The 144,179-nt window shown below is 41.5% G+C and overlaps 1 protein-coding gene across 3 annotated transcripts; it reads left to right on the plus strand.

Annotated features, from left to right (window-relative positions):
- The first annotated feature begins 2,515 nt into the window (after positions 1-2,515).
- Positions 2,516-118,270, plus strand: F13A1 (coagulation factor XIII A chain). 3 transcript variants are annotated; one of them, XM_018077674.3, is made up of 18 exons: positions 2,516-2,530; positions 3,591-3,730; positions 54,210-54,376; positions 57,016-57,129; positions 58,464-58,612; positions 64,282-64,470; positions 75,683-75,934; positions 82,415-82,533; positions 88,115-88,222; positions 90,667-90,841; positions 95,692-95,830; positions 102,048-102,151; positions 102,954-103,042; positions 103,895-104,048; positions 104,621-104,908; positions 108,887-109,047; positions 112,053-112,189; positions 116,127-118,270. In XM_018077674.3, the coding sequence occupies exons 5-18, from the start codon at positions 58,465-58,467 to the stop codon at positions 116,269-116,271; spliced, it is 2,208 nt and encodes a 735-aa protein (XP_017933163.1). In that variant the 5' UTR covers positions 2,516-2,530; positions 3,591-3,730; positions 54,210-54,376; positions 57,016-57,129; position 58,464; the 3' UTR covers positions 116,272-118,270. The 3 variants fall into 3 exon arrangements, with proteins under 3 accessions (XP_017933163.1, XP_017933164.1, XP_008932733.1); XM_018077675.3 differs by lacking the exons at positions 2,516-2,530; positions 3,591-3,730; positions 54,210-54,376 and adding an exon at positions 56,518-56,585; XM_008934485.4 differs by lacking the exons at positions 2,516-2,530; positions 3,591-3,730; positions 54,210-54,376; positions 57,016-57,129 and adding an exon at positions 57,490-57,530.
- The last annotated feature ends 25,909 nt before the right edge of the window (positions 118,271-144,179 follow it).

The raw sequence follows: 144,179 nt of genomic DNA on the forward strand, positions 1-144,179 counted from the left end.
ATACTGCCTTTATCCTACTCTCTGAACTAAGGTTTCAGTTAAGGGCCTCTAAAATCTTCCATCATGCAAAGACTAGGTTAAGTACGGTGCACAGAGATGGAAACCCTGGAGGGACATTCACTGTGGTAGGTCTGGCAGAATAAAACCATAAAAAAGTAGTTTTTTAGGAGATTGGGTGCTTGTGAGGAGTGCTGAGCATTACATAGATGTTATCTCCTACCTAAGTTCCCAGGCAGAAGGCTGAGCATGTGGTACTTTTTGCAATCTGTTCCTCTGCTCAAGAATGGTCTTGTCAGAGGTGCCATATGAACAGCATTGTATTAAAAGTAGGTTTGATTATTTCTCATGGTAATAGTAGAGCAGTAGATGTGGCAGTAGAAAGAGAAACAGTAAAATGAGTGCAAATGGAAGCTTATTTCAGTGGATGTTCGCATTCCACTGCTGCTTCTGCTGCTGGAAGAGAGGTGGCTGAGAGAGAACACAGGCAGTGCAGCAGCGTGGCAGTTACCTTTCTTCATTAACTTAGACTGCAATAAAACACAGGCTTTTTAAAACAAAGTTCAAGTAGCCAGAGCCTCTCTCTGGAAATTAATTTCCTCTGGAAGCTAGTTCCACATAACTCATCACCTACTTCACTGAACATTAGTCAACCCTGTCGCTGGTGACAGAAGTGCTTGACTGAGCTGCTGGAAACTGGGTCGTGTGGTGGATAAAGCATAGCCTGCTTCCCCAGGCTGCTTTTAGCATGGACATCCTGAGACTGCAGTAAATAATAAATACCTGCAGGCCACCCTGGGCACTTTGTGTGCTGCTGCATAGCTTGTCCTTGGTCCTTGAGAGGAGGAAATCATACAATGATATAAATCCACGTAGTAGGTATGCATAAAGAAACTTTGGCTACCCATCTCTGTTTCTGACCTGCTACTGTGATGATTTTTTTCCTGAGTATGGGGAGGTCTATACTGTTAGGCAATGCAATTTCTGCCCTCATAGGCCTGCTTCCCAGGTTGGGTATGACTTTTGAGGAATATATTGGTGTGGTGGTAGCAGCAGTTGGTCATTGATGCCTCACCAGTTGCACTGACAAGGGGAGCCCTGTGGGCACTGCTCCTGGGTAAACACCCAACTGTGCCTGGTTACAGGGAAAGGTGGTTGGCTCTGAGAGCAGAGAACAGCCATTTCATGTCTTCCCCAAAGGCAAAGGCCATGGGCCACATGGAAGTTAGTGACTTTTAGGAGTCTTTATGAAAAGTGCAAAGCAGTGCTGTTGCAAGCTTTTTAGAAGTCACGTCTTTTACTTGAAAAGGAACCTGCAAAGAACTAAAAAAGAAAGAAGTTTGTGATCTATTTTTGTGCTGTATAATGATGTATTCCTTTCTCTTTCTCTTTCCTTTCCCTCTCCCCTTCCCTTTCTCTTTTCTATTCCTCACTAGAAAGGTTAGGAGTTTTCCCAGTTAGTGTTTAGCAACTTGTTACCCAGGCTGTAAATGCTGAATTTCAGTGCTTCCCAACACTAGAAGGAGCAAGGTACTGAATCATTAACAAGGCAATACTTTGTGCCAAATGTTTGTTTGTGATTAATGTTAAGCAGATTAAAAGAAAAAATAAAACCCAAAAAGGATTAAAATATCCTCTTTACTAAAATACTCACCCTGCAATTTTCTTCCACAAAAATATATGTTTGGACAACACTATTCACACACATTTTTCTTTTTCTCTCAGAGTACTCCAAAGAATTTTACTCATCGTCACCCCTCTGCTTGGATGACTTCACAGTGATGGGAGACAACATGTGATCCCAAAGATGAAGTTTTATGTAATGTCTGAATCTTAATATCTGTTAATATCTGTTGAGGGGGAGAGATCCTCTTCCTCCTTGTTCTCCCTGCTCTTGCTCTTGCTTTCAGCTGTGCAATCATGTGCTGACTCTGCAACTTGTAAAACTTTTTACTGAACCAACTTTGCCCCTATCCTGGAAGAAAATTAAATTGCTTTTTCTGAGATAATTTGCTGCTGGATTACTGGATTGTATCAGTTCTCAGGAGTTCTCAGCAAGCATCAGAACTGGTGAAAGATAAGCAAGACAGCATGTCTAAGAGTGATGTAGGTGGTGTAGTACTTCTCTCTTTCAACTGTGGCAGCAAAATTTTGGATGAGCTCAGTTGTCCTGTGCTGCTTCTCCACTAAGATGGAGTCACTCATCACCTGAGCCATACTAGCTCACCATAAGTAAACTCTCAGCCTGCCTCCAGAATGAAAGGTGGATGTGCTTGCATAGAAATACTCCCCTGAATGTTCAGCTGAGATGAATGTTCCTGCTGTCTCTCAAGCCACGTTTCACCAGAATGAGAGCTGCTCTTACAGCAACTACTCTCTAGTAGCAGTGTATCCCTTTGCTGTGGATGAAAGTATTCCTTCAGAGGATTCTCAGGGTAAAGAAGAATGTGGATTTTGTCCTTCCAGTGAAGTTCCTTCATGGTGGTTGTTCTGTAGCCTTGAGGTGATGCTAGTCAGAGGAAAAACTGAAGAGGTGAGCTGCTCACATTGAAAGCAGAAAGTTGGAACAGGATATACAAATTACAAAGGACTGAAGAGTTATGAAAGAAAATGCCAATGGATCAGCTCCCATTAATCTTGCCATGCTGCCAGCATTTCATCCCCATTACCTAGTGGTCACATCTGGGTGTCTCCCAGTTCCCTCTGTACAGGAGAGCAAGAAAACAGAGATACCTCCTGGGAAACAACACCTTTGTTAGGCTTCCATCTCAGTTGGTGCTACACAAAAGAAAAAAAGCAGAAAGAACTTTAATAGCAAAATGGAGAGTCCCAACAGCCTGAGCAGAATGAACATTACATTGTTAGATGGACACTCTTGCCTTTAATAGGTTATCTTTTTCCATTAGAGAACTGTTTAAATTTTTAAGTGGTGCACAAGCTCATAAGGGCTTTTACTGCATGGGTTCCGATTTTCATGTGGGTTTTGAATGCGTGGGAAAAGCTGATGCATTAAGAACTGCTCATGAATCTCCTCTATTTCCAGTCTTCCCCTTGGGAACTATTGATGGTCATTTCATCTTTCTGACATGACTTTTAAGATCCTCAAAAAGAAAAAAAAATAAAATGGAAATGGTTTTCTGGTTAGTTCCCAGTGGGAAATCTTACAGGACTGAAACTGTGAAGTAGAACATAAATTTCAAACACCTTAAATTCAACTAAACCCACAATCAGGATCCTCAAAATTTATTTTGACATAAGTTCCAAATAAAGATCTGGAAAGGTAAAGAAAAAAAAAAGCAGAAATAAATGACAATCTTTCTGTTGTGGTTTGGATTAAGAATGCTTAAAGATTTGTGCTGGTATACAATATAACTTACAATAGGACTGGCTTACAGATGGGTGGTGGAGAAATAATTAATGAATTATGAGTCTAATGAAAGGTCATCTTTCTTCTGTCACATAGACTTCAAATCAATCAGTGAGTCTCCCTTGTTCTTTCTTCTCATCAGAATGCTGCCCCATAATCCAAAATGTCTTTTCCCCGTTGTTTTGCAGATAAAGTAATTTCTAATTTGTTTTAACACTTGTTATAGGTATGGAGAGAAGCTTAGTTGTATAGAGAAAATGCTCCTCACTTTGAAGATCTCATTTGAAGGGCCAATGGAGAAAAGCCCTGAAATAAAAGATATTTCAGGGAACAAAGAGAGGAAACATACAGACCTCAGAAAGAAAGGTAAGCATCTTGTCTATTGGAGAAATTGCCTTGAAGTAAGTGAAATTATTTCCCCAGAGATAATTTGGTCTTAGGAGTCAGATTGTCACTAAACAAAAAGCCAAATCAAGAGCAGCAAATTGATTTTACTTCCAGTGTCTTTCCTCCATTTTTCCCTAATTAAAAAGAGAAGAAGGATGTGATAAATCCTGCTATTTCCCCCCCCACACTGCTGTACTTGTCCCTGAAGAACCTCTTCACTGTATCCATTTTATTGGTGAGGGGTGGAATGAAAACCCCTAGGTTAAATTTTCAGAGACAAACAACTACATTCAGTTTAATTGGAAAAGCAATGGTTTTACAGATAATGAACAACCTCTGTCTAATATTAGGGAAAGTTGTATGCCCGGCATCTATGAGAAAAGGGTCACATAAATAAATGTGAGGTGCAACCACTCAGGTTTTGGACTGAATGTTCCAGTCAAGCACATAGAGAAACACATGGTGGGGAGGGGAATTGAAAAGTTATAAAAAGAAAATAAAATTAGGGAGTTCAAGTTGTTCTTTTTGACAAATGTTTGTGTGTCTTTTGCGATCATCTGTTTCCTCTCCCAGTACATGCACACATAGAGCCTACATGTTTCTTCCTGCTTTTCAGTCTTGCTCAACTTTCTTTCACTAGGCACTCAAAGCACTTTGCACGATACTTCCCTTTTGATTTCTCGTTTTCCCATATCTGACGCTAGCATTTCTCACCCGGTTCCTTCTCTCTGTTGTTCATTTGCTAAATGAACTTATTCTGCCCCGAGTTAATTTTTTTTTCCTGGAGAATGGATGACAGGGGTGCACCAAACACATCCAAGTAGTGCTTGCATGTCTGGTAGGAAGAAAAGCAAGGTGCCAGCTCTAGGGGAAAGCTCAGGGTTTGTGCTGTGTAATTTATGTTTAATGCTGCAGCAGAATATGTTTTTTGTTTCTGGCTCTTCAAAGATGTAAGTTCTGTGACATGTTTTGCAGCTCCTCTTGTGCGTGAGAGTAAAGGACATTTTGACTCACTTGAGATTCCCTAGAAATGTTAAAAAAAGAAAGGGAAGAAAATAGTACAAGAAAAGACACTCATGGAACTGCTGAGGTGATATAACCAGGTGTCTTTTCATGTGTCTCCTTTATTTTTCCTTCTATCTCATCAAATTTAAACAACCTAATCATATGAAGGATTAAAGCTGTAGTGTCTTCATGCCATGTTTCTACATTCTGGGTTTTTCTCATGGGTTAGCATTTAAGCTCTAATAAGCTTGGAGGTTTAATGAAAGCAGAGGTGGCAACTATTTGAACATGAAATGGTAAAAGGTAGTGCCTTTTCCTTGGTGAAGGGATGTTATTCTTACTTTCAGGCACAATGAAATCCCTTCAGTCAATCATAGGGCTTCTGAAAGCACTTGGGAAACGGAATTTTTGTTTTGCATTCACTGAGACCTCACTTGCTCTTTCTGGGTGAGAGTAAGTAGAGCTGATGCTGGAGGAGAAATGCCCCAGACACAGTCCTGTTTAGGGTGCCAATTCTGCTCTGCAGAGGCAACCTATGCCCATCTCTGTGATGGCATACTCCACGGTTACTTCTTCAGGAATGTAGAGTGGCTGGCACAGCTAGTGCTTGGGCTGCGGCAACTGGGGCCTGCTGCTGCTCTTGCTATCAAATAGGGTGGGTTTTGAGTTCAGTGGGAGCAAGAAACAACCTGGAGAGAATAGGAGAGTTACACAGAAAATTAGTGGATGATTAGAGATGTAGAGAACATCATGCAGTGACCTACTTTGGTAGGGAGCAGGAGAAATTCGTGCTGGTAGAAGAACCAGGAGTGCTGCCTCCCCGTGATGATAAAAGAAAGTAAGAACAGCATTAAGCAGCAAGCAACTGCACCTCTGTTTTCTGGAGATGTGAAGCAGTTTGCTGCGGGACCTGTTGGCTTGATTTTATCCAGCCAGGGAAACTGGTGTCTTTTGGTGACATCAGGGTTGGGAAGCTTCATGTTGTAGCCTTACTGTTATCAACTGATGAATGTCATGGTGTTTGCTTGGCAAAACAAATGTGAAATCTCTGTGTGGAAGATCTGGGGCTTTTTAGCAGCCCTGAAATACAGTGCATCCAATCTTTATCCCAGTGGTTTGGCCAGTTGCTTCTGGGTCCATTAGTGCTGGGTGTCTGTGCAGGATGCACAGAACAGTCCTGATTCCCCAGGCTTATACCAAGGTGGTGACTATGGCTGGGTCCCCACTGCCAAAGTCAAATGCATCTGTGTTGCTTCTAGGTCCATCATGCCAACAGGAGAAGAAGTCAGGAAGAGTATGTGTTTGTCTATTTTAGGCTCATGTCTTTTATAAGTGCCTTGACCTCCATCCAAATCATGCTGAAGTCTAAAGAGTTCTTTTGAGTCTGAGAAGTTGAAGCCAACCTATTTGTAGTCAAAAAACCCCCAAACCAACAAAAAACAACAGAGCCAAATTCAGGGCGAATCTCCCTTTCACTGTAATACTTATTCCCATTAAGAATTTAATTCAGTGTGTCTCTGGTCAGAGCAATGATACTTTGGCACATCGTCCCTGCATGAAGCCCTTTCCAATCCAATATGGACTTAGTGATTTCCTCCTGTGACTAATACTTCAAAGAAAACACCCAGGGCCTTAACCCATTCCCTGTTCCACACTCTGTTGGTTTTACTCTGGGTTGAGGTTGTCCTGAATGTAAAAGGTAGTTGATCATGAGGAGTCTGAATAATTCTCCATAATGAGAGACAGTTGATTACCTCCTGCTCCATATGTTAGATATTCACATAGGAAACTGCTGGAATTGAAATCATGTCTATCTGCAAGTGCATAGAAAAGACCCTTTGTTCATTCCTTGTTCATGGCCCTTGTAGAAGCAACTTGCAAGAAGTGTTAGTGAGTTCTGACTGTAATGTACTCACATGTCTGCCATGGGAAGGACTGGCTTCTGCAACTGGCTTTTAAAGGTCTGTCTCTCTCAGATCTGACCTTCCTAATTATTTGCAAGCACAGCTTGACATTTGGATAATTAAGCACATAATTTATGACTGAAAAGGGAGAACATTTTTTTTTTCACTGGGATCTGACCCAAGATGTGGATAGGTCATGCTAAAAGGAATCCTTATATCTCTTTTCTGACTTCAGTAAACTCACCCTGTATAAGGTTATAAAACTTATATTGATAAGTCTTGCCTCTGAGAGACAGCAGGTATGGACAACCTCTACTGAAGTGAGTTGCTACTGCCATAGTTAATGTGCTTCAGGATAATCTCACAGGGGTCCTGCTATCCTTCCTTCTACATGAAGAAAATGCTTGTATTAAATATTTATGTGGGCGGAAATATTTTCTTTGTGGTTGGCACTGTGGTTACACTAGAGCAAGATAACCCATGCAGTTCCTGTGAAACCACTGGTCTATCTAACAGACACAATATCCGCAGGGCTTAATAATAAGGATAGTCTGAATCTGAAGTGGCCTGACAGAGGCCTTATTTTATCGGTCACAACAAGACTGCACAGCTGGGATGGGGTGGGATTATTTGAGGATGTGATGGGAGCACAACAGCATAAGCAAACAATCACCTCTGTCGTCATGATAAGTCAGTTTTCTGAAGAGAACTTTCCACTTACAGAAGGCCACCTTTTGCTGTATTTCATGTTTTCGCATTTTCTGTAAGTTCAACAAGTGTACACATGCGAAGTCAAAATCAGCTCCTGCTGTTGCATTATGGAGACAGAGAAAGCTTTCAAGAACGATGAGCTGCCTTGTACACTACTCACACAAAAGCAGTGGCCATGTGTGCACTTAATATTTTGTGCTGGCACAGTGGTCAATAACTGCTATGTGGTGCTTGGCTGTGAGTGACATGGGCAGGACATTTTTCTCCTAGTAACCTAGGTGGGTGGAAGCATTTGGTAGCTGTTGTCCTGCTGGAGTTGGATGTAGCATGTTTAAAAAAAATATACCTACATTACCCTTGTCCAGAAAAAGCCTTCTTGCTTATGACTTTTTTTCTTGTTGAACCCTCTTCATGTTTAGATACAGTTGTACTGCTTGCTCATTGTAAAGATACATCTCTGTTGGTGCAGGAGGAGGTGAGTGACTAGAGGCTGGTCCTAAGCTGGACCTTTGGATCCAAACTGAAACTTTGAAAAAAGTCTCAGTCCTGTATTGAGCTATAGAGCTCTGGGTTGTGGGTGATGGCTATAGGATAGATGCACAAAACCAGTTTTGCTATATGACAGTAGCTAGTGCCTAACACAGAGGTCTTACATCTCTATAATGTGCTCCAATCTGCTTATGAAGGGAAACTTGGAACTAGTTCTTGCATTGGAAATGTGTTATGGAGCTAGCAATACCTGACCCTGCGTGGGTATGACCTTGTGCTTTTCAGAGCTGTTTTCCAAACCTCATGTCTGTTGAGAAAAAGATGTGGATGTACTTGAACACCCAATAGTTCACCCTGTGCCCACATCTCCGCAGCATGTTTCTCTCACCATTTTAAATACAGTAGCTCTGTTTTTCCTGAGACCCTGTAAGGTTCCTGCAAGGGAAGACTTCAGGGTTTACTTCAGATAGTATCAATAGCCCCATGATGTCCAATGTTATGCTTTGTGATAAAGTTTTAGTTTGCTGTTGTTTTGCATGTTCCAGTGGGGCAACCAGTTCCCCTTTCTCCGCATGACAATGAGAACTAGTCTTGTAACATCCGTGAACATGTTTTCTGCTTTCTCATTAGGATCATTTCAAGTGAAGGAAAAATGGGATGGTTTAGGAGGATGGGGTATTCTCTGCCACTCTAAAGGTAGAAAAATTCCTGCCTTTCATAAGTGTTTTTTTGGGTAACCGGTTTGAAGTCTCCTCTTTCTTGACCTGTCAGTGCAGAGGGGTTAAAATGGAAAGAGAAAGTGATGAGAATGAACCTTATTGGCAGTACCCATTAAAGCTACAGCTTGGCATCCGTTTCTGCTTTGTTTTTTACTTTGTGGGACCTGAGCCTTTAGTGACCTACCAAACAAAGATGACCAGGTCAAATGAAGATCAGGCTCTTCAAAGGGCCATTTGTTTTGCAGGGACACTGAATATCTAGGCTGTTTTGCAGCAAGTTGGTCTGGAAAGAGCACAATGGTTTCTCTTTCTCTTTTTTTTTTATATTTTTTTTTTTACTTTTTGGCTTTCTCATCACCCAAAAATCATACAACCAGTCTGAAGAGAGAACAGCAGTTTCTCTTTTTCTTTTTTTCTTTTTTTCTTCACTTCCTGGTTTTCTCATCACCCCAAAATCATGCAACCAATTGAATGGTTTTGAATGGTTTTTAGTGTCTAGAACAGAAAACACTCTCTGCAATTGATATTTTGGTTTACAACCATAGGAAACTACTTGTCACTATCCGCTAATGACCATTGTTTGCCATCTTAAGAAAAATAGATGATGAAGCCCACCATCCACAGCCTGCTGTTTAATCCCTCCATCAAACTAATACTGAACTAACTATGCACAAAATGCCATTTTCATTATCTGTGCTCAAAATTTTTTTCCATCCTCATGCCAGAATAAAAAAAAATTAGCTAAATCCACAATGAGCTCATTCTGTCTTGGGAGCAGGGAGGCTCTTGCTCTTCCTGATGGTGGTCAAATCAAGGCTGGACCATATTCCGTGCAAGGGGGGAAATAACTGCCCTGGAACATCAGTAGGTGCAGGATGGGCTATTCATCCTGCCTTATATGGGAAAAAGTGCTGGAGAAGACAGGGAGACCAAGGCACTGACCCACATTTGCAAACTGAGCACAGAGGCAGCACGACAGCAATCTCATCCCCACCTAACAGGCACGTCTGGCTGCAACAGCTATGTAAATAATTTAACAGTGAGATTTATGGACTTATTTCTCACTGTGGTGTCTTAGATTGCATTTAGTCACATTTACCAGGATAATTGTCCTGAACTCGTGTGTTAATGGCATGATAATGTGTAAGAGTAGAGATGACATCTTCAGGTCACTCATTAAAAAAGAAAAACGTCTTTTCTCCTCTCAAAACAATGTATGAAAGACTATTTTTCTCTTTTTTTTTTATTTTATATTTTGGGCAAGTTTTCAATGACACAACAGAATATCTCTCTACAGGTTGAATTGGCATCTGTTTGAATTCAAGGCTCTTTGGCTGTAAAAGCTCATTGTTTTGCCCATTCTCACAGAAATCAAACCAATGTGTCAGACTTGATACTTATACTTTATACAGAAAAGGATATGGCAATTGTTTTGTGAGAGGGGAAAATGGAGTCATTGCTTGCAGATAACCTATTTATTTTTTAAAATTGGAAACATTTCCTTTTTGTTTATTTGCTGCTCTGAATAGTTAAGTTTTTCTGTTTTCCACAGCCACTTTCTGACATGCAAATAGCAATTTATTTTTATGTGGGATAAATCCTTCCTGTGTGCTTTCCACTGTGTGAAATGGGGTTGAGGGAAATATGCCTTTTTCCATGAAAATACTAATGACTGAATTAAAGCGTGACTCAAGTGGGCACTGTTCTAAGCAATAATATCAAAGTTGTCACAATTGCGTGTGTGGGCTTTAATGTTCCTGGATGGTTTAGTCTGCAGATCCGTGAGTCAAGGCAACTGTTAAAATCTCTCCAAACCTTCAGCGGGGCCCAAATAACTTATTTTGAGGTGCTAATAGAGTCATTTGAAGACATAGCAGAGAACTGACTGCAAAACAGGGCGAGCTGGGAGCATAGGTGATGTGGGCTGTTGCCTTGGGCAGCAGCAGCCTGCCAAGGGCACAGCAAAATGGTCATGTCTTCATAGCTTGCTCTGCCTTTGCCAGTGCCTGGGGAAATCAGGTTTGCTGCCGCTGCCAGGGCAGAGATCAGGGTGTGTGCAGATTGGGGCCAACTGCTTTCAGCAGTCACTGTTCCTGCCTGGCGATTTACCTTCTGACAGCCAGAGCTGCCTGAGATGAGTTGTATGGGATCGTGGTTTAAGGGTTTTTTCCTGGTGAATGTATGCCAACTGAGGAAGCTTTCTCAAATCCTGTAAAATTTGTAGCTTGTGTGAACATGGCTAGAGTCTCTGCTATGTCCCTGCTACCAGTCTGTGGTGAAGTCCGGCTAGAGGCCATAACCACCCTCCCCATCCTCCTCTGTCCTCTCAGATGGATTTTAATCAGGTACCTGGTGTTCCCATGGATGGAATGTGGTGATGGAGTTTGGAGCTCTGATAGCTCTGCAGTGCATGCAGTGTGGTTATATTTTCCAGCACAGGATGTTGTTTGAACATTTTATAGTGCATTTTAATGTAAAAGTAAAGTAAATTTTATTACGATACATAGAATTTATGTCATGTAAAAAAGCATGTATTAAAAGTTCAGGCTCCCAGAGATGTGAGCCCGATGTTCTGGAGTCTGTGTTGCTTGTGACTGACAGGCTCCTTATTGCTTAGACCCTCTCTATCCATGCTGAGGAATCTTGATAATTAACTATTTGACTCCCCTTTATAAAATGGTTGTACCTTCCATGATCTTCCACAACTGCACAGCAAGCTAGAGTTAAGGAAACCTCTGGAGACAGAACCCTCTGCATAGTATAAACATCAGTGCAGAGTGGCTTTCTAAAGGATGTGTTGAACTTTCACCATCTCATTTCATGACTTCTTTCTTCAGTAAGGACTCTTACTGAAACAGAAGTGCAGTCCCAGCAGTGTACTCCAAGACTGAAACAGGAAACTAAACAGAACTGGGCAAAAAATGTTATGTTTCAGCTGGAAAAGTGTCATATTCCAGCTGGAAAAGTGTCATTTTCCAGTAATCCTTGCCCAGTGCCTACACATACTCTTCAGGCAGTTGTATCAGAAACAGTTGTGGATACTGCAGTATTGATTGGTTTCGGGAACAGGATGGAAAGTATTTCTTTCGAGAGTTTGAAAGCCAGAAATCATTTTGTAGTTGGCTGTAGGGTGGATATCGTTATTTCTGAAAGCAGTATCACAGGGTAGTGTGACTGGCTTGGAACAAACATCCCAAACAATGTTTGCTTAGGTGGAGATCTTTCTAAGCACTTCACCCCCTTTTTTTTGCATTATTATAGAAATATTGGTATTGGGGAATATGATGACCATATTTAACCTGGATTCCACTAATTAATGTCATAACAGTCATCTAACACTGACAGAAAGTGGTGGCAGGGTACCAGAGACGGGCAAATACAGGGTTATAAGTGATTTTCTTCTAGTAGCTATAAAAGGTAATGGTTTCTCCTTTGTTGTTCTAAAAGATGGCATTCAAGCCAGCACTGACCTCATGCATCTGTTTTTACAGATAATTCTGTACAGATGCAAATTCCTGGTTTACTGTGGCTGACCAAGTGAGCTCTCATCAGTCAGCTGAGCTGTGGCTGCAGAACATGTCTTCTTGTAGCCTCTCCCAGCCCTAAGAAAAACACATTGGTGTGAACTGCTCCCTGACTGTCTTCTGTGTGATAGCCCATTTATGTGGTATTACTTCAGGTATGACAAAAATCCAGGTCACTGGAGCTCTGTTGTTGTTTGTGATGAGATTTCAGATGTAACTGCTTCAAGTTGTTTGTATTTAAGTACCTGAAGTAAGACTTTGTTCAGTTTTTAACTGAAATAAAACTCCTTACTTTTGTGCATGATTGAGCAAGCACCACAGGGAAAAAAAAAAGAAGCAGCTGTGGAAAATATATCTATGTAGAATAACTAAAATTGGGCAGAAATGTTTCCAGGCTTTCCAGCTACATGGTTAGCTCTATGTCCAGCACAAAAGCAGTATCTCCCATTGAGGCTGTGAAATGTGTATCCATTTACTGGTACTTCAGTAGTGTGTGAGGCAGTATATGTTTTTAGCTACAAACATTTTAGTTTTTACATAGAAAGGAGCATATTTGATCTCTTCGACATTTGGGATTATGGTATGCGAGGTGAGTTCATACTTATTTTTAAATATGTAACTCTTTAATGATAGAGAGTATTGGCTCCTCAGGAAGGGGGATGCCTCCTTTGAAAAAGTCTGTAACCTCTGATGAGGGCCTGAAAACCCTTTAGAGTGCTGCAGGTTTAAACATAGAATCATAGAAAAATAGAATTTATTAGGTTGGAAAAGGCCTCTAAGATCATTCAATCCAACTGTTAACCCAGCACTGTCATGTTCACCACTAAATCATGTCCCCAAGTGCCACATACACGTTTTTTGAACATTTCCAAGGTTGGCGATTCCACCACTTCTCTGGCCAGGCTGTTCCAATGCCAGACCACCTTTCCAGTGAAGAAAATTTTCCTAGTGTCTAATCTAAGCCTCCCCTGGCATGAATTGAGGCCATCTCCTCTTGTCACTTGTTAACTGGGAGAAGGGACCAACTCCCACCTGGCTACAACCTCCTTTCAGGTAGTTGTAGAGAGTGATGAGGTCTCCCCTGAGACTCCTTCTCTCCAGGCTGAACAACCCCAGCTCCCTCAGCTGCTTCTCATAAGACTTGTGCTCCCGACCCTTCACCAGCTTCATTGTCCCTCTCTGGACATGCTCCAGCACCTCAGTGTAGTCTGTGTCCTGATTTCTTCTAGTGAGGGGCCCAAAACTGAACACAGGACTCGAGGTGCAGCCTCACCAGTGCCAAGTACAGTGGGACAATCACTGCCCTCATCCTACTGGCCGCACTATTGCTGATCCATGTCACGATGCCATTGGCCTTCTTGGCCACATGGGCACACTGCTGGCTCATGTTCAGGTGGCTGTCGACCAGCACTCCCAGGTACTTTTCCATTGGGCAGCTTTCCAGCTGCTATTCCCCAAGCCTGTGCCCTTGAATGGGATTGTTGCGACCTGAATGCAGGAATCAGCATTTCACCTTGTTAAATGTCATAAAACTGACCTCAGCCAATCTACCCATTTAACTTGACCGATCCTAGGAGTGAACTGGAAGACTGTAGCATCAAAAAGGCTTCAGTACATGATGATGAACTTTAGGTCAAAGTGTCAGTTAAAAGGAAAATCAAGTGATTTTCAAAATACATATTCCTGCAAATTAAATTGCAATTTATTGCCTTATTGCAGAGAAGGTACTACTCTCAGTAATTCTAAGGCAGTTGTTGCTGTTATCTAAGCACTGGTACTGCCACTGCATTGCCTTATGGCAGCAGGAGCAAACCACCGAATGATGAATATTTAATGAAAAGGTTGACGTATATCTACACTGAATCATTTGCTACAGAATTGTAAATAAAACAGTATTTTTAATTTGCTGCCTAGGGCTCTTTAAGTATACCATGTATGAGTTATATCCACAGGGGAGAAAAGCTTAGGTTAGAGTAGACCTGGCTGAAAATTTGCTAACATGTAAATACATATTTTTATCTAATGGCAGTAGGAGTTGTCTGGATAAATTTTCAGTTTGGGCAGTTGTATGTGTTTGTACATCTGTGCACCAAAAGCTAAATATTTAGATGTGCCTGATTTAAATTCAGCCATCCAAACCCCTGATTTGTCCCACCATCCTTTTCCTCTGCTCTGTGTGTAGGTTTGAATTAAACCAATCTTCAAGTAGGTGTTCACTCTGTATTTTCTGACTTTGGACTTCTCACCTTGGTCAAGACGGGTGGTGCTTTCCATTTCCTTTTATTCTCCTTTACATTATTTCACACACATCCTCTGAACCCTGCACTGAATACAGTCCTTCCCAGGGCCTGCAAATGCTCTGATCATAGTTCATAAGCTGTTCATGAACACAAGTGGATTTCTGCCCACAGCTAGCACTCCAGTGAGGTGAGATAGTCTTAGCCCCACACTGTATGTGAGCCTCTGAGATGCAGGTGTTAAACCTGATCTAAATTAGTGAGCCTGATGTGCTCACTAATTTTTGATTCTGTATCTGGGATACTGGGGACCAAGGTACTTACAATTTTGTTCTCTTATTTAAAACACAGCCCACATTGACCATCAGTGGGAGGTGGGAATTCTTATGCATTATCCATGTACCAAATGTCCCAAAATGGGTACCTGGAAAATGGAACATGAGTACATTGAGGATGCTGGATTAGAAAGACTTTTGGGCACCTTGGCGATGTAGGAAAGCTGTACCCAGAAAAAGGTGAAAATGTTTTCCAGGGTGGCACAGAATTGCCACTGCTACAAACCTGCCCTTTCAAGGAAATTTGGGAAACTGCTCAATCTCTTTGTCAAACTCACTGTTGGAATCACAGCTCACCTCTGAGTCAGGTGTTTTGGCTGTGCCCCTCTTCGGTATTGACCACGTGGGCACTTTTTACTGTCAGCTCCTCTCTCCACTGCTCAGCTTGAGGGTGAGGACCTCTGGGCCTGAACAAGAGAATTTTCTCTGCAAAACCTAAAGTACTTCCATATCTTTCCTACGGACTCCTTTCACAGTCCCAGAGGTTCCCATATGCAGGACTTGGCACATAGGTGTTTTTTCCTTTCTTCTGCCACACTCTCCTAATGGCCTAGAAGAAGTGATATAGGGCAAGAAGAGGGTCTCTTGCTCTATCCTATGAAGCTTCCAGGTCCTGTGTGGCTATGCAGGAAAGCAATCCATGATACCTTTTGTTTGGAGGCTACCTTATCATCAAAGGGAAGCACCACACATCTCCCAACTTCTGCAATTGTGAGTCCTGTCAGACTTTAACATGCCCCCATTGTGTCTAAAGCTGAATTTATTCTATATCCTGAAGGAGTGTGGAAACTGTGGGAAAGCACTATATAACTAAACATTGGATCCCGGAATATACAATCCATGGGAAAGAATTAGGGTTTGCACAAGCATCTACTGACTTTTGTAGGCTAGAAATTGCAGCACTGTATTTCTTTGAACTGAGGGTTATGGACCATGCACTTGGTCTCTCTGAAGGGAAGGAACTAGCTTCTTCAAGTTTCCTGAAAATGGAGCGTTTTGTTCAGTCTTTTGCTCTCTGTGGTTATGTGATTTCTTAAGACTGACTTTATTCCTGAACTTGAGCACCTTCCTTGACAAGTAACTTCACAAATTCAAAGCAACGTGCTACGAAATAGCACTAGTATGGAGATTAGTATCTGGCAAGACTGGCTGTTTTAAATGCTGTAGAAAAATAGCAAGAAAATAAGTGTTATGTGAAACCAGAAGGCCATTAATCCTACTAGCAAGTCTCATATGTGCTCACTCAAACTTACAGTGACATACTCTGAGGACCCAGCCTAATGGTAGAAACATTAAACTTTGGCATTAAGTGAGTGGACTGTTGGTTGGAAGGGTACCCAAGAGGTTTTGTTATTTTTGCCTATGGTTTTTATGGAGAAGCAGCTTCAGTTTTCTAGGAATACATCTTATTTTGTTTCCTTCTGAGTCTTCTCTGTTATAAGAAGTTTTGATTTAAAACTCTGTAGAAGTAAACAAACAGTAATATTCTCAGAACTGTTTCCATTCTGTTTTTCCAAATGTTGTAGGCATCTAAAAATCTCATATTGTTCTGTGTAATAGCAAAACAGAGCTGAAGATCAGTTTGGGGTTTTGGCAAACAGTACATATTCATGGGGCCAAAGAGAGTGAGAATAACTTGCTATCATAGCAGCCAGGGAACAGACACCTCCAGTTTGTTTGGAGAAGAGAAGCCAGGGGAGATTCAAAATGTTCCTAGCCTTTGACTTCAAAGTAGTCTAGCAGGTGAGAAATTCTGTTAAGAAGATCAAATCCTGCTCCTGTTTCATTAGAAAGGAATACCCTGGTCTTCAGCGTCCTAGATGAATACCTTAGTTACTGGAATTAGTGGAAAACAGTAAGAGACTTCATGCCCACACCCCCACCAATTTGGTGTGAAGCATACATGTGGAGAGTTCCCTTTCCTCATTTTCTCTTGCTTGGATTCACACATTAAGTTTGATCCCAGATTGATTTAGTTTTCTTTTCTCCTGAATTTCAGTCTTTTTGAGGGGAGTCCATCCCGGTGCAATCAACTATCACTTCCTCAAGCTGCTGACACCAGCCATGGCAGCGCAGTTCCTTGCAGGGCTTGCTGAATTCCGAGGGGGTGGCAGTGAGGGCTGCTGGTGGCAGCCAGAGCTGCCTTAGACAGCGCTACCTTTGAGCTTCAGTTCTCAACCAGACAGAGAAACAAAATGGAAATTATTCAGGAGTATGAACCAAAGAGTAGGTGCTTCTGGTACCAGTGGCAGAGGCATCTCAGAGACTTATGGATGTCAGCTTTTGAGTTTCCTTCTTGAATGAGTCACTGTGGCTGTGCTTAAATGTTTAAAATGCCTTTTAAGCATTCACAACAGCATTTTTCTCTGTTCATGTGGGTACTTTCAAATACCAACTTCAGTTACACCCATGTAGGCTTTTGCAAATCTACATGAACTTTCTCTCCTCTGCTGGGTAGAAGCCACATTTGACCCAGCAGCCCTTTCGCCATGTTAGCACAGCCCAAAACTTGGTATGATCTCTCTGGCAGGGTTCAAAAACTCAAGCTCAGATTTTTCTAGTTGGCTTTCCATTATAAGAGTGGGTTCTTGTGCAGATGGATCAAAATAAAGGCAGTCTGAGCTTGCAGTTACTTGCAAAATAAGGCTGACTTTATCCTATGAATTTGCAGTATAAGAAACAACAAACCTAAATAGCATGTCAATTCCTGACTACATTTTTCATTGCTTCTCCTGTTCTGGGGGAGCTGCTACCTTGTCAAAATATGATGTGTGCAGGAGAAAATACCAAAAAGAAAATCAAGCAACATATGGAACATTCTCATATTGAATTTCTTGGTGAAAGGTGGGACTGTTCCCTGTTCCCATGTACTAGAGATCATGGCATGGTATGTAACTTTAATTTGAACTTTCTCACTGCCAGTTTTGTTGTGTCAATGTTTGAGTGTTCTGCTGAGTTGGCATCGCCGGATGCAGGTTGTTCCTTATCAAGTACTGTCAGGAAATGTTGCACCAGAAGGGAGGACACAGGCTCTCTGGCTTCTGGGCACTTGCAATAGGAGATAATTTCCTGAGTGGCATGAGACAGTATGGTTTGTATATCATGTAAAAAACCTAGCTCTTGTGGCATTTTCCTCTGATTGCTAAGTCCACTGCAGAAGAGTAAAAACATATGACACTTAAAAATAGGATATATCCTCAACCATTGCAAACGCCATCTGTTCTCAAAGAAACAACTGGTAGAAAAAAATAACCTTGGGTTGAAACCTTGCATGAAGTTGCCATTTAAGATAAGTGGGGTTGGCTTTGTTATTTTTATTTCTTTGGAGGTGTGGAGAAAGGGTTCTTTGATGGCAACTGAAAGAAAACAGAAATATGGAACTGGAGTGTATGTGTTACAGACATGTAGAGAAGTCGTGTCTTGGAGACCTGTTAAATAGCAAACTCTGGGACCAAGCGTCATAGTGACACTAGAAGGTGTCACTGTTTTAAGTCAATTCATGCAGATGACTGCAGTAAGGTGTTTGCCCACCACCAGAAGGTGGTTTCTAGGGAAAATGTCTGCCTTACTAGTCATAAACAGGTAAGACCTAATTTTCCAATTGGACCCAGAGAACTCTCTGCTGAATGGTATGGCTTCCTCACCCATTCAAACTCAACCCAGGCTGGCAGTGAGGGCTGGATCAGTAGCTTAGGGAATCCTGACTCTATCTCTGTATGCTGCTCCTGCAAAAAACACCCAGAGCCATCACCTGTGCGAAAATAAGCAAACTCTCTGAGCTTTGGCCATTCCCAGCAGTCAGCACTGCTTCTTCTGACTCTGTTAGGCTGTGATTACATGACCAAAAAGAATTTTGTTTTCACACAGTGGCAAGCTGCTGTCCCCCATGGAACTTCAGTAACCAGCCATACCACCTGCCCCAAGTCTGATGAAAAATCTTAAAAGCCCACTAGTGGGCTTGGTCACTTGTGGCGTTTTGAATACCATTCTGAGGAGTCAAGATGGATACCTTTAGCATATACCTGTGATTTCCTTTGGTACTGAACAGTCTAAAGGCAAACAGCCAATTACCAAGCTGAGAAGGAACTCGCCTCCTTTTACATGAGCTGATGGCTTCAGAGCATCTGTGGGCTACATGCAGGTGCAGTAGCATGTGAAATCAGCAGGCCACAGTAGCAACACAGAGCCTCTGTCTTGAGAGTCTTACATGGATCAGAGATCTGAAAATGGGGTGGCTGCATTTCAATGTGTCTATACTAATGTGAAGAGCAGCAGACTTGTACTTAAGACACATGCCGAGAACCTGTGCGTGAGGTAAAAGGAATGAACACTGCATGGTGTTTGCTCAAAGTAGTCGTGTTCCAAGGCAGTGTCCTAATCCTGTCAACCTCACTGCTTTTATGAGTTCCAAGTGGGACAACATGGTGAGGTAAGAAAAGGACATTTTAATGAATAGGTTTGATAGCGATATTTCTGCCTCTTATCTTTTTTTACATCTCACAGCCCAGGAATAGCTGCAGTGATATAATGTTGCTATTTAGAATTGTTTTCAAAGCACGTTTTGAGTTTGGTGTCTGCAGTATTGAAAATTTTGCTTTGGAAATGAGTGCACCTAAGGTAAAGGCTATGTGCATGCATTTTCAGGCTCTGTCTATCTGAATTTTGTCTGCCATGCTTCTGAATCTCTTATCTCCAGTCTGAACATCAGAAGATTTGAAGGGTACTAGCTTGTGCTCAGCTTTTGTGACAAGCAGATGAGGGATGGTACAAATTTACTAAAGACGTTCTCTGCTTTGTGGGGGAATAAAACAATAACCTGCTTGCCAGTGGTTGGTCCTAGTAGACCTAACTCCTGAGATAAAGACCTGTCGGTATTTGCCCTACGGAGGGAGTAATTCTTTTGTGATGTGCTGCCACAGCACATTTCCATGTTCTTGAGATGTACCTTATTTGTGCAGCAGCAAAACCTGGTGGCATTGTCCCCCAGAAGAGGGGGACTGTGACCTTGAGGGTAAAACCTTGAGGAGTGATGTGGCTGGCATAGTTCACAGTGGGTGGGAGAGCAAGTTTCTGATTTCACAAGTGAAAACAAGACCAAAACCTCAGTTTGGCAGGAATTCTTTTCTTTTTTTTTTTTTTTTGTCATAAGTAGTTCCATACTGGAACAGTGTGACTAATTTACCAGCCCACAGAGAGGGGTAACACTGAGCCCTGTTTAAAGCAAAGTATACTGTTATTCCAACACAGCTCATAATTCTAGCTTTGAGCCTTGCATGTGGGTCAACTATTGTTAACATTTTAATACTCAAGCAATATTTCAAAAACACTCTGCTTTTGTCCACCAGCTTTTTCATTCTTAATCCCTCATAGCTGAAGTTCTATATCTCTCTAAAGTTGAAGTAAAATCTCCTGTACTCTGAAATGTTAGATTGGCCTTATTATTTTTTCCAGTTGTCAAACTTAATGCATTTTTTAAAGCATCCTACTACTTTAAGATACAGCTTAAATTGTCAAAAGTGAACATGTAAGACTGCATATGTGTTTAATGTATGTGTCTATGTGAGAGACCTGGATTGAAAACTAAATTCTCTTTCCCCCTAAATCTGGTGGAAGTTCGTCCCTTCTCACAACTTTAGATGTAGATACATCTTTTTAATGGGTTAAATAAAAACTCTGGTTCTAGGCAATACTAAATTTTGGCTTAAAGTGTATGAGTTGGCTCATAGTACATTCCCACCATGGGCTTCTATGTCTGTATCCTATCATATTCTCTTCTGTGACTTCCAACTCATGTTTGCCGTTCTGCCTAATATTTAAACAAGTTCATTAGATGCGTCCGTGTTTTAAAAATATAAGCTGCATTTTTCAGGCTATGGACCAACATGTTAAAAACCATCTGTGATATCAGTTGCTCAACTTATGCTCTCAGAAGAGCCTGCTTTACTTAAGGCAAATGCTCTACACTTAGAGAAAATAAAGATGGTCATTAAGTACCTCAATTCACTTTTGAATATTTCAGCTGAGATCTATTATTACAACTTTTATTGTATCTAACCCTATGGGCTCTTTTGTAAATGCGGTGGGGTTAAGTGCTTCTGTCATTCATCCCAGTTATTTGTGAGCCCAAATGTGGGAGTTGGGTAACTGGTTTCAAATACATAACCTTGAAAACAGGTGATGAGTGGTGAGTGAAAACTAAATGAAATTTCACAGCCTGAGGCTTAGGTAAAATGTCCCTTTGGCTGCTGAGGTTAATGTCATTACCAGGAAAGTCTTCTTTTTCCTGAAGCAATTATTCCAGATGTGTTTTTTTTAGCCTTTTGCTCTGCTTGGCTGACTGTTTGCAGTCTATCTTCATTCTTTTGTCCATAAATAAGTTGCATATTTAGATATAAAATTAGAAATTGTCTTGTGCTATCAAAACAGTCTCTAAAGAAGGTAAGAATACTTCTGAGAAAAAAAAAAATATTTCTAGGTTGAATTTTGTAAGCCAGGCTGGTGTGGCTATGCTGAGGGTTGCCTAAAAGTGTAGCTGTGTAAAATGCAGCAAAACTGACATGAAAGTGAAAAGGGAAATGCATGTCGCACAAAAATTCTGTGTTTACAAAGTCACCTTCTGCACTGCAGGGACGCTTTAAAGATGAACATTAAGAGTAATAAACCTTAGTTGTAGAGCTCTTCTGAGTTTTAATCCTTTTAAATATATTTGCTGATCGGTACCTTACACCATATGAGGTCAACAAAGGACTCCTCAAAACAGCAACACCAAATAGTGCCAACTTGACATCAAAAGGCTCTAAGACTTTATGATTTCTTATTTATTGGTGTTTCTGCCCTCAGCCACTACAAGTGGTAGAAACCTTGATTTTACCATTGAAGAAGATAGGCTCCCTGCAACTCATTGGGGATTTCTACTCTATTCATTAGTTCAGAAAGAAAAAAATAAAAACCTCCCTCTCTGGGCTGTTAGCTTTTTAGACTAATGCTTAGAGGTACTCCTTGGCAAATGGAACCTTACATTTAGGTTTGTTAGTTGTATCTTTTTTTTCTGCCCAGAATTTGAGGACTTCAGACTTCTTCAGGGATTCCTGGTTGGACCAAAACTAATTGCAGCAGCAAACAGAACTAGAATAGTTTCAACCAGTCTGTGGGGTATGTATGGGTGCATGAAGGTGTGCAAACCCGTTGCAGAGCATCAGTGCTGCTGCTTGCATTTCTGGCTGGGTGTATCTCTGCATCCTGGAAGTGATGGACTTACAGTACGTGCTCCATTCTTCTGCCTGGGGAAGCTTTACCCTCTGCCCAAGCTTCTGAGTGCATGGCTGTGAACAGCCATAATCACCTATTATAAATCCATATTCTTATATTTCAATTGCTATAGTAAAAAATAGTGATTCACTACTGTTCAGGAACCAAGACTGACCTTAAAAAGCTGTACACTCAGTTCTTATTTGTCCACAGACCTTTTTTATGCACTTGTGTCATCAGCAACAGAAAAGGTCCTTCACCCTTTCAAGAATGCTACAATGAGTTTTGACATATGTAAGAATCAGGACCCAAGTACTGAGTGCTGAATGATTTATGAACATACATTTAGTTTAAAGGACAGATGACTTCAGCATTCCATGTTTCTCTAATGCATTTTTTTTGACATTCAGAGAGTAAAATGCTGAATGAAGCAGGGTGTCTGAGGGCACACCTATATAAATTAGGGCTGACAGCCCCACCTTCTCTACCCAAACTCTGGGAGTTATGTATATTCCCCAGTGCTCCAAGTCCAACCAACATGGAGCATGGGCAGTGAAAAGTTGGAGTCTGTGACAGTCTCTGTATGCACGCCCCTCTACTTTTCTGAGTTAACATCATGGCTTGGGTCTCTCATGCAAAGCGGCTGTCAGTCACTCAAAGTGACCCATTCTTCCAGTAAAGATCTTAGGTGTATAGAATATATGTCTTTTGTTGTTAGCTGTGGCTTCTTGCAATTCTGGAAAATCCCAGTATCTTCATGCAAGACTGTATCAACCATCATAGTTTGACTAAGACATTTTGACTAAGACATTTTGAATCATACAAGCTGTCTTTGGTCATGCACACACTTAGCAGTTCACTGAGCTTTGCTCAGCTGCCTGCTTCCACCATTTTTTTTCCTCAGAACTCACAGGCTATCACCTTGGTCAAGCAAGGCTCCAGGCTTGCTCTGTACTTCTAGCTTTTCCTACAAATACCTGTTTTCATATCTGATTACTTTGGGGTCAGAATTCCCTGGTTAGTTGTTAGCATCTTGTCATGTAAGAAACCAGCATTTTTTGTCTGAGCTTGGTCTATTAGTGACAGAATACAGAAATTAACACACTAATGTAAAACATTAGTTAGCTCTGGGACTAGGATGTCCCCACATTTCAAGTTCGTATGGTTAATTTGTATTTTAATAGAAATATCAGTTGAAAATTTTCATGAAACTTACTTGTTTTGGTTCTTTCTGGGTGTTGTTGTTTGGGATTCTTTTTTTGTTTGGATCACCTTAAAAATTCTCTTTTCATACTAGGTTCCCAGCTCACCACATGAGTATGTTGGCACCCACAATAAAATGCAAAGACCTCATTAAAACACCTTTGTTTTTAAGATAGTTGGAATTGTCAAATTCTGATGGTTGAATTACCAAGACAGCAAAGTTTCTTCAGAGCAGAGGTCTGCTGCTGTGCTTGGCTAATTAGCTCTCCCATTTTATGACTGTGTGGTCATAGCTGAAATTAAGAATCTGAAGTAAAATATCCTTCTTCACTTAGCAAGGGTTTGTGTCCAAGTTAATCAGCAGCATAGAGTTGCTGCATGACGCACAAGAGGCACATCTTCTCATTGTCACATTTCATGACAGTGACACCATAGAGGCACAGGACATTATTGTTGATAATGCTCTCAGATGATTGCCATTATCACACTAGCTGATCATGCAAGCATGGTCTGAATTGTGAGGTAATACTCTTACTAAGAGAAATGTCTGAACAGAAATACAAAGTCCTCTTGTATTAGCTGATGAAATTGTCCAAGGTTCATAGAAGCAAATGGGAATCTGAAATTGTTACCTTACTAAATAGAAGAAAAAAGCATAGTCCTAGGCCCAATTCATGTTTAGCTATGCTTTACTTAAGCAGATGTTTCTGTTCCTAGTTTTATTGTATTCTAGTAAAGGAGACTCTGGATTAAATTTTTTTTTCTAGCTTCCAGGCAGGAAATAATGTTCTTTTCAGAGAACCTCCTTTCTTTCCAACCTGTAGTCTACAGTCTCAGCTGGTAATAATGATTCTAATATTTCTGACTGAGAAATGGAGACATTAATATTCTCACAGAGAACTCACAGCAGTCATTGTAAATGACATGGTACTCTGGAAATGCAGCAGGAGGTGTTTCCTTCTGTGGACAGTTTATTACAAGGCCTTCATCCCATAGTGTATTACCCTTATGTAACTTGCACATTGAGTAATATCATTGTGTCAAATAACAGCATTGTGGAAGCTGTGGCACATCTCCTCCTGGATAAAGGACTGGCAGGAGTGCCTGTCTGTGACAGCCTCACGGTCTGTGGCTCATCCTGTGTGAGAGCAACAAGAAATTTTCAAACTCCTCCCAGGGATTTGCCTACTGGTTTTAACACGACTTATGAGGATTAACTCTTCCTCAGCCTTGAAAAGATCTAATCTAATCTCTTTACTCAGAACAATGTCAAAGGTTTTGAGAAGTTTTGTTTGTTTTATCTGTGACCAGTTTTGGGGGGTGTGAGATTTTATCATTGGCAGTATGGGATTTTTTATAAATAATCATGGTATCAGATGAAACACTTAGTGGACAATAAAGAAGGACCCTGTCTGAACTTCCTGGGTTCAATCTGAGAGGTGTATGTTTAGCTGGAATGACTGCTTTGCTGGGGACCCTTCTAGGAATTATTTCAAGTAACAGTGGCAAAGAGCAATGATTGTTGCTTAATCGGAACAAATTAAGACACATTTGCCTAATGAGGATATATTCAGCTGGAGCCAAGTCATTAAGTGGTGCTTAAATTCATATTACAGTCTAAATTTTAGAAGTTTTGAAATAAGTGTTAAATGAAGATTTAAAGCAACAAATGTAATTTTTAATTGTTTGTTTTGTGTGCCATATTTTACATCTCTACAAAACTACTTAGACTAAGATTTTTAATAGCTTTTCCTTTTTACAGCTGTTAAAATACAACAATTTACTGTTTATCAAGGTTGCTCAATTCAGTGGATTTTAGTGCATTGTTATTAGCAGGTAAAAGTACAATTTGTTATGTCCTCTAGATTCAGGGTTTTCCTCCATGGGCAGTTTTTCTCCACATCCTTGCAAAAGCTGTGACACAATTGTGTGTCCTGATGTCAGACACCTGGTGGAACAGCAGGTGCCAGAGATGATGTTCTCATGTGTTGCCCTGTGCTCAGCGTGTGGTTCCAGAAAACAGTACCCAGTCTTTTGCTAGCTCAGCATTCATCTCTGAGGTGGGTGGGGAGGTACCTCAATGCATATGGAAATAAAGGCAACCAGAGTGCTGGGTTGGAGGGGAAAATCCCTCAGAGAAATGGAGGAGTTGGTGGAGCTGCTACAGGAGTGGGGAAGTGGGACTGTCCCCTCTCTTTCTTGCGTAGTTACAAGACCCCAGCAACACGCCATCCATATGGGGACAGGGAGGAGGCCTGAATGATGAAGGATTTTATCTGTTGAAATATCTTAACTGCTTCTTAGACAGGCTCCCTGAAATCCAGGAATTTGCCTTGCTTAACACACAGAATGTGGCACTTAGCTTAAATGGAGACTCCTCTTTCTCCTAGACTGGAAACCTCTTTAAAATCTCAGCACACCCAGACACTGAAGGTCGGGCTCATTTGATGTGTACCCAAGATCTCCCTGGGTGGTACAACACATTGCTGTCTCTGCACAGCTTTCTTTTTCATCTACAGTGCTGGGGTTTTCAGCAGTTAGACTATTGCAGTATCTCAGAAACACTTTACATTTTTTTTGTGAGAAAAGGGGTGAATTTTAAGGAAGGACTGTCAGTAACTCTAAACAAACGTGGTTTAAGTCTTAACATTAATCTGTAGCTTTTTCTGAGGTGTATTGATATGACAGATGTATGAAGAGAGATATTTTCCTTTATGAAATATATACCGTCTTCTAATTCTCTCTGTTACAGTAAGCTTCAGGTCCTATTCAAATTCCCATTTTGGTTATCCAGCCTCCTTTCCCAAAATGGCACGATGCTGAAATACAGTGGCAAATTATTTTGTAACTGTCATAATGGAGCACAAAACTAGCACTAGTAATAATGTGCAGATTCCTAGTTAGTGGAGTCAATACCTTCAGGACTGAATTACCTCTTTCGATAATATCTTCAAACAATGTCATGCAGCATTGCCCCATGGAATAACCATGATCCAATGGTGACTGGTTTGTTATTCAAGTTTCAAATCTTTTAAAGATCTTGGCATCATTGAAGATGAAGGTTATAAATCATTTTGAGAGGAACAGATTTAAAGTAGAGTTATTTTCTCTGAGGAGACAAATTTAAAAACACATTTATTACTGTTTTTCAATTTTAAATCTGAAATGTCTGAGCATATCCCATTCAATTTCCTCTTCTTGTATGAAGTATTTATTATTTTTCCAGAAAGTTGTAGCTAGGTTAGAAAGCACCACTAAGTCAATTCTTAGTCTGATAATAACATAATAGCCTGAAGTCCCAATGCTGACCACTGAAGTGCTTCTTCAAACATCTCTTTCAAACGCTGATGTCTGTAATGATAACAACAATCATACTTGGAGGTCCACGTGAGGAAAATATGTTTATGTAATAGGTCAAATTGGAGCTCTATTTCTCATATCTCTTGTAAATACACATTAGAGCAATAGTCACAGGATAAATTTATTATTGTGATCCGTTAGTAAGAGACTCCACGTTATTCATACAAATGGTGCTAGTTAAGACCACCTTTCTAGGACTAGGTTGACCAAATGATATTGTGTTAATTGAAAGAGTTTTCTTGAAAGAAATTGCATCTCTTGGCCCTTTGGTGAAGAAAATAACAGGCTTCAAAGATGAGGCAAAAAAATTCAACTATCATAATGTGCAAGACTGCATTGCTTAATATTACAGTGCTGCATAGCTGGAGAAAAATGACTGTAATTGTTTGGTGGAATTAAAAAAAAAAGCCACCCAGGCCTCTTCTGATCAACATTTTCATAAAATTTCAGACAGGCAGAAAAGTTGTTTGGCTCTAAAAGCTAAAAGAAAATAAGTGGCTGGTTGAAATAAGGTGGCTTACATTTTCTGGAATTCTGTGGAAACAGTCTGAAGTGTCAATTTTTTGAGCACCATTTGCCAAGTCTTCTTGGGCAACACCCCACTACTGGCTCAATAAATGTATTACTGGTTGTATTGTGCCTCTCCTGAAGGAAGGCACGTTTGCACTCTTCACATCTGTTTCGAGTGGTGACTGTGCAACACTAAATACAGCTGCAGCCACAACAGGCTTCCCATTACCTGTAACACCATGCAAATCAAAAGGCTCCTTGGTCTTTTTTCAGAAGCCAATGTACTTACAAGAGCATATGCAACCCTTATCTTGAAGGTTTTGCTCAGCCAAGTTACTCGTTGGACTGGGTGTTTCTGGTGCCAGCATAAGCAAAAACTCTTTGTACCCTCTCACATCTCTCCTCTTGACCTGTCACACTGTGTGCTACCTGGCTTCTGACCAGGTAGCTTCCCAGGTGTCTGTGTTTTCTTAACTTATACTCTTTTATTTTTGACGTATTCCAGGCATTATCCTAAAATGCTTTTCTTTATATGGTATGTCACTGCTTTCCTTCATGTCAATCCATACTTTCAGCTCTAATGTGCCACATATCAGAACCCTCTTACCTTTCTGTTGCAGTTGAAGCTGAGCAGTGTGTGTGCCATAGCCTTTAATATTCTTGTTCACACTGGGTAGAACTTTTGCTTACATTAAGGAGCCATTTTCAGTAATGGCCTACATAGGAATCTTAGAAAGAATTTAGAAAACTGTTTGACAGGGTGAAGTGAAAACATTTCATGCTCTTTCATGTTGGACTATAGCTTTTTTAATAAAAAACAGAAGAGGTTATTTTTAAGAGTTTTCCATTCTATATCTTCAGGTATTTGCATTGGGAATCAGTTAAAAAAATTACCTCACTCTTAAAATAAAAAAGAATTTGAAAAACTCTTTTAAATCCCATTTTCCCTTGCCTTTTTTTTTCCTTACTCCTCTTTATACATGCATACATATGTATATATATATATAAATGAGAAATCGAAAAATAAGATTCAACCTTTTTTTTTTCAAGTTGAAGGAATGATAACCATTTGAAAGGATCCTTATTAAAATAGGAATTGTTAAAAAAGAGTATTTAATTTATTAATTCAGGTTCTGCTCGTGAAAATGTGAAAGGAAATATTTTTATAATGAGATTTTTGCAAAAGCTTATTTTTACTAATTCTGAAGAACTGGCTAGTGTTAATTTGGCCATATTTCTTGAAAATTGAACACTTGAAGGGATAAAATTGGGTTTATTTTATCTTTGGGTTTTTGGTATCTGTGCTTAGAGATTAATATATAAAATTCAGTTTCCTTCAGAAGGCCTCACAATCATTATAAATTGCTCTATTCTTGTTGTATTAACTATTTGTTTCAGAAAAAGTTACTTATTATCCCATATATTATCTAAATAGTACCTGGTCTTATTAGAAAACACAGCAAAACAGAATTCCAAAACTTAAACCCCAGATTTATTAGGAACTGAAATATCAATTCCATGGAGAATTCTGTTATTTGTAACACATTTTTCTGAATTTCAAAAGAAAACCAAAAATTGCTTGCTTTTAAAGCAACAGGAATTAAAATCTCTAGATACGACAGTGCCAAATGCCCTTTTTATTTTACAGTGCTTTTGTTCATTCTGTATGCATTTACTTCTAAATCATAGCAAGATATCAATAACATTAGATGTATGGTAATGGAATGTTCTGAATTAGGCTCTTTAAAATAAAAACTGTGTACCCACTTCCCCAGTGCACTTCTTTTTAGGATGAGGGTCTATCAAAACAACCTGGTTTGGGACTTGATCTCACAGGGACGGAAGAAGGATCTTCCACAGACTAATGACATCTGGGAAAAGTCTGTGGCTTGTAGCAGAATGGCAATCAGATAGCCACAGCCCAGGAGATCAAAAAGGAATTTATGACATACACACAGATGCATAACATGGTATTTAAAATTACATACTCATCCTGAGGTAAAAAAGAGACATTTCAATAGTGTGCTAAAGAAATACTCCTGCTTTTTCTGCTGTAGAGTACCTGTGAATCAGCACTTTCTTATTTCTACGTGTCTTTTGAAATTTCTCTGTTCAGAACATCCTGCAGTTGGAAAATCACAGACGTGTCTGCAACCCTCCGGTGGAAAAGGAGTGATTCAAAGGCCCTTAGACTGTGATGGAAAATAGAGAACCAGACTTCAGGTGTAAACTGAAGACAATTTTGCTGCCAGTGAGATGTTCTTTGAGGTAGTTGCAGCTCAAAAGAGTGTTGAAATGAGGAGAGCCAGAGTTTGACTAGAAGCCCAGAAAAAGAGTAGCTCAGGTCAGTTAATCTACCACGTTGCATGCGGGGGATCTATGATACTGCACTGTTTCTGCCTGCTCTGAAATAGCATAATTGAAGGGATACACTCTTCAAATGTACCCTTGCTTGAATGGCAGCTGTTAGGGCTTGCTAGGCACCGCTGATGTAGGACTCAGGAAAGTACCCCAGAAAAAACATTGGAACTGGTGAGAAAAATACTCATATAGCAAATTGTAGAGTTCACATAGGAAGTCTTTGGGGAGAAATAAAAAAAGTACAGAGAGGGAGACCCAGCTCTTCAAAGGTAGGAAAGCAGCAGCTGAATAGAGTTGGACTCTTCATCCTGTCAGTGATGGAGTGCCATGAGAGAGACATTAAAATCATGAGTAAAGGCTGCTTTGTGACTTGAAGGTGACTTCCAATTTTGTTATTATTCTTAGTCAACTTTTAGATACCCGAAAACCTGACCAAACCTCCTGTACTTTACACATCACTTTGTTGATATGTCTCAGACACCACTGAAGATGCTTATTTTGCAGACACTTATAAAATCATGTTAGGAGGAGATGGAGAGAGCAGAAATATTCAGAACTAAATGGATAATGGAGCTTGAAATAACAAGCATTCAAAGGGATGAATTGAAGTCACAGGCAATACACTCACAATCACCTCTCCATTCTGAAGAGAATGTCAATGCCGAAGTGGTGATATTTGGGTACTCTGCTGATAACAAAAACAGGCAGAGAGAAACGTAGCTATTGGAAGAGAAAATGTTATGTGAGTTAAGAAAAATTACGTCTTTTACTTTCTTGGAAATGATCCCCTCTGTCTTTTCCTCACTTTCATCACACATGCACACTCACACCTACCCACAATTTCCTTCCCCCAAATCCTAAAGGACAAAGCACTCAATGGGTGATGAAGAAATTGCAAGATTTTAGCCTATCTGCACAAGGAGATACTATCTGATGTCAAAATCCTTGTTTGACATCCCAGCAAGGGTACGGGGTTTATGTCTTTCTGGAAGATACTGCTATATTTTTCCTTCAACTTCCTCTGACTTCTGAGAACTCTTGTATAATCACTCATTTTACAAATGTCTAGCTGTACCAGAAAAATTTGTTGCCCTGAGGTCAAGATTCAGTTGAGCTGTGTCATTGCTGAAGCCTGCTCTCAATTCTGGTTCTGGCAGGCAAGCTACCTGGCTTTAGCAAGGGTGATCTGTGAGAACTCCGGATCTGAAGATGTAAGCAGAAAACTCACAATGCTGAAACTAGATCATCTGAAGGGAAATCTAACATTGTAAATACGTGTCAGGAGCTTCTTCCACAGATTTTGGAAATTAGAGAGACATTTCCACTGAAAATTTCAGCTGCTTTGTAATGGTTACTGCTGCAGCTAAACAGGTTCGGAGTGGATCTGCTGACTGGATTGGTTGATCCCTTGAGCAATAAGCCTTGTGGTAGAAAGAAGCAGAAAGCAGAAGGTTTCTAATGGAGTTTCCACCCTAGAAAATTTCATTTGAGACATGTGCAACTACGGAGAGCCTGATCTTACAAACAACCTACTCCCTGATTCCTTCCATCATATTTGATGACACCCAGCACTTTGTGTGGTCAGATAGTCACAAATTTCTTCACAACATCAGCCAAAATTTTCCTCTAGAAGCAGCCATGTAGCTCAGAGGCCAAAATTAATCTCTTAATAACTGATGACCCAAATGAAGATACTCTTTCAATACTGTTGTTACTGGTCCCATGTTAGTAAAACAATATCATCTCTCTGAAAAAAATGATGCAACTCCTTCCAGACAGAAAACCTGAGCTCTGATGCTGATCCCTGCCTGCCCTGAACATACTAGGGTTTTCATGGTGTCTCAAAAGACCCAGGGAGTAGTAGAGAGAACTTTTAAATAATTTGGCAGTAAGGAAAATGGCCACTTATTGTAAGGCTTTCCTTAGTTCTATATAGCAAGTTTTATCTGTCTGACAAATAGCTAACTTCTAATTTAAGAGTTAAAGGCAGGTTTGTATTTATTAAACTTCTTTTAAATATAAAGCAATTTATATTTCCAGTGCAGAGATAGTCGGAGAAGGTGTGTTGCTTGTTAGACACATTTGACCCAACTCCCACCCTTGGAGCATGATAATCAGATCCAAATTAAATACATGCGGACTTTTCTCTTCTGGGAGTACTGGACCACATCACACCGAAATGGCAACAGCTGGAATTACATTTGATTTTCACCAAGTATAAGACCTCTCTTACCTTAGGAACAGTATTGATGGTCCTTGCCCATCGTTCCAAAAGTGGTTTCTCCTGTGTCTGAAAAGAGTATTGATGCTGGAGTATTTTTGTCCTGTGGGTGTATGCTCATGCAAACAGGCTCAGTCACTTAGAGACTGCATGGTGCCACAGTTGGTGTGGGATTATACATATTATTTGGGCTGTGGCTTTGCCAGTTGTATAGCTTATAAACTGTGTGGATTTTGCAAAAACATAACTCAGTAGAAGTCATTGAGCACTATTTTAGACAGATTTGGAAAACATCTTGGAATTGGTTTTATTTGTCCATAAAGGCAAGTGCTTTAGTTAGAAGTTCTAACTTTTAGAGTTAAAAAGTGACCACAAAATCACAGAAAAATTTACATAACCTCATAACACTAAATGTAAGCCTCAGAACTTTCCAGGGCTTTGACTAAGTCCTTTGTGCCTCCTGGAAAAACTGAAATTCTCCCTGTATTCTTTGTCAAAGAGTTCTTATTTCAGTGCTTGCAGGATAGGAGAAGAAACTATGAAAAAGTCATATTTCATGGGCTCATTTAGAGCAAGCAGAAAAGCAGCTTTACCAGGTTGATTTATAACCTGCTGCTATTTGGAGTTATATGTAGAATTAGGATGTGTTATCCCGTTAATCACAGAGAGATAGATGACTAGACAGAGGTCAGGGGGATGTGCAGGACATATTAATTTACTAAAATTCTCTATGATTTACTGTGTGGTGATACCAGCTAACCTGATGGACATCACCTTCACATAGTAACTAGGGTCCTGCAATGTACAACTAAAAGGTTCCTGAAAATCTGCAAGTGACTGTTACTGTTACAGTTTCCTCTCTGACTCACAAACATTTGCTGAAGAAAGGGAAGTAAAGCTCTAGTAAGCAAAAAAAAGCTCTATTTAGGCTTTTATTTGTTGTAAAATATTTTAAGAAAACATATTTGGGACAAATGGTGCTCTATATCTTTCTAGGTTATTTTCTTTCTTCTTTTGTGAGACGACTTTATTATCTTCCTGGGTTTTTTATCATTATAATGGTTGCGGTTGGTGTGAGGGAAGGGTCTTATGATTAATATTTTATTCTGGCAAAGATCAGATCAATACATTATGCTCTCTTTTTCAAATTTAATTTCAGATAGGCTGCCTCTTTTCCAGGGTTGGTAACTTCCTCCACAACTTTTCTGTCTTCAAGTCTTTGAAGCTGATGTGAATTTGTCTCACAACTTTTGACTTAATATTGATGTTGTGACTTGGAAGGAGAGCTCCAAGAGGGGGCAAGATGAGGTGTCCAGACTTTGTTCACTGTGCAGCTTTTTTTGAACTATGAGTATTAACTCTCACAAGTTATGTGAACTCAGGCTTGAGTCCAACTTCTCAGGAAAGCTATAACCTTCCTGCATCTCATCATCACCTCAAAGAATACTTGAGAGGAGACACAAACAGGGAAATGATCGTGGTCTTCCAGGTCAAGTGGGATGCCATCGTTCTCATGCGTGTGGCCAGGCTCTGCCCTTTGTTTTGCTGTTACCTTCCACAGCACATCAGCAAGGTGCACAAGGTACCTTTCTTCTGTTCATTTTATGAGTGATTACATGATTTTGATAACAATCGCATATAGTAACTCAGCCTGCCATTGGTTCATTATTTCAGTACTTACTCTTTCCCTGGCAGCATAGGTAGTCCGACAACATATTTGGTGGTGTCAGACTCTTTTTCATGTTTGCCTAGCAGGCGAGGCATTTATTGATTTGTTTGGGGGTTGTTATTATTTTGAGCAGTATTTTGGAAAATGGTTGCGTGTACAAATTGGCAAGGGGAATTAAGAGACCTGAAATAACTTTTAACTCCATTTTCAGGATACATCCTAAACTGAAGGGATACCCATTTACACAGATTTGTGAAACCAGGAGAAGAGATTGTATAATTTTGTGTTTATAAGTAGGACTCACTGTCCATAAAGATATGCGGCCCCTGTGCATTGCTTTGGTTGGACTCAGAAGTAAGGTCATAAAGGAGAAATAAGACCATGGTTGTGGGCACCAGTAAAGTCTTCAAGATTTGCATTTACATGCCTGGTAAGAATAAGACTCCTAATGATGATAAGCAGAGAGAGAAGAATCCAGGTGAGGAGGAAAGTTTGTATGACACTATTAAGGAGAAAGTGGATTGAGAAAAGGTGAATTTGTTGATTTACAAAGGAGACAATCTTTTCACTGAATGAAGATACTATATAATTTTTATTTAGCTGTTTTGAAGATTGAGGTGGGGAAATTGAGGATCAGACTAGATTTATCTCTTTTTATTAATGTTATGTTTTTGTAAGAATACACAGAGACTTCTTTCCTATAATAGGCATTCTCTGTTAGTTGGAAAATCATCAAGCAAGGATTCCCTGCATACAGAAATCATTTACTTTCCGTACTCAAGGTTCACTAGGCAAGGAGAGAGAATCAACTGGTGCTGTAATGAGTTCCTGATTCTGAAAAAAAATTGGAAGGCCACGGTGAACAAAGAAATCCAAGGTGTCCTTGACAAAAACAAGGCTTCTAAAGCTTAGAAGATAAAGCAGCAAACTCTGAGACTCATGGGGGCAGAAATTAATGGCAAACAGAAAAAGAATTAAAAGCTTCAATCGTTAGTAGTTTCAAAGGAACAGTTTCCTTTGTTTTCCCTTCCTTAAGTGGAGGTTAATGTGGATCCTGGCAAACTAGGCTTAACCTTGATGCAGAGTCTAAAAAGAAGTTTGAAAGAAACATTTGTGGCTGTTGACCCAAATGATAACCTAACACTTAGCATGGTGTTGCACAGAACTGATGTCAGCCCCAGAGATCCGTGTTGGATATGCCCTTAAGATCTTCACAGTCTGACAATACCAGAAAACACCATCCCCACCCCTCAACTTGAAAGTGATAATGGGACGGAGAGGACATCTGGGCTTCCAGGGGAGTGAAGCTCTCAGTCAGTTAGTCTCTATCTTTCTGATCTTTATTATTTGTGCTCTCAGGTTGGCACTGCTGAACTGTAGTCATGTGAATATTGAGTTTGCTGCCTGATCTCCTGCTCTGTAATAGACGATGCATTCCCCTCCTCCCTGGCATACCTGAATACAGTGGGATAAAGAGTCCTCTTGAGCTGTCTCTCTCTATTAACTGCAGAGAAAGCATAAACAACTGATTTGATTTAGGCTATACAAAACACTTAGCTGGCTATGGTGAGAGGAGAAGAATACAACTCTAGCTCTCTGGAGCTAGGTCTGAATATGACAAAGAAAAAAAGAGTGATACAGTGAAGGTGGGTGAGAAGAAGCTAAGTGGAAATAAAGCTGACAAATCCTTACTGCAGGCTCTGTAATGTAAAATGTGATCTGTGGATGTGACTGGGTTAATGGCACTTGCTGGGGCACCATTGCCTGCAATGGGTCTCTGAGAGAAAGGAGAGTTGCGGGCGAAGAGGAGACAGAGGCCTGTGCTGACCAGGAGGGTGGATAGGATGAGAGATGGCAGAGTGAGGAAGTCATGGAATGAAAACTGTTCAGCCCTCCTGAAGCAACCTTCTTCCAGTAGGGAAATGTAGGCATGTCTAGCTGAGGGGAACCATGTTTATGTCTTATATGAGGCCCCCAAAGTGACTTCATGAATGAGAGAGACAAGATACCAAAGATAATTTCAGAATTATGCAGTGTCCAGGTCATTAGGCTGAGCACCAAAGAGCTGAGCAGCCCCAGTAGAAGGCAGGAGGTCTCTGGGCTTTGAATTCCTGCTTTCTTCACAAGAGTTATGACATTATTGGAGGACAGTAGTTCTCCCTGGGAGAAGAAAAATTTGGCTATCTAAGTACCTTAATGCTCTATTAATTTCTGTCCTTTTTTTTTTGCCTTTGACCTCTTCAGACCCTTACCACTTAAAATATGTTCTGCTACCATTTTGTTCATTTTTTTCCACGGAGGTGGAAAAAGTGCAAATCTGTTGAAGAATGCATGCATTCCAGAGGTTTAGGTAACACTTGAGAGGCTTTTTATCATTTTAATTTCCGAATATATGTTCCTGTGGAACCATTCTACAAACTGAGAGAAGTGTCTGTAATTCCCAATCAGGGGGAATTTTGGACCAGATGACTTACTGTGGTCCCTTCCAACCTTACTCATTCTGTGAGGTGAGGTGAGGTGAGGTGAGGTGAGGTGAGGTGAGGTGAGGTGAGGTGAGGTGAGGTGAGGTGAGGTGAGGTAGCCACAAGATTTTTGGAGTTCACACCATATTGAAATAGGGCAGTGTGAAGTTATGCTGGGGATGCCTAGCAGCCTCCACTCTAATTTGGAAACAACCTCTCAGTATATCTGATTACTCTGGTCCTAAACTATTACCTTGGACCAGAACCGAGATGGCTGGTAATCCAACATCAGCTGCATTGATGTGAGTGGAAAAAGTAGATGAGGTTGGTTTGGCCATAGTGATCCCTGAGTGCCAATGAAAAGAGAAAGATGTCTGGCACCATTACAAGTCAAGCACCCTGAGGATTTCAAAATAGTGTCCTTTTTTATAACAATAATAAATTTTTCAGTTATGTGGGGAAACATTGTGAAAAATGAATGCCTTTTACTGCATTCAGAGCCACTGTTCCAAATCCAGCAAGAAAATGGCCAATAAAACTTTGAGATGGGAGGTTGAGTTCTGCATTGCTAAAGCTTCATTATGTGTGGTTTTAGAAAATGTACACACATGCCAGAGTGTCTCATTGTTCTTTTCCTGTTTTATTATTTTGTCAGTATGAAGTGGCTCTGATTTCAGCTGTGAAATGCAAGTGTAACTTATATTGATCCGCTGTCCATGTATAGGTCCTTAGCAGCTTTGCAGGATGCTGTTAAGAGTAGTTAGTTTTATTTGCAGCTGAATCATACTATACTCTGTTCCCTGTCAAAACAAATTTCATCTCAGTCAAAAGGTACTTGATTTATCTTTTTCTTTCTCTTTCTTTTATTTTTTTTTTCATTGTAAGGATTGTAATTGAGATACCCCAATGTTTTTGAATACTTAGAAGTAGTCGAGAGCCAACCTACTTGGGCATCCCAGGGCAGAGAATGTGACTGCGGTTCCCAGAACTGCTTTGTTAAATGGCAGACTCTGCTGTGGGGCCACAGCAGCCTACCATTCTCTTGTTCTTATAGTATAGGCCAGATTCTTCATTATATGTGAGGCTGAAACTCTCCATTAGATTACCTGTTGCAGCTTCTAGGATAACTCCAGCTTTCTTTATATCTTTGTCAAATCCAGTAATCCTTTGTTTGACAAAACTTTATATTTGGTCAACCTGGACTACAATTAGGAGCTCTTCTATAACCATGTTCAGTTTTTAGCACTCAATGAAAGTACTTCATTTCCTGAGAAGTTAGCATCTGAATCTAAATACGTCACATTGCCAGTCCTTTCAGTTCTTTAAGTGTTATAAATCCAATTCACAACAATGGCACTTCATGTGTAGTGTCTTTTTTTTCCCTAACTGGTGTACAGTTTGGAAAATAATGCAAAGACTACTACCCATTAGCAGATCCTTGGAGGCATGGCATTACAGACACAATCACTTCAAACATCCTTAAAATACTGCAGCCTTTAGGATGGGATATGTGAGGTTGTTTTGTAGTGTGACCAATGCTATGCTAGGAAAAACCCAACACCTCACACTGGAACAAAACCAATAGACAGGGGCATGTGCTTGCATTAGAACCTTACTGTAACAAATCACATAATATTTTCAAATAGAAGAATGATGTGGTACCTAAGAAATTAACTGAGAGACTGTTGTCTTATTGTAAACCAGGCAATGCTCCAGCAACACCAAAGGTCTTACAGAAGACTGTGAGGACTGTGTATTAGTGCAGCATCATTGGTATATCTCATCAGATCAAAACTGAACTCCTTGAGGGGCGGTGGCATGGGTTTTCTCATCATAGATGGACAAATGCTTGATGAAATGATGCTCATGAACAGTATTGAGCTTTTACAAGGGAGACTGGGCACAAAGCACATTAAGACCTTATCAATTAAAAAAGCTATGCTGCAGGAGGATGGCAAGAGAGTTGGGAATGGGCTGGCTCCCACCATGCTCTGCTCCAAAGGACAAGTTTGTAGGAGGGCAGCCATATATTGGTTGTAGATCCCCTCTTGGGTTAGGAAAGCTCAGTCCTGACAGTACATCTACCAGAGGATCAGAAAATGGAAATTGTTATTCTCCACTACCTCTTTCCTATCTCTGACACCTTCTCTGTAGTACATAGTTTCAGCACAGTGCTGTCACATGCATCTGTCTCAGGCTGTGTAATGGATGTGTTGTACCAAAAGAGTGCAGAGAGATTTACTGTTCCCCCTAGCATGTTACAGCACAGATCTACCACTAGGATTTTCTGAAGTCACACAACCAGATTTTGTTACTGTTCATATACATTTGGAGAAATGCCATAGTCTTAAATACTGTCCCTTGGATTGTGTACAGGTAATGGTGGGGGATCAGACCCTTCATATTATCTAAGGACTCAAAGGCAATTATGTCAGAGGATTTTAAAGGAGAGAACTGAAATCAGATTGCTACTTTTGTTTTGTTTTAGAGGCAGGTTTTGAATCTGTTATATCTGGCCTTCAGATGCAGTCAGGTTTACCATAGTTAATTTTAGAGAACTAAAATATAAACCAAAATCACTTAAAACCAGCACCAACTTTCATCCTTTCCCAGTTAGTGTGTTTGTAAATAAAATAGTATTATGAAACATACTTCTATTTGTGTGTTACTGTTTCCCCTGTAAGGATGAGCAAACAACAGGGATCAGCATTCCACTAAATATTTGGAGATCAGCTGCAAAACTCAGAAAGAGGTCCAGATGGTTCCCTGAGATGCTTTTGATAACCCAGTGCTCTTCCTCTTCTGTAGCTGAGGAACTCCTTCCTAAATCTTCTGCTCCTTCTCCCACTGCTGGTCAACAGGCTACACACCAAGTGTCCCCTTCCAGTTCACTCTGAGTTTGCTGAAATACTGGTAACTCCACTCAGGCCAAGTGCTCTCCTCCTCCTCTCATGCCTGTACTCCCTTTTGGGGACAAACACTGGCACTTGAAGGGCTTTAGTTGCCTGCTAGCATGGCTTGCCACACTGCACAGCCCTGCTCAGGAAATAGGGTTTGCAAAAGAGTGCCACTGAAGTCCTGTCAGATGTTTTTGGCAAAGAAGCAAAGGGAAACACTCAGTTTCAGTGTAGGAGGTTTAAAGCTTCTGTGCTGGTCTCCAAAGTCTCTCCAGGGCCAGAGCAGTTGAGTGGGAGTCTCACGTGGCAGTGGGTAGTCTTGAGTCCGCACCAAATCGCAGGACCAAATGGTGGGAAGATGGGGGGTCCCAGATCAGGGTGCACATCCTCTGTAGCTCACTTTGGGTGCATTGTTTTTTGATGGAAGGTGAAATGTTCAACCCCTCTCCTTTTCATTTTATGGAATTACTTTGCCAATTTAAATCTCAGACATAAAAGAAATCTTTGTGTTCAAATAAAAAGCATAAAACTTCACTCTAGAGGCAATTAAAAATGAACAGACAAAATATTATAATATACTTAGCAATATTCAAATGGTTTTTAACTTTTTCTAGGAAAATACATCTGCAGATCTGCATGCAGCGGCATAGTCTAGAGGGATTTGATCCATCAAACAGAACAATATACTGACTTTTTGATCTTTACTGAAGTGGTGAGTGAATGGAAATAAGAAAAAAAAGTAGGATAAAACAACACAAAAGGTGGAAATTGTGGAGAATACACCAGGAATTTCTGGAACATTTTATGCTTCAAAAATATGCCTATGTGGGTTGTGAACTGCTTCATAATTTTTATGGGACCTGCCTCAAAAAGTCTGTCAGAAATTTCAGAATTTATTTGGACCAGTCTCTGACAGTAGAGCAAACCCAACAAGAATGTCCCCAGGAGTCTCTTACAGATACAGTGGGCACACAGTGCAGAGCACTGGTGTCATAGATATCATTTACAGGTCTCCATGTATGGTTCAAATGCCTGAAGACTGTCTAAGGTTGGAAATAGCAATGACGAATTTTGCACTGGAGCAAATGTTACCTGTATCTCAGGTACTGTGACTAACTTGATAGAAATGCAGTCTGCTACCCAGATCAAACTTCTACTGCCAAGCTGTTTGTTGGTGGAGAAGCCTATAGCCTGTGACTGTGAAACCTTGGTGAGAGACTCTATGTTACTTCTCTTGTCACAGTATTGAATTTTCTCATGTCACATACAACTGATGCTACAATAGAAAGACAAAGCTGATGGCTCTCTATCTGTCATCTGCAAGTTGTCTGTCTGGCCTAGGAATAGTTTCTCAAAGATATGCTTCCTACTTTTCCAAACTACACTACAGAGAAAGGATTTATTAAAATAGAAATGGAAAAGAAGCTGGAGCAGGCAACAGAGAGCCACTGTGTTGAGGTAACCTTCTCTTCAATTAGTGCAATTAGGTTGCGTTATGATTGGATTCTGTCATGGAAAATTAACCCTGAAGAGGATCTTTAGAAATCTTTCCTTCTGAAGGCAAGTGCAACTATATCAACATCCCTAACAGATGTGTGTCGAACTTCTGAAAAGTATCCAGAGATGGAGGCTTGAAGTTGGGGTCTCAAAAATTAAATACACTCTAACAAGATATAGCATTGAGCAGGTGTGGTTACTAGAACTTAGCCTATATTCTAAGGACCTGGAAAAATTATTCATGATTTTAAAATACCAGTGTGTAGACTAGGAAGCCAACCTGCAAAGCTAATTCAAAATTAAGCTCTGGAAATAAGTGAGAGAGTAAACACCTGGGTCTTGCTGACTTTTTTGGTGTGGTTTTTTCCCCCTTTCTTTAGAAATTGAGTGCTTTTTCTGTCTTTTATAATATGGATTTGACTAAAGTTACATAAACATCTTAATACCTTTCGGTAGCGAGGAGGAGGGGAGAGTGCATTCAGTTTGGTTTTAACTGAGAATTACCTTCTGCCTTCACTTTACATGGGGTCAGGTGAGTGGGTGGTGTGTGGCAATGCAGGAACTAGTTAAGACTCTCCAACTTCTTACCTGCCTTGACTTTGGAGCTGCTAAGTTCCCTGCTAAGTTCCCTGCTATGGGTTTGCAAAAACTCCTGCTGAAAATGTGTATTCAGTACTAAAGCTTATCTGGTTTAAATATCTGGTTAACTGGTTTTGTCTTTTGTGCTTACTACAGCCTTCTTTCAGCATCCTTTCTCTCCAGAATTGCTGAGGGATATATGGGGGAAATTATCTGTGAATTGCAGTCTTGACTTCAGAATTAGGTCATGAGTTATTGTCTCAGAATTTGGTCCTTAAAACTAAACTGTCAGCAGGAATCATTGAATTGCCAGGAAATACACTGTTAAAAAAATCCACTTGTTTTTAGCTACACAACTTCTTATCAAGCTTTGTGGGGATTTCATTCCAAGTCCAGTACAGAAAAGGAGACTGATGCTTGTACTTCGGCAAGGCTGGGATTAGGACATAAATTAAGCTTGTTTTATAGCACAGGCTTAATTCTGTCACATACCTTCATCTCTCTTTGATGTTTCTCTCCAGAGCCAATGTACGTAAGGCTACAGGGTTTTGAGCGGGGGGCATCCTTTACAGATATGAATCCCTTTTCTAAAATGGGAAAAAGAGAAGTATATTGTGACTGAGAGCTCAATCCCAGCTTTGCATCTAAGCAAAACCCTGGTCCACGTGTGAGGCAGGAAGTGAATTGCTGAGCTTCAGAAATAGCACAGAAACCTACATTCTGCTTGCAAATGCATCATTCATAGCTTCTGCAGGGGCTGTAGCTCAGCCCCTTGAAACAGAGGGAGCAATCTGGGTATGGAATAACATATATAAAGCTATGTTGTGATATATACTCGCAATAAGCCTGCTGGTAGGAAATCTTCTAGTTGCCTGGAGTATGAGGTGGAAGGTTGCCTTAATGCAAAGACTTTGCATGGAAATGAAGATGAGTGTGGCAGAATGGGACTTCGGAGGTTTAGTCTGGTCCTGCAGTGAAGCTGCAGTTAGGTCATGCTTGGTGCACACTAAGGAGAAGTGAGTCAAAATCCAGCACCTTTGGCTGACCATGGGAAGCAGAACCTGGTGTTTATGGCTAATGAAAGGTGTCAAAATAGCTCTAGGCAGGCAGGGTTCCATCCAGTTTGCTTGGCTTTGATTTTGTTTCTCTTACAGTGGGAGTGGGTTTAAATTACAGTGGGACTGGGTTTAAATTACAGTGGGTCTGTGGAGTGAAATCTCTTAAAATGACCCAAAAAAGAGGTTCAGCTGACCCTGCATGCCCAGCTCCCAGGACTGTCCCTTACTTTCTCTGCAGATTTCTTTCATTCCTAAGGCATAGTGTGGGCAAGAATACACATGTACACAATACACATGCCCGCAGATAGGTAGTGGTGGGACCACAGTGTAGGACAGAGCATTAAATGGACCAAGGTGAAAGCAAATCAGCTGTCAACTCCTGCCCTTCCCATGCCAGTGCCTGATTAATATCCCTAGCTGTATCGTGCCCTGCGTGGTCTGGTGAGGGAATTGGCAAGGAGAGTCATAATGCTGGCTGCAGATATGGGAGGTCTGCTGGCATCGCGCAGATGGACACAAACACAGCATCACTCCTCGGCCACTGTGTGGGATTCAGAGTGTCCACAAAATATCGTGCAGGGTACAATCTAGCCACATGTGTGTCATCTGTATCTGATGGGATCCGTGGGAAGTGCCCTCACTAGGCTGGTGATGGTGGGAAAACTATTGAAGGGGTGGTAGGAAGCAGTTCCTAATTCCACCAATGCAGCACAGGTTGGTTTTTTGCACCTCTAATGTAATTTACTGCATCAACAGGCTGCTGAATCTACCAGAATCTATCCAGGGAGTGTTAAGATCACAGAGGATTGAATTGCTTTTTTGGAAGGCACAACTTGCAGAGGAAGTCCTAAAAATCTTTAAATTTCTAAAGGAGTAAAGAAAAACAAAAGACACAGGCATATTCACACTGTGGTATTTTGTCATCATGTTGAACACAGTTCATAATAAATGTATGTGTGTGCTTGTGTAAATAAGTATAATTTCATCTGTTTGTTAAATAGTTTCTCTACTTATTACTCTGGAAGTTTTTCACATTAAAATGAAGAAAATATATAGTTTTATATCACCTAGATTTGCAATCCCATTATAGAACAAAAGTTTGTAGTAGCTTCTGTAAGTGCATTTCAAGAACAAATATCTGAATCTGGTTTATTCAGATACACCAAACACATTTAGTTGCAATGAAGGAAGTTACACAGTCTTTTGCAATGTCACTTTTTATTTGCCTGAATGGAAAATCAACAGCCCATTGTTTTTCCCCACCTCAAAAAATAATAATCTGAAAATTGTTTTAAATACTGGGAAACACCCATAGGAGATAGAAAATGGAGAAATACAATTGTCAACTTTCCCGAATGATTAATCCTGGATTTTAAATGACAAACAAAATTTCATCTCAAATGATAATTTTCAGAACACTACAACTAAATGAGAAGACAGCTTTCCATTGGCCCAGTTGAGTTTATTTTCATCTATACTGCATGGCATCTGTTTCCGTGATTAATCCCACGTGATAACTCAATGTGAAACAGGTTATGGGAAAACAGAGAATGAAAATAGTTTTGCAACTTCAAAAACACAGCCATTCCCAAAACACTTGGGTTTGCTATTTGGAATGAAGGGAAGCAGACAAGGAGACAATGTTTGAGGGCTGAACCCCCACTTCACCTCCTTGTGTGCTGTGCACTGCTGCCATGCAATGGCAGGGCTCTAGGTTTGGGAGAGGTGGTGCTACCACTCCTACTTTGGTAGAGCCCTACAGGGATATGTCTACAGTCCACGTTACAAATGAGAATAACATCAGCCATTTTCATCCATAGGACAACGTTTGTGCTTCTTTTCTCACAATGTGTAACAGTTTTCTCAGCCAACAGCTTCATTGATCAAGGTATAAATGAAGGTAGGGAACTGACATTTGCTGTCCTCTTGGCATAGAGAGAAATGCTGGCTCTGCAACCTCTTGAATGAAAATAAAAAATAAAATCGCTTTGCTTCCTTTCTGCAGAGCAGAACCTCACTAACAGGGAAGAAGGTAGCTTTTTTAAGCCCTGTGCCTGTGGGGGATTACACATGCAACTACTTGTAATGTCAGCATTGATATTTCTGTATGTACCCTCCTGAAAACATAGCCCAGGTGAGCAGAGGTTCTGATTGTGCAGCTTTAGTCCGACTGGATGGAGGAGAATGGGGGTTACAAAAGAAAGACCCAGAACAGGCCTGTTTATGCTAAAGGAATATCTACATGTGTATGTTTGCAAACATGAATTTCAAGGAATATATATATATAAAATATTCAGTGTGAAAAATAAAAGGCTATTCACCTATGTTTTGGTATTGTACCTCAATAAAATGACACTTTCCAGAGTCAGTCATGACTTTAAGCCAGATTATGGCTAAAAATATGAAGGGAAGGATCACCACAACAACAATCACATTTCCCCCCTTCTGCAGAGGAAGTGGAAAAACACTCAAACTTTGCCAACCTGAATAAATTACCCAGATTATCAGAACTGTGAGAAAAGCCATATGTAAGCAACTTTGTGTGTGTTGTGTGTGTGCCTGTGAGTGTGTGCAAATGTATTAACTGGGTTGCAGCCCAGTAAATACTTAAGTCAAAAGGGATAACTCTTAAAATATGCTCAGAGAAAAAAAATTACCATGCTTGTACCTTAATTGGCCAGCAGATACCATATGCAGTGTAGTGCTCACTGCAGCACTGGGGCACTCCAGTCCAGCTGCTGAGCTGGGCTCTCATGCCAGTGGCAGCCTGGAGATGGTGGACATTCAACACTCACTTTGTCTGGCGTCAACGTGAAGCTGGGAAATGATTGCTTTGCTCACCTTGATTTGGGTACACAGATGCACTCGTACTCCAGTTTGGTGGTTGTTTGTATGTATTTGGTATAGATTGCTCTGCCAAAGGAAATCACCTCGTTAGGCAAGAAGGGAAGAACAGAGATGGAAGGGTGGGGAAGAGGAGCAGTAATGTCACTGCTTGACTTGAAGCACCCTGTGCAGGAGTCTGCACTGGAAACCTCCTCTTACCAGGCTGCTCATATGTGAAGTAAAGACAGGTTGACTTTTTTAGAGGCAGCCCAAGGACACAACTTAGAATAGTGGTAATGATGTCATGCTCTTTGGTGAATTCATAATGCATTAAAGACTCTAAAATCATGTTAGGGAAGCTCAAAAACACAAGGCTTTCGAGGACTGGAAGATAAGATATGGAGTGCAAAGGCTGTGTGTTCCCATTCTCTTGCCATTAGGATAAGCACTTGTTTAGCTGTTTGTTAGTCCAGTAATAAACCCTGGATTGTTGGCCGGCCAGTGGGTTGTTATTGTTTTCTATCTTGGATTTTGACCTAGAAAGGATCCTCAGTTTTTCTGTCATCACACATTTTAAATAAATGGTGCTTGACTGCTTGTGTTTTTAGCCTTTTCCATATTCGCAGATGTTTTGCTAAGGAGATGTGTTCTCCTGATGAACAAATTTAAGCCTATTGATAACAGATTTACTTTTCCTTTTTTTAATGCAGGCCAGTCCAGATTTGGGCTTGGCCAGATGATCGAAGCGATGCCAGAGTATCCTGGCCCCATTTGAAGTATCTACCAAATGCTGGGCTTAGTATATATTGTAATGTTGACACAGACTGAATTCCAGTAATTACTCTCAGCTGAGGTAACATGGCTATAAAATGGTTAAGATGGCTGCTGTCAGAGCATATGGGGCTCTCTCCTGACTTGGAGTACATGCCGTTCAGGGCCCTCATGTACCAGTGGCAGAGAGGTACATGAGCAGGAGGTCTCAGTTTGATCAGGGCTGCAGAGCCCCTCTGGCTGAAACCTCCTGCTGTTACCTCCAGCTTGTAAAGAGCGGTTTATGGCAAAATTGGTTGCTCTGAAGTATTCTGCTTTTTGTTTTTTAAAGTGCAAATTTTAAAATTTGGTTGCCAACTCATTTGAAGAGCCCTATGGGCCCACTCACCTTGCTTTATTTTCTGTCCTTTGATATCTGCTACCTTGTTATGCCCACCGTGACTCCAAGGCCAGCAGTCTGCTGAACCATAGAACCTTGCCATATGGCATGGATTTTGGGATAGTTGACAGTGACACTCTCCATTGCAGTGGGGAATAGCTAACAGCAGCAGCTGGAGTTAATGAGTCCTACATCTCCCAGGACCAAGGACAGGAATCCCAGAGCTCAGAGGGTTTTCCTGAAGGTCTGCTGCAATCTTGATGTGTAAGTGAATGGAGGAGATGAAAGCACATCTGGATGGGCTAAGGAATATATAAACACTGGAATTCTAGTACTTATTTCAGTGCTTGTATATTTTCTGTGGGTTTTTACATATCTTTTTAAGATTTTCTTGTTTTTCAAGGTAAGGAAAGATTAGTGGTGCATATGGTTAGATGCACGTCTACTATGATTCTGTTATTGTGTGTGAGACCTTTGAAAATTAAGTGTTCCCTAGGCTGTAGTCTAGGAGGGATTGCTATGCATCAATGCAAGATGGCCCTTGCAGTGAGTTACGCTATTGTTTGTCTCTCACATAGTTGTTATTTCTCTCCTTGCTTGTTTGATTTAATTTGAAACAAAAGCTATTTTGGTTGTAGGCAATTTTGATTTAGGCATTCAGAAGATGGAACAGGATTAGATATGTGGAAAACATCACTGAGAAAATCCTACAAAAACAACATACTGCTTCACCCACCAACCCATCAAAGTCAGGTCTGGTCTCCTCTGTACCTTGACTTACCTGTTAGGAGGACAGATTCTGAACTGGATGATAACAGACACTGATTTTCTTTCCCCTTCAAAATTACTCTCTCCAAACTAAGGTCTGTATATTATAACCAGCACTCCAATCTACAAAGCTAAAGTGATTCTTAGCTGCAAAACTCGTATCTGTGTTCCTGACAATGAGATAATATGTAAGAAGTCACTAATTTCTTTCATCCAGATCTGTTGCATGAAAGCCTCAAGTATGAGGGATATATCTAAACCAGTTGTGGGTCAGATGCTTCTACTGCATATGTATTTTTGTGACAGAATTAGCTTGCTTGCATTATAGTTTGGGAATAAGAGGCTCAGCAGCCTGTAAGCTGAACTTGGCCTCATAGAGTGCCTTTCTGGGAGGCTAGTTTATTCCCTTCATTGTACCTTCCTGTCAAGTGTGATGGGAAATCAATGATGAACAGGAGGACCCTAATCTCCATGGATACTTGTCTCTGCATGGTGTCAAAATCTGAGTTGGCTGTTTATTTTCTCATATTTTACATATGACTAATTTACTTAGGAAGGCAGGGGAAAGAAGAAGGTTATTTGGAATTAAAGTAAAAAATGAGAGAGAGGAAATCTGGCAGTGGTTCTCAACTGGAGCTGCTGGGGGGCTTCCAGAAGCCTGTCCCATACCTGCATCCCCCAAGCTTGTTGTCAGCTCTCACGCTTTGTTCCGTGCTCTGAGCAGAGTCTTGAGGGAACACAGCTGCTGCAGCTGCTCGTAGACCAAAAGGTGACCTTTTGAGTAGCTGAGGAATGATGCATTATTTAGTGCATTCCTGGCTAAAATGGAAATGAAATGTTTCCATGAGCAAAATGATTTGTTTGTCCTTTCACTTGGGTGCATCCTTTTCGCATCACACAGTAGTATGGAGTGCACATCACTCCTCAGGGTTTCTTCTGGGTAAAGCTTTTGATAAGACAGGTATTGCACTTGGAAAACACACTGACTGTTAACTAGAAAGATGCTACAAACCAAATGTAATAGACTTCAGTTTAGAGGTACTAAGTCTGCAAAAAACAACTTCTATTTAAATAATGTGTAGGAGTGAAAGCTTCCTGGTGAAGTGTATGTCTTTAGACTATCAGCTGATACTGGTGAATACCATAACCAGCTGTTATTCAACATGAAGTGTTTTACTTCTTTCAATTAATCAAGAGTCTCTTGGAAGGTGCCATAGCAGGGCATTCATTACAGCGATGTTTAATGAGCAGAATATTTGTCATCTGCATAGACAGAGGCTTCTGTGATAGCCAGGTTCCTGGGCACTCTTTACATCTACTGGGTGAAGGAGGGGAGGCAGATGGGACCAATTTTTCACGATGTCCAACATTAAATTTTCTGCATAGTCTTCCAGACAGATTCAAAGAGGCTGGAACCTATCTTTCCTGCTGACTGTGAATGAAGGCTGTGGTATACTCCGGTACAAGTCCATCTGCTCTTTAACTTTATAAATACCTTTAAAAAAATCTAAGACTCATTTTTCTTTGAAGTTTCCAACACCATTCATGAAGGCTTAAAAGTGGTATTGCTCATGTGTTTCAGACGAGGAGAGCTGAACTGTCAGAGTAACAACTGACTTGAGAATAGCCAATATTCTCCAAAATATCAGCATGTAGAAGAACCTGGGGAAATATCCTGTGTTTACCAGGCAATTTCACTGAGTTCACCAAACCCCAAAACACAGGAAGGAGAAGAAATCTGTAAAAATGAAGAGATGCCCAGCAGATCATGCTATCTCATTGGAGAACTCAGTGGTAAAAAATTCCTGTAAAATGATAGGTATCTGCTTCTGTGGGATTATTTTTAGTAGTAAAAGAATACATAGCGTAAGGCAAGTGAAGAGGGATTCAGTAAATAACTGCAAATGTTTCAGTTGCCTGTTTGGCATTGTCTTAATTGTTACAACAAACAGCATAAGATGGTAAAAAATCTTTTACTCAGGAGATAAACATTTCTACTCAGGAGATAAACTGCCTTTAAAAAGAAAGGAATGAAACCCAGATCTATGATTTCTATAATCCAAATTAATTAAAAGGGACATGACTGGAAAAGAATTAACACCTGACCAGCTTTCAAGACATTTCTCTGGCATGCTCTTACTGACTCCGAGCCCTTATTTTCAACCACAGTGTCTGCTCACCCTATTGCAGCGCCCTTCCAACCAACCTTCCCTGAAGGATCCAGCAGACATGGTCTGAGAGAAGAGATGAGCACAAGCTGATAAGCACTCACTGCAGACTCACACAGTTCGAAGTGATGTGGGATTTAGTCAAACAGCAAAGTACAGGCTTCTACTATGACTCATCTGGTGTAAAACCAGTGCTAAGTATTGTACATAATTAAGACAGCATTATTACAGTGAGATACCACTTCTTTTTTTGGTATGGTTAAAGTTTTGAAAAGGTGTCATGTTTTCAACCGTCAGAGCTGTGAAGATGAGGAGTTCTGATAGGAGTTCATTCTAAAAGATATCATGGCTACAGTGAGTTTAGACCATAATTTGCACTATTGCTGAAGCTCTACATGTATATTTCAATTCCCTCTGTGAAAAGCTGTAGTTTTTCTGAGAATAAACACAACCTTAAAGTCATGTTCATTAGATAACACTTGCAACACTGGCCTCCTTAAAGTTTTCATAATTTTTATATCCAAAAGTCTTATATTTTATTTTGAGTCACATTTCTTAAAGAGGTGCTACTGGCTTTTCAAGTAACAGACAAAAAATTATATTTGCCATTTAATGCAGCAGAAAATGTTAGCAACACTAGTGTCAGTGAGCTATAGATTCAACATTTGCACACTGACTGTCAGCAGGTACAGAAGTATTAGTCAGCCAGTGGCTCTACCAATGGGAAAGATTAAGCAAGTAGGTCATTACAGTTTGTGTACTTGCCCCAACTTTTTCCTTCAGAGGTCCATAAATCAACTTTGCTTTTAATGTATGCATGTTCTTGGTTAAAATTTATTGCGGTATAATGCAAACAAATTCAACTTGTTGGTCATTCAAAGGCCCATTTGTTCAGGTTACTTGATTCTCATTACTTGGTTATTTGACTAGTTTTCTGTTCATTGATTAGCTGTCTGACTTGTAAGGAAGAGGTGGGAAATCAGACTGTAAGATGGTGATATGGACCATTTTAGGGGACAGAACTTTGAATGAACCCATTTCCACCTGTGTATTCCAGTGGATGCCTTTGAAGTAGGTTTATGCTTGAAAATCCACTGGCTACTTCTTCAACCTAACTTTACCACCTATTCTCTTATAATTTCCTAACATGCTGTTTGTACTCTGTTTCATGCACATCTCCAAGGAATTATCCATATTACTTACAGGAAGTACAGAGTATCAGGAGGAACCCCAGGCAAACAAGTCAGTTGGGTCAAGACGGGTCAAAACTCAAGGGTTTGAGTTAAAAAAACCATAATGTTTTTACAAGTCTGAAGATTAAGAATTCCAAGGGCCTTTCTGAAAAAATGATCGTTTAATATAAAACATGGATCAATTCTTATTTTGTGTGTGCTGCTGTTTTCCGGATGAGTTTCCAATTTATTAGTGAAGCAGTAAATGCTCCTCAGCAACCAACCATTGATGTTTTGAATGGAAATCAAAAGCAGTGTAAGGTTGTTGAAGAAAATGGCTTGAAAGGGAAAGAGTGAAAGATCATACTATTCCTATGAAAGCTGCAAAAGTTTGTGAAGATTACAGCTGAGAGAAAGATGGACCAGAGAGAGGTCAAGGGGTCAAGGAGAAGATATCTGCCTGCAGAGCTTTTTCCTAGCGTGGCTTCTTGCAGGCTCACAGCCCAAAACTTTCTAGGTTTGAACTGTTAGGGGCACACAAACAGAGGTGGAATTGTGCATGAGAATGTATTGGCCCCAAATGGAGAGACCCCCAGTTGACTGTGGTTATTACTTGGACTTTGTACAGCTTTGACAGGATTTACACAGCTTCTGGACATGTAAGAGAAATACTGTGCATGCCTATTCTTTGTGTAATAGGGTTTTAATATCTTCTGGGGAGCCAGGGACCTTGCTGTGGGTGCATGCTGGCGTTGCCCTTCTGATACACTGTCTTTTGGCTGATGTGACTTTTATCTTTATTCCAACCATGAACTCACCACAAGCCCAAAGAGAAAAGTATTTGTATTCCACTGTGCACATTGATAGTAATTTTGTGGATGCAGCACAACACTGTAGAAAGAGACAGGTATATGGAGCATTCAGAAGGCATTAATTTCTTCTTACTTTTTTTTTTGAGTAACACTACAAAGGTTATAGTGGGAATAGCAAATGAAAGAACTTGCAGACTTCACGAAAGTCAAAGCCTACAGCTTGTGTTGGATGGGTTTATTTGGCATACATATGTGATTATGAAATGAATTTTAAATTGCTACTGAACTTCATCCCGGATAATGATGCATCCATTCAATTTCCCTTCTCCCTCCAGAACATCCACCATTAACAAACCAACCAGTCGTGATGTTTTACAATCTGCATTTGAACCTACTTCTCAAAACATTGCACACTTCCTTAAGTAGGCAATGACTCAGCTCATTTGCACAGAGATAAGGTCAGTATTGGGACTGAAAAATGGGTCAACAACCCACTTTGGCATTCATCTTCGAAATTAATCAAGAGACAATTGCACTAAAGACTTGTTAAACTGCAACTTCATCTTGCAGAAATGCAACATCAACAGTCAGCTTAAGTGTTTCTGTACAAACAGATATTGTACAGCCTTGATTTTTTTGAGTTGAGCCCATTACAGGGTTTAGGCATATGCCTAAAGATGGAATTAAACGACTAAAGTTAACATGTGCATAAGTGTCTTGTTGTGTATGGGCCCACACACTACATCTGTGTTTGTATTAAGAAGAAAAGCTGTTCTACAAGACATTCAGTCATTTTAAAATGTATTTTTGTTCTGAACTGAAACAGGAAGTTTTACCCTGTAATAAAATTTAGGAAATTTTTAATTCCAAAAATCTTGTTATTGAGCATACTTGAAACATTGTGTGTCAGTAATGTTGAAACGCTTTCTGACATTAAAATTGAAATATTGCATGTCCACATATGTCACTAAAATAGTTAGAACCAACTGCTAACTAAGCATGCTGGGATTGCCTGTGTTGTGTATTACCGCTCCCCAGATACAGAAAAGAGCTGTGATCTGGTCTAGCTTCTTGGCTGAGGTGCAGTGTTCCATGAACACTGTTTTTCAGCCTAGCAGTAAAACGAGGATATTCATTTGTGCACAGTGTAGTGCTGGACCTACTAAACCCTGCTCAGTCCAAACAGATTTAGTTAGGGACATCAACAAGTGTCTTGTACCAAGTCTTTGTTGTGAGTGCTTCAGGAATGTAGGGCATAGACCCTGTGCTTGTGCTTGTAGGTGGTTTGGGTCTTCCTCAGCTTATTGGTTCTGGCTCAGATGTGTCCAAGATGATTCCACACTGTCCAGGAGCCATGATAATTTGGGCACTGAACCCTCATTTGCATCCGATGCTGTACATGACAACTGAGCCCCTCTGGAGCTGAGGACTGCAGCTCTGCAGAAGCCAGGCTGGGTGCAGAACTGAGCTGCAGCTACTCCAGCTTAAGTTGGGTCTTTACAAAAACCTTAGGGCTCCCTTCCCTGAGTTCCCCAAGCCTGTCCTGCCATAGACATCCCAGTACCTGTGGACTGCAGCCTGGCTTTAAAATTAAAAGCTAAAATCACAAAATCAAAGCTAAACATGTTTCGGTAACTTCTTACTGACTGTTTTACCATAATCAATTGTCATTTTCTTGAAGAAGTTTCAGTATTGTGGAATCAGCCTTCACTATAAGGAAACTGACGGATTGGAAAAAATTCAAGCAGCTCTGAGAGTGTATATCAAGAATGATAGACAAAGTCTTACCAGACTGAATATATTGTTTGTTCTACCTGTCTCTAGTTACAGTGGCTGTTCAAAAGGGATTAGATAACTATGAATAGTCTCTGAAAACGAATAATACAAATCCTCTGTTTCCCCTGCTCTTCAAGTTAGTCTCTCTTCTCAGCCTCATTGCCTGATGGATTAAGGAGAGTTGATCTCCAGGCCAAGAGCTTTTTTGGGTATATGGGCTTAAGAAGACTGAAGCAATTGCTTTAGAAGGGAATATTTCCATGGCCCAAGCATATTGTACATGTGGTGAAATTTATTCAGACAAATGTTTTATCTAAAATGGCCTTTCTTGTGTAAGTCTCTAGGTAGTTATGGCTTTGCTTTGATGTCCTCTCCTTTTCTTTTGGGGTTGAAACAAATATCTGTGATCCATAGCCTTTGTGTCCCGATCAGCTTCTGGGTCAGCTGACCAGCAGAGAAGTTGTCCAATCCCATTTTTGAGAGATGTTCTGTCATCCTTTAAGGTCTCAACTCTAGCAAAACATAAACTAGTAAATTTAGCTGGAACCTGTGAATATCGCCTCTTAAGACAGACCCCTTTGCCCTTGCTTGGCTTCTCTCACTCTTTCTGTAGGAAATTAGGGCAACCCCTAGTACCCAACCAACAGAATTCTTTGGATTCAGATGTGCGTAAGAATAGGAGTGGGAACCTGGATCCTATGTTCATAGCAGTCATAATGATTATTTTCTTATTTTACTGCAGTTACTACATGTACAGTCATATTTCTGTCTGAAGAAACAGAACGCCTTCACAAACGAGTACAAAAAGATGCATGTTTTCCCAAGCCTGAACTTACAAGCTTGTATGTACTTTACTGTCATCTGACACTTATTGTAAGAATATATTTTACATAATTGACAGTGGCAGCCACATATTCTGAGAGAAAAAAGACTGTATTGAACTATATACTGTGTGTCACTGATAACGACTTGCAGCAGTATTTCCATAAAAGTAAAGACTAATTTAGCACTTGAAAGTCAGGCCTCAAAACAAAAATAAAATGCTTTTCTGTTTCTGTACCTTGCCTAGGATTTATCTCACCTCACTGTAGACATCGACAGTGTAGACACATATGGTAGAACCCATCACCCCAAGCTCCCTTTGCAGGCAATACAGGGAGCAGGCACTTTTAGGCCATGATTCATCTGACCTATTTACATGTCTGCTGTAGGAGGAGATGAATCATTGCCTAGACTAGATCTTTGCGGAGGATAAAGGGAGCCTAAGATGGCCAGCACAGATGTAGATGCTTGTAAAGATCTACAGTTTCAATTTAAGCTTGCAGTTTGGAACAACAATTTTCAGAGTAAAATTTCCTAAGCCGTGTTTTCCTCGCAGAATGTGTGTATGAATATATACATATATGGTATTTTTCTTTCTGCAACAGAAACATTTGCAATAATATCTTTTGAACACTGGCCCTATATCCCCATCTCCAAATGTTCTACCATCGGAAGAGCTGCCATTTTATTTCTCTCTGCCTCTGCCCCTCTTTCACACATACAGACATGTGTACACATACCGTGTTTCAGAGCTGGACCTCCTGAATTTTCAGCATTAACAAAAAATATATTCCTCTATATGTGGTAACCTGTAACAGAGCTGCTGTTACACACAGACAGACATATTAACTGGTTTTGTTTTTTTTTTAAAAAACCAAAGCAAAATATGCAAACAAAATCACCAAATGAAGATTTCTCAAATGTGCTTCTATTTAAAAATAGCAATTTTTTTAGTTTGTTTTTTTTTCCTTCTAGAATCTGCTCTACTCTACCTGCAGTCTTGGTGAGGCAGGGCATCATAGGAAGAGGAACATCAATTTTTGGGCGACAAGTACTGATGCAGAGGAAGGGGGAAGACAATACTTGATCATCTAAGAAAGTGTGCAAGTTCCCAAGTGAAGCTCTGAGAAGACAAGAGAGAGGTAATGTTGTATTATTATGTATAGAAGATCAGAGTTGAGAGGGTCTGGTTTCTGGAGAGTAAGGATGATGTCCTCCCAGGTACTCCTGTGCACATGCTGTACTGTAATGTTCCAGTGCATCTAAACACCTGTCCAGACTGCAAATGGCACGGGGGTAATATTTTAAAAACAGAGGAAGAAATGAAGCCACCCTCTTGCAGAGCTTTACAATGCTCATCTGTTTCCAAGGAGTGCTTGGTGTAGCTAAAGTAGACAAAACATCCCTCCCATCTAAGGCTCTGGCACACAGCACAGCAATCCATTTATGTGGGCACCTGGTTGATCAGTTTGCTTCTGACAGATCTTGGCACACCCTCTCCTCTGGCTGTAAAGCTTTACTGACTTGTGCATTTTGCGGGAATTTTTTTCCCCACAAACTCTTGTCTGGCATGGAAGGACTTGGAACAGAGCTACGCTGGCTCTGGCAACAACAGGAAAGTGCATTTTAGATAACCCTTTAGAGTGCAAGCTTTGTAGCTTTAAGGGCTTTTCTGTGGGGATCGGGAGGAAGGGCTGTCCATTATCCAAAGTCTATTGCTGTGGGAAGGGTGCCCATGACTGCAAAGGTCTTTGGCACAAGCCACGAGCACCTGAAGGCTGCCTCTGAGAAATGGGTATGGGCTCACAGTTCCCCACAGGGTGCAGTGCAGAAACGGCTTCAGGAAGAGAGAGTGCTCTTTCACCGGTCATCCCAGTGCATCATTCATTAAATATAATGCCCTACAGGAAAATCAGGGTTTCGTGTTTTCCATACCCCCTCCTGCATCAACCCTGACGTCAGTAGTTTGGAACTACGGAAGTTAAATTAAGGCCAGTGCAGTCTAATAGGCAAGGGGCAGCAAATGCTAAGAAGCCAAGGTAATGAGAAAATACCTGCCATCTGGAGCTGTCATAAGCACAAATTTACATCACTCCCCACAAAATAAATAAATTACAGCCTGCAGAACATTACTCTCCCTGGGTGCACAGCCCCACTCCTGCTGCTGCCACCAAAAATTTTGGCCTCCTCACTTTCTGCATGATCATTGCTTCTGCTGAAAGCCCCAGGGAGATTTGCTTGGGTGCAGAGAGACACCTGCAACCGCTGGCTCTGCAGCGTAGTGTCTGGAGTGGGATCTGTTCTGCTGCATCCGCATGCTCCAGTCCTTGCTCTGATGGAAAGTTTTCCTCCTGGCTCTGACAGCAGCACAGCCACTTGGGGAAGCACATGACTTCCTTGGGAGACGGTGTTTCTTATTTGTGTTGCAGGCCTCCAGCAGGCATGGCACCGAGGCAATATTTATATCAGTTTTTGTAACATCATCGCAGCAGCTGCAATTTTGGGAACTGAAGTGCTGGCTGGAAGTGGGAGAGAGAGGCACAAAGCACAACATGCCACATAGAAATGTGGATGGAAGGGGAAAAAAAATGAAAGAAAATCAGCAACCAGTCTCCTCCACAGAAAGCTCATTGTGTTCCCGAGTACCAGGGGTACCAGTTGCCCTTCAGATGGTTACTGCAGGACCCATCTGCGTAAAAGTGACTCAATGGAAATTGAAGCTCAGGATGCCTGTGATGGGACCAGATCTGTGCCCATAGGGTGCTTGTGCTCCTGGGGGAGCAGGACAGGGGAAGGGGAGTCCCTCAACCAGGCTTGTGCTATGCTCTGAACAGTCTTTGGCAGTCACCTCCTACCCTTCGGCCATGAGAAAACACAATGCAACACTTGTGTGCAGATTCTCAGGCTACCCCCAAAACTGCTGCAGCCTGCTGCTGCACCTTGGCAATCAGCCCTAGCAGGCTCCTTAGCCCAGCTACAAGGCCATGCTGGTGCAGCCATGCTGCTCGCAGGTCCCCAGTTAGGATCTCTGCTTCATGCTCTGCAGGTATCCTGACTTATGTAAAGCTACCTTGCTGTGCCTGGGAAATCCCCAGGGAGGTAGGATGGGGGTCCTGTCTTCCACATGGTTTACTTGCTGCTTCCCATTACAGGAATGTGACCCAATTCTCTCCTTTCCAACCCTCTGGCTTGATTTCAGGTGTGTTCAGCCAATAGAGTTTTGAGGCTTCACTGATGCTATGGGGCTGGAAGTCATAGCTGCCTGAAAGAGAGTAGAGTCCTCTTCACTGTGTCTCCTGTTCCTTCATCTGCTCTGCAATCAAGGCAACTAGTGACCTTGGCAGTTCCCATGTATGTAAGAGGGCCTCTTCACTGCCCATGCATGCCCTTAGTAGGTGGTTTCTACTTCTGCTGCCAAACAACAGCGGCTGGCAGAACAGTAGGCCCGAATTCTTCCCTCAACATTGTTTTTTTTCTCCATGCAGCTCCACTAGCCTGTAGAGTTTTGTTTCACAGAGGAGGTGTCATACAGTCCCCAGTTACCTTAGAGCTTGGTGGAACCGAAGAAAGTTGATATGAAGCTAAAATGCTTCCTCCAGGAACTGCCCCAGACCCTGTTTGTTAAGTGATGCACATTTTATCATGGGCAAGAGCTGAAGGTAATTTGCCCCAAACACAGCTGTTTGGTGCAAAATACCTTCACTGTCCTGGACTGCACAAGGTTTCTAGAGAAAGCTGCTCCGGACCACCAATTTGCTCTCCATGTCCATGTTTCCCGCAGTCCTCTGCAAGGGGAACCGTCACTGTGTCTGCCTGAGAGTACTCCGAAATCCAACACCTCAAGTTGCATCGCAGGCACCCTGAGGAAGAGACACCATTAAAGACTGGCAACATGGTAAACATGGCTTCTTGGATTGTGTCCCTCAGAAAATCCCCTTCAATCTCCTCCTTCATATGCCCTAATGCCATGAGCAGTCCTACTTTGTCTCACATACTGAAACTTCAGTGCCCAAGCTTTTTCCTTAGCCTAAGCACCCTGAAATGCTCCTGCTGAGCAGAACTGGGATAAGACAGGCAGGGAGAGGGAGAGAGGAAGAAAAGACATGCCAGCAGTGGTGGCAGATCCTTGAAGGTGGTGTGGGGAGGGCTTGGCCATCATTTCAGCACTGTCCTATTGCAACAGGAAGGAGGAGGATATACAGAGGTTACTTAAAAGCTCCCAGCTTTCCCCCTGATTCTATTGCAGTGCAGAAATTCTGCAAGGGAGAAGGAAAAAAAAGACTATCTGAAAATAAGGTACTCTTGCTAACTAAAAAAACCCCTTCCTTTAAGAGGTTACTGCTATTAAATAATTGCTGTGTTTTAAATTGCTGTTTTCAGGGACTTTGGGAAGAAGTTGTCTTCTCAGTCATTAATATTTTCTTAGAAGGGTGGCATGGCTTTTTCATTGCTATATCCTTACACTGAAATAGATGTGAAAGCAGTTTTGAGTAGCTCAAAGAAAAGTCTCTGATCAGCCTACATCTAAGATTTCCCTTAAGGATGTTAGTGGGAGAGAAATAAGTGGATAAGTGCTTTTTTCTTTTCCCTTTTTTCCCTTTACCCTTCCTCTCTTCCCCCCACCCCCCTCTCTTTTTCTCAAAAGTGGATTGTCTGGGTGCAGGAGTTAGCCCTTTAGATATTGGGTGTTGGTGTGCATAGGGACAAAAATACAATTCTCCACTAATCATCCACAGACTGCTGTAGGCTGTAGTATTTGGCTTGCCTGCAGTATAACTTATAATGTCATTTTTATTAGGGAAAGGTAGTGTCTGATGCACTTTCTGGAAATATAATTTGCTGGTTTGGATTCAATAATGCTGTTACGGAGGGTGGGAGACTGAATGATTTTCCAGTTCTTTTACCTGAAACTTCCTAATGTTTTTAGTGTCCTGCTTCTCCTAGGCAAATTATTCTGTGTTAGACTTCCCTCTCCTTCTCCTGCCTGCCCTTCTTCTCTTATTCATGTGTTTTGACAAACACAAAATGCCTTCCAGTCCTTAGAGAGTTGTACTTCATCATTAGACCAATGTTTCTTGCCACTCAGGTTTTATTCTTGTGAGTCTAAAAACATGTAGCACCCCACACTGCTTTTGGTTTCTCCCATCTTACATGTACCATGCCGGCTCATATTTGCTTTTTCCTTGCACTCTTTCTTTCTTTCATGGTATTACAACATTTTTAAAATAGGATGTCTGAAACAACGAGCACCAGAGAGGAGAAGAAACCTCCTCTGAATGGGAGAAGAGCCCTCCCACCAAACAACTCCAATGATGAAGAAAATGAGGTCCCCGAGGTGGATCCTTTTGGGTTGATACCTAGAGGATTTAATCCTAAAGGTACAGTGTACAATTAAGCCACAAGTCTATTTTTATATCTTCCCTACTCACTTTAGCTCAGGTCTGTGAACTAAATCCAAACCACTTTTTTCCTTACATGTTTCTATCTCAGATAGCTTTTCTTGCTGCTCATGAATAAACTTACTAAAAACACCCATGTGCATGAGAATGTTACCACAGGTTATGGGTAGGAAACGTGAGGAGTGGAGAAGCTGAGTGAGCAGTTTTCTGCTTGAACTGTGGGATTGGTTAAAAAAAGGCAAGGGATTTCCCAGTTTGATCACAATCACAGAATCACTTTTAGAACCTGCCAGCTTCAGGCATGGTGGTGGCTGCACTGGGGTGAAGAGGCAGGAGTGTCTCCTCTTAATGGCCCTTCTCATCTATATGGCTCTAAACTGGCCGTGAAACTGCTGCAAAATGTTGTCTGGCAGGGAAAACTTTTGCTAGATGTTCAGCTCACTCACAAAAAAGAACATGAAACTAAAAGGAATACTCATATTTTTATTTGTTCTCCTATGAACTGTTTTATAATTGTTTGGATGGGGAAACAAAACAATATCATAGTAGAGCATGGACAAACCAAAGTACGTTCTCAATGCCAACTCTTTGAAGTAAACCAGAAAAAAAAATAGGTAAGATTTGGCTCAAAAGAAATCAGGATTAACTCCTGAATGAATCCATAATGAAATGATGTTAAATTGTTTGCCTGTTTGAAATGAACAGCAGAACTTGTTGAATGTCGCAGATCAGGGTAGCCAGATGTAATAATACTTAATGCTCAGAGGGGTCTCTTGATCCAGGGTTGAAAGAGTGCTTAATAAATGTGGACAAGCATTAATTACTGCATTTTACACATTGGGAAGCAGGCAAAGAGATTTTAAGTGACAAGTTGAAAAGAATTATTTCTGTAATCCTAATCATGTGCCTTAACCACACATTCCTCTCCCTCCTCCCCTCCTCCCCCTTTTAATACACACACATTTCTTTAAAAAGCATTCATTTTTTTTTAAATGCCTTAGCCAACCAGTGGTCATGTTAAGACTGCAGAAAATTTACTTGAACCTATTCAAACAACCCTGTAGCTCTGGGGCAAGTCTGTGTGTTTAAATTACCCCCCTGCAGTACAGGTCCTGGCTAGATGTCGTTTCAAACCAAATATGTTCCCAGAAGCTGGAAAAGTGTAAGTGTGGGATACCTTAGAAGGAATGCAGCCTGTAGCTAAAGCCCACCAGTACCAGGAGAAAAATTCCTATTGCTTTTTGATGTGTTTCGCATCAGGCTTTGAATGAAGTATGGTGCTGGTGGGTGGCAGCCTCTTGCTTTTCAAAAATGCAAGTAAACTTAAAAACGTTGGGTCAAGTGAGTTGAGGCAGGAACATGTGCTTAAGGTGATGCTGCTGTTGAGGAAAACATCCCTTGTCCAAAGTGAAGGTTTGTGTGGCCATTGGGTAAACCTGGTTATGGGACTGGTTCAGCTGAAAAACAAATCTGTGCATAACAGGCAAACTCTTATTGTACAGCTGAATCCACTTTGCTGTGCAGTTCTTTCCAATGCTTGTAGCAACGACATGCAAGGAGGGACCTGAAGGGAAGGACTACAGTAGCATTCCTGTTTTGGTGCATGTCAGCTATGACCTAAACCTGGGATACCAGCTGATATAAGTGTGGTCCCTGGAAATACTGTTTGGAGTAGGATGCTTAAGTCACCTGTCAGACCACATTAAAGGTTTATAGCCCAATGGAACTCAGCCTTACATTCAGGAGCTTGGCCCAGAGCACTATCAGTGTTGTATTAGGGGGATAAAGTGAGTGTCTGTGGCAGAGTGCAGTAGGGCTCTAGAGCTGTGGACACATCTTTGGAGAGGACTGCTTACGATACCTCCTTCTCCTTCCCTTGCACGCCTCTACACTTCTGGGTTGTCAAATTTTTCTGTAGTGATTCCCAGATTTTATTGCCGTAACACACTGAAAAAGCATGTAAATCCTTTTATCTCTTTTATTACAACTGAGGTGTTTTCTAGCCTTTGGACACCTGCTATAAACATCTAAACGTCTGTGTCTTCACCTGTGTCACCTTCAGAGATTGTAGTCAACAGAGAGCCATCCAGCAAGCAGAGGCGAGGGTATAGGCAGTCCAGAGAGTCAATGAATGTCAGTTCCAGGGTCATCTGTACTCTTCCCAGCTACACTGGCTGCAGCAACCAGCCACCAACTGGCCATAATAAGAGGTTACATACCAGGCTCACATCATTTAGATGCCTAAATTTAACTGAATTCTGCCCTTGATCTGTGCAGTGTAGGAGTCTACAGCTGAGCTAGTCACCCTCGTTTCCCTTGACAGCCAACAGAGAGAAACAGGCATTTTTAGGGTGTGATTCATTTGACCTATTTTAACTACTACTCTAGGATGAGGTAAAACCCTGTGCTTGCCTAGCTCTCTGCTGACACCCACTTCTACTCCGCTGAATCACAGCCGAAGAGAGCACGGAGGCTGCCGGGTATGGCTGCCCCCCCAGCCTGGTCAGTGGGCTGCCTGCTGTTGGAGCCGGCTTGCTTGCAGGAGGAGATGCTCGGTTAGGAGGACGTGCAGCCCCCGAGTGCTTCTTCAGCAAGAAGCCTGGGTCTCCTTGAACACGCTTGTGCCCGTGTCCTCCCCCTGGCTCATCCTAGCCAGCTCATCTCACTGCAATGTGTTATGAGGGCGCTCGGTGGGAGTACACAGCCCTGCAGCTCCATGGTCTGCAAGCTCCCCACGCAACCTCCTTTGCAAAGTCCGGTGACTCGCCAGGCAGCCGTGCTTCCCCTGCTAGCAGCATGATAGGCACCTCCTTTGGAAATTCATGTTTGTTTGTTTGTTTTTGCAATTCAGAGCCCTTCCTCTGGTCCTTCAAGGAAACCAGAAGGCTATTCTTGTTATTTGAAAAACAGCTCAAGCTTGTGCTCATTTATTTCCATGCAAACCTAACATTGCAAAAGCTTTAAGAAAGCATCACATTGCTACCCCTCCTGCAGCAAACCTGCTTGCACTAAACAGTAGATCAGGCTACAGGCAAACCCTCAAATGGACTTGACTTCAAAGTAGGCCTCAATGGCCACTTGTCCCTCACAAACAGATGAGCATTTTCTGGAGCCTTCCTTTGGATCGACTTTCTTTGGATAGCACCCTGGGGATGGTGTTAGCACATCCCAGTACCCTGCTCATGTTTTGTCCTCTGTAATTTCTCTTACTTGTAATTAGCACAGGCTCAGTCACAGGTTATCTTCAGATGGCAAGCTCAACATATATTTTAACACTGAGACTGAAAATGAAAAGTGTTTTCTGCAGATGTGTATGGCTGTGTTCTGACAGGAGCCATGCAAAGTCCTGAGATAAAATAAAGCAAATGCTGAACTGACAGCCCAGGGTGACTTAGCTTTGCAGTTCCTTGAAGGGACAGTTCCCTGAAGGAGCTAAGGTAAGAGGGAAGGGCAGGGTTACTGTTGCCTTTTGTTTTAGAACAAGATGAAAACACAACAAACCCTCAACTCCATTTTTATACCTCCTTGGAAGGAGGGATTAGCTGAGTCAAATTTTTATTCATAGCTTCACCCCTCACAGAACCCCAAGATACACAGCTTTTTACATGCAGTGCTTTCAGACTGGAAGGGACTGGGAGATGTAAGAAGAGAAACTCTCTCCTTCCCTGCCTTATCTCTGCCTGGGAAATTCCTGTCTCATGTAATTTAATTGTGAGCTTTGTCAGCATTTTTGTGAGTGAGCTTTGGTAAGTTTTGCAGGGATGGAGGCGAAGACATGACCTACTTCATGGGGGGCAATGAGAATGATTTCTGAGCAAAATACATTTAATGTTTCACACAGGTGTCTCTGTAACTTCATTCAGTGTTAAAGCCAGAGGGGTTTTACAGAAGTTACTCCAGAAGCCTCGTGAGTTGAAAAGAGAATAATAATGACATTGCCATGAGACTTTAGACCTGACTCATGATTGAAAAGGGTATTCCAGCCTTTCAGCAGATTAGGGTTAGCAGAGGGCAGATGGTTTTGGGTTCAGCTATCCAGGGCTTTTCCATGAAAGGTTCCTTATCTTCCTGTGTCCTCAGACATATTCCTCTCCTTCTGTTTCATGAAGGACAGGGCTAGGGAGCTGACAGTGATAATGCCAGCAGGAGCAGAACTTATACCTGTTGCCCTTACTCCTGTCTCCCATTAGCTGCTGCCCGCTGGGTGTCTTGGCTGGGGTAGGAGAAGGACAGTGCTGGTGTCCAGGGAAGGTGCTGCCTGCAGGGCTCTGCCATTTGTCCTCAGCTGGCTGCTCTGCAGTGTCTCCCTGCCTTAAAAGACAGGTAACATGCAAAGCTGTTGTCTGAGCTTCTGTGAAAGGGGCCTCAGTGACTTGAATATCCAACTCATTCAGTGAGCACATCATTCCTGATCACAGTGTACTTAGTGGTAGGCCAAATTAGCCACCATCAGAAGTATACACAGCTCCACCAGCTGCTGTAAATCTGCACCTCTTTTTGCCAGGCATGAGTTTGGCTCTGTCACTGTCACTATAAAATGCAGAAATTAGCTAGTTTCTAACTGTCAGCACCTGGAAAGACAAGCTGAGAGCTGCAAATCTAGCTTTACGTTTCTGTCTCTCTCCTGGTGGTGAGTAGTAATGGTCCTCCTCCTGGCAGAGGTTTCATGATTATGTGCCCAAGCATGTAGGCAGAAGAACGATGTCCAGTTCATTTTCATGTGGTTTCTTGTTATGTTATCCTAGAGAGGATTCCCACTGTGAAGATTCATGGTATGATAAAGTCATGTATCTTATGGTGACTGCAAGTGCCTTTGGCTATCCCAGTGCCACTCCACACTGGTCATTAGCTGAGTAAACTACTCCTAGCAGTGTTAGGCTATAAGCCTTTAGATAGCCCTAATTTGAAGGGAGCAAAGCTTTGCCTGTGCATGTTACAGATACCTACTGCTGCTTGCCTGTAACTCTATGCTGTAATTATATACTATAATGGTATATATAGTTTTCATAAGAAGACACTAATAGCAGTGGAGGTGTACGGAGAAGCTGAGTCTAGACACATCCAGTACACCCAAATCTTATTTAATACAGGCAATCCAAGCTCTCAGCTGAATGCAAGATCATTAACTGCCTCTCAGGCTCCTCAGCACTCAATACCGGTAGCATTTTGCAGACATTAATGTATTTAAGCATCACAAAACCCCTGTGAATTTGCGTTTTAAAAATGGAGGGCTGCAAGAAGGGAAACAAGAAGCCGCAACTGTCAAAGGCCTACTGATTGCACTGGTAAACTTGTGACAGCAAGGCCTAGACTTGCAGAAAGGCCATTCCAAAGGACAGATGGAGCCAAACTCTCCTTGGGGAAACTCAGCTTCCCATGCCTATCAACCAGTTCTTACTGCGATTGCTTTCGCTGTGCACTAGGAGACTTGTAGCCTCCATGAAAACGGCAGGTGGACAGAGAAGTGTTAGTCCATGTCTCTGCTCAGCCGGGGGGATGTAAGCCCCAAACAGATCCAGCGTGCTCTTGTTATGTGGTGTTCCTTCCCCAGAGATGAGGAGGACATGGCCTCTAGTGATGTTGATACCAATACTGACTTTCTAACATGCTGACTCCTTCCTCCTCTGTTCATTTACATGTCTCTGCAGATTACCTGCGTGTTGTGGATATTTATATGTTCAAGGACCCCCATGAGATCAACAAGCAGCAGCACCACACTGACAAGTACTACAATCCCAAGCTGATAGTGCGTCGGGGACAGCCTTTCCAAATCCAGATTGACTTCAATCGACCTTACAGGCCAGAGACAGACCAATTCTGGCTGGAGTATTTAATGGGTAAGTGCCTGGCAAAGGCTGTGTCTTATCAGCAAAGGAAGGTTGGTGAGTCTATCATAAACAGGAACATAGCAGTACTTAACGGCTGGGTCTTTTCCTGTTATGATTGATAAACCATAAAAACAGGTTTAACCATAGGCAAGGAAGTGTTTTTCTAAACAGGGTCTGAATCCTTTCTTGAAAAAATCAGCAGAATTTCATGTAAGAGAAGAAGAAGCAGTATTTGGGGGTTTCTGTATAGTAAGAAGTTGTACTTTATTGATCTTTCAAAGTTCTATCTGGTTAATGCTGTGTAGCAACATTGAAAGGTAAGTGGAACATGAAACATCTTTTATTAGTATTTAGGAGATGCAGGGAGGAGGATTCTGATGTTTGAGGTGAGAAAAGTACGAACAGGGATAGCAAAATATTGATTACAAAACAAAGGAAATTATACAGGGTGGAAGAATCTTGCAACTTTGCAGCCTGCATTTACAACCAACTTGGTAACAACAGAGAAGGTTCAAAGACTTTAGCTTTGGACCAGAATCAGAACCATAGAATCATTGAATCACTAAGGTTGTAAAAGCTCTAAGATGTTCAGTCTGACTGTTAACCCAGCACTGCCAAGTTCACCATTAAAGGATGTCCCCAAGTTCCACATCCACGTCTTTTGAATTCTTCTAGGGGTGGCAATTCCACCACTTTCCTGGGCAGCCTGTTCCAATGCCTGACAACCCTTACAGTGAAGATTTTTTCCCTAATATCCAATCTAAACCTCCCCTGGTACAACTTGAGACCATTTCCTCTTGTCCTATTGCTTGTTCCCTGTGAGAAGAGACTAACCACCCCCTCACCTTTTGAGTAGCTGTAGAGAGTGATAAGCTCAGCTCCCCGCTGAGCCTCCTTTTCTCCAGGCTAAACAACACCAGCTCACTCAGCCACTCCTCATCAGACTTGTGTTCCAACCCCTTCACAAGCTCCGTTGCTCTTCTCTGGACACACCCCAGCAACTCAATGTCTTTGGTGTAATGCGGGGCGTAGAACTGAACATAGGAATTGAGTTGCAGCCTCACCAGAGCCAAGAGACTTACTCAGGACGATATCAGAAACTTTCTTCATTTGTTGCAGAAGGAGCAAGAAAGTTTTTTCTTCTCACTGTGAGGTCTTCATCAGATACCCATATCCTAATGCATCTGTTGAGTCATTGAAGGTACAGGACTAGAGAAGGGCCTGACCTTACTAGAGAAGGGGAAAAACAAGTGACAGAGTGGAGCTTCCTGATATGCTCCAAAGATGGCCCCACCAAATGCTGCTCCCTACAACACAACTCTGGGAAACCCCCAGCTTCATCTAGAGTGATCTGGTGGTTTCTGTGTTAAGACATCAGTGTTTTCCTTATACACTCTTTAAAGTAGGTTATAATTGATGTTTTAATTTACTTTCCTGTGAGAAGCAGCTCTGAAATTTGTAACATTGATTCTTTTCTGTCGTTGAATTATGATGATGTGGGCATTTATTAGATTTGTTACTTTTTAAAGCTAGATGGGCGTTTATCTCTTAAACATATGTGCAGTGAAAATGTTACTGTCTGCACATTTTTTTTCATGGGTCTCTTCTTTCTAATTTAAATTAGGGTTGGGAGGCATGTTATGACAGTCCAGTGAATGATTGGCTGAAGAGCCACAAGTGCCTTTAAAAATTTAATATGCATAAATATCATTAGTTCTTTGGGGATTTAATTAAATTCAAGACTGTTCCCTTACTCTTTATATGTTTAAAACAAACAGTTGTATCAAGAAGAAGTGGAAAATGGAACATTTGTTTTTTATTGCACTTCATGCAGTTTGCATTAGTTTTAATCAGATATTCTATATTGGAAGAAGAAAATTAACACTTCTTTTGACACTGCATAGTCCACTTAAGAGAACACATTCATTTTTTTTTCTGATGCTCTTTCATAATACATTCATCCACTGTTTGTACCTTGAATCTCTAAGCATGGATAAAAGTCCCCTCATCCTCAGACGGAGTAGGGAAGGGGTTAAATGCAGCCTGAGCCAGGGGAGACTCTGCAACAAACTCATCTCTGAATGATTCCTTTGGGTCAACCCTAAGTCTGTGGTGGAATTCCTCTCCCTGTTCTTCGCTGTTATTGTCCTTTCTGTGAAATGGGACCAGTGTCCATGTGTGGTGGCTGACAACTGGCTGCAGGGAAGGGCTGCATATACTGGATAGTGTACGACGCTACTGCCCTCCCTCGCTTTTAGTGTTCACTTCTGTGAGCACCACTGCCCTCTTGCTACAAGGACTTTAGCTCACAAAGATTCAACTGGGAGATGTTCAGGCTCCTCTTGTAGGAACTGGTCAACACTCAGTGCTCCACAAAAGTTTCTCTCTGTGAACATGTGGTGAAAACGCAGTATATTTGTTCTCAGAGGCTAGCAACAAAAAGCAAAACAAAAACAGTCCACAATGGGGAAGGAAAATTTAGAGATTATGTGCTTGACTCTTGCTACTTCTCCTTTTAGTGGCAAGTCCAATGTTTATTGCTGAGAAGAAAATATTTCTCATACTTAGTTAAGAGCACTGAGTGCTGAAGGTCTTAGTGCTGTGCTGTCAAACCTTTTGTCATGGGAAGACATGGCCATTTTCATCCAGTTTTTTTCTGTTTGTCTTCCTGAAGGGCAAGCATTCACCTCTCCTACTGCCAGCAGCCTGAACACCAGTGCCCAGTCCAAAAGCTCTTGCCCAGGCTGCCCGTGAGCAGTGGAGAGAGGCAGGCACCTCCAAGCGTAGTTTAACCCTGCTGTTTTAAAATGGGATGAACTCTCTTCTGATTCCTCTATTGACTCTCTACCATAGACTAGGCTCTGACTTTAAGAACACTAAAGGCAGGGGAGGTGAATCCTGCCCTTTGGCACTGTCAGGCAGAAGCTACTCCTAGGGAGCTGCTCAGGCAACAGCTGTACAGCAGAGGCAACTTGAGCTCAGAGAAGCTTTTTGTGCTGAAAGTATACCTCCTAAGAAAGTGCTGAGTTTGAGAGATTAAAGTGATGGACACACAGAAATATTGCCAGGTTGTTGTAAAATGACCTTTCCAAGGAGCTCTCTGTGTGTCTGAGCAGTAGATTTCAAATGGTGCAGCAGAACTGTAGAATAGAATAACCTACATTGCAGGGGCCTCCAGAGGTCTCATCTCTAGCCCTTGCTCAAAGCAGGTCCAACTTGATCCAATGTCTTTGGGCCTTGCCCTAGGGACAGGTTTTCAGTAGCTCCAAGGATGAGGATGTTACCCCAGGCAGTGTGGACCAGGCTGCCCAGAACTGCAGAATATTATGAGTGGTTCGAGATTCTATTCTCATAAGGCACACAGATACTCTGTGGGGATGGCTGGCCTTGGTTCCCAGGGAATTCAGTTGGAGCTTGGAAAATTCAAAGTCCATTTTTGCAGGGCTTTTCCTACAGTGCGGGCTGTTTATACAACAGTGTTGTATGAAGCTATTCAGAAATTATTAGTTCCCAGCCCTGGGAAATTTCCTAACATTGACGCTAATCCATCATAGAATTTTTATCCATTAAATACTAATTTTGCTCCTGAAAAATGTGACAATGGTAATGAATTGATTCTCTGTGTGTGTGCAGAACTATTCTATTTCCGTTACTCTGTAAAATTTACTTTTCCTTCTCTTTTTTTTGCTCCTATTTTTGCTTCTTTTACATCATTAAAAAGATGATTAATGAAGCAAGAAAAGCAAGTAGAGACTGCTTAAATCTTCTAATTGATAATGAATCAAGGGTCCGTGGGACAAATGATTCTTGCATCATGTAAAACTAGGTCTGAAACACTCACAGAACAACCTTTAATAACAATCTTTTTTAATCCACAGTCCATTTAAACACCATTCACACAGAGGTTAGAATTCATGGGTTAAATTGTTTAAGCAAATATATATGTGTTTGTAAATATATAAATAATTCACCCAATATCTTGAAAGTCACTTTTACAGATATTCTCCTGTGATGGTTCTTTATGACTAAAGTTGTTCTTGCTTTAACAGACTGTTTTCTGTAGAGTCATCATCGGTGAAATTGACTGAAATGCTAACATGTGAATTATTATAATTCAGTTTTGCACATAATCCTTCATTAAATTAGGACCATACTTGCCTGCCAAAGTATGGAAAACAATAAATGTGCCAAAAAATCCACATGGAAAAATATCCACTTATAAAGAGTAATTGGATGTTATTCCAGTTCTTGTGCTGAACCACAGCCCTGCTGCAGTACCTATGGTTTGAGAGCTGCTCCATCACCACATAGTTCCTACCTTGCCATCCACTTCCTGGCTTTTAGAAGAGGAAAGGTGAGCATCACCACTTGGGTGATACTCATTTTATTGGTCTGGGGTTGAGATGAAAGAGCCACAAGTGTAGTTGATGTGCTTACGTCTAGTTCCCCCAGTGGGAACAATTTCAGTTTACTTGGAACCCCAGTGAGCCCAGAGCAGCCCATGGACCCCCTCACCCATCTTGGTCTCTCCAGACTACTGTCTTTGTGGTGATGGGAATACTTTGTGCTTCTCCTAACTTTCCCTGATGCAGGCTTAGCCAGGCTGAGCATGGCTCCCTCACCTGGGGCAGCCAGTTTGTCATGAGCGCCGCAAAGTTTCCTCCAGCACTGCTGCGCTGGCAGGGATTTCTCTGAAAAGCAGATGTATTATTAGATGGGCTTATACAGCCTTCAATCTTGCTTTTAGTAGTAGTTTACAGTATGTGGCTGTAAATCTTTAAGAGGCTGATAAGTTTATACAGTGCATCCTGACTCTAATGATATATTTCCCCACATCCTCATAAATTGTTGTCTATTTGGATTTTCCTTAAATGGCTTCATAAATCTATATATGTTGGTCTAGCCCTCAATATTATTATGGACATTTTATTCATTGACATACTTCTGGAACAATCATAAATTCCAGTTCCCCAGGTTACTATCACCTTTCTACATGTGTGCATGTGTGGACACCCACACATCCATCCATATGCTCTCATCAGGCTTCAATAAATCATTGGCTTTAGGCCTGAGATGAGAGCAGAGACTTACTGCTCCTTTTTCCAAAGTCTTCCCAGGTCTGCTCCAGAAGGATAGTTATAAACACAGAAAAGCAGCTAAGAACACAAAGATGTCAGAATTGATCCTGGAGCATGGCTTGTTTAGGTGACACCAAATTCCCACTTATGGTCAGAGGGATAGCTGAGTTCAATTAAATAACCAGGGGTCAAATTCAAGATATACACACCAGTATCAGTGGAACTCTTCATACTGTCCTACAGTGTCCACAGCCTTTCCCTGTTTTCACAGCAGAGTTGGGCCAAGTGTTATTCCAGGGTTATTGAGGTTTTAATGATTTTGTCAGGCAGTAATTCTGCCTTAGTGGAAAGTGTTGCTACCCCTGCTGTCACCTGTCCTCCTCAGCAGCTCTGTGGCAGGGCATGTGGTAGCAGAGGGGCTGGAACATGAGATGATCCCCAGCACCTGGAATGGGATGTTGAGCTGAGTTCTGCCTCTGGGTAAAAGTTACTCTTTGGAAAATTTTGGATCCTGACGTTTTTAGGAACCTTTTTTTCACCACACAGGAGTAACTAACTGGTGCAGGAGTCAAACTGCGTTGGTGTTGATACTTAATGCTGAGAGTTTAATGAACCACTAGATCTCTGTTTCACAAAGAACTACAAAAAATTGAGCAGAGATACAGAAACACCTGATGGTCTAAACTTGAATTCCCATTTTGTGGGAGAAAAAAATAATTTATTAGCAGTGGAACACATTTCCTAGAGATTGACTCTAGGCAGATAAGAGACCTGTTTGCCAGCTCTTAGCAAGTAACAAACCCAAACACTTTCTGAACAAAGGTATTGGGGTATTTTTTTCCTCCTCTCTGGACTTCCCAGTCAGACCACAGAGGAGCAGAGAGGAGGGAGTCCCTCGGTGCTCTATGAATGCAGTATTTCATGCCAAGCGGTCTTTATTATGCTCACATTTGCACTGCTGCAGCAGCATCAAGTGGCACATAAAATCTAGCTGTATTTTTTAATTGTTTTAATAGCTAAGGTGCGTGACTCCAATGTCTGTTCTACAACTGTAAAGTACTAGAAATATCCACTCCTGGGACAGAGTGACCAGATGTTAAGGATTTCTAACTGGAGCTGTGAGCAAAACTTATTTCAAGATATTTGGGTTTCCTACATTTCCAAGTTTTATATAGCGCTTCTCAAGGCAATAGAATTTGAGAGTGGGAGGAACCCAGACGGGATGTTAAAACAGTGACTTAGACACTACTGTCTTTTACAAAAAGATTGTTTCTTCTTGTTGTTTGTTTTGATTGTTTGGAATTTTATTAAAGCACCCCTCCTGTTTCTTTTTTCTTTGTTTTACTTTTTGTTTCCTGTCATGGTTCCCATATACTAACACCCATCTCCAGGTTGCTTGCTACAATAAGTATTAACTCTGCTACACAGCTATTGTACTTGTGGCTTCCAGCTCAAACATATTTGTCAACCTGTCATAATTATTATGAATTCCAGGGCTGGCATTGAAATAGATTCTTTACCCTTTATATGAAAGAGTATATTGAAACAAAAAAAATCAACCTACAGGAAAATTGTTAATTATTGTGTGCAATGTGTCCCAAAGGGAGACAGATTCCTTGACTCTATCCCAAAGGGAGACAGATTCCTTGACTCCTTGAAAAGCTAATCTTCTAAGGGGGGTTCCTAAAAAGACTACTGAGAAATAGCTTTGTTCATCTCCCTCCCTTCTAAGGTAACCCACGTCCATCAGAGAGGAGTGCTTGTGTTTTGATAGCTGAAGTTGCTGCACCTATCTCACCATCTCTCTGTTGATGTAAATCCCTCTCTGGTGTGGCAATTTTATCCAGAATTTAACGCAGCTTACCTCCATGCCTGATGGGCCCAGAGCTGACGTGCTAGGAAGCTAAGGCATATGTTGAAAATAACTCACTTTGAATGCCTGTGTGTGACCACAGTTCTGTGTTTTAGACAGCACATTATTTTGCTGCTATATAAATAGACTTCGGCAAATTTAACAAACATTGCATTTTGTTCTTTGCCTCTGTCAATTGTCTGTGTGTGGTAGGGGACATCCCATACATGCCCACATCCACACAGGCTTCATTCATGGTCCCTTTTGCCACATAGACCTTTACTCATGTTTTTTATTTATTTTATGAGCTCCTTTAATAGTGACAGCAGCTATTTTGCTCCTCTTTTTCTGGGTGCCTGGAAACCCCAGGAAGTGTAGAGTTGAGCTGAGCTGCAACTGAAGTGAGAAGGAGCTTTAGGAGACCAGCTTGGATAGTTACAGAAACCAAGGTGGGATAAGAAAGGGTAAGAAAGAAGTATCAAAAGAGTTGCAGACCTGTGCACTGTGCGTGAGGGGAAATAGATTTGGTTGCGTTGTTAAACCTTCCATACAAGGGAGGTTTCTGTAAAAATAATATCTTCTGACAGTGTTGTGGCTCAGTACCTAGCACTGAAATGCAGAGAGTTGTAGGCCCAAGAAAGAGGGTCACTGTGAGTTCTCTCCTGTCCTCTTCTGCTTTGACAACAGGACAGTCAGCAGCCCCCGTATCAGCATGATATCTTCTAAGCTGCAAAAGGAGCCTATAAAAAATTCAACCAGCACAGCAATCTCCAGGCTTTTTGAGTTCTCAGGCTAGATTTTCCCATTTCCATGTGCTGTTATAGCGAGCAGACAGGGGCATCCCAACAGCGTGATGTCACACAACGACTTTGTCTGTCACAGAGCAATTGGCTGTGAAATGTCCTCATGTGAGGGCCAGAGCCTCCTACACCCAAAGAAAACGTGAGCACTGGGGAGTGAGACAACCACAAAGAACTGGCTGTGGAACATAGTTCAGGCTGCCAACTCCTGGAGCAAACCAGAGCCGGAGAGATCCTGAGCCAGCTGATGCTGCTGGCAGAATGTCAGCACCCTCCTGTCAGCATAAAAACAGTTTATCTTGTCTACAAGGCTCCTGGACCTGACATGCACCCAAACACCCTCCAACCTCTCTGTGGGTTGGGTTAGCACCAGAGACCCTGCAGAGAGTAGTCTGTCAGGCATTCACAGGCTTTTGGTAATGAGTCTTTGGATAACATCGAATCTTCTGTGGAGACTAAACCAGAGAATGAAATCACCACTGCATGTTATTCCTTCAGAGAAAGGGCCAACATTACAGATATCCCAACTATGAGCCAAAGTTGGCTCTACTTTTCCACTGCAGCCAGAAATGTGTTCTCAAGATGTAGATAACAGTCAAATGCCCAGGCCAACCTGAGAATCCTTGCCTACAAAGTTGATAAATATAGTGCTGAACCTACATAAGGATTATTTTGCCAGCAACCTTACCATGTAATGCCAAAGTTACTCAGCTTTACAGCACTCTAGTGTCAAGACAGCAGATGTGTGTATATGAGACTAGCGTGGCTGATGCTGTCAGATGTCTAGATGTGTGTTTACAATTCAGCTCTGTAAGCTTGTGTCAGAAGTAACAATTCCCTTACTCTTCCATTTGCAAACCATATTCTTCCATTTGCATTCTGGTTTTTGTTTCAGAAGATTAGGGAACCCGTCCTCTCTTCAAACAAAACATTGGAAATTGCTCACTGTGCTCTGGAAGGCTCTGCCCGTCTTTCCAAACTTCCTTGTGAGTTCAGGATTTATGCAATCATTAGCAAGCACCAAATTCTGATCATCTGTCAGAAGCAAACAGTGTTCTTTTGTATTTACTATTTACAATATCTGTGAAGTGTCCTGACTTCTAGGATATCCCTTCCCTGGCATCTCTGCTATGCCTGTAGGGATGTAGGCAATACCCCAGAGCACCTTCTCCTCATGGGTGAGTAAGAAAATACAGTGACCTCTTACTGTGTGGGAGCAGCTCTGTGAGGCTCTGGGCTGAAAGGAACTTGCATACTCCTCAACAGCAACTACAGGTGCTTCCTTGTCAAGCAACAGGTATATGAGGGCGTCTTGTGGCTTTGCTTGCAAGAAGGACCTTTATTTGGAAGAGAAAATGGCATTTCACATGTCGAGGTTTCAGAAAAAGTGAGAATACCAGAGTCTCAGTACTTCGCTGAACCTGCTTATGAGGTGACAGTGCCAGTGCTTCCATAAGGATGTCTTGAAAAGGTTTCATGGCCTCTTTGAGATCCTATCTGGTTCCTATAGACAGATTTAATGGGGAGTGATTCTGCAGCCTCCCCATGTATGTGGTGTACACAAACATGGTGGTGCAAAGCCACCACCACAGCATGGTTTCTTCTGTCCCCAGTAGGCTGCTACACTGACATGCGTTAGGAACTAACGATGTCAGTTCCTAATCACGTTAAAATATTCATCTCTTCCCCCTCCCACCCTTCTGAAGGAGGTAAGGGAGGTATTTTTTAAAGTGGTACTTGTTAACGGTTTTCAAAGATATCAGCTCTACTACTTGGTTTGCTCTGCTGCTTTGTTTGCCTGGACTGTTATTTTTAGAAAAAGATTGTGTCAAAACTAGAAGCAAAATATTAACTGTAGAGGCACGATGGGTCATACCCAGTTGCGCTACAAAGAACAAGAATGTGTTCAGCTCTCAGATCGCAATTGTTAGCAGGCACAGGATTCGCATCTCTGTTACCTCTGTAGGCTCTTCTCTCTAGACTGGCTTTCCTTTGATGGTTTATATTTGAAGTGTCCAGTGCTCTATCTTCTCGTATTTTCTATTGATTTTGCTCTCTTGTTCTAGTCCTTTATTCTCCTGTGGGTCTTTTCCTTCCATTGCGTCCCTCACCGATCTGAATGAGTTTCATGTGTTACAGCATCCCTGGCCAGCAGGGCTATTTATGTGCACTGAATATCTGCAAAATGGAAATACATGTGCTCTGAATAATCTCTTGGATGAAGCACAGTAGCCCCAGATTTCTCAGAAACACAAATCTCATGGCAGCTTGCGAGCTTCAGATTCAAAGCTGGAGTTGTCCTTTCCTAAATGTACCAGTGTTCAAGTCTGGGATTATCTCTACATCAGCAGTATAAAAATAAGCAAGCAAGAAAATCAACGCCCTTGTAAGTTTAATTTTGAAGTTCTTAAATAGTAGGAATGAAAAATATAGAAGTCTGTCCCTCTGTCTGCCATCGTTGCTTTTCATTACCCTATTTTTGAATGAGAGAATCTTACTTTCGGCCTAAAATATGAAATGAAAAATAGATTTGAGAATGAGATAGGGAACTCAGCCTTCTCACAAGTGTCTCTTCTGTCTGTGCTGTTGGTTGGCTTCCAGATACAGTTTGGCTCTACCTCAGTCTCAAAGGGTGGAGCCTCACACAACTTTGAATCCTGGCAGTGTACATGTTTGCATGTAGTTGGCAGAGTAAAATAGGCTTCTCTGGGGGGTTTGTTGTCTTACTGTGAGGTAGACTATCATGTGTGTTACTTTGAAGGTCTGTCATACTTTGGGACCCATTTCTAGCAGAGAAAGTTTGGCAATTCAGCACAGATACGGTGATTTATATTCTGGTCATCCAGAGTTGATTCCCACTACGTCCATGAGGAGGGCGTGGTTGGGGGGAACTGAGTGCTGGGTGTCTGCAGGTAGACTCACTTGTGTTTCCTCTGTTTGTGTGGACTTCGTGAAAGCGTGCTTGGTCCCTGCTTGTCAGCACAGTAGTGCAGTGAGAAGAACAAGGTTTTGCTCTGCTAAAGAGCCCCAAAGTGGATGTCTGTGCCCCAGAGGGCGCTTGCATGCTAGTAACAAGGGTGCTGGATGCATCTGAACTGGGGAAGAGGCTCTTACCTAAACTCCTAAACTTAACAGTCTGGCTGACACCAAGCTGCTGGAGGGCAGTTTGCTGCACTAGTATAAACAGTGGTGAGCAAGAAAAGCCTTGGATAGCCCCTGCTCACGGTGCCAGGGCTACACTTCTGACAGTGTTTGAACCAGCAAGATTGAAGCTTGCTGGAGTGAGATGGTGTCTGCACAGGCTGCCTGTGGGGAGGTGTGGCTGTACTGCCAAGTGACCAAGCGCTGTGTTAGGCAATGAGGGAGGTAGGTGATTTCTGCCCACACAAACTTGCCAACTCCACTGAAAATAAGGACAAAGGGACAAAGGACTGCTAGGGAGTTTAGAAAAACTGTTAAAACGAGGCAAACATTTTCACTTCTCTCCCCAGGTCGCTATCCACAGCAAAACAAAGGCACCTACATCCCAATCATAGTAGGTAATGTGCTGAAACCAGGTGAGTGGGGAGCCAAGATTACTCACAGGGAGAACAACTCCATTCGCTTGTCCATCATGTCCTCTGCCACCTGCATCATTGGAAAGTTCCGCCTGTATGTTGCTGTCTGGACTCCCTTTGCCATCCTTCGGACACGCAGAAACCCTGCAACCGACACGTACATCCTGTTCAATCCCTGGTGCCAGCGTAAGTACCTTACCAAGGGTTCACACTTTCTGCTGCTGAGCTTATCAGGTTTTGGGAGGGGGTGGTCCAGGAAGGACAGCTCGGTACTAAGGAGTTTGGAGACATGACAGTTTGGGTCTGGAAATTTTACATAAACTCTGCCAAGAGTCAAGAATTTAAGGCTGGAGAATAGCCCTGTGTGAGCAGGGCTCCAGGCTGGAGACCAGTGCCTGTGCTGTATCTGCACTCTGCAGTTTTATGAGGCCAAGCCTGTGTTTACCAGTTTGGGCTCCATTTATTATAGTAAACATACCCCAAGGCTTCACTCTGACTTGAATAGGCAACAACATGAGCCTCCTGCCTGCCTGTGTGTGCTTTAAACTGACAAGTCAATATGGGCATATCTTTTCTGAGGATTTGGTGTAGGGCAAGATGTGGCAGCCTCCCATACTTTGTTGACTTACATCATAGATTGCCACACTTAGGACTGAACATCTGCAGCCAAATTGCAGGAATTCAATGGGAGCTGCTCCTCCTGCACAGGCTGGGTGGAGTCAACTTGCTGTGGCATCACAGATAGTACCTTCCTACTGCTACATGACATTTGCCCTTATAACTTCCCCTTTTTTGGTGACTAATTAGCAACCATGGCCTCTGTGAGGAACAGAACATTTTGCAAATGAGCCATTTTTTATAGTACAGTGGGTTGAAGAACAATTAATTTTTTTTAAATCTTCCAGGATCATGGGGAAAACATCAGGCCTTATGCTGACAAGATTGTATTTTACCCAATGAACTCCATGTGTGGCTTTAAGGAGAGGGCAAGAAAGACCAGAGAGGTTTGATTCAGCCTTCTTACAGGCTGTAGCACTGTGTCTCAGCTTCTGACACTTGTAAGGCTCCAAGTCATATGTATTGCAATATATTTAGGTCACCAGCTAACTTTAATATTCTTCTGCCACCTTTCCTTCATCTTTCAATTTTTTACCAGAATATTTGCATCAAATAATCCCATACCAAACAAGGGCCATCCTACCAAGTGACAAGTAAATTTAGCATTATAAATAGAGTCCATTACATGGAATGATTTGTGCTGCATTCATTACTTGCCCCTAGTCCAAGGGAATAGAAGCAATAATTAGCTTATGCATTATTTAAGAACATATATGTTAATGCTGAATAAAGAGGAGTTAGTTAAGTGGGAACAGGAGGGAAGGGCAGGGCCCAGTGTGCCATGACACTGTAAGATATTCCTGAAAGCAGTGTAGAGGTAAGATACCTTAGAGCAGCATGCTGACAGTTTGTTCTGGGAGAGGAGGGAGAGTATGCAACAGAAAGAGAGGAATCACTGCCAAATTACGATCCACTGTGAGGAGACAAAACTGCTCAAGGTTTGTGTTGGCATCATCAGCCTCTCACAGCTTCAGCCAGGGAGGTGCAATTTTCCACCTCAATGTAGAGCATCACTTGGTTGTAGTCCCGGATGTTGTAAACAGTCAGTTTGTTAGCCTGTATGGTGATTCTGCAGTGGTTCAGCACCTCTTTGGAAAGGGATAAACCCCAAAGATAAAGCTTCTTAAATTGCCTCAGTTTGCCTCATGATTAGCAGACAACCAGCTAGGGCTGCATGCAGCCTTATATGGAGAAAAGATGTGGTGTGTGGGGGTTGGCTACCCCACTGTGGTCTGACTGAGACCACACAGGCTGATTTGAGGTGTTTGTCAGATGTAAAAAAAGGGAAAATCAATCCCTACTTCCATCTCCTTCCCCACCAGCTCTGTGTGCTGAGTGATCCACCTCTGTCCATGGCACACAGGCACTTCGCTCTCCTATGCCCTCCCTCCTTCACCTGAGCTGAATGGGGCCAAAAGCCAGCAAGGTTAACAAGGGAGCAAACCCAAAGGGAGCAAGGTGTGCAGCAGTTGCTTCCAGCGGCAGACGTTGCCAAGGCCAGTGGAAAAACTCTGCTTTACGAAAGCAAAACAGAGTCTCTGGGCAGCAAGGACTGCTGTGTGACCCCAGATCCAGGGGAGGCAAGTCAGGGACCACATTTTCATCTGCAGCTTACATTTTAAGGTGTGTCTCAATGGCTTCAGGTGCTATCCCTTGCTGACTATTGTAGTTTTTATTTCCTGCATGTTTCATTTCTATTTGGATTTATTCTCATTTCTTGCTCCTACTTTTACTCCTAGGTAGTTTGGGCTAATTAGCTCCTATATCTGCCTTTTTCCCCTTTCCTTGTGTTAGAAAATCAAGGACTGTTTCTCCACGCTTTATCCTCTGGCTGGAAAAGATTTTTCAGTGTAATGACAAAAAGGTAAAAAAATTCAGGCAGTTAAAGCACAGAGAAAACAATAGTTTGAAAATCTTCTAGACTAGTTTGCTGGGTTAATAGCCAAGCAGAAAAGTCTGAGTGAAAAGCCTCATTAAAAAGACAGAAGACTGATGCCAGAAATGAATGGGGATTGTTATAGCAGGGAGCAGAGTACAGGCTCAACTGCCTAGTGCAGCTTTCCAACTCATCATTTTGGAGAAACATCAATATGTCGGTATGAGCTTTTCTTTAAGACAGAAGCATTTGTGCCCTTTCTTATTACTTCTTTTCTCACTATAGTTCAGTTTTGACATATCTTCCCAGACAGGGATGTTGGTTTTTTTTCTGCTGTTTCAGAATAAGTTTGAATACCAAGTCAAGCTACAGAGTACTTTGCTTCCAAAACCATCAGATGCTTTTATATTTTAATCCCCTTAGCTACATTTAAGGTTGATCACCAAGAATACCTTAAAGATGCAGGGCTTGATCCTGAAAAATTAAATACACTGGCCCCAAACCTCAGTGAAATTTTCATTACTTAATAAGCAACATAAAGTCTGGGAGGAAAGGCAGCATTCTTTCTTCAGCCAGCTGACATAGTTGGATAAAACAAATGTGCTTTTGGGCATGCAGAGCCCTCTTCAGTTGAGGAACAGAAGATACAAATGGCAAGTAGTTAAGAATAACTTCTTTGAGTTTAACTAAACTCTTGGCAATATCAGACTACATGAAAGCAGAGAAGAACTCCTTTGATCTGGATACTGCAAGCTCTTTCCAAGGAGATACTGAGTCCCAGCAACTTTCTGCTGGGGAACATTTAGTGCTTATCAGGAAAAGACCTTGTGTTGACTTCTGTGGCTCTCTCACAGGTGGAGATGTATAGTGTAGCTAAGTTGCAGACTCTGTGGGTCCCTCACCCAAGTCTCATGCAAAATGTATTGTATTTAAGCAATTAAATATATTGCAACTTTATTGAGTCAGTTGCACATTTCTTGTGCTTAAATGTCCTAATACTGTTTAAGGATTAGTAACATGTGGTTGACTTTTGGACTCCTCTCACGTTACTGGTCATCCAAATTTGGCCTAATAATATTTTCTTGCATTTATAGCTAAATCTTAAATTTGATCTCTTGTGTCATAGATTCCACGTGGGCAAAATTCACACAGAGCTTCATCCTTTTGCTACATTAACCTAGGCAAGCACTATCCAAGGCAGCAAAATAATCTTGATCCTGGGTAGAGTGTTTTTTTGTAGATAACTGTGTTTAGCTCTTGCAGCTCTGGGTTTGCCACAGCACTGTCCTCTTCCCGGCATGATCCCTGGCAGGTTTGTGTTTCCACTGAGGCCCAGCCTTGCATGCCTGGATTCCTATGGGAGCATGTTGAAGGGAGGCTGGGAGCCCAGGGCAAGGCTGCTGCTTCCACCTCTACCCGTCTGCTGGTGCTGCTGTGCTCAGCCGTCGCTGTCTGCATGAAGAAATGGCTTTTCCAACTCCAGAGGGTTGCCGTTCTGGGATTGGTGTCCTACCATACTGGGTTGAGTCCTCTCATGTTCATTCACCTTCCCAAATTGAAAGGATTGCTCTGCATTCCTCATATCTTTTACAGGGAGCCAGTGTTCAGTAGGAATCCTCGCCTGCAGTGATGTCTTCGTGTGAAGTGTATTTTCACCTTACCCAAGTTCAAATAGAGAAGCATAGAAGCTAATTTGCTTCTTTGTAGCATTGCTAGTGTCTTAGTAAATTCCCAGGATAAAAGAAGTGAGTAAAAAACCTCTTAAACTGATAAAGAACAACAAACAAACCTAGCACATTTCCATGGAATTCTTCTGTTTGTCAGATGTGAGCCTCCACTTGCACAAAATAATTAGGAGTTGTACTATGTAGAGCATACTTAGCATCAAAGTAGTCACAAATGCCTCATATTTTCTTCTAAACAGTCTCAGGGGTAGTGAAAGCTGTCAAAAATCAAAGCAGCTGGCATCTCTGTGAAACACAGAAGACCTTTTTACCTTATCAAAAACACAAATATTTAAAATAATCGACAGAGAAGTTAATCAATTTTCATCTGATTTAGCAAAGATCATGCAGTCTCAAAATAACATAAGCATCTCAATTGATACCAACGAGATCAATGTTGATATTTTTAATCCCCTAAAGAAAACAACAGCTGTCAAGAAGGCATATGCACACACTCCACTGAATGTGTAACTGCACAGAAGAAGGTGTTAGCTCTAGTTCTTTAAATGCATTCTCTGTGCTATTTGTATGGACAAGTTTTAATAAAATCCAAAGCTCAGTGAGAGAATGCAAATAATCATTCAGTGAACAAATCAGGCAGATCCACCCTAATGAAACAGAACTTAGATGATCTGTAACATCTGCAATATTTTTTAGTAGGATCCTATGCAGAACTTATTGGACCAGAAAAAAGGCCATGCTTGCATAAATGACTGCAGTTGTCAAGTTTTAACACTCTCTTTCACCTCATAGACTCTGAATATAATATACCCTTGATCATCCACTGGGCACGTGGGTGCAGGTTGACTAGGTCATGGGTAGTGACAAACCCATAAAGAAAATTCTTAACGGCCTAGCCTTTAGAAATCAGGTGAATACCACCACCCTGCCAAATATAAGAGTGGGTCTCAGACCTGCCTGCCTCAGGTAAAGCTCCATAAAACCTGCTATTCCTCTGCTTGCTCAGAGTCAGTCAGAGTCTGTACAGCAGCTGTCAAAAGCATAAAGAAAGCTGTGATCTCCTCAAACACACTAAAGGCTTCTTGTATTTAATACCTGCTTCTCTATCGCTCTTTGCCCATCGGTGAAAAGACCTTTATGTTACATATCTATGCATACTTCCTTATGTATGTATAGACATAGAAATATAAATATATCTTCAGAGAAAAAAAAACTTCCAGCAGGGTCAGGTGTGTAGATTGGCAAAGCCCTTCACCTAGCTCAAGCCTATGTGAGTTTTGCCTTTAATTTTTTTGGAAGGCTTAGATTTTAGCTTATTTTCAGCCAAATTGCAGTTTTGTGGGTAAATGAAGACGCTTTTGGGAATGACGTTTTCAAGGAAGTACAAATCTGATTTGCATTTCAACAAAATACAACAAATCAATAGGCTTTTAAAAGTTAAATGATCCTCTAGTAATTTGTAGTGGGATGCTGAAGAAATCTACTACAGCAGTAGTGAGTGGTAGTTTTGTACTTGCTCATATCAAACTGTCAGAAGTTATTGCTTCCCTTTAATTTGCTATCTGGTACCACATTACTGATTTCCTCAAATTAATTAATTCCCATGTTAAGCTGTATCTCAGTCTCAAAATACAAGCACTGGCACAGGAAAGAAATCTTCAAGTATTCTAGCATCACAGAATCATGACCTGTGTGATACTTACCTGTGAATGTCTGAATAGTTTCACATCATTCAGGGTTCATTATGAATGTTAATAATGAGTCATTTATGTATGTGAATCATGTTTGCAGGTTGAAGATCCATGCATACGCTCTTGACTTTTGATATAAGTCCAATCTAGAATATACCCTTTGTGTATGTGTTGATAAAGATCTCTTCCAATTACTTCCAGTTTTCATTTGGACACTTGAATTTCTCCTCATATTAGCTGATCAGTCAAGCTACGTGGGGGAGGGATACTCCAGTCAATAACTAATGTACAGAAAAAGCAACCAAACCCTTCTGTTAATATGATATAAAAACCTTATTCTGTTTTTTTTTTTTTTTAGTGCACTACAGATTTTTCTTTAGAACTCTTGACTTGAGCGGTTTTCCATTAACATTAATAAGTTTGAAATTGTTCTTTGATCTGGTTGTACAGATGCAGAATTGCGTCAAGGTGCTCCAGCTCTTAAATTAGTTGCACACAATAATCATAACATTCTTGATAAGATGTGACATTTTAACCATACTTTACAGATCCTTAGAAAGCAAGCAGGAGTTGTCAGCATTTTTCCATCTTGCACGCTTTTAAGTTGTGTATCATATTCCTAACTAGGGTCACTATCTCCTTATTCTTGTACTCTCTTGAAGCAAGTAACGCTTTGTTTGATGGAACAGGGGTACTTTTTGTCAAAGATGACTGTATGATATGCTAAGATGTTTTATCTGTCCTATATGAAAATTAAGCACCTGTGCTAACATTTATTTTTGGTAAACTGATGCAGAGGATGCCGTGTATCTGGATGATGAGAAAGAAAGGGAAGAATATGTCCTGAATGATGTTGGTATTGTTTTCCATGGAAACGTTGAAGATGTAAAATCCAGAAGCTGGAGTTATGGTCAGGTAAGCTATTTAGACCTTCTCTGGCTGCTCCCAGTAGGATATCAAATGAGTTTAATTGACACCAGACAGTGGTTGAGACTGTGGGCTCTGGAGTGCATTATTGGTCTCTGCTTCAGAAAGATAAGGGTTATAATTTTAAAATTGTATGAAGTGTGTATATTCCTATTCCAGAAAAACAATGTTATTATTGCTGATATTTAAAGACCTTGTTTTAGGGGCCTATTTCAGATACTAAGAGGCTGCCTGTTGAAAGTTATAATCATTAGCTGAGGTTTCCACAGTACAGCAGTATTTCTGCTGGTGCATTATTGCTGCTTCAGGATCAAATAGATTTGTGAAAAGTAGAGTTGTTTGGGTTTGATGTTTTTCTTTTTATTTTTCAACAATAGGTTGTATTGCTTTTGACTTTTTGTTTTAGTTTTAGCAGCTTGGTGGAAATAATTCTGATCTTCACGGAGGTCAGCTAGTTACAGGATTCCTATGACAAACTAGGAACCCCTCCCTTTGCTGCCTGGACTGGACAACATCAATATGCAATGGCCTCTTGCAGTCTGGGGGAAAAAACCCCTACTAGGCTGGTATGGGGTATTGTGCCTTCAATAGCATAGAATTGTAGAACAATTTTGGTTGGAGGGGATTTTAAAGGTCATCTAGTTCCACCGTCCTGCCACAGACAGGGACACCTTCCAGTAGATCAGGTGCTCAGCGTCCTGTCCTACCTGGCCTGGAACACTTCCAGGGATGTGGCATCCACAGCTTCTCTGGGCAACTTGTTCCAGCATTTTACCACCCTTGTTGTTAGAAATTGTTTCCTTATATCTAATTTAAATCATCCCTCTTTTACTTCAGAAACAACTACTCCTTGTCTCAGACTTATCTATTTTACTTCAACTTTCTTGTAAGAACTAACCAGCCTGAAAATCCCTATGGGATGAAAGAATTAAGTTTTTGTGTGAGAATGGGAAAAAGGCATTACCAAGCAGGATCAAAACGAGAGCAAAGATAACCCTAACTGTCACTCAGAGGGGCTCCAGTGGACCAATATTGGACATGGTAAACTCTGCTCATCTCACTTCCTGGATTTTCCCAATGGCGTAATTAAGAAAATATTGACCTTAATATTCCTTAACACTGTCGTGATAGATTCATTGAGGTTTTGTGGCACCTCCTTAGCACAGCCTTGCACAAGGGGCGTTACCCCTTGCTTTCTTTCCCTCAGCTAGATACAATCTCAAAGCTTGAGCTGAATGGATTGCCCTGGAGAGCTCTTTGAACTCCATCTCTCTTGTTTCCTTATTTAAGGGTACAATTTCATCTTTTTTCCTGCGGCAGCACAGCCCTAGGGAGTTCCTGCCTTTGCACCAATCTTTAGTTTTGTCAGTGCTGTTGTTTGCAGAGTCTGTCTTCCTGACTGAGATAAAAACAACCCTTAAATAAGGAGTGGGAAGAAGTTCCATAAGCTGATAGAACCAGATCCTCAGGCCAAAGCTGGGCATGCATTTAAGTTGACCAAAAATGCCCCCTCCTGGCCCTTCCTTCCCCCTGCAAGCACTTGTGCAGCAGTGCAGTGACTCAGACTGGAGAGCTGATCTAGCTGAATAAGCATCTGGTTGATTTTTTTTCCCTGGCTTATTTCTTGGGCTCTCTCTGTTCCTAGATTTGGGATTCACTCCTTGACAGATGTAAGGGGGAGGGAGAGAGGGGCATGAGTGGCTGGAGGAGGAAAGTGCTGCTTAAACCACATACTGGATTTATGTCCTAAGACGCTAAATTTATGACCTATGGTGGCTTGGCCCAAGGTGCTTATATTCTGCAAATCTGGCACCTTCCTGACACAAACAGTGGCCTATCTTGAGAAACTGCATTATTTGTTTGGTTTTGCTAGGAGGTAGTTCTCTCTGGGAGGTTAGGACTCCTCCATAGTCCTTTGCCATGTACTTTCATTCCTGTGTTGGCTGAAATTAGAGGACCTGATTTCCACCGTGTGCTGTGGTGCACCTTTTGCTATTGTTTGCCCTTGTGAAAGCTGAGTGTGGCAGATGCATCTCAGCAAGCCCAAGCCAAGAGCTTCAATTAGATCATTTTCTATGGGTGTAATAGACATCAATCTGCAAATCAACTGAGAAATATTCTTCTGGTCACCTTACTTTCAGTGAAATGAAGATCATGATGGTCCCGATCTTACCCTGCTCATTTTGAACCATTAAAAACATGTATCTCCCTCATTTTTGGCGATCCTAGATGTTAAGAATAAGAGCATTGCTGTGAGTGAGTAAAAGTGCTTGCAGCAAGGCCTGTATTATGGATATATCATACAAGTATGCTTTTTATATTTGTGATATATAGCCCTTTACATGTAAGTAAAATGCATAAGGCCACATTAAGGTGAAAAGTATATGGTCATATATAAAAATACAGATAGACTTGTGCATGGTAATGGTCTTAGACTAAAAAATTGCTTTGAACAGTGACAGCTGGAAGCTTTAACTCAACTTGTAAATTAAAAAGGAACATACAGTTCAAAACTGGGTTACTAGTGGGAGATGATTCTCACAGCTGCTTTCTGCAATGAGCAGCATCAACATGAAAGGAGGAAAGGCAAGAAAAATGGACTGAGGAAGAAAAAACAACCCAACAGTTGAAACATGGCTGTAATGAATGAAGATGGAGGTGTTCCTTGTAACATGATTGCGATCCCTTCTAAGAAACTGTCACTCAGAAAATTCCACAGAGGATTCAGGGAAAATATGGCTTTGGAAGAAATCTAGACACATAGGAATTCTCTAGCTGAAAAACTTCAGAAGTTGGATTGCTATACTGATCATTTAATGTTGATTTTTTTATTTGTGAGAAGAATAACATAAAGCAGGTGGGCACAAAGTTTTGTTTCCATTGTGACTTCTCTCATGTTCACACATTGATCTGCTTTAGCTTTGAAACCCACTGTGCCAATGTAATTTTATGGCACATGCATTTGTCCAGGTCAGACCACGGGCAACAAGATCACATCTGCCTGCAACTGCCTATGAGAAACACAGCCCTAATTCAGCCAGTGCAAAAGGTGATACAGCCCCTCTTACTTTGATTTAAATGGAAGGTCATCTATTAGAAACAGATTAGCATGAAGGAGTCCAGCATGACTAAGTGCATTGCTCTGTAACACAAGGCACTTCTGTGTGAAGACAGAACTCCTTTGCTTGTGTGATTTCTCATGCCTTATTGTCCATCTGCAGTCTTTCCCAAGTGGCTCTGCCAAAGTTCTTTGGTCTTGACATTGATTTATTTTGTATGGAACAAGTAGTGCCCATGCCTGGCCCAGGTTCACTCCCCTGTCTTGTCTTCCTGCTGCTACTCTAGTTCCTCTGACATTTCAGAGGTGTTCAGCCTTACAACTGCTATGTTTCTATTCCACTCCCCTCTAGACAGTACTTTCATGCCAAGAGTGAGAGCAGGAAACTGATTTAGTTTGATTTAATGTTTTTAAATCCCTGAATAGTCAAAAAGGGAAAAACTGGCTTTAGTGTTAAGGCTACTCTGCATCCTAAGCTACTGCAACAGTGTAAGGCAGCTAGACTTTGCAGCTTGTCCTCTTTCTTCTGTTCATCCAGTTATTTCACAAGTATTCATGTTGTTTTGTAAATGCTAAGGCGGAAGGCAGCAACCCTGATAGCAATTTATTTCCTCTTTATTCTTTCTGTGTATGCTGGCAAGATTGACAGTGTCTCATAAACTGTACATGAGAAAGGTTTAATTTGCAGGGTAAACTTCTTATTGATTTAACTCTAGTCTGATTACTTGAAGTGCAGAAAGCAGATTTTGATCTTGGCGAAAGTGATAAATCATTGGGCCAGACCTGAAGAAAAGTGAGCCTGAAGCAGGAAAAATGGTTATGAGGGTCCTAATCTGTTTTTCCCTTGGGAAGGAGGGTCTCCAAAACACAGTCATTCAACCAATATTATTTACATCACATTCAGTGGAGTGGACTGGAAAGTCTATTGTGCAATTATGAAGTTTCCCAGGAATGATTAGAAGTAGATCTCTGAGAAACACTAATCCCTCTTTCCCTATTCCCAAACACCATGAATTCAGTTTGGCTTAGACTATAAGGCATTACTCACTAGTGAATGCCCGCTTCAGAGAAAAATGCCTGCTTCAGTGCTAGTGTGGGTGATGATGAGAGAGATATGCTGCCTTGGGGGACATTTGCTGAAAATGATCCATACAGCAGTGGTACCTTGAGCAATAAGACCCATGTAGGCTCAAGGCAGAGGCAAAGAAAAGGACTTCCTTTGGCCAGGAAATGGCTGAAGGTGGTGGAACATAATGGTGCTTCCTCTTTCTTGGCTTATTCCAGAGTTCAGCTGCTGTCTGGAATGTCACCACTATCCCGCCCACTTCCTTGCAGTATCAGCAGGAATCTTTATTCCTTGGAGCTTCCTTTTCAGCTCTCTGACCTCGCTCTTCATTCTCTTCTGCCTTTCCCCAGGTTGCCAAATTAGCAGCTTGGTCTGGGCTCTTGCTCGCTTTCTTCAGGATGCAAAACTCAGGTCAGCCTCATCTGCCAAGGAGTCCTAAGCCAGGCAGGAGACAGTTACAAAATCTATCAGCATTAGGAGTATCATGAGAGCAAAAATCATATTAGTATGAATGATATCTTTCAGGATGCAAGCATAGAACGTAAAATCTAACATGGCAAGAGGACAAGCTTCATGGAGTTCCTATCACAGCCTTGAATGTTAATATAAGTTTGTGTATCTAGAAGATAGTTGTTTTATTAATGTGCATTTCCCTGCCTCGTACCGTTTACCAGGGGACAGAGGTATTTTCCTTTGCTATGCAGTTTCTCCTAAGGAAAATGAAATACATTGCAGGGCAAGTCCTGTGACAAATGGTTTCTGGTCTATTTAGGCACCTCTGCCCTCAATTCATTCTTGTGCTTGTTCATGCTGGATCGAAAAAACCCGTACCTTTTCATTCTATTTTTGAAGAAGACTGCTTTAGGTCACTTGGTGTTTTTGACGTCTAAGTTTTGTAGATCAGGATTAATCTATATAATCAGCTTTTATCTTGTCAGTTTTAAACAGACTTAAAAAATAACTTTAAAAGGTAAGTGTCTTCAAACTAACACTGGCAAACCACTTATTGTTCAACTTCTCAGCAATGCACTGGCTGTGTCAGAGAAGTCCTGAAATTAACAGGTTTCAAATCTGTGAAGGACATGAAGTCCTTCCCAAGTAGACCAGCTTCTTGTAGTTATTATTACAATATCCTCCTATTATATACTTGTTAGCACTTAAAATTTTATGCCCTGTCAGAAAGGCTGTGTTGTCATTTCAACCTTCTGGAAACTGGACTGAGGTTGAATTGAAAATTACACTCTCTTCCCTTACAGCCTCTCACCTTTTTTTTTTCCACACATGGGTGATTATTCTAGAAGAAAACTTGTATTGTGAAACGTAGAAATTTGACTTGACCAGCTAATTTTGAAGCTGATTAGCTATTACAACGACAGGAGAAAATAACCTTGCCTGTGCCTCCCAGAATTTTACCTCTGTTTCCCATTTTATTTTCTTTTATCTAGTTTGAAGAAAACATTCTGGATGCTTGCCTGTTCCTGATGGATAAGGCAGAACTGGAGCTCTCTGGGCGTGGAAACCCAATCAAAATCTGTCGTGTTGCCTCCGCAGTGGTATGTAATGGATGCATAATATGTGTCAGAAGTGAGGCCAGGCCGATTTAACTGGCCCTCATGCCCTGATGTGCTCACTCCAACATACAACAAATCAATTGTCCATTCTGGAGTCTGGCATCTTATTTTGCTCCACTAAAGCTGAAGCAATTTATGTTGGCTCATGACCTTTTCCTGAGAATGGTGCCTCAGTGTGGGAAAGGCACTTTTAGACCTTGCACTCCAGACATAAGTATTTCTTGTGACACTATGCTCATTTTCCAGTAGCTGATATAATTGAGAAAGCTATTTCTGCTATGGACAATAAGGTGGCCTGATGGGTGGAATTTTGGCCGGGGAACTGAGAGACTTTATGTGGACTCCAGTGCTAACCTCAGTGGGGTCTGCAATGGTGGGTGTCTGATTTAAGCCCCAAATGACCTAATTAGGCTGAGAACAAACATATATGTGTGCTACTTTGGCCCCAGAAGAAAACACTGTGAGAACTGTCCTCTTAAACATGGGGTCCATAAAACATGCCACATTCAGAACAAAAGTACCTAAAATAATCAAGGAGAAGACAGAAGACTTTCCAGACCTCCTTTCTTTCCAGTTGCTAGGCATCAGAAATCACGCTGTGGGTGCAAGAGCAGTCCCATCCCTAATATTCAATATGCTAGGCTCATCCAGAATGTGGAAGACAAAGGCTGAGTCCTCTCCTTTGTCTTATTCGAGGTCTGAACTGATGCTTTCTGCTTCCCAGAATAATACTCTAGTCATTGAGCTAGTTAATTAGATGTTCTCTCAAGCCAGCTACTAAAATAGACTGTCCACAAAACGTGGCTGCTGGAGATGGATGATCCTTTAACCCATTTGTTATAGCATTTGCCCAGGCTTTAAGAAAATGAGCTCTTTGTCTTAGATGACATTGAAGGGGGATCTCCAGCCTCTCAATCTTGCATAGCATCACGTTACATACAATAGCTTCAGCAAGAAGTATTGAGAACACCTCCACTTCTCTTTCTCTTTTAACATTTTAGTTATTTCACTCCAGACACTAGAAATATGGTTTCAGACCTCCAGATAGAGGTAAGAATTGAATGTGGTTCCTTCATCTCTGGGCTAGAAGATATAAAAGGTCCCTCATGTAGGGACCATGGAGGCCCTCAAGACAGAATAGCATGAAGTTTAAGAACCCAAAGAGGGCTTGGATATTAGTTAAGTTTTGAGCCACTGAATCATTTTAGAGAGGTAGAGAAGCTCACCATTGGAAATCCAGGAGCCTATGTACTTTAGGTCTATACTGCAGAATTAGGCCATAGCTGGGTTGGGGGTGTGGTCATCTGAAATCTGGACCTGAGTAAGAAGTGGTCAGGAGGTGCTAAAGTTCAGCCTGTGTTCCCTACCCTCACTCTTGCTCAAGTTGAAATGTGGTAGAGCTGAGCTAGTCTGAGGACATTCTCCCATGCTGGATTCCTTCTGAGGCTTCCTTGTGTTGCAAAGCAGGTAGAGTCCTTATCTTCTTCCATCCTTTACAGCCATGGGAGAGCCAGAAGATCAACATGTTGCCCTGTCCTTCAAGATTTCTTTTCTTGGCATGTTTCCCACACCAGTGAGATGGGCACAACCTCTTAATCCTTTGGTTATGACTCTGAATACTTATCTTTTTTCAGTCCCAGAGTTCACAGGAAGTCGATTTTCTAATTATAAAACAGTAGTTAATGCAGCCAAAAGCTTTCAAATGAGAATTGTGATTTATTTGGCTGGTGTGTAGCTGTTCCGCATTTGCATAATTAAAAGGTACAGAGCGAATGAGCTTTTTGCACAGCCTCAACTGGTTTGGTTCAAATTGCAGCTAGGAGATGTATTGCTCGTTAATGCCTATCAGTATAGCCATTAGTCAGCAAAACTCTCTGCTTTGTATAATCTTACCAGAGGAAAACTTACACAGCAAATTCCTTCCTGTTTTCATGTGTGCTGGACCAAAAGAGTTAGTTTCTACTCTAAAAATAACAGTGAACTGGTTTTCCTCTCAGTCTGCTGCAAATCAGGAGTGATTTTATTAAAATATGGACTGATATGGAAAGAAAACCAAATGATGTTAGGAAAGAATACAGCTTATCAGTGTATAACTGATTGTGTTTATTTAAAATACATATCAGTAAGCACATTTAATGTAAATAAAACTTACTAAACAGGCAACATGAATACTCAGTGTGGTGATTTAATTTCAGCATTATTTTTAAGTGTCTGACCTTCATTCAAAATTGTTCAGTGATGGAGAATCCAAGGTCCTTAGCAAGATTCTTCTATTTATCCCCTACCTTCATAATGAAATATTTTTATCTTACTTCTAGCATAAACTGGCTATGTTCAGTCTCTCCTATCGTATCTGTCTGCTGAGTTAAGGAGCTTTTTATTATTCAGTCTCTGACATCCCTAACGCTCGTTTTCTTTGACTTTAGATCAACTCCAGGGACGATAATGGTGTGATTGCTGGATCCTGGAACAATTCATATGATTATGGTGTTGCACCTTCAGCCTGGACAGGAAGTGTGGACATTCTCTTGGAGTATTACAGTTCTAAGCAACCTGTGCGATACGGCCAGTGCTGGGTCTTTGCTGGTGTCTTCAACACATGTAGGTATCAGTGAGAAAATCTCCATGCTGCCATGCAATTCTTACTTAACAGAGTTCTTAGGTAAAACTAACTAAAATATTTCCTGACTCTGTGTTGTTCAGGAATAAATAGCACAGAGGCTTAAAAATACATGGCTAAAATAGATGGTCTTCAAATAAAACTTTGCTGTGTACTTCAGTTCAGCTGCTCTTCCACACAAACCTGTTAACTATTTCTGGGTTCAGTAAAATGTATTCAGTGACTCACAAGGGTAAGTTTGTGAGAGAGAAAGTTAAGTCTTTTGGTATGGTCCACATTTCTGTCAAGAAATCTTAGATGAACAGGGTGCTTGTCATCTAGACCTAAAACATTAAATTACTATCCAATATGGGATATGCAATCGTGTTTCTGCTGCAGAAAGGCCAAATCTCACCTACTGAGGATTGTTCCTAGAAAAATTGAGATGAACTGTCCCTACACCTGTCTACTGAGCACTGTTAACATTTTCTACAGAGTTTATGAGCCAGAAGAATGAAGAAAATGCTGACCTAGTTTATTAATTGTCTAGCACTACAAGGTTAAGTCTAAACAGAGTTGGTCAAACTAGAGTTCTAGTGTTTCTGCAGAGTGTTGCGGGTCATAAAACCCAGTGAGGAAAGTGGCATTGAATTGGTCCCATTTTTTTACTATCTAGCACTTTCTAACAACATCATCTGCTAATACACAGGACACACTGCAGCGTATTAGCAGTCAGGAAAGACTCTCAGAGTGTAGCAAATGTGCTTTATACAGGTAATAGGGACCAGACATTAGAAGCAATGCTTATGTCAAACATCAGTATAAAGCCAGTTAAACCGTTCCTATGCCTGTGGTATAGGCCAGTAGAAGAAGCTGAACAGAGACTAAAAGTAAGTGTCTTAAGCTGAGATGATCATCCTGAGAAGCACTTACAATATATGCATTTAAGCATCAGACTGTGGGGAAGACCATATCAGCGTGTTGCAGGGAGACACAATGTGTATTTCTGCAGGCTTGGAGCCTACATTGCATGAAGTACTTTTCAGCCACAGCTGAAGCCAAGATTTGGTCCATGTCTTTAAGATGTGAAAAGGAAATTACAGAAAATTTCTCTGTGAAACCTTTCCCTTTTTTATGTACCTTAATACTGTCACATGTTGCTTTCTCAAGGAATCACATTATACTTCTCTTCACATTATACTTTTATAAAAAATGAGGGCAATTAATCACCCATCTTCCACAGGAAATGTGAAAATTGAATAATGAATGATAAGTTGAAAGAGTGGTTCTTCACCCCCAGGCAGCTTTGGGCATCTCTGTGTTTTCACTTTATTTTTGCCTGTTCTGTATGTGTTTCATTTTGTACATAGTTTTCCTCCTGTCTGGATAACTAAATTTCATAACTCATTCTGGTTACCTGAGGTGGTTCAAAAACTATTCAAAGGAGTAAGGACCTCAGAAATAAAGCTGTCTTCTGACCGCCTAGCCTTCTGCTGGCACACGCTTCTCACAGCTGCAGTGGGGGATGGAGTTTCAGATTTCTCTGCTTTGCATAGAATCATAGAACGATCTGGGTTGGAAGGGACCTTAAATATCATCTAGTCCCAGCTTCCCTGCTGTTAGCAGGAACACCTTCCACTAGACCAGGTTGCTCAAAGCCCCAACCAGCCTGGGTTTGAACACTTCCAGAGATGAGGCATCCACAACTTCCCTGGGCAACCTGTTCCAGTGCCTCACCACTCTCATAGTGAAGTGTTTCTTTCTAATATCCAATCTAAACCCCACCTCTCTCAGTTTAAAGCCATTCCCCCTTGTCCTATCACTACATGACCTTGTAAAAAGTTTGTCTCCAGCTCTCTTACAGGCCCCCTCTATGTACTGCAAGGTGCTATAAGGTCTCCCCAGAGCCTTCTCTTCTCCAGGCAGAACAGCCCAACTCTCTCAGTTTTGTCTTCATAGGATAGGTACTCCAGCCCTCTGATCATCTTCGTGGCCCTGCTCTGGACTTGCTTCAACAGGTCTGTGACCTTCTTATGTTGGGTACCTCAGGGCTGGATGCAGCACTCCAGGTGGGGTCTCATGAGAGCAGAGTAGAGGGGCAGAATCACCACCCTCAACCTCTTGGCCACATTGCTTTTGATGTAGCCCAGGATACAGTTGGCTTTCTGGACTGCAGGCACACATTACCTGGTTGTGTTGAGCTTCTTGTCAACTAGCACCCCCAAGTCCTTCTCCTCAGGGCCACTCTCAGTCACTTCTCCCCCGGCCATATTTTTGCTTGGGATTGCCTTGACCCATGTGCAGGACTTTACACTTGGCGTTGTAGAACTTCATGAGGTTCACACAGGCCCACCTCTCAAGCCTCTCAAGATCCCTCTGGATGCCATCCCTTCCCTCCAGTGTGTCAACTGCACTACACAACTTGGGGTCATCAGCAAACTTGCCAACAGTGCACTCAATCCCACTGTCTCTGTCACCAACAAAGATGTTAAATGGCACCAACACCTGAGGAATGTCACTCGTTACCGATCTCCACTTGGACATTGAACCATTGACAGCCACTTCTTGAGTGCAATCATCCAGTCAATTCTTTATCCACCAATTGGTCCATCCATTAAATCCGTGTTTCTCCAATTCAGAGACAAGGATGTTGCATGGGACAATGTCAGCTGTTTTCTGCAAGTCCAGATTCTTTCATGTATTTGAAGAGGCTCCTGTTTTGATTTGGGAAGGCGCTGACAGGTGCTGTGTCCTTCACACATGAAATACTTAATTTTATTCCTGGAGCAGTGGGATAATGAGCAATCACCCACATCCAAAGAACCTGAGAGATATCTACTTCCTTCACTGTCTGAGGCTACGTGGTCTGTACCTGATGCTCCTCAGCCTCTGCACAACATAATGGGTTTAAAAAGGCTCATGCAAATGTTTCCTATGGAGGAATTCCTCGCAGTGGCTTCCATGGCCCACTTTGTCTTCTCTGCCTGTTGCCTTATCTGGATTTCTATAGATCACAGACAGACACAAACACCAGTTCTCCCACCTTCCCCCTGCAATGGCCCTGAATCACCACTACGCAATATTTTGCCTGCAGGCCACTGTGAAACTGGGGCGATGCAGCAGAGGCCTGGAGCCTGCTGTGTTAAATGGAGAGGCGTATTTATCTGGGGTGAAACTAGACTTGGTTTGCTGACTAAGTTAGTCAAGTCAGAGATCTGGCACTTTGTACTGCTGCAAGGATTGCTGAAGTACAAAGTTTGTCGAGACTTATGAAATGGAAATGTCCAGTGGCTAATCTGATGATAGCCACTGATATATCCAGCTGCTGATCACTACAGAGAGGACAGCGAAGGTCCAAACGGTCATGTGCAACTAACAGGGTTGTTTTGAGGTGATTTTGAGTCTCCCTCAGCTGCCAATGTTTTATTATTGTGACCAGTCCAGCTTTCCAAGGTTACTATAATGTACGCTCTGGATATTCATCCGTTAAAAATGCTAAAACATTCGAGAAATGGTCATTAATCTTGAAATTGTCAGACAAATTATTTTCAATGAGCCCTGATGGCTCATGCACTGGAAGCCTTGGAGGGCACTTGAATTAAGTTTAATCAATAGGTACATATGGTATTGGATGCATCCAGGTAATTTGTCATCCAGGAACTTGAAATGAATGTGCAGTGTTACACTTTATTGGGAGTCACAGTAGTGACACTAATGAATATACAAAACCCAGCAGTAGCAGGAAGAGCTGTTCAACTTTGCAGCATTGGAACTATTTTTAAATGGGATTTTCAATAAAAATCTTTCCCCTTAAAAAAAAAAAAAAAAGAAGAGGGGAAAAAACCCAACAGACATCCTCTGTTTTCTGCAGAACCATGTTGGCTCCTAAATTGGAAAAAAAGGAACTTTTTTTGGCTGAGAAACAAAATATGTCATCTGGAGAAGCTGAGACGATGTGTCACCCTGCAACCCTACTCCCCTCTCAGGGCTGTGCTCCATGCCTATTTATCAGTGCCTACTGATGCACTACTGCAGACTGCAGACATAGCTGTAGCATTTCCACATTTCCCAAATCTACCACTTGTCAAATGGTGAGAAGAGTCACCAGTGTTACATTGTGATGGTCTGAGATTTAGGGCCAGGGGCTTTTTTCTTTGGTCCTCCTTTTAAGATCCTTTATGGGAAGGGACTGTTAGCTCTCAAATACTATTACTTAACATTCAATATTAATTATGAATTATATAATGCATTTTATTCAGACGCTCAAGCTCTGTCATTTCAGTTGCAAACAATGCAGCTTTTCACCATTGCTAGCACTAATTTTCTGCTTTATTCTTTGTGTACTCCTGATCCCTCCTGTCAGCAGATGTGAAACAAGAAAATTCCAAATCAATCAAAAGGAGATACTTTCTGTTAATTTTCTTTTTAGCATAATCTCATGATTCTCCTGAGTTACTCATACTAAGAGACCTGACATATTTTGCATTTCTTGCAAGTTCAGACTTGTTTTTCTTTGTACCACATTTGGTCATGCAGTTGACCCACTGCACCAGCTTTGTCCTGAAAGGCTGCAGTGTGGTCGCTATGGAAGGCTGCTTTAAAACTATTGGTAATTAGCTGCTTAGGTTATAACCATTGTACCACCACATACCCTGAATGTTCATCATTTTGGGACCAAATAAAATATTTACCAAGTGCTATATAAAGACAGATAGGAGGAATTATTTGGGTTGTTTTGACTGTGTTTTCCCATTTTATTCTAGTTATTAATAGTTTCTGTCCTCTCATCCTGTCATCCATGAACACAGCCTTCATATTTGTCCTCCTCATCACACTTTTGTCTTTGCCACAGTCCTGAGATGCTTGGGGATACCTGCAAGACTCATCACCAACTACTCTTCTGCCCATGATAACAATGCCAATTTACGGTTGGACTTCTTTCTGGATGAGGAAGGAAAAGTGGACACCAAACTTACAAAAGACTCTGTCTGGTGAGTCTTCCTGGAAAATGCCTTTAATGTGTCAATGATATAAGTAGTAAAAAACATGATGGCAATGCCTATGTTTTATTTATTTCTCTGTGCATTGAAGAACACTGCTAGTTTATGTAAAACAGAATGAATGGATTGTTAGTGGGCTGACTAATATGAAGTGCTTGTTGAGTAAGCAAACCCTGGGGGATCCTGCTAGTACTGTTACCATACAGTGTATGTTTAAGCACACCAGAGGAGAGCTGGAATGGGCTGGTGTTCCTTCGGGCCAAGCTATTTCTAAAAATGGAAAGGGGTACGATGGGCACTTCCATCCTTCTGGAGCCAGGCTCAAAGGTGTACCTCAATCTATATGGAAAAATATTCTTCTTGTTTTGCCTGTTCCCAGTTTCCACATTTATAGACTGGTTTTACGTTGTGTACATGCAATTGTTGTTGCATAGGTACCTTCCAAAATAAATCCAGTTCAGCTTAAAAAGTGAAACAAGTTAAGGTATCGTACAAGATACTGAAATTCTATCACCAGATTTATAAGAAAACTCCCTAGGACCAATAAATAGAGTTTACACATTCTTTTGCAGAAGGCAGTCCTCTAACTGGCTTTTCAAATTCTTACTGTCTGTTGTCTGACAGGAGAAGTGTAGCATTTATTGATTGTATGCTCTGTGTGGGTTATTGGCCCTCAAGCCCCTCCTCCTCAGAGTGAAGCAGTGAATATGACCTCTATATTCTTATATTCAGGAGATACTCATCCTATTCAATGTTAATATACTTGATTTGTGTCAATGATATCTTCAATCATTAGCATAGCTGCTCATCAGCATGCTTCATTAATCTATGGAAGTCTTTATATTAAAACTGTAATAAACCCATTATGTGGTGGAGGAAATGACTGAACCTGTTATTGTAACCTCTTTTATGTGATTTCCATAATCAAGAGGAAATCTAAGGAAAACAATTAAGTTCATTTACATCTGAAGCTTGTATCACAGCATCACAGAGTAGTTGAGACTGGAAGGGACCCATGGAAGTCATACAGTCCTGCTCACAGCAGGGTTAGCTAGAGCTGGTTGCTTAGGGCCATATCTAGTTGGGCTTTGAGTATCTCCAAGGATGGATACTCCACAACTTCTCTGGGAAACAGATGCCAGGGCTCAACCATTCTCACAGTAAAAAAGTGTTTCCTGATCTTCAGACAAAATTTTCTGTGTTTCAGTATGTGCCTGTTGCTTCTTGTCCTGTCACTGGGCTGCTGAGAAGAGTCTGGCTCTGTCTTCTTTCCCTCAACTCCCTAATCCAGCATTTATATGCATGGATAAGGTCCTATTGAGCCCTCTCATCTTCAGGCTGAACAGTCTCAGCTGCTTTACCTTCTCCTTGTGTGCAGTCTCTGTTGTATCAGCTATTGCTTCCAGTTTTCTATATCAGCAAATTTGCTGAGGGTGCAGTGGGTCTTGTAATCCAAGTCATCAATGAAGCTGTTAAATAGTACTGGACCCTGTATTGACCTCTGGGGTACACAACTAATGTCTAGGCTCCAGCTGGAGTTCACACCACTAATCACAACCTTCTGATCCCAGCAGTTCAACCAGTTTTCAGTGTATTTTACTGTCCACTTGTCTAGCCTATAGTTCAAGGGTTGGTCTATGAGAATGTTCTAGAAGATGGTGCTAAAGTCAAAAGGATCAATCTCCATGCATTCTTCTCCCCTTGTCCTTTCAGTCATTCACTTCATCAGTGAAAGCTATCAGGTTTGTCAGGCTGCCTGTAAACCTGGCTGCCTGTAAATCCATGCTGACTACTGCCAATTACCTAGTCCTTAATATGTTTGGAAATGTTTTCCAGAACTTGCTCTATAACCTTGCCAGGGCTCAAGGTGAAGCTCACAAGTCTGTAGCTCCCTGGATACTCCTTCTTCCCTTTCTCGAAGAATGGAGTGATATTCGTTTCCTTCCAGTCCTCAGGAACCTCCTCCAATTGCGATGATCTTTCAAAGATAGATATGAGTTGTCTTACAGTGACATTGGCCAGCTCCCTCAGCATTTTTGGGTTCATTCCATCAGATGCATTGGACTTGTGTGTATCCAGTGTGTTTAACTAGTTCTAACTTGTTACTCATCTACAGATGGTAAGTTTTTTTTACTCCGAGCTTTCACATTGGTTGTGGGGGCTGTGATTGCTGAAGGCAAACCTTAGCAGTAAAAACCAAGGTAAAGAAGACATTGAATATTTTGGTCTTCTCTTAATGCTTTGTCAGCAGGTCACCTGCCCTGTTCAGCAGCAGCCCCGCATTTTCTGTAGTCTTCCTTTTGATACTGATGTACTTGTCTTTCTTACTGCTGTTCACGTTTCTTGGCATACTCTGTTTGATCTGTATTTTGGCTTTCCTAAAGCTGTCCCTGCATGCTCAATACAGTGACTCTGTATTCCTTCTGGTCACTTCCCCCTCTTTCTTAGCACCTTTTTTTTTAAATGTTTGAGTTTAACTGGGACCACCTTGTGGACTTGTACCACTTTTGGTTGATTTCCTGCACACAAGGATGGATGATTCCTAAGCTTGGAGGAGATGACCCTTGAAAAACAACCAGCTCTCCTGGATCCATCTTCTACCCAGAACTACCTCCCATGGGATTCTTCCAAGCAAGACCTTAAACAGGTCTTAGCCTATTCTCCTGAAATCCAGAGCTGTGGTCCTGCTATTTGCCTTGTTTCCTCCTCTTAGGATCCTTTACATCTGGTCTATGAGACAGCAGGACCTCAGTACGTCTCATGGGGCTAGTCCTTCTATGGCTCAGAGAGCTGAAACCTCCTCTGCCTATAAATGGTGTGAAACAAGACTTAGTGACTGGCTGCTTCACTGCTCAGTCCATACACACCCAGTAAGGGATCATTGCTATGCTTCAGAATTTTCACTGTCTCATCTCTTCTTCTCTCCTTCTCCTAACCTAGTGTATATAACACCTCTCACTCACTTTCGACATTTCCTTTTACTTCCCTACATCTCTTTTTCCCAGTTGTTTCCTAAGACTTCTTAATTCAATCCTGTTTTTTTCAATTCTTTTGGGACAGGGTCAGATCATCCACAATCATCCTAGCTCCACTGAAATCCATACGCACCTTTACACTAGCATTTCATCCTCTCATCCCACATTTGCTTTTCTTTGGCTTGAATACTTTTTGAACCACCTTGTTCATCCTTTTATCCACTTGGTGCATTTATTAGTACATGGTGCACATAACCCTTTGGGCACAACTTAATATATATACCTCTTTTCATTTCTCCTCTGTGTCCTTTCTTTTCATTACTCTGTAACACTCCATGGTAGCCCACATGCCGACTTTTATTGGCTTGTGTCTTAACCTTGATTTTATTTTTAATGTCTATTTTATTTCTTTTTTTAAGAGGACAAGCTCAAGGTATTTATAATGGTTTTTTTAAATGCATTTCTCAATTTTATTTATAATCTCCTGAAAACTGGAAGCAAAGCTCTTTTTCTCTATTAATATATCATTTCTATTGTACTTGTACTCCAGCCTTGTACTGCTGAAGCGGATCTATCTTCAGGTTTTAAATACTCTCAGACTTCAGGGATATTTGGAGCCAGAATTTTTAGTCCAATCAATCTCAGTGTGGGGCTCCCTCTGAATGTTATTTGACATTTATTTATTTTTATTAAAAATCATTTTCTCCCTCAGGATAGGAAACAACAACACCACCAACAAAACACGTATACAAAATTACACAGACTTTGCAAAAAGTTATTTTTATAAAGCTGGCCGGATTTGGGCCCATCAGTACTGTCTCTGTCCCCTTACTTTGTTCTCCTTGTCTTTCTTAATGATGATATAAAGACACTTATAGAATATTTCTTTTGGATGGGAATCAAGACTCTCTCCTACTGTGAGGTCCAAGTAGATCAACATCAGTACCTCAACAGAAACTTGCTTGATGTCACCCCACCCATGCCCAGGCCTGTGCAGAAAGCCTTTCTGAGACCTCTGCTTTCCTATTCACTTCCAGATACCTTTGCTCTAATTTCTCAACAATGTTATCAGTGCCCCTCTCGACCTCAATGCCTGAACCTGTTAGCTAGTAAAAGGACAGCAGCTTTTTCCAGCATGTGCCTGTCCCATAAACAGTATGAACTGCCCTTCTTGAACTGTCTTCCAGGCATAAAACCCACCTGGTCATCTTTTATTAATTTCCCCATTGCTTTGTTTAGTCTATTTGTAATTATCTCTGTAAATATTTAATGGTCACTACATTGATCTGTATTGCCATTCTTGCTTTCTTTAATGTCTCAGGCTTGCTGTAGAATACAAGAATTACAGGATCAGTTTAACAAATTATGGTTGCAGAGCCACCTCTTCAACTATGCTCACTTCTACTAAAGAAGTTTCTGCTACGTTTTGGAGAAGCAAATGTCCCCTCATCCCTACTCTTCTTAATGTTGACTGTTTTACAAGAAATGTCTTTCTGTCCATTCACATTTGATATCCTAAAGTTTGTTGTTTGCATGGCAGCAGACCTAAAGAAATTGCCATTCTGTTGTGTCCAGCACTACACCAACAGAAACCAGAAAGAAAGGTCCTGTCCCTAAGATGAATATAGAAAAAAATATAGAAAAAGCTGCATTGCCTAATTACAGAATTGAAGTAGATCTGCCATTTTCCATGCTGTTAAACCCAACCCCTTGCTTTTATCATCTTTCCCTTCTGCTCTTCAGGTTCTTCTTTTGCAGAACACAAAGCCAAAGACACATCTGACTGATTCAAAGTGAACCAGTAAAGGCTTCGCGGCAGGGATTGGCTTTCTCACATGTTGGCATAGCAGTATTCAAATACTCACCTACCATGAAGTGCCATCCCATCCTCTGGTAGCCCTCAGCAAAGCTCTGTGAGCATGATTCAGCACTGCCTGCTCTCAGCAGCATCAAAAATTCTCTGTGTGTGTGTCATTTTCCTTGAATAATTCCTTTTTCTGTAGTGCTGCTTCATTAACTCTCCTAACTGACAAGTTTTACCCTGATCCAAGCTTTCATTTCCACTTTGAAATGCCTTGTTAGACAAGCCTCAGATCCTTCTGACTCCATGGCTGGTTTTCACGTATTATTAATGGCATGGTCAGAGTTTAACAATCCACATTTTGGTTGCTAATATCATTGCGTGTACTAGGGGCTATATCAGCAGCTGTACAGATGTAATTTTATTCAGAACTGCTGTAGGATATATATAATTTGCAAGCAAAATTGTGCCTTTCTCTATTCCTTCCTTCTTTTATTTTTTTGCAGAAGTAAAATTCAAACCCTTTGCTGGCTTTACTACAAGACCCTTTTCCTAGATCTTCTTGCTTGTGTTCTCCCTTGAGCACCAGTATCATTGCAGAAAGTTACTGTTTCATCTTTGAAACATCCTGGGTAGACTGTGATGGTGCTGTGGTGCTTTTTTCTTTTCCTGAGCACCCAGCCAGGTGAGAGCATATCAAGCCTGAGCACCTAGATGAACCACTTGCAGAATTTCACCTTTCAGCATACTGTCCTGGGCCCTAAAGGCAAGACTTGGCCCACAGTGGTTCTAGGTGGGTTTTATGAAAAACTGTGTGTTTCAGGACAATGCCCTCATTGGCAAGACACACTGGGAAAACCTTATAAGGAACACACAGTGAGAATAGTCTTAGAAAGGCTATGCATGGTCTTTTTCTCAACCAACATGGAAAAGCTAAGCATGGTTTTTTTGAGCCATGAAAACTGCACACTGCACGTCATGGGGTAAGAGATGCCCAAGCTTCGGTCTTAATAATTATAAACCAGACTGTGCTTCATTGGCTTGAAGATTCGAAGTTTGCAGGCAGATTGAAGTGGAGGTGTCTGGCTGGAAAAGGATTCTGGTTTGTGTAGCTCTACATCTACCCCAACAGTCTCCAAACACTGGCATATTTTCTGAGACATTCACATTCAGAACACATTAGAAGACGTAAAAAAGCTTCTTCAACTTGCAGTGAAGAAACTACAGTGAAGGATTGTGAATTTCAGATTTTTACCAATAGGTATCAATCTTTTAGACCTAAAAACCTGTTCTCTTACAAGAGTCAACTAGTTTGTCCTTGAATTGGCAAACTTTGTTATTGAAAAAATGGCAGGGCATAAATACACAGGTTTGTTTGGTCTGTATGCTTCTTTTCAATAATTTAATATTTTGATCCCATCTCTTGTCTAAGGAATTATCATTGCTGGAATGAAGCTTGGATGACCAGACCTGATCTTCCTGTTGGTTTTGGAGGATGGCAGGTTGTTGACGGGACACCTCAAGAAACCAGTGATGGTAATATTGTTGAAGCCCTCCTTAGCTCACTTTCTAATGTTTGGGTTCTTTGTGGCAAAGAATGAGCTGATGATAGCTGAGCCAGTGGCACCATATGGCCAGTGACAACATCTTGAACCAGATTAACCACAGTCACCTGTGCTCAGAGCCTTATCCTGATATGTTTTGAGCTCTAAAAGAAATCTGTCCTTATTATAACACTGATCATGATGTATGGGCATAAAGTCCTGCATGACAAAGGTCCTGCTTGGTACAGAAGAGATGTTATCCTGTTGCCAAAGATGGCTTCAAAAATTTTAGAGCATCTATACAAGATCCTGATCAAATTAGTTCTCCTTCATTTTATGCAGCCCTAGCTAAACTTCCTGAGCAGACAGTAGTCAGGAGAGAAAAAGTGAAAAGCCACTGCTATTTCTTCCCAGTCCTTAATTTTCCAGGCCTTAAAATACATGCTTCGCAAATTTGCAGTGAGATCTTTCTCAACCTGTGGTGTAACTGAGTCGTCCCAAAAGTATCTGCTTTAACCAAAATCAGCTATAAGTGTGTTTCAAGTACTTGAGACTTACAGTGGACTTTATGGTGCCATTAAAGGTACTGAACCATGAGGCTGTTCCACACTTGAGTATGTGCTGTCTAGAGGGCTGGTAACAGAAATTAAGCTTCTTGTTTCTTGATCATAGTTCCTGTAAACTATTAAAAGAGTAAGCTAAACCCCAAGAATTCCTTTTCTTTGAGAAAATATAGCATTTTGATGTGTTTTTAATTAATTTAGTCTCTGATATTATCTCTCTTCTCCCCATAGGCATGTACAGGTGTGGTCCAGCTTCAGTTCAAGCCATTAAACATGGTCATGTTTGCTTCCAATTTGATGCTCCTTTTGTCTATGCTGAGGTATATACATGAAAATTTTTATTGCAATGAATGATATCAGTGAGACCGAAGTGAGACAGAAAATAGGGCTCCACCACCATTTATGGATTGAGAAGTTACTTCACGTATGCTTCATATGACAGAACAATCTCATCATTATATTTTGACATGCAGGCCAGTAGGTGTGATATGGCTCTAATGAATGACAGAGATTTCTCTGATCTCTGCTCACCAATGTAATAAGCAGAAAAAGCTACTCTGACACAATTGGAACTTCAGGCTATGGTCATTTTTCCTTCCAAGGTTCAGCTATGCTGGCAAATGGGTTACTAGCTCTAGCTGCTCATCTTTGTTCACCACGTTCCTTTTGGCTGCTATGGGTAATGGAGAGTTCACACAGGTGATCTGACTGACAGATCTGAGAGGGTAATATCTCAGTAAGGAGCTAGAGAGCCTGGTCTGGAGTTTTAATCTCTTGCATCACCAGAGATGGTGTGCCTAGAATTACAGCAGCTGCAGGACATGTTTCTCTCTAATTGAATTGTATATAGCTTAGGACAGAAAAGAATAAAGTTATTTTATCTATTAAGCATTCCCGTCTTTATTTCTAAAGCTTCTTGGTACAAGAAATGTGTTATCATGTTCCCCAAATTTATATCTCTCTAGCCTACTCCACTTTACACTCTCTGTTCTTCTGAAGCTGTGGATAGTAAAATGCATCTTAGCATAGGACTACTTTTAAACATGAAACTTCAATGTGGGTAACCAATGAACTGTCAAGTCAACGTGTCATTGTTTTGAGGTGAGATAGGCTAACATCTGTACCTCTCTCTACTTCCATGTATCTCAGTCTTTTTTCATTTAATTTCATAGGTGAATAGTGACATTATTTTCTCAAGAATGGAGAAAAACGGAACCCAAGTGATAGAAAAAATTGACACAACCCATATTGGGCAGTTGATTGTGACCAAGGAAGTTGGAGGTGATGGAATGGTGGAGATTACTGAGGAGTACAAGTTCCGAGAAGGTAACCTGAAATGGGGTGGGACCATACCAGTGTACATGTACCTTGGTCAGATCTTGCATGATGGATTTGCAAACGTCTGGCACCAAGGGATCTTCATGAGAAGGTGCGAAAGTGCCCTCTGGAACTCTTAATTTGTAAGTCCATCCCAGAAACACTGTGGACGCCTTGATCACAAGGCACAAAGAGAGCACAAACTTTGCCACTCAGAAATGCTTTGTACTGAGTAAGCTGTTGTCATGGAGCAACTCAAAGCATTCAAAACAATTCAAGGTTTTCTTTTCTGTACAGCTGTTTAGGCACTTCTTACTCAGGCCAGATGTTTGCAAAGAGTAAATCAATGTGGCCATATTGATAGGAATTCAGCTGCACCAATTTGTCCAACATGGCTTAAATACCAACTCACTTGGAAGTGTGAAGTTCTCTTAATAATAACATTACCCCAGGAAGGTTCGCTGTCCTCATTCAGTCATTTCAGCCACTACAATTTATGGAAAATGCACCCTTCTAAACAGTAGGTGGGCTAATGCAGTATTCCTGTTTCTTTTCTAAATCTGATATTCATTTATTTCTAGGCTCAGATGAGGAGAGACTGGCTCTTGAGACTGCTGTGATGTATGGAGTTAAAAAGCAAACTACCCGAGATACCACGTATCAGCCACAAACAGATATTGACATGGACTTCCAAGTGCAAAAGGCAGTCCTTGGCAATGACTTTAAAGTCACTATAACTTTCAGGAACAGAAGTCGCAACTCCTACACTGCTACCACCTACCTTTCAGGCAACATAGTGTTTTATACAGGAGTCCTAAAAAGTGAATTCAAGAAGCACTCTTTCAGTGCAAAACTGGAACCCTCTTCATGTAAGCCTTGCATAGTTGTTTTCAAAACTGCTAGCTTTTTTTCTGTCTTATTAACTGTCACCAATGCTTTTACCCATGGTAGAGGCAATTCTAGTAGCTAGAGGTAGGATATTGTATTTGGTATCAGAAGGTTCTACTCCTAGCTCTGGCCCATATGTCGTGGTCATTTAGAGCTGAGGCTGTTTTCTTCAGGTTATTGCTCTCTTACACCAAGCCTCATGTCTGGGAATTGTTTATTTTTCTTATTTAGTACAAAAGAAAGCAAAGGAGCACAGATATTAAGCTGCAAGTTGTTGTTTTTCATACCTTTATTCTCCTAACAGCATCTTAGCGGGAGAAGGAGAAGGTCTGGTTCTACAGGGTATCATATACAGAGACAAAAAAGTGAATACTTCATCTTACCTGGTAGAAGCTGACAAGCTCTGAGTAGATTCAAGTGGATATCTGGCTTTGGAGGACTAGGTGGTTCAGGATTTTGTATTTACAGTGATCTATAAAGTTTATATGTAACTAAAATGTGTCATTATAGAGGAGGGACATCTGTCAGCTGGGGAGGAAGAACACCAGAGGTGAGTTATCTTTACAGAGACAGCATTTACTTTTCCTAGTGCCCTCTGAACTGCAGTAGGGACAGCCTGCCTCCCCCTTCTCATCAGAAAAGTGGTTCCTGGCAGGCTAGCTCAGGAAGCTGAAAGCAGTATTTTGCACTCCTCAAAGTAGGGGAGCGGGACGTTCTCCTTTTTTAATTTGCACATAACTAACCTATTTCCTGTCAGCTGTCACAGCTCCAGTCAGAAAACAGCAAGGACTGAAGTCCTATCAAGCAGGCTGGCTGTAGATCCTTGGTTTCTCTAGCAACAAGTGACTGCCAATCAATTGTTCTCCTGACAGGCTTGTGTCCTTGGTCAGTGCCTTCAGATCAGCAGAAGTGATGAAAATGTCCTCTTATGAGGCTAAGTCAGAGGATCTTCCACTTGAGTTTGCTGCTGAGACTGTCAGGAGCAATGATTTTTCCTTCTTGACACTGCTACTGGGCAAAAGCAATCTTTCTGAGCACAGCAGGAGTGGCGGGACTTTGGGAGCCCGAAGGATGGGCCTCCTGATCTGGGTCTACTGCTGGATCACAGCAACCCTAGCTGACCTCTGACCTTTCTCATCTGTCTTGTCGACCTCATCCCAGCCCAAGGGACACTGTGAGCCCTCTTTCCTCAGTTTTCCTTGGAGTTTTGTCTCAGTGAGAAGCCTCCATGGGACCACAGTTCCTGGCATGCCTTGAAAAAAATATCCTCTTTCTTCCTCACTTTGAGCATCATCTAAAACTGCATGTTTTATTTGGAGCCAATTAATCTCCATAAAGTAGAAGTCCACTTTATAGGGATCTACAGGGGAAGGTTAATAAAACATCTACCTCCGATCTGTAACAAAACTCCGACAGCTGCTCACTGGTTCTTCTTAGCTCCCTGGGTCATTTGCAGGGGTTCTGGAAATGATCACTGGGTTGTTCCGACACAGCCTATCAAAACACAGTGGTTTATAGTGGTTTATAGTAGCTTACATCAGTTACTAAATATTTGATCTGAAATACTTCAAAACTTTGGGAGATTTGGCCAGGTACAGTAAAAAAATAATTTTCAATGGTCTTGGCTAAATGCTGTACCACTTCTTTGATGAGGAAAAATTCAGTCATCTTGTAGGAGAGGTGCAAATATCTACTACACTTTCTGGCTGTGATTTGTGCTTAGTTCCAGGACTTATTTATGTCTGCTCTTGCATCAAAAGTCTGTGTAACGTATTATTATCTAAAATACAGCTTCTGCAGTGCTTTGAGGCTCACCTATCTCCTCTTTGCAAGAAATTAAATGAATAGATGTTTAAGCATTCACTTAGCCCCTTAATTCATTTTTTCTAAGTTAAGTAAATGGTTTGTAAAAAGCTTCTTGAAATCATGCTGGAAACTCTGAATTGAATGATGGCGAGTGAACGCAGACTGGAAAGAGGCACCTGAGAGAACAGAACATGGATTTTTATGCATATGTACCAAGAGCACGTCCCCATCACTGCTTCTGGCCAATGAGACATTTTTTAAGGTATTCCCACCTTTCAAGGTGGAAATTAGCTTATACCTGAGCTACAGTCATTGACTTGTGGGGCACTTTGTCCTGCAATAGGACAAAAACCCCTCACAAATTACACCATCTCTGAAGGTGATACATGAAACTCAAGCATGAATTCTTTCTCCTTTGCCTCAGAAAGGAGTACGTGTGCAATCAGGAATAATGTCTGACCAGATGGGCAGTGCGAAGGGAGGCAGCATGGTTATTTCCAAGTGTATGAGAACATTCTGTCAGGGGTGTAATGGGAGAATACCTTCTGAGGCACTCAATCAGGATTTGTAGGCTTTGTTCATGGCAAGAAGCATGTGTGTATATATATATATGCTTTATATATACAGATATATATATGTAACAAAAACATTACAATACAATAAAGATGTGTCAAAGGCATTCTTCCAGCACATGCTGCTGAAAGTATGAAGACAATAAGTTTTCAAACAGGAAACGAATAAACGATTTTCAGAATAATGATTAAAAGAATCGTGTGGGTTGAAAATCTCTTTGAGGATTTGAATAGCTTAAACCTTCCAGTGCCTTCAAAGGTGCTCTCACATCTACTCAGTTATATTTAGTTTTCTCTGGTTTTTTTTGAAAGGCTGTAAGGCTCAATACTGTGTTTTCCTTGGGTTTCCCAGGTGCAGTAAGTGGTACTGGCAACTTACCAGCACAACCAGTACTAAGGAAATAAAAGTCTATTCTTTTTTTTCCTGTTGTGATTAAATTTAAACAGAAAAGGTTGTCTTTTCTTCCACTGCAAAGTAAATCTCTCTTAGATTGTAACTAATTTGTTTACTTATTTACTTCTCAGAAGAGAAATACCTTGCCTGATTTATAATTTACAGTTAAGGGCATTATGGGAAATTCTTTTACACAAGATAAAGAGTGAGAGGGAGGGAGCAGGAGCACATCAAGTAAATTTAAGGCTGGCCTAGTAAATCCAGGTCAGGTGGTCATCAAGGGAATAGCTTTGAAACCAAATCAAGGAACTGGTTTTGATGTGAGCAGATCAAAAGAGTAAAAAAGGGTGAATGTCATTTACCCAACTGAGTTCAATTATCTCAGTGTTTACAGTGTATGTCACAAATACAATACAAATAACAGACAACAGTAATCATCGTAGGTAACAGATGGGAGATCTCAATGTGTTTACTAGGGTTATAATGAATGTTTATAGAGACAAGAGCTTCACGTCTATATATTCTGCCTGGTCACTTTGTTAGCAGATCTGCCTCTCTGCATCACATTCTCACACCATTGTTGGCCTGGGAATTGCAGTTCAATATAGTTAAAATTAATGATTCCCTGCATATCAACTGTCTAGCCTATGGGGACTTGTTCCTTCCAATAATTTTTGTCAGGGAGCACGTGAAAGCTCTCTGGAGGGCATGCTAGTGACAGGAAGATCTTCTTGCTAAATTTTGCAGACAAGTCCAGTGTAGAACAAAGGCAGATATGCAGAGATGCCCTGGAGAGCAAGTGGTCTCTCATCTAGCCTGCATGGGCTCACAACCCCCAGTTGCTGCTCTGGTGGCATCTCTGTTCCAGGAATAGAGGCAAAAGAAGCACAGGAATGAAGTGAAAAAGCAAACATTTACAGGAGTTACGTTTAAAAGCTGTTTTGGGCCTTTATGCCCAGTAGATATGTATTGCCAGTCTTCCTTCTCACTTATTTTGTAGTAGTGCCTAGAAACTTTCAACAGTGACCTGAGCCCATGCTGAGGGTACTGGGCAGAGGCTGAGTATAAACCCTGTATAAACCTTTTTTCCAAGGCATTTACATAACTAGCACTGGCCATGATGGGGAGGAGCAATTAGTGATTAGACTGCTTCAGATGCCTTTTTTCTTTCCTGTTTCTCCCCTCAGCTAGCTCTTTCGATGTTGTGATCAAATCCAGTGAGTACATGAGTGATCTGCTGGAGCAAGCCTCCTTTCATTTCTTTGTGACTGCACGGATCAATGAAACGGGGAAGGTTCTGGCCATGCAGAAGGCGACCATCCTGGAAATTCCCACCCTGCGGATCAAGGTAGCTCAAGGTTGTGGTGGAAGTGAATGACCACCATGTTGCACGCAGGCTATTCTCTACAAGGCTGTCACGTTGACTTCTGGGATGGGGGAGTGTATGTGTGTGTGTGTGTGCACATTAGACTGTCAGTCTAACGTGGACCTTATAAAACAGCATCTGCCTGGAGTATATGAGGGTTTATAGGTATGTTATATATTGTATTGAGTATCCCTGCATTGAAGACGGAGGCTGACAGCAGCACTGGCAGTAAAGAGCTGAAATGATCTCAGTGGAGGAAGGAGGGGAAAAGATCTGAAAAAGCTGGAGAAACTCTAAGAGAGAGAACTCACTCAAGTCACTCAAGTCTTTAACTACTTCAAAAGTCTATTATATTTAAAGCACATAGAACAGAGGCCTCTTGCTGAAGAATGAAGAATGCTGCAGTTAAAGTGATTTTGCTTGGAGAGCTTCTGCAGGTATTGTGGAAAGTTTCTCCAAACTTGGATGGGCAGCATTGATTAGGGACAATGCTTTTTGGATTTCAGTGCTTTGCTGCCGCTCTGTGAATGTCAGTGGTGTTCCCTGAAAGCTGAAGCATTTCTACATGGTACCTATGAAAATGTAGAAGTGTAATGATTGTGATAGGACAAGGAGCCTATGTTGCACAGCAAAGACAGGGTTGAGACTTAGACTTCTCAATGTATAACTGAGCATGCAAACAAATTGTCTAATTTTCAAAAGCACCAAGCCTTCATCTGCTTTGAGTGTTGGAAACTGGATCTGCTTTTTTCAAATACTAAAAAGAAATTAAAATACCTATTCAGGAAGCATGAATGAGTGACCTTGTAAGAAATCTAAGTTTATGTACCTTTTCCCCTCTACATATTTATTTGAACCAATGTTCAGGTTTCCATGTAATAATGTATGTAGGAACTGCAGCTTCCTGCAGAAAAAGGCTTTTAAAAATGTAGATCAAAATTACAGTGAAGTTTGCAAAAAAATCCATTCCATTTTGTGGTCTTCAGAAATGTCACAGTGTTCTGATCAGATAATTTTATTTTAAAACAAAATATTTTTGGTCTACTGAGCATTCTAGAGAGGAGGTAAACAAGACAGACAAACGCTACTTCAAATAACTGTCTTCAATAGCCATATTTTAAATTTAAATATTCAATTCAATACTTAAACAGAACATCTTATACAGCATTTCAAATTTCAGCTTCCAAATAGTTTATCCTCCCTGCTGATATGTAGGAAGGATGTTTAGTATATAGGATAGGCTGTTGTCCAAGAACCATGTTTTCTCGTAAAAGTGAGTTTGTGTCTTCACTCTTTCTTTGTGATGTGTGAAAATATGCTGGAATTTTAATAGCTGAATTGTTTTAATTGTGTGTGTGCATGTGTATATATCTGTGTATTGATAGAGGAAACTTAGCTTTATTGCTTTTTAAAGAAATCTGAGAAAGTTTATCTCCCAAGTTTTCTTGTCAGATTTCTTCATTGAATGTGACTGACAGACTAGATTTCTTAATGTGAGAGTGAGAGAGAAGAATGAAAAAATGTATTTCCCCTCACATCTTTGAATACACCTTTGAGCTTTCTCTGTTGGTCTAAGGAGATTGTCAGACTTAACAGCTGAAGAAATTACACCACATTCTAATATAGCTTGAGAGCAGATTACAAAAATCAGCTCGGCAAATAGGTATCATGGTCTCAGTTGCATGTGTGGGACTTCAAGATGATTTTGAATCCCCTCCAAGTAACAGTGCTCTTAAATGGTCAGTTGAAACAAGGAGGATGTAAGATCTCTAATCGGACTAGGACTGATGCCAATGATGTCATTTGCAAATTCAGGTGCCCAAATGCTGTTGAGAGCTTAGCTGTATCCCCTCCTTTACTCCAGTCAGTGTATTAGTATTTGGTGCACAGTGATCCCTTAGACCAGAGTCTTTGCAGCTTTTTGCAGCTGTCATACTCCTATAAAAGAGCAATTTAAATTTATTGACAAGATACTTGTTCTTCTTAGTTGCCTTTCTCAAGGCCCTTCAAATCAGTTCATGGACCATGAACTGGGCTGACAGATCTGCCAGCCACCAGCTGAAAACCCATGCCTGAGCAAAACAAGCACACATATTCTGTGAGAAGTGCTGTATTTCCATGGGGAAAAAAACCCAAATCCCTACTCATGGAGCCTTTGTTTAAAACCACATTCATTTGGAGATGTTTTCCAGACAGCTGTACTACCGGCACTGATCCAAAGGGACAGACAGATCCCTTCAGCTATGTACTGTAATACACAAGGAAGTCAATGTGATCACTGTTCATTAGTCTCACAGTTTAATATTTTCCAGAGCAAAATGTGTTGCTTTTTTGCTTCCATAGGCGTTTGGAGGAAAACTGGCCCTCGTGTCTCTGTAGAGAACACATGCAGGGTTAGAAACCCTTCAGAGCATGAGAAGAGGTTACAAAGCAAGGGAAAGATGGGCACAACACTTTTGAGAGGTGCAGGCAATGTAGCCTGGTGTTTCTAATTTAGGATAGTAAGACCTGCCCTTCTTTTCTGGAGCATATGTCCTGAGCAGATCATGCTCTTCAGTGCTGGTGGGGAGCCTGAGCAGACCATGAACTTCAGTGCTTCAGGTCTCTTCATTTCAGTGGGGAGCCTGAGGAGTGGGGTAGAGTCTGGGAGAGAGGCCCCCTTAGCTGGACTCACCCTCTGCTGGACGTCAGCTCCAGAACTGTCAACATGTAGACTTCTGGTTTTCTATGGAAATGAGGGCCTGCCTCCTGACTGCCATGTAGCTTAGGGAAAATTGCAGTGGGTAGAAAAATGTGCAATGGTACCTGTGAGCTCATGCAACAATTTTCTTCTGACTAGTCTTTTTTGCCTCATGCTGTTTTGCTGGGTGCTCCATTGCCCTTCCTCTTCTGCCTTGCAAGTACTGCGTATTTAACCCTGCAGATTTCACTATGGGACATTTTGTTACTATCAGTTTGTGGAGAATTGTAATTTCCTTGTCTTGCAGACCAAAGGTGAGCTGGTAGCTGGTAAAGAAATGTCCGTGATTGTGGAATTCACCAATCCTCTGAAACAAACCTTGGAGAACGTCACACTCCGCCTCGAGGGACCTGGTGTTCTGAGAACGACAAAAAAGGAGTTCAGGTAGGGAAGAAAGCACAACTAGCTGGGAATTCATCCCCTGCTTACTCATGGGAGGAAGTTCACGAGACATCTAACTAATGCTGTGCTGAGTTATTTAATTCAAACACTCTCTCTGTACTTTAAAATTCAATGCACAGGGGAGCTATAGGCCTCAATAGTTGAAAGAGGTCAGGTTGTCCAGAAAAACAGCATTTCTTCTGTTCAGTACCATGGTTGGAGGAAAGGTAGTGATTGTGGGTAGTTGCTAGTGCAGCTGAAGTTTACTTTTTCGCTGTATTGCATTATTTTTAGCACTTGACAATAGCACCTACAAGCCGCTATCACAGCCGCTATCCTACACATGAAGTGTTTACTGCCACTCGCTCAGTATGTGCAAATCAAGTCCTGTGCTGCTTTTCAAAAAGGGCTTTTCTCTGCTCATGTTAATCATGATTATACAAGATGTTCAGGTACCTCAGATGATCTTTTCAAGCTTATGTCAAGATACAAAATGTGCGCTGGATGCAAAGCCTGCTGGCATAGCCGTGGTGTGTATGTGAGCACACAGCTGCCCCCCAGTAGCACCACTGCACAGGGCTGCCCTGGCACAGAGGAGCATTCCCAGCACAGGGTGCTCCCAGGCCTGAGGAAAAGGGAAACCACATTCATTTTTCTCAGTCACACCACATGCTGACACCGTGGTACCTGTATACTAAGCAAGTTGTTTCCTAAATTCTCTCTCCATTTGAGTGTTATAAGCTTAGCCAGTTCCAGGGTATATAATGGAGATCCTTGGAAAATTTTGCAGCCATTTGCTTTGGGCAGCCAAAGCAGTGTTATCTGTCATTACCTGAGCTGATGGTCCCCAGGTGTGTGCAAAATGAGTTTGAAAAATTGCCTGTGTTCAGGAGCTGCATAAATTGTCAGCATCCTCTGCAGCTGGTAGGGGAGGTCTGGGCCTGACTGCACGTGGGACAGGAATAAAAAGATCAAAACCAGCCTCCAGAGTGGAGCTGATAGAAAAATGACTGTGAAAGGGCATCATACTGTGCTTGCTTTGTGCACATGGTATGTCACAGGCACTGCTGAACATGACTCAGCACGGTCCACAGGAGTTACACAAGTTGAAGCAATAGCCTTCACTGCTGCCCAGCCATTCCCGCCCCCCTTGTTGTTCTGCATCCTTCTCAATCCAAAACCTGATGTGGGCTGCTCTAATTTTCAAGGATGCAAAAATTGTCAGGAGCATCAAAGGCACAGGAGTTAGGAAGAAAAATGACTCATGGAACAGACGTCATTTTCCTTTGTCACCATGTTTTCCTCTTTTCAGTAATGCCCTTGGCATAATTTAAAATGGAAATGGATCAACTTAGTCATTTTAAGATTTAACTTCTCTCAGATGAATGTAGGATGCAGGTGATACACACAGAGGACAGAGCAGGGGGCAGTTGTAGTTTATTTAAATAATAATCACATTTGTCTCCATGCATTCAAAGTGATAAATGGTTCTGGTGTGGTGATGGCTCAGCATATTATGCAGAACCATTCATCACTGAGTTCTCTCCCAGGAAAAATCAGATCAGGGTGGCTTTACTCCATTTGCAGGGAGAATTAAACACATTCTAGGCTTTCCCCATGCTTCCATCACTTCCCTGTTTATCAGGGACTGTCATATATGGAATGTAGCTTATTCCAGTTCTTTGTGGGGATAAGGCTTTTGACCTCTGTATTTTTAAGGTAGCTTTTCTGTATCACTTGTGTGACTACACAAAACATGTCGCATGTGATCCAGCAGATACCACATTATTCTGGGAATGTGGTAGCCTGGGGGCTTCAATTTTGACCATTCATAAAATCTATGTATAGATATAGATATTAATATTTAGCTATTAGCCTCAGACAAATGAGGAGCATGACATGAAAAAGCCTTTGGCAGCAGCAATCCCTACACGGGGCACAGTCTTTGCATGACAAATGAGAACTAACCAGGCCATGATGGATAGTGTTAAAAGGATTATAGCCAAGCATGCTTTCACACTAGCAGGTAAGTCATGTTGAGTGTTTCTACACATCAAAGCTCAGCTAGTATTAGCATTTGTAGAGAGAAGCAAGTTTTTTTAGAAATAGGACAGTAGAGAGACAGGAAAAGGTGGGTTTGGTTTCCCAGCACAGCTGTTGTCTTCCCGCACACATACACACACACACACACACACATATATATATATAAGTATATATATACACAGAGAGGATAGCACCATAAAACAAGGATAGAAGTGCCACCCTCTCTCACTGAAGCACTGTAAAGATGCAGCCCAAAAACCTTCATCCCTAGAGAATCTGGCCCCCTGCAACTGCTCAAGAAGTGTAGTCTGCACAGCAGACTTGTGTAATATCTTCTTCACTTTCCATACAGATAATCCCTTGCAGATAATTCCCATAAAATCTACATCTTAAAATATATTTAACCTTCTGCAGCAATTGAAGTCACTGCATTTTCATGCTACCGTTTTACTGGGCATCTGGTGGATGCAGGCAGGCCAGCCAAGGGGAACAGAATACCTCTCATTAATAACAAAGATGAAGAGAGGATAAACACCTTCTGGAAGCAGTCTGCACATGCTCTTACCAAAAATATGATCTTCCTTTACTTTTTTTCCCTAAAACTGGGTACATGCCCCAAGGTACCTATGAGTATATATGTAAAATGCAGTGCAGTGCCATGCTAAGCTAACCTCCAAGGAGCTAGAATACCTCTCGTTTTACCAGGGGAAGACTTCACTGAGACAAATATTCAGGTGGGAGGATTCCAGGCTAGCTCATTTAGAGCTAATTAAGGTTTCTTGTCCTGTGGCAGCTTGTGCTGAGACTGGGCAGTCATTTCTGTCCTGACCCTGGCATAGGATATGGAACCTGAGAACCAAATCCTATCAGATAAGAATTTTAAACAGTGACTGAGGTATAGGCTTACTTTGCTCTCACTTTGTTCAGTTGTTTGCATAATACTATAGTTGTATGAGATGAGAACAATGCCTAAATTTATAATCCTCTTATTTAATGATGAGGAAAAGAACATTCATTTTAATAAAGAGCTCCCCACAACACTACCTTCTGCACTGGTTCCTTTGGAGCAGTTGTATCCTGACACCCCCCAAACACAATCAATCAATCAATATCAGCCTTCAAAATCCTTGCACAGAACTTAATGAAGGCACTGAGAACATACAAAACCCCAATAACTTGAGGCTCTCCATGCATCTTAATCATAGCAAAAAATAGAAAATCAAAAGCAGTGCAGAATACAGTTGCTTTATAGTATGAGTTATCAAGAGTCATACATAACGTAAAATGTAAAATGCAAGAGTAACTGTTAACAGCAGGAGTCCCAAGAACACTTTTGCTTACTTGTAAGGACTTGAAGGAGTCATCTGAAGTGGCCAGTGAGGAGATCTGTTGATATTACAGCTGGCACAGGGTGGTTCAGAGCAGGAGCTGGCAGAGGGGTTCAACATCTCATCAGTGCTGCATTAGGCTTGCATGGAAATGCCCTGAACACTTCATAAAAAGAATTTGTTTAACCATTTAAGGAATCAGCAACAGGTTATAGGCTATAAAAAACAGAAAAAAATGGAATTATAAAATGGAAAAATATATGTTAGATATAAAGAAGGTCATTCTGAAGATGATGAAGAGACAGAAGTGACAGGAGGCAGAAGAAAATGGATTAATTTTGGAAATTTAAAGTTAGCCTGGAGGAAAGGCTAGAAAAGGCTTTGACAGAGTCAGTTATGAGAGGAATAGAAGACAGAGGGAGTAATTTATTGGACATTTATGAGACTGAGTGAAACATAAAAAAATTTGGGACGTGTTATACTATCCACCTTAAGCTTCTCTGTTGTGTGGCATGTTGAGAGCACTGGCCAACTGATCACAATATTGTAACTTTTCTTTTTTTCTGCAGGAGTATCCCAATGAATTCTACATTGACCTGGGAAGTAAAATGCATCCCAATGCGACCAGGGTTGCGAAAGCTGATTGCAAGCCTGAATTGTGATGCTTTGAGGCATGTGTATGGTGAGCTGAATGTCCAGATTCAGAAACCATGAACCAAGGTGCTGCCTTCTTCTCCCATTTAGCTGTATTTCAAAATATCATGGTAAGGGCGTAGCAGAGGAAGAGATGTAAATTTGCTTGGTGTTATATTGGTCATCCTTGCATTGAAAAAAAATTGATATAGAAAACTAATTGGCAAGGCTGGGGAGAGCATGAAAAAGCACCTGGATAGTGAATGATTTAAAATGTAATTAAAGGCAATTCTAGGTCATATTATTCCTATAGTTCACCTGTATTTATGGTCTTTTGCATTACTGCTTCAAGAGAATTTGAAAAGCTCCATTCAGCTCCATTCAGGTTTTAATTAAGGCCTGATATTTCACTGAAAAGGGAATAAAAAAAAAAAGAACCCAGTATTATAAATGCTTAGACTGAATTACACAACATTATGGTAGATCATTCAGGCTGCAATAGAAACAGGTATTTCTAGCTAAAGGGTCTGCTTTATCTTACAATGTAATAATGTTCAGGTTCATAGAGAGCTGGCTTTGCTGGAAGTATCTCAGGATGTGTTATCTCCAGAATATTCTCAGCCTCTTGTTTCCTCTTGCAGCTTCCCTATGCTTTTTCTCCTACTCTTTCATGTGTGCAGCCTCCCACACATACTCACTTCTGTATTCCATACCCTCATCCCACCCCGTGTGCTGTTGATATGCTGTTCCTCTTCTTTGCTTGGTGAAAATCCCTGCTCAGAATTCATCACACCAAACTTGCATTTCCTGGTGTATATGTGATACATATACTCTTGTGTATGATGTGTTCTCTCTTCTTCACCCTTTTCTGTCTTTTTTCCTCTCCTGAACCCACCCTGTAAACCCATTTCCCCTCATGAGCGTGTACTGGGGGTGTTCATCACCCCAGAGCAGTTCAGATTGGTAAATGAGGTGAAGAAGAGAGGAGTGGAGGGGGGACCCGAGAGTCTTCTCCTGCCAGTCCCACAACCCTAACAAATATCCTGCACTGGAGCTGGGGGTGAGTTTAAACTAAAAATCTGGAGAGGAGTTTAGATTAAAAAGTGCCTGAAAGTTCCTAGGAATCATGGCTACTTCAAAGTGAAGTCCTGTTACAAGAGTAACCCCAGAAATACATAGCTCAACTGGAAAAGGAATAAAGATGTATCCTGAGAGTCAGAAATTCCAGAAGCTGGATCTGCTTCCTGCCTTTCTCATGGCATATTCCTCTGTGAGGTGCAGGGGGGCCTCCTAAGGCATCGCTCCTCCCTTGAGGACCTTCTTGCCCAGAAGCTTCTCTTAATCTGTCATTTCCAGTAGTTTTCCATTCAGAGTACTGCTCCATACTAAGCCATGTACCCCATTATGCTAGGGCACCAGGGGTGGGGGTGGGTGTTCATTTCTCATCTTCCCTAAAATACTTTTTGGGATCTTTTTCCCACGAGACAAAGGTGCAACTACTCTCCACTGGGCACAGTCTGTAAGAGCATATCCTGTACTAACAGCACGGGTGAGCTAACTGAATTTCTAAAGAAGTCAAAAGGAACCTCTTGCTCTTTAAACACTGGGGGGTTATTGTACCATTTGGTGGTCTCAGTGAAAAGCTCCCTTGTTGCCACACATTGCCCACATTGCCTCCTGCAAAACCTGTGACCAGCTGTTAAAAATAAGCAAGTCCTGGAGGGGGGAGAACTGCAGGCTGTTATTTTACTAAAGTGTGTGGAACAAAGCAAAAATTCATAACACCTCGTATACTCAGGGAGTACCCTTGGATCCAGGAAAATCAGACTTTTTGGGGCTTTCATGTCAGGCCTGGGCACACTCTCATTTTATACAGCTTATGTGACCACATTAGAAACTTCGCAATGTCGAAGCCTCCCATATAAGTCCTCTGGGGTACAAGAGACTATTGTAAGTGCAAGGTGACAATCTATATTAAGTAATTATGCAGTTTTACCAGGGTCTACATCTTCTAATAAAATTATCCATTTGCTCTTGCATATAAACCTGCTTTCCATTCCAAACATTTTATAAATACAGTGTAATAAGAATTTAAAATAAAGTGTATCTGTTTGCACTTTTGTCTTGTGTTCTGTATTTTGAACAAATACTTCTTCCACCTAGTAGCACTATAGATACCAGCTGCTGCATTTTAATTGTAAAAATTAGAAAATTCACTTCTGAGCCATGCTAATAAAAGTGCTTTCTTTGCTGGTAATGAGAAAAACCTATATTTATTTAAATGTAAAAAAAAATTACAGGTTCAATTTAACCATTTTCCTTTGGTTTTCCTTCCATTTCAACAACTGACTACCTAATGCATTGGAAAAGGTGATAGTTTCCAGAGCATATCACTAGTGCCAGCAAAGAGAATCCCTAGATTTCTCTGGAAATTGCTTTAACAGGTCAGAGCCCATTAAGAGGCTAGTTTGCCCCTAATGAAACCTTACCTAATCCCAATTCTAAAGTGACATTTGCCAAGAAACGGGAAGTATTTTTATTCATAGTTTATAGAGGGGTATATTAAAACAAAAAGAAGTGATGGCTGGGAATAGAGACCAGGGATGTCAACAGACCTTGGCATCATCAACCTGCTCACTCTGTACAGAGTAGCTCACAAAAACCTAAGGACAAAATAAAGATAGCCTCTAAGATTTCAGCCTCTCATCAGCCTATGCATGGACTGTCACATGAATCATAAGCCAAACGTGCCTGAAGAATCAGTGAGTGCTTGTATCAGGGGTTAATTATGCTAATACTTTTGGTCTGTGTTTGGCCTTGCCACCTGTGAAAGTTAGTTACTCTTTCCCTGCCAAGTTATGGGAAAACAAGCACTGATAAACGGGAAAGTTGTCCTTGAAGAAAGCTTCTTGTATAAACTGTTTTAATTGTTGTTCTGTGATTGGCTAATTGTCCTCCAAGGTCACTTGAAGGAGAATTTGAGGAGGAGGAGGATGAAGTAGTGCCCCCAGACTCAATTAAGAAAGACCCCCCAAAAGTGCGTGAGGGGATTTCCAAAGTTCTCATGCGTGCGCAGAAGAGATGCACTTACATAACTGGGAGGTGGGACTGAGGACCTCTGGCTGGGCAGTGCTGGCCACACCTGGGAGGTTGTGGTCACTCAGTTAATTGTATAAAAGCAGATAGTGCTTTCTTGGTGGGGGCTAGCTTTACTTCAAGGACAATGTTGCCTTTTGGCGGGGATGCCCGCCAGTTTGTGAACTTACTGACTCTCCAAGGATGCAGCTTCTGCTATGGGTAATTATAGGCATGCTAGGTTGGTAAGATAACTTTATGGGCAATAGCTGGGTAACTGGGGAGGTCATGCTGGGGGCTTATTTCTCTCCTCCTTCCTCCCTTTTGGGTTTGTTCGTTTTGTTGGCCACCTCTTGGTAATAAATATTGGTTTTTGTTAAGCTTTTAACGGTGTCATGGTCTCAAGATTCAGTATGTCTCGAACCCTCCCTAATACAGTGCTGTGATTGCACTTTATGTACACATAGGACATAATCAATCAATAATAAGGTCAGATTGTCAACTTCAGATCTGGAGGAGCTTCGAACATGAAGAAGTTTCTGATTTCAAACTCTTCAGCTGAGGGTCTTTTTTGAGTTGGCTGAACTTGTGTCCTCAGTACAACCATCACATCTCAGAGATGCACTGGGGAGGAAACAGTCCAAAACCAAGCCCCTTTCCTCCACAGATCCCACAGTCCAGCAGGTCAGAGAAGCCAAATACAAAAAAGTCTGTGTGCATTCCGGAAAGCACACTTCATTTGTTATCAACTTGTTGCATCCAAGCTGCAAGGCAGGTTGCTTCAGTACCCATCAGTTTCTGACATTCAAAATCTTGTTATGATCAAAAGAAAGCACACATTACAGGCACACCTAGGAAGAATATATTGTTACCCTTGCTAAAAATAGTCTAATCAAAGAATTATTATTAGATGAAATAATTAGGATAGAATTATATTCTTATATTTTTATTACAATGATACCAACAAGTACAGTTGAAATTATGTCAAGTAAAACTGGTACATATAAACTTTCTAGCATACTCCTCTTTCTCTGCCTTTTTCTGCAACACTATACTGCCCCTATGATGTCTTCAGTCTGGGCGGGGGCCTGTGTAACAGCAAGTCACCAGTGTCCCAGGTTCTCCACCAAGCAATTGTTCTCCACCCAGCAATTGTTCTCCACACAGCAATTTGCATGTGTTGGGTATACATTGTTTGTTCTCCTTTGTTACACTTAGGATTAGTCCTACCTACCTGCTAATGTTGCACCCTTTGACAACCAGTAATTAACCACTGGTGAGCTATTTGTAGTCTGCAGCCTCCAGCAGCATCCAACACCTACACTGTCAGGGCCCCTGTTATCACACCATCCTAGTGAACTTTCAGGCTGCATTTTATTTTGCAGTCATAAATAGTTCATTCTACACAGAATAAGTACTTGCTATTGCCATCTACTAGTTACAAAAAGTACATACAACAACAAACATTTCACCGTGCAATTGGATAAAGCAATGTAAAAATTAAAACAAAGTCAGTAGTAGATACCAGGTCATTACATAATTGCTCTTACAGCTAAAAAGCCTAACAAGTCCCAGTGTCTGTGATGGTAGCTTATCATCAAGCTGTGACCTTTCACAAGCAATAGCAGTATCTGATTTGTGGACCAAAATAAGAGAATGTGACTGAGCATTGGCTTTTCTAGTGACTAGTACTACCAGTGATAATTGGTTTGAACTGAAACTAATCAATAAATGCTCTGCCAAATGGGTGACACACCTGGCCCCTAGCAGTTTTCTGCTGCTGGGGACTTGATTTCCTGCTATACGCTTTCCTCAGCATATTGCTTTCATGTTTGTCCTTGTTTTTCCCCAGGAGAGGGCTGTGGCTGCTGGTGCTACCCTCTGAACTTGAGTGATGGCGCAATAGAGGAAGATGACCAGATCAGAGGGTGTGGGAACACCATCAGAGCTTGTTCAAACCAAAATTAACAGCCCTGTTATGAAACAGGAAAGTCAAAAGTATACTGTGAGTGTTGATGGAAGTAGAGGGATTGTCTTGTATATTGAAGTTGGCACGATAGTGATGCTGAATTTGTGCCCCAAAAAAGGCACAGAGGAACTGCTCAGAGACAAAGTTTTAGTCTTTAAGCAACGAGGTATTTATTCAAGCAACGTTGGGGAACTCCCAGCTTGCGCTGGACAAAGAGTTCCAAAGCAGGCAGTGAACAGCTGGACTATTTATACAATTCTTGTGAGAGATTACATCATTTTACATGAATATTCATAGTATTGCAACATCTAGTTATAATATTCATAACAGGTGGAGTTAGGGCGGAGTCAGGGGTGTGGTCTTCATTTTGGGGAGAATCTCGGTGGTACATGTGGTTACTTCAGCCTCTTTCTTACTCCTCTCCCTCAGTAAACTTTTGAACTTCCTCTAATTTGGCTGACTCCAACCTGTATTTGGCAGGGATTTCTTGATATTTGGCAAGAGTTTCTGGACCCTGGCCCTCCTTTTTCCTCTTATCTTCCTGTGTTCTTTCCATATATCTATTTATATGTATGTTAGCATTTTTAATGTTCTGTTATTTCCTTACTTTATGTTCTCTTTGTGTCAGTGTGTCATATTTATGTATGTATTATTTTCTGTTAGTCCTTGAGTTTTAGTTCTTCATTTCTTCGCTCAGGGTATGCATTCAGAGTTAACTCTTCAGGCCTTGTTTTGCTACACTACATTAACTTTACAGGCCTTGCTCTGTTTCAATAGCTGATAATGAGTAAAGATGAGATATGCATGTTAGAGAAATGTATATTTGAATAGTACCTGTAATGCAAGACAGTGACTGAGAGAAGCTGAGAGGCTTTGACGTGCAGGTGAAAGGGATTTACTCAGTGCTTAAAGGCAAAGTTGAAAAGCTTGAGTTGAGTATTGAAGAAAGAAAACAAGGACTGCAAGCTAAAGAGGTAAAAGATGGCCAAAATGATGCAAAGGGAAGACTCCTGGTGGAGAGAGGTGGGAGGAAGAGAAAGCTGTAAGAGAGGAAGGCCTCAAGGCTGTTTTGCCTACTGTAGAGAACTGACAGGAGACACTAGCAGTGGTGGCAAAAGGCAGACCTCCTGGCCATCACTGGGGCTGGACCTGTGCTGGCAGAACAGGCGTTCGCCCCCTCCATAGATTGGTGAGCAAGCCCGTGCTGAGGGCCTCAGATAGGCTCAGGAGCAAGCTTCATCTGCAAGGCTGGCAAGTCATGGGGAAGGGAAAGTCAGAAGCTGGATTGGGTGATGGAAAACTCAGCACTATGAGTCAGTCAGAAGTTGAAAACCAACTGCACAGTTGAGTGTGCACTCTGAGGAGATCCAGGCTGGACTCAGCCTTTTCCTCAAGTCACCCGCAGCCCAACTCACACGTGGTTATGCTCATGTGATCTCCGCAGTATTAGTATGGGAATTATTACCCAGGGGCTCCTTGTTACTGCTCACAGAACTCCTTCTTGGGTTTTGGCTAACACAGAGTTGACACTAGGGCCTGATACAGCACCATTAGGTCAAAGCTAGGGCTACACGCAGGCAGAACATGATGAACAGGAAGGGGTAGAGGTCATTATGCAGCTGCTATCACCTGCAGCTTGCTGTGTCCTGCAGCCACAATCCTGGCGTATTGATTGTATGACAGTTTCTTCAGAATCCGCTAACTTACGGGAAAAGTGTAGATCAAATGTCCAAGCTGTAAGTTATAAATACATGAGCTTACCCAAAAATCTTTTGAGGCAGATCTAACAGCAACCAGACTGCTGAGGCTTTTGTGCTGACAGGTGTGATACAGGGGACACCCAAAAGGTGATGGAAGAGGAACAATGAGCACTCTCACTGTCAACTAGGTAACTGTTTTGCTTATTGCTGCATGAGTTGTGAGTTATGAATTAGAGAACTGAGAGTTTGAAACATCACAAATTACGTGATGAATCAGTGAATTGGCATGTTAGACCAGTTTGTACAAAGTCTGGTGTCTGTTTTCTTTCCTAGTGTGCTCATAAATTAAAGTTTAAATTACATCAGCCTGTAAATTTGAGCAATCCAAATGCCTCATGACACCTAACTGAAGAAGTGGGAAACAACGAGTCTAGTTAAAGCTGTAGTAGAAATGAGTGGTGTTGCAGATGCAAGTATTTTGCTTATGCTATAGGAGCATTCTGGTTGGGCATAAATGCAAAGTAGACTCTCCATTTGGTAGCTTTGATGGCTTTTTCTTTTGTGGCTTTTAATGGCTTTGTTAGATATTAGCATCTATCACCTGCTTTGCAAGGAGATCCCCCGGTGTGCTAGCAAGAGATATAGTGAAACATCTTATACTTATTTTGAATCTCATTCTCCCACTGACCTCCTTTGACATTATGTACCTCTGCTACTGGGAGAAACAGGAAGAACTTCAATCTATAACATGTGATCTATAATTTCATAGATTTCTGTACTGTGTTTCCCCCAAATCACATATTTTTCAGATCTAGAAGTCGTAGCTCAGCCACAGAAACCCTTCCGTGCTTGTTTCTCTCCTCTAAACACCTCCCAATGTTATGTCACTGCAAGTATCATCTAAAGCCAATACAGCTGTTTTAAGCATCTGTATTTTGAAAGGACACTGCTAATGAGTGAATGGCCTACCCGTGCAGGGCGAATGTTGGTCTCTTGGGATCCAGATTCATTAGGTTAAACCTGGACTCAGCTGCAGCTGAAACAGATTCAAAACCTGCCCTGTTTACAAGTTCTGTACAGTAAAGGTTGAACACTTTTTGTGCTTTTGCATGCATTGTTTCATGAAATCCTCTACTCTGTCCTACAACCACTGTGACTGCCCTTGAAAAGGCTATGGATCACCTTTCTACAACAGTTTACTGATAATAAGTAGGGCATTAACATTTGAAAACCAACTAATTTTTTCATCACTATGTAGATTCATAGGGTTCTGAGGTGCTCTTTAATGTTATCTGCATGCTGCTCTTCTTCAAAGTACATTTGTCTCAGAGTCTCAGTGGTTATGTGGTGCTCTTCATGTTGTTTTATCTGACTACAAAATTCCTCTGTTTGAAAATAACCTGCAAAATAATAGTGGAATTCTGCTGTGAACTTCAGACAACTGTACAGAAAAAACCTCACATAGTAAGGGGTAGATCTAATGAGCTGTAGCTCAGTTTTAATATTCTTTAGCTATATTTGCATTAGTCAGTTTTACAGGAGCAGATCTGTAGAGTAAAGCAGCTGGTGTTGAGTACCCAATAGCTACACTGTATTTTGGAGGGTTTAGAGTAGGCTTGTCCATCTCTGGTCTGAATGGCTATGAGCGCTTCGAGAGCCTTTGATGCACTCTTCGATTCCCCTTCAGACAAAACTGAGCCGAAAAAATGTGTACTCTGAGATCTCTGTGACATGAACTAAAACACTGTAAGCTGTTGTTTCATAAACATGTTCCTAGTCAGAAGATGTGAGGGATGGTCAAGATCTCAGCATCTGTGACAGCTGCATGGCAAAGATCTGCTTGGGCAATGCAATCTGAGAGCACTGAAACATTCAGTTTTTCCCTGTGTAGGTGTAATGGTACAAAAGTACTCACACCACTGCTGTGGTGTGCACTCCTATAGGAGGCACAAGTAGTCTGTCCACTGTAAGCCATAGTCAAAGTGCACCTCCAGAAGTATGAATACTTAATCCAGCTTTAAGGAAAAGATTATCTAGTCTCCCGCAGGTCTGTTTTCTTATCAGCAGGAATTGCTGGTGCTCTATATAGAGTGGCACACTGATCCCATGTGATCCTCAGAAGTATCTTTATGCTAATCTAGCTGTATCCGTGCCTGTACCAAGATACATGCTTTGGGAACTGGTCTTCTTTTAACCAAATGCAGTGTTCTTCACTAGTGATGCACACAGGCTCCAAATCCCCTTTGCAGCTGTAAAAGTTTGCCCTGCTGTTTGCTTAAAAGTTTTTTGGGTTTATTGTCCTTTATAAAACAAACAACTTGAGCTAATTTAGGGACTGTTATAAGATGATGTTCCAAAGCCTTTGCTGCCTAAACATTTTAATTTGTAGGAAGACATTTTCCCTACTAAGTTAAGCTTTGCACAGGGCCATTATAAACCCCACTGCAACATGCTGATGAATTATTTTCTGCATTGCAACTGGTTAAGTTAGGTAGCCACAGTTTTTGCAATATAAAACAATACTTTGTGCTCCAATCAGCTAGTTCTGGAGAACTTTTAAGTAATAAAACCTATTCCCAAAGCTCTGTTGACCTCATCAGCATTACTGGTGCCTAAGAAAAAAAATACCTTTGCATTCAGAGACACTGAGCATCAGGGAATTGTCACCATCAAATTGCAAACTAACTTGCATTGGTTACAACTGAAGGTGAGAGGTTTGGTGAATGGGAAAAGCCCTCATTTTGAGGAAAAGGGGGAAAAGAAGCAGATTTCAGACTGGGGTGTGTCAGAAATATAAGAAAGTAAAATCTTAAGTGTCTTATTGCTGTCTTTCTAAGGAAGTTGTGTAACATCAGGAGGTTTTTGTAAGACTTTAGTTTTTCTGGGAAATGGCATTTATTTTGTTCAGCTTTTTGTTAGCTGAACTTCTAAAACTGCACCGATCAAATGGACCAGATCATGACACTGCATTCATCTTTGCAGTTCTTCAGCTCCTTACTACTGCAGACAAAGATGCCAGCTGCTTCTCTTTCCATCATCATGTTTTTCACAGCTTCCTCCATCTGTGGTTTGCCACTTTAGTGTGGCCCTGAGGCCACTCCGGTATTATGCAGCCAGTGCCATGTTTACTCTGGAGCACAGTAGGTTGAGGGCGTCCTGTGTGATAGTGCACCTACGTACAACGCCTCACATGTTTTACAGCTATTGTTAGAGAAGCATGGCCTCAATGCTTCTTAGAAGATCTTTCTCAGTGCCTTTTTATTAGAGATCCATTTCTGACTGTCACCATATGCTAACCTATATTCCCAAACAGATCATTCCATGATCAGCCAATTTTTAAAGTTTCAAAAAACAGTTAGTTGTTGACATGTCTGTTTCTTATACCTGGCAGTTTGGCTGTTACAACCTTTAGGGCACAATGTTGAGAATCTCTACATATGATTTTTATGTATTAGTCATTGATTGCCAGAGAACAAATACAACAACTAGGGACAATAGTGAGGGAGAGGGGCAGGAGGGGCTGTATCTAGAATAGCACAGATATGCCAGCAGGCAAAGTGATCATGTCGTTTTCTTTCTGACATCTGTAATTCCTGTCACCAAGTAGATCTTGGTTCCTTTATGTCACTGCTCAAAGAAACAGCAGCTAAATGTCTCCCTTCCTGGAACAGGAAAGGGACTTATGGCTCACACCCCTGCTTGTGTAACAAGAACATCTCTGTTACCTTCTGTGCTGTTCAGTCCATCCTTTTGTCAAAATGCTGTAGTAAATGCTTCAACATTACACATTTCAACTGGGAAATGATGAAAAACTCTGTCTTTCTCTCCAGTCTTATGGAAATCCCTGGCAAGTTATCCACCCTGGCATTATCGTTCTCCTTGGTCAAAGCTGGGGCTCCTAGTACTCAGGAGAGTTGCTAGGCAGCTGCCAGGACAAAAACTCTGATATCAGGAATTTATTGGATTCATATTTCTGGATATTGGTGTGGGGATTAGCTTCAATGGCTCTACAGTCATTGGAGGTACCCAGATTCCTCTAGAGAGGTATTTCCCTCTCCTGGGAAGGGCTGGTTGGGATCATTGCAGCCAGAAGTGAGTAGTGTGTTAGAGCAGTGTGAATTTATTCTATCACATCTTCTGTACTGAACACAGAAGGCATATTACTTGAGCTCTGAGCAAAAACTACCAAGAGAGAACATTCTGGCTTTTAGAGCAAGAGCAGCACCATACAATTAATAAGAAGCACATGTAACAGTACCAATGGTATCACATCTCAGTGGGCCAATCTAGACTGAAAAGTAAGGGGGAGTTATTATTCTTCTTTTGTCTATGTAACTGCCTTTCCTTGACAAGAAAAATTTTACATAGCTTTTCTTTACCTGGTTTTTGTGATTCTTATTAGGTCTTTGTTTGGGAACTCCTATATCAGATTGTGTAATTTCTGCTTCTGATTTTTTTTCTGGGTTTTCTGCTTCTGATCTGGTTTTACCATCATGTCAAAGAAACTGATGAGAACCTGACTTGTGCCTGCTGATCAGGGTGTCACTCCACAGTTTACTCAGAGGGTTGATTTGTCAAATAAGGTGCTGCTTGATCAGACCTTGAACAATTATGCAGTTATGAAAAGCAGCATTTAATGGTATTGGAAGAAAGAATGAACTAAGACCTCATAGAATAAAAATAAGTATGGGGATGAAAAGTGTTGCATTTCACTTATCTGCTTTGGTGGCACTGCACTCTGCAGTGTTGTGCCCATCTGTATATCTCCTACTGTCCCAAAGGTTCTGATGCTATGAACATTCGACAGAAGCACAGTTAACAGCATTTTTCCAAGGTGTACTGCAAGCTTGAAAATAAAATAATACACATGGGGAAACACCAAATAATTAAAAGGCAACAGTGTTTTTCCTCTTCCTTTTTATTTTCCATACTTCATTAATTTTGATGTATATTGTTGATGTCTGGCTGGGTTGCAGTAGATCTATTTACTATTGCAATTCACCCTAATAGGTTCCTGGTAAAGGATATGGGCAATGAAGTCCACTCCAGGAATGGCACTAGTCTTCCTAGTGTACACTAGAAAAGATAAACAGTAACACAAAGAGGAGCTGGTAAATCTTCTTCAGAAATCTGGCTGTTGCTTCTCTTGTTGTCACATATATTGACTTTAGGGGATTTCCAAAAATTAACCAGAAAATCAAGGGGAATAGTGGGAATAAAATCAGAGAACCTGAACAGGAACCATAGCTCCATACTGTAGGAATTAACTAAAGCCACTCCTGAAGCCAGAGAAAGGGGGAAACATTTCTGATGATCGGTCATTTGCCAAGGGGGCAATGATGCCAACCAGACAGCGCTGGAAGGTGATTCAGGATAAATAAGCTCTGCAGTTGACTTTTGGGCATCCTTGTACAAGTCTGCTCTCTATTTTATGTCCTGGTTTTACAACGGGGAAGGGTTCATACTTTTTGCAAGCACTGATTGGAGCCAAGGACCAATGCTGGACCACAGACTCCAGAAAGAGATCCTCAGAATGACCACTGCTGTCTTTATTTTTACAAAAACTTCACACTTTCAGGGAAACAAAAAAATGGGAAGAAATGATAAGAATAAGCAAACTTTTATAGTATAGGGTAATTCTTACTCAGCTTCAAATGAAAAACCAAGTGACGATCAGAAAGTTATATATTGGGTTTTTTTTCCCAAAGACCAAACATGAACTGTGGATTTTTTAAAAAAATTAGAAACATGGTATTACTAGTCCAGATTGTTATAAATCCTATATGTAACACAGAAGTAGATAGAGAAATTAAAGTTGTTCCACATGTAACAGCTTCAGCAACAAATGTCCCAGATGGTTGCTTTTGGTGAGGGCTGATTTGTGGTGCGGTACAGGGCTGTTTTTTAAGGTACTGAGTAAAAAGTTCTTGGCTCCTGCTGTCTTCAGTGAAAGCACATGGTCCCTCCCAGGAAGAGATGTGTCTTACCAGAACACATACAAAAGCATTGATAATGTGCCAACTTCTAAAAGAATCAATATTAACTATGTTTTGTTGTGTTGTAAAGACAGGTTAAAGTAATACCAAAAGCAGCTGTTGTGTCAGAGTTGGACTGGTTTACATCACGTCTTGGTTTGGCTTTGTGCTCTTTATTGACTAAGAGGTTTTTTGATTGCAACAAGATCTACTTTTAATTAGCCCAGTTTGGATGCTTGTACCCTGAGTTTTTGATACTTTTAATTTGATATTAGTGCAAATACTGAACATGCTATAGCTGTGTCATCTTTGACTTAGAAATTTCTCTTGAGAAGTACATCAATTGAGAATTTTTGTGTGACAAGTGCAGTAGAACAACATCCCCATCCTCCAGCCAGGTTTTCTCATTTTATCAGAGACCAACATTTTTTCTACTGCATCACCCTTGAAAATGCTTTTCACCTTTTCACCTTACAAAATGACCTTTTTTGTAAGTCATTTTAAGTGTATCATTACACTGAAGGCTGGTCCAGAGTCGCTCAGAGTGATATGGAGCAGCACAGTAATACAATTTTTGGCACCTTATAAGAACATCCAGTCGTGTTTTGATGCCTTTCATTCAAAATTAGCTCTATCTCCATAAAAGCTTGTTTCATTCTATTGCTACAATCTTGATGGTATTCTATTGCCTTTGAGTCATTCACTTCAGCTGATATTGATTCTAAAGCATTACCAATTGTTTTGCCTTTAAACTAACCCACTGATTTTTTAAATATTAGCATGTATACAGGCTGCTGATGTGAAAATGAATCAACTTTGTGGTAAAGTACATTATGTATCCTGTAGCTTGAATGTTAGCCTGGTCCCTTGGAGGTTTGACAGGAAGGTTTGTAATACCTTTGAGGTCTGAGCCTCGGTCTGTTTGACTCAGTAGCCTTGAGTACATTACTGAGCTCCCAAACTGAGTACATTTCTGAGTTTCCCAACTCAGAAATCAGGCACTGAGATGTAAAGGTGAGAGCACCAGAAGCCCAAGGTTCAATGCTTCTCACTTGCTGTTTCTCCATCGCCAAAACTCTTTCCCTGCCTTTGTTTTATCTTAGAAAGTCTTTCAAGTCATTCCAGTTAAATGCTTGGACCATGTATCCATGGTCCATGCTTAGACCTTGGCACATCAACCAGAGTGCCCTCAAGGTCTCCACACACAAGCATTACACACATATTACACACATACACATGCACGCTCGTATTCAGGCATCTTTGAAGCACTCAGACGTGAAAGTGTAAAGGGCTATTCAAGAGCTACTGTTAAGAAATAATCTAATTTAGCACATGGCAATAATCAGGCTATGTGCTCATAAAAGCAGTAACAGGATCTGACCTCTTACTACAGGGTTACTTTTTTTCTGGTAACTCCAGTCTATACCATGACCTTTGCTGATCATTCTTCCTCTTTCTCTGCAGTGCACTTGCTGCAGAAGTCCCTGCCAAATCTCTCCGTGTGGCCCCAAGGGTATGCTTAAACACCCCTTGCATGAGAATTATCATCTGGGATGGAGCCCTTTGGGTTTGGTTCTCATTTGCTGAATTCCCTCTGCTAGTGAATGTAATATGCAGAATTCTTGCCTGTGTTTTAAAGACCTGCTTATATCTTAAAAATAACTTCTTAGGAAACAATTCTCCTTTACCTTCTCCCCTAAGCCAGACAACTCACTCATACCTTGAGTTATATATATCTTTTTTCCTCATGCTTTCCTAATAATGGCAGTGGTATTTTTTGGGGAAAAGCTTCTTGCTTGTCAACAATTCCTCCTCTCCTGCAGCTAATTTCCTCACTGGGATCACAATTCTCTGCAATATCTTCATTGATTTCTTCTGGAACTGTTAATAAAACTTAGTTCTTTATACATAAGGATCTGTAAATGTAAACAGTCAGGATTTTAGAAAGTGACTAGCGATTTTTGCAAGTTCAAACTGAGATGCTGCAAGAAAGCTTATTTTTCCTCTGCCTTCTGAAACTAGGTTTTGCCCTCTAAAGTGGTTCAGGTTGGATGCCCATAATGAAGTGACCAGAAAAATGGATGCCTGCTACCCAGTAACCACCACTTGCTATGTGCCCTATGAGCCCGAGCGTGGAACTTCATGTCCAGCACAGCACAATGGAAAAAACCACATCTGTCTCTACCAAGGCTGTGCCTCCAGTCCCCTCTGCTGCTTACACAATTGCTGTATGAGTCTTTCCAAGGCTACCACCCCAACCTGCCCCCCCCACACACATACACCTTCTCATCCTCCCATACAAAGCCTTCAACACTTAACTTTCAGCTGGTGAACCTGCTAGCAAGGTTCCCAAACAGATGGCAAGTCTCGCGCATAAGACAAATTTCTATTTCTAGCCCCATTTTGCAGAACACAAGAGCTCTGGAAGAGACTTGCTCACAGCCTTGCAGTGAAATCATCAAGCTGCAATGAGCAGACGGATGCTCGGACCTCCCCAAGCACCTTCCTCCAGTCTTAAGGCCAGGGTGGGACTCACCTTCTTGACAAGAGCTCTTCTGCTCTTTGAACCACTTCTGGCAAGCCACCCCAGGAGCTCAGGACTTCGGGTGAGCCTGTGGTCATGCCTTTAAAAACCAAGTGGCCACAGACCATGAGAGATTAATTTTCAGGTTGTGTCTGACTGTCAGTCATGGGTTTCATAACCCTGCATTAGACTGCAAACGTGCAGCATAAAGGAATAAAGAGCGACCAGAGAGTACGTGTACACGTGCTCGTAAGTGGAGAGCTGGCGAAGAGTAGAGTTTTTTGGCTTTTCTTCTGTTTTAATGTGGCCGTCTGACACACTGAAAGGGTCTTACTGTGAGGAACAGTGGTCTCCTTCCCTTTCAGAAGGGGAAAGTTTGTGGACACTGTTCAGCAAAGTGGCAGCTTCATGCTGTCTCCAGTGCCTGGAAAGTTGTTTTGCTTGTGAAGTTGAGCAGGTGATGGTCAACTTTGACAGCCAGGCTGGAAACCAGTGAGAGGAGGTCCTTGCTCCAAGGTGTCACTAAGAAGTGGATATCCTTAGCCTCTCTGTACAGCCTAAATGGAGTGAGAGAAAGGGAAATGCCACACCAGAGCCGAGAGAGACTGTCCTACAGACCAATTGAGTCAACTTCCAATTCTTCAGGCAGAGAGCATGGTAATGTCAATTTGGAAAGGAGGGTGGATTTAGAGCTGCAGGTGCAAGAATCTGTTGAGAGAGCTTAGAACTGAGCTGTTAGAGACCTCCCGGGTAGGCAAGAAACACACTGTTGACTGCTTTGGCCACCACAGGTGAATGGGTCTATTGGTTAGACAATCTGAGTGTGGCAACTGTTCCTCTGTGTGCAAAAGCAACACACCTGTATTATGGTGGTTTAGAAGCAGGTGTCTCGTGGGAGTGGATCCTTCACAAACGAGTTTTTCGTAGGCTGTTTTAATAAATCAAGAAAGAAAGCATATTCTGACCAGCAATTCCTTGTTATTATTTCAGCTAACTGTGAACTCTGCTACTATTTTGGCTCAGCCACCTGCTCACAAAGCTTAGTTTGTTGCTAAGTGTCAAAATACCCTAAATCAGAACTGATGTCTCAGCTAGCAACCAAGCAGCAGTAACACTAATGAGTCTGCAACATGATTTACATGCAGGATCTCAGTGCCTGCTACTATAAGAAGAGGAGCTATCGAGACTAGTAGGTCTGTATGAGCTTAGACATAAAAATCTATCACAATTGAGGTCACTTTCTGAAAAAAAAACCATATTGAAACGTATTCAGGGGATTCAGAACATTTTAGTATCATATTTCCCCTTCCTGAATTACTGAAACTTTAAATTTATGCTACATAAGAAGCCTTAAGTGAATATTTTTCATACATGATACAGAAATAGGTTTTGGATGTTGTAGGGCTTTTTGTTTTTCTGGGTTTGACTAGAAATCAGTATTTTTATGTCAGACAAATAAAAGCTACATGTAATTTTTAAGTACTTGACTCTAGAAGCATTATGGTCAGCAGGTCAGAGTTTAGCTATCAGGATGTTTGGATTATGGCAGCATGCTACTTTGTTCCTACTTTCATTGCTCTGGTTGATTCTGGGTATCCTCTAGTCAACAACGATTATTTGCAAAGCTCATTAACATTGCTGGAAAATGTTCATATGTGCAAGAGATGAGGCTCCAAACATCCGAATATTCATCAGCAGTGACTCAGAGACCAGAAGACATTAACTCATAACAACACAAACCGTGATACTGATGCTCCCAAACACAATTTGAAGTCTGGGATGGCTGGGGGAATTCATTACATAAAATAGCTATGGTGAGCCACAACTGCTGACAGTCGAGCAGTGGGCCCGGCAGGGAGCATGGGACATCTGCAGACCCTCACCTGGGGTTCCTTTTCCTGGTGACAGTTGATAAACGCACAGGAAACGTTGGCATTCAGTTTTGACCGTCACTCTTTGAAAGCACACAGGGAAAACTGAGGGGAAAAAAAGTGGATAATAATCTCTTTCCCTTTCTTTCCCTTGTTAAACCAGCAGGCTTGACCCAGCAGGCTGCCAAACAGTACAGGCCTACTTTTCTTCTTCTCTCTCTGCCCCAGTGGGAACCATCAATACCTCAAACTGTGCCGTGGTGGGAGACCTGCCTGGCAAGTCAGCTGCTTGGCAGCTACAAGGTTGCAGGCATTTGCAACCAAGAGGCCCAATTCAGAGAGGCTGGCAGAGCTGCTGGAGACTGGCAGGATCAGGGCAGAAGGGTCAGAGTCTCAGTTTGGGAAGGAGGAATAAGAGATCAGAGCAGAGGGGAATAATTTGCAGCACCCAGAATTAGCTTACTGGTACTTAAACAGAGGTAAAACTAGATCTGATAGGCACACTTGATGCTTCAGTTTTAAACCTACGTCTGGTTCAGTAAAGCATGAGAGCACCTGATAGATAATGTGTACATATGAAGTAATCACAGACATGCCAACAGATGAAGCATGTTCATCCTGGACACTCTGCACTGTTGAAACACACATAAGTACCTTTTTGGCATGATGCACAGGAAGATAGCTTTATATATAGCCATCAGTGAAATAAAGAATATTAGTAATGCCAACTATCTTATCCATAAAAAACCTTACTCAAAGAACAGGAAACTAAATAAAATACATATACTGCCTCCTTTCTCCATCACCACACGATGTACAGTACAAAGGTATTTAAAACAACTATAATTGGGTAGAGTCTAGCCTGAAAGTGTTCGGAAAGGACATAATTACAATGATCAATGCAGTAATGTGAGATGAGACCTTGTATTTTTACTAGACCTGCACCTTGATTCAAAACGTTCTTCCCTAAAACAGTGCCCTGAAATTTAAGTTGTTTTGCTTTCTGAGGCTATGGTTGAGAAGATATGAAGCAGCATTTCCTCCATCATTGCTCCATTTCAGATGATGAAGTCTGACCCTGTCAGACCCACTCACAGCCTCACATGTTCTGATGAGGAGCTGGAGAAGTGCATGGACTTATTCACTGGACCACCATTCCCTCATAACAAAGTTAGTGCTACCCACATCCATTAGACAGAGTTTTAAACACCACACAGAAAAACAACTGCCTAAAATTTTCATGAACTGAGGTATTGGTCCTTGAGACATAAATGGAAAGAGAATCAGAAGTGCGCTAGCAACAATGAGTCATGGGTTTAAAGGGATATTGCCAGGTAAATATTTCTTTTGAGCCTTCCTCATTTTATTTCCAGTACAACAACTTGTCTTGATGCACCTGTAAAAATCTGCAGGGCTAGACCCCTGCTTGGCAAACGCCAGCTAAGCACTCCAAGCCACCATTCCCTGTTTCACTCTTTTAAACAGGCAGGAGAGCCTCCTTGTTGCTCTCCATCAGGCTCTGACCCAGTCAGATTGGTGAGCTGTAGTGAGTCACCACTAACCTGGTGTAATAGGACAGTGTTCAAGCTCTGAGGAATGAGGGAGGTGAGGCATTCACTGCACAAACCTAAATGGTCACACCAGGACTGAGACCACAACGCTACCTTTAATGTAAAGGATATTGCAGCACCAGTCAACAGGTGTTCAGGTTTTCTGGCTGGGCATGCCATAAATCTGGTTTCAGCGATGGCAGAAGGGCAACCACCTACCAGGAGTTTCTCCAAAGATCGGAGAACATGTAGACATTATGGTCCATAAGGGTCCATTTTAAGGAAGGGCTTCCACACTGCAGCATGAGGTGTCCCTGCAAACACTCTCCTCATGGCTTCAGCTTGTAGCAAAACAAGAAATACTTCAATAAGGGTCTGAGAGAGTGAATTAGATGTAAAGCTACCTAGGATTCCAGAAATGTCTGTATGAAGATATATACAGGTATTCCTGCAATTGTCTAATCAGCTACCCACCCATGATGGAGGCTGTATGAAGTAGCCAAACTGCCTGGTTTCCTGCTCACTCTTATGATGGACCATCTACATGAAAGGAACCAAACCTACATTTGGAAGTGTTGGCTGGGGAGAGGTATCTTTGGATGTCTCGGTCAGTCAACAGTAAGAATCTTCTAAAGATGAGGTGATGTGAGATCCCCTAGCCCCAGAGCAATGAGAGTGCCAACAAGACAGTTGCAGCTAACATTTTCTTTGTGCCCTGCAACTGCTGGAGGGACCTACCTACCATTACAAGTGCACAGATCTTTAGAAATATCTCATGGTATCCATGCAGGCCTTAATAATGAACAAATTTCATTATTTTGGAGTTCTGTGATAATTCAAGGAAAAATATTTTGTCACACCCTTTGCACAATTCCCAGCACCATTGTATTCTTCAAAACCTTGTGCTTATCTGTGTGAATGTCCAGTTGTGTCCAGTTCAACAAATGATTCATTGAACATCATCACCTGTGTGCCAGGCACCACTAACATTGTGTAGCACAGAAGCCTGAGTGCTGTTGGATCATCAATCATGATCAAGGGACCCTGAGGCACTCTAGAGCAGTCAGGTTGTAGCTGTGTGGGGAACATGAGATTTACAAGGCTGCTACTTGGTTTAAGCTGTGAAGACTCTGCTACAATTTGCACAGGTCTCCAGATGATGCTCAGTAGATGATAGTAAGTAGAAAAGCACATTATCTAGGGCTGCTGGACAGGCCTTAAAATCTAGGAGGTATATGAGAGAGGAATTTGTATTCTGTTATACTGGTGCTTGGCTAGTCCTTCCCCTCACCACATTCAGCCTTGACCAAGCCAAAAGCTCAGTTAATAGCTGATACAACATACTTGGTTGAGATAGAAGGTCACATCACATTTGATTGATTGGATGATTCAAGCAGATTCTGTCCCTCTTAACATGGACTTTCATGTGTCAGGAAAATAAGTCCAGATCGTGGCAAACTGCCATGTGTGTCCTCCAAGATGACACTGGAGCACTTTTTAAGGGCAGCTGGTCATCACAGCTTAGAGGTACATCTCTTGCTTCAGACAATGAACAGTCCAAAAGACAAGTAACATTTTTTCTCATAGAGAGAGAATTTCAGTGAGAGAGGCTGGTAAATCCAGCCAGGTTGGTGGAGCAGGGACAGAATAGTCTGCCATGTGAAAAGAGAGGTGACAGAGAAAGGAAAACTATAAGAAAGGATGGAGATGGAAATGATAGAAAGAGAAAGAGGCATCTCAAGGGCAGGCAGTAGCGTAGGTGTTACTAGTCATGGTGCAGAGTGATATAGGAGGTTATAGAGACAGAGGACTCTGCTGATGTATGCAAAGATAACACGTGCTTCCTGACCAATGTGGGGATCACAGTGATGTAGGTTTTCAGGCTCACTACTAACTTGGCACAGTTTGGGTGAAGGACCTGGATGTCCTCAGGCAGACTACTGGCCTCCTCCAACCTGGCATCAAGTTTATCTCCAAGGTAGGCAGCACTGAGATACTCCAAGGATACCTTGTACGTGACTAGTATGGTCAAGGTGGGCAAATAAATTTCCTGCACCCATCAGTGTTGTCCCACTGGGTGATGGAGTGGTGATCACCACTGGAGAGAATAGCATGCCCCACTGGTGGTCCAGGCATAGATGGAGTATGTCATACCTCCTGCATGCTATAGTGACTTGGGCAGTCAGTGTACGGTTTTGCAGATCTCTGCAAAATTCACCTTGCCTTGAACCCAGAAGAGGGCATGAATACACACACTTACTTCCCAAAGTACAGACCACAAGAACCTCTGAAGGCAACCTTTCACATCCAGATAGCAGTGGGCCTATGTAGATGCTTCTGCAGATGCAGGGTGCTCTAGCATGTAGTAACAAAGATATAGATTCCTCCATATTCTATCTCCAGTGGGTGACCAGTGACAGTGATCCACAGACGTCTAAGGATTGTATATGACCAGGGCAAATGTATACGATATTTTCTACTGATATCTCTCTGCCATGGCCTTTCTGAGCTGGAGGCTTCTATGTCTATTTAACAACCTCCAACAGTTATCAAATGCTTACCTCAATGTTTAATGAATTCATATAAACCATCTAAGGAGCTTCAGTTTCCTTTGGTAAAGAGTCCTCCAGGTCCAGTCACTGCTGCATTAAGAACTGCCCCTACTTCTTCATTTGACTCTGGCTACCACCTGTTTCTTTGGTGCCCCCTCACATCTCTCAGCTATGGTCTGAGTGATGGATGTGTAAAGCTGTCAAGACACAGTGGGTGTCAGCCATCTAATGCCAGGCAGGCATCATCCAGATGCCGTGTCCTAATGCAGTGGTAGCAGTGGGTGTGCTGAGGGGCAGCACCCAGGCTCAGTACTAGAGGGATCTAGTATCTCTATTATCAACAGCTAGTCAATGAAGGTGATTGTCCCACTCTACTCTGCACTGGGGCAGCCTCACCTCAAGTCCTGTGTGCAGTTTTGGGGGCCACAATGTAAGAAAGATATTAAGCTATTACAGAGTGTCCAGAGGAAGGCTATAAAGATGATGAAGGGTCTTTAGGGGAAGCCAGATGAAGAGTGGCTGAGGACACTTAATCTGTTCAGCGTGGAGAAGAGAGGACTGAGGGGAGACTCATTGTAGTCTACAGCTTCCTCACAAGGGGAAGCAGAGGGGCAGGCACTGATCTTTGTTCTCTGGTGACCAGTGACAGGAACCAAGGGAATGGCATGAAGTTTTGTCACGGGAGGTTTACAGTAGATGTTAAGTAAAATTTCCTCACCTTAGGTGGCTGGGCACTGGAACAGGGGAAGTGGTCACAGCACCAAACTTGTCTTGAGTTCAAGAAGTGTTTGGACAACACTCTCAGGCATATGGTGTGATTCTTGAGGCTGTTCTGAGCAGGGCTAAGAGTTGGACTTTGATGATCCTTATGGATCCCTTCCAATTCCGGATGTTCCATGATTCTGATTCTATGATCTTTCCAGAGGTGGTGCAGCATAGGGCAGGTGCCTCCTCAGCAGGTGTATCTTGTGATGTGCGGTGTGGATGCACTTGGGACAGAGAGCTCGTGAGGGGTGAGGACACTGACAGAGTGGTGTCAGTGAGCAGCCCTGTGTAGAACAGTGCCAAGATGGTTATGCTGAGCCCATAGTCATTTAGTTCACTATTCCCTGCCTGTCAACAGTCACATATTATCTTTCATCCTCTATTGAAACAGCTGGTTCCTGGGCTTAGGGCCTCCTTCCATGAAATGTATTTCGTTCAATGTCCAGCACTGCCATGTTGTGGTCCTTGACTTCTTGCTGGAAGATGAGTGAAGTTGCGAGGCTCGACCACAGAATGGGAATTCAGCATAGATTAAGGGTAGGGGGAAAGGGGGAAGCATTTGAAAATGTTGATGTCACAGCCCTCCCTTCTTCTCTTTTCACTCCAGCTCTCTAAAAAAACATTAATCTAAAAATAATATAATAGAGAAGCCTTCCACATAGACTTATGAAACAATCTTTGCTCAAGAGCTGCAAGATATCATCAGCTTGTGGAGCCTGTCAGCAGGTCAGCTCTGTGACAGAAGTTTATTAACAGGGCTGACAAGGTTGTGCCAGTCTGTCTGTGCCAGCAGCAAATCACAAGATTTCTAATTCAAAACCTCTTATTAACAACAGTCCCTGTTCCTTGTTTTTATTTGTACGACTGATTGAGGGCACTGTAAATCTGTAAGTGAGCAGTCCAAGGACTTGTGTTGGAGTCTGGGGGTCAGTCTCAGAGGGGAACAGCTTTATAAGTATGTGCACTGCCCGTGATTCCCTTCGTTTGCTGAGATAGAAGCTCCGAAAAAAGGAGCATGTGAGGTAATACACAAGAGAAGAAGGTTACCCATGAGTTACCGGTATTCTTAAGCTCTCCTGCCTCTAGAGAATGGCACTCTTGGAAATACACAGCTGTCATGCAGACCTTATCAGATAAAAGGCAGTTTGCCTGGAAAAAAAATTGCTTTATTTACTGAATTCTGATGCTTTGTACCAGATGACTCATTGTCACACTTCTTTCCCCTCTTCTCACTGAACTGGAATCATGTAGCAAGTTACTTTCATCCATTGTGGCTTGCTGATAAGATGAAAGGACTAATTTTAAACTTTTAAACTAGAGTTTTCCTATCCTATCAGAGATTGGGATCATTAAATTTTTCTCTCTGGTCAGCTGGTTGGCATTTGGAGCCATTTAGTATTAGTGACCCCAGACCTAAAATTTAAATATTTTATAGAGTTCTTTGCATTGGTTCTGGGACCCTCAAGGAGGGGGGATGAAGGTCGTTTGAAGTCACCAGCTCTGTTTGTTGGATTTTAGCCAAGGACATTTGCATAAATATCCTCTTTGGGTATGGTATTTAAAAGTCACTCAAATTACAGTTTTCCCCATTGTTTCCTAGAGTCTGATCTAGCTCTCTACGAAGCTGGCAAGAGAATTATTTGATTTGAATTAGAATTGGATAAAGACTCAGAATACAATGGACCAGCTATTTATTTTGCATGAAGTCGAGACAGTACAACTGGCTTCAATAAAGATGTGCCAATTTACAGCATGTGAGGAACTGACAATATACTGTTCCTTAACAGCTAAAAAAATGCACTAACTTTACAATCACAGGCTGATGTTGCGATTTGGGTGTCAAAACATTTTGATTTGAGCCATTTGAGGCAACAGGTGGAGTGAATAATGAAAACCAAGTAAATAGATTTCCTTAGTAGAAGTTCTACCTCTATTATTCTTTCATATGAAGTGTCAAAATCCCGAATTTTTGCATATGAGACATTTTGGTGTGTGCTAAGTCAAAAGCAATGCGATCTAGTACAGACCTTCTAGTAGAGCACATCCTCCAGCTTTTAGACCAGAAGCAGTAATATAAGTATATTTGGCAGATTATGAAAGCTAGGCAGACGAATAGACCAAGCCCTTAATTACATGTCCTGGAGAATTTCTGGATCCTGTTAAATTGCTTTATTCTATTTTTACTAAATGAGAAAAAGGTTCACATGTGGGAGGCTCAATTTGTAGAGGAATAAGAGAAGATTAAGACAAGAGCATTATTTTATTACATATATCTGTTTTCCTTATAAAAAAGGTAATCAGTTAAATTAATCACTTTAATTATACAGACCCATTATACTAGCTTTTGATCCTGTTAAATAATGACACGACACTTATGAGGTAAAATTCACCTAAAAAAAGTCATCACGGTGTCCATTTGGGCTCAAAAGGGTGGCTGCAGCTGGTGCAAAGCAGGATTTTATGTGGATAGAATTAGGATAAAAAAAATTGATTTTAACCAACCATAAGGACCACACCAACCAAGAAATTATCACACTCCTTAAGGGAACAGAAGTGCAGTCACCCCCCACGGGAAGAGAATTATACTTTGTTTCTCAATAAAGCTGAATTTCAGCAAGATTCAATAATTAAACTGCTTGCTTTAACAGTCAGGATATTTGCAGTCAAATGAATGTTTCTTCCTGCTTAATTGATAGGAAGGCACATTTGCATTCAGTGCTTGCCTAAATCACAGCCACATCAGGCAGGTTTTTACTTAGAGGCCAAAGACTGGAGATGAATCTGAGCACTCAATAGAAGCTAGAGGTCAAACCTCACCACCTGCACTAGTGTTGAACTTCAGTGCCTGTTCCTCCAATCTCCACAGTGAGCCCTACTTGTCACTAACTATTCTCATCAACTGAAGGGAAATTTTGAGACAGAAATGGCAACTCCTTCAAAGTTATGTGTTTTACAGGCAGCTTATCTGTGTTAAGTTGTGCTGGTATATGTTGAAGAAAACATTTGCCTTGGGCTCTGAGCCAATTTAATTGCAGTTATTAGTGCCTGGACAAGCTGTCACAGGGAATGGGCCACTGTCACATGAGAGCTGTGTGTCACCAGCATGTTATGAGGAGTTACACAGAATGAGGGGTTGGAGGCATTTGAGATTGCTTAGGATTCACTCTGAATTTACAGCATTTTGCTAGTGATCCAAAGGCAATTTCTGTGATGATCCTTTCCTCCAGGTTTTAGGAATTAAAAACAGAGCTGGTCATTTGCACTGGCCTCTCCCCCCCCATCATCATCAAATCTGTGAGCTGTCACCCACTGGTATCTTCCGGAATACAAAGAAGCTGGTCCCAAAGGGGACACTGAGTGCAATGCCAAACACTGTCTGGGGCTAGCTGGCATCCCTGGCCACTGCCTGCAGCACCCCAAGCTCCTGGTGCCAAACAGAGCCTCTGGTTAAAGCCCTTCCTGCACCACACAACAGAGCTGATCATCCCACTGCTAACCACAAAGCAGGTGTGACAAGCCAGAAGGAGAGGAGGGAGGAGAGGTGAAATAGCAAAGGCTGGGAAAAGAAGGGAATCTGAGGAGAGAGAAAGAGAAGAGGAAGGAGCCAATTATTACAGCATTTCAGTGGATTGGTAAGGAGGAGAATAACTGTGTCTGGGAAGAATTACATTTGCTCACTCCTTTCAAAATCAAGACTTGTAAACTAAAGTGAAGAAAATAATTGGGGAAAACAAGATGCAGGTGCAGAGCAGGAGGCAATGCATGGCTGGTAATGAGGAAGAGGATTTTTCTTCATCACGCAGAGGAAATGCCAGGGTAACAAGGGAAGCAGATGCTGCTTTCTGGCAGCTTGAGTGAAAGGTAATGTCAGGGAAGTCAGGAGGGGACAAGACTTGCCACTTTTTGTTTTTTTAGTCCCCATAATGGCCCTTTTTATCAGATTACAAGATTATTTGAACTGGAGAAAAGAGTGAAAATGGATGTCTTGTTGCTTATACATGAAGAAGAGCAGGGCAGCAGCTAAGTGGAGCAACTCTAATGGATCCCAACTGGAGACAGAAACAGACCAGTGGGAAGAGAAATGCCAAATGTTCTCCCACAGCTTGTGTACCAGCAAAATTCCTCCTCACCTTCTCAAGATCCCTTGAAAATTTGAAGCACTGGAAAACTATTTTCTGTAAGATAAACAAGGAGACTAGTTCCTAAATGGAAATCTTTATGGAAACAGACTATAGACAGCTGCTTAAGGGATTGTTTTCTTTAAAACTCCAAATTTATTATAAGATTATATGAAGGAATTTTAAGTTGGATGTTACCAAAAGAAGGCTGTTCTGCAGCCCCTGAGGGAACAGAGGATTAGATATTAGCCAAGCTGCTGCTGCAAAGCACCACTGTGATGCCTACTGGACCCATGGCTGGAAGAGCCATCAGCTCTTGACAGTGACAGCTAATTTGTAGTTGCAAATTCAGACTGATGTTGTCATGGTGGTCCAGCTGCATGAGTTTCCACACAGGCTCAAGGCAGCCGCACACACAGAGGTGGCAATTACTTTTGTATGCAAGTCATCCAAAGCTTTTTTTTGTGGCAAAACTTATAATGGAAAGCTTACTGTGGAGCTGCCTGTGTTCTCTCTCTGGGATACTTGTGATTCTGCTGTGTTCAAGGGCAAACTCACTAATCTCCCAATCACCATAACCCACAAGGGTGATGGCTGAGACCTCAACTTTAGGAAAGAGCAGCACGCACTGGTTGGACACAAATCAGATGAATCCTCAGGCCATGGAGGACTGACATTACCTGCAGACATCAGGATTACCTGGCGAAAAGAAGAGCAATGTAATTGAAAAGGGGCGGCTGTAGAGGCATAACTCATCTTACAATGCAGTGTCTTTGTGTCTAGTCTGGGCCTTAATGCATGCCTGTGTCTAGCACTGTCCTCAGTGGAGCTCTTGGTGCATGGGTACACGCTTGCGAAGAAGCCAGTTCTGAAAGTAATCGAAGTTAAATCAAGTCTGATACTTGACAAGGTTAAAAAACAAAACAAAACAAAAAACACAAAACCACAAACAAACAAACAATCCTCCCCAACCAAACCAACCCAAAAAAACCCCCAAAAAACACCAAAAAACCCCAAAAAACCAGAGGAGACAAAATGAGAAAATGCACCCATGTAAGTGTTCTTTTAAAGACACCGTAGATCAGACAATACACTATTAGGCTTGCCAACATCAAGGCTTGACATGAGTCATAAACTTTGACTGTATGGATTGATTACATTAACAGGATGAAGCCACAATACTTCTTAGAGGAGCATTTTATATTTCAAGGCCAACTGAAAGGTACAGTGTGGCCTTCTCCAAGAAGGAAATATCACCACCCTGACTGCATCTTCCAGCAGTCATCAAGACATTACTACAACAGGTTGGCAACACCACCTGCACCAGCAGCAGCTAGAATATGACTCAATGATTCCTGCAGTCACTCTCTCCCTCCTACATAATTTTCATTCACGGCCTTATTTCTTTTCTTCTGTATGTTGCTTTTTGTGCTTGTTAGCTAATAACCAGCTAAGTCAAAGTCACCTTTTATCATATGTGATCCAAAAAACATCCTAAAAGTAATACCTGTAGCAGTGAAACATAGTTAGAAGCTTGCCGGTTTCTGAAGCAGCTGCAATGAATCTGTGTTTTTCCAGACAGGTTGCTAGGAAAAAAATTAGTGCAGAAGACAGTAATCTTTGAGATGGGATTTGGTCTGGTTTTTTCACTTTGTTTGTGGTTTGCATGTTATCTCTTTAAACGATCAACCAGAATGAGTAGCCACTCCCATAGGTCAGGAAGGATTCACAACTCTTCCTCTATCACAAAGTAGGACAGTGTAAGACCAACCCTACATTCACTGACAATACAATAACATTTAAATTTTCCCCTCTAATTGGTAAGGGAGAAGAAAAAAAAGATGTTCATACAATAAAATTTACTGCCTTATATATCAAGTGCTTTAGCCA

This window comes from Manacus vitellinus, unplaced genomic scaffold (genome assembly GCF_001715985.3).
Source record: "Manacus vitellinus isolate BGI_N305 unplaced genomic scaffold, ASM171598v3 scaffold_39_pilon, whole genome shotgun sequence".
Lineage (NCBI taxonomy): Eukaryota > Metazoa > Chordata > Aves > Passeriformes > Pipridae > Manacus > Manacus vitellinus.

Coding starts and splice junctions, on each gene's coding strand:
- F13A1 (XM_018077674.3), top strand. CDS start 58,465: ATGTCTGAAACAACGAGCACCAGAGAGGAGAAGAAACCTCCTCTGAAT. Junction 103,043..103,894: donor CTCCTTTTGTCTATGCTGAG/GTATATACATGA, acceptor TTAATTTCATAG/GTGAATAGTGACATTATTTT. Junction 104,909..108,886: donor AAAACTGGAACCCTCTTCAT/GTAAGCCTTGCA, acceptor TTCTCCCCTCAG/CTAGCTCTTTCGATGTTGTG.